This window comes from Trachemys scripta, chromosome 21 (genome assembly GCF_013100865.1).
Source record: "Trachemys scripta elegans isolate TJP31775 chromosome 21, CAS_Tse_1.0, whole genome shotgun sequence".
Taxonomy (NCBI): Eukaryota; Metazoa; Chordata; order Testudines; family Emydidae; genus Trachemys; species Trachemys scripta.
The window spans coordinates 15,227,127-15,364,753 of NC_048318.1; the positions used below are offsets into that span (position 1 = coordinate 15,227,127).

At 47.4% G+C, this 137,627-nt stretch overlaps 5 protein-coding genes across 15 annotated transcripts in view; 3 read left to right on the forward strand and 2 right to left on the reverse strand.

Moving 5' to 3' along the window:
* Positions 1-1,304: 1,304 nt before the first annotated feature.
* LOC117868661 (G protein-activated inward rectifier potassium channel 4-like) lies at positions 1,305-21,027 on the reverse strand. 2 transcript variants are annotated; one of them, XM_034754797.1, is made up of 4 exons: positions 18,981-21,027; positions 9,694-9,967; positions 6,173-7,427; positions 1,305-2,262 (listed from the first exon to the last, which is right to left on the reverse strand). In XM_034754797.1, exons 2-4 carry the CDS (start codon positions 9,907-9,909, stop codon positions 1,895-1,897), a joined length of 1,839 nt encoding a protein of 612 aa, XP_034610688.1. In that variant the 5' UTR covers positions 9,910-9,967; positions 18,981-21,027; the 3' UTR covers positions 1,305-1,894. The 2 variants fall into 2 exon arrangements, with proteins under 2 accessions (XP_034610688.1, XP_034610687.1); XM_034754796.1 differs by having other exon boundaries at positions 9,694-9,970.
* Positions 21,028-27,315: 6,288 nt separating this feature from the next.
* CLDN25 (claudin 25) lies at positions 27,316-28,067 on the forward strand. The gene has a single exon (XM_034754718.1). It carries the CDS (start codon positions 27,375-27,377, stop codon positions 28,065-28,067), a length of 693 nt encoding a protein of 230 aa, XP_034610609.1. The 5' UTR covers positions 27,316-27,374.
* Positions 28,068-34,444: 6,377 nt separating this feature from the next.
* On the reverse strand, positions 34,445-78,042 carry USP28 (ubiquitin specific peptidase 28). Of its 10 annotated transcripts, none has more exons than XM_034754382.1 (27): positions 77,904-78,041; positions 69,157-69,234; positions 66,798-66,930; positions 62,887-62,931; positions 62,511-62,616; positions 61,473-61,635; positions 59,992-60,078; positions 59,230-59,367; positions 58,645-58,718; positions 57,446-57,522; positions 56,788-56,936; positions 54,482-54,609; positions 54,187-54,282; positions 53,753-53,932; positions 52,800-53,020; positions 52,375-52,445; positions 49,566-49,794; positions 47,538-47,741; positions 45,503-45,642; positions 45,124-45,309; positions 43,867-43,962; positions 41,516-41,694; positions 41,345-41,423; positions 40,638-40,717; positions 39,083-39,206; positions 37,760-37,958; positions 34,445-35,559 (listed from the first exon to the last, which is right to left on the reverse strand). In XM_034754382.1, exons 1-27 carry the CDS (start codon positions 77,964-77,966, stop codon positions 35,384-35,386), a joined length of 3,501 nt encoding a protein of 1,166 aa, XP_034610273.1. In that variant the 5' UTR covers positions 77,967-78,041; the 3' UTR covers positions 34,445-35,383. The 10 variants fall into 10 exon arrangements, with proteins under 10 accessions (XP_034610273.1, XP_034610279.1, XP_034610275.1 ...); XM_034754386.1 differs by lacking the exon at positions 77,904-78,041 and adding an exon at positions 75,754-76,232 and having other exon boundaries at positions 34,446-35,559; XM_034754387.1 differs by lacking the exon at positions 77,904-78,041 and adding an exon at positions 71,180-71,457 and having other exon boundaries at positions 34,446-35,559.
* A 16,501-nt stretch (positions 78,043-94,543) lies between these two features.
* On the forward strand, positions 94,544-111,201 carry HTR3B (5-hydroxytryptamine receptor 3B). Its single transcript, XM_034754905.1, has 9 exons — positions 94,544-94,550; positions 95,111-95,271; positions 100,692-100,736; positions 101,851-101,960; positions 102,664-102,833; positions 103,174-103,331; positions 108,647-108,857; positions 109,911-110,111; positions 110,202-111,201. Exons 1-9 carry the CDS (start codon positions 94,544-94,546, stop codon positions 110,471-110,473), a joined length of 1,335 nt encoding a protein of 444 aa, XP_034610796.1. The 3' UTR covers positions 110,474-111,201.
* A 14,395-nt stretch (positions 111,202-125,596) lies between these two features.
* Positions 125,597-137,627, forward strand: part of HTR3A (5-hydroxytryptamine receptor 3A) — a 17,030-nt gene continuing 4,999 nt past the window's right edge. The window contains exons 1-6 of the mRNA XM_034754652.1: positions 125,597-125,708; positions 132,547-132,713; positions 133,468-133,512; positions 134,480-134,589; positions 136,318-136,487; positions 137,119-137,279. Coding sequence (XP_034610543.1) covers positions 125,642-125,708; positions 132,547-132,713; positions 133,468-133,512; positions 134,480-134,589; positions 136,318-136,487; positions 137,119-137,279 — 720 coding nt within the window. The 5' untranslated portion in view covers positions 125,597-125,641. The remainder of the gene's footprint in view (positions 125,709-132,546; positions 132,714-133,467; positions 133,513-134,479; positions 134,590-136,317; positions 136,488-137,118; positions 137,280-137,627) is intronic.

Consider the following 137,627-nt stretch of genomic DNA (forward strand, 5'->3'; position numbering starts at 1 on the left):
AGTCACCAGTCTTAATGCTGCCGTCAGCCGTCTTTCTCACATGCTTTGGGCATGTAAGATTTTATCAGCAGGTATCTTTATCTCCCCTGAACTTTCATTAAATAACTGGTAGGAGAATCTCCCATCCCTGTATTCTAGCAGCAGGATCACCCCCAGCTGAAGAACAGTCTACAGCCCTACCTGCAAAGCAATAGACAAAGTTGGGCAGCTGATGGCCTTCCCTGTTGGCTTTATACATTTGGCCTCAACAGCCAGATTGTTAATAAACAAGATGAAAAATATAACCTCATTCCCACGGATAATATAAGATCAAGGACCTGCAGAGGCTGGTGGCAGATGGAAGGGGCAATACAGATGAATTTGCTCCTTTTTAATTCACTGGAGGGGGAAAATCCTGTTGCTATTAATAGATGGAGGGAAATGCTAGAAGATGTTTCCAATGGATCTTTGAGTTTGGGAGTTGAGGTTGTGCACACAGTTGATCACAAGCAAATTCACAATGCTGGTGAAAGGTGTCAGATTGTAGTGTGGGAGCCTAACAGGTTCTGGTTAGTCCTAGAATGCTGCACCATGCACAGCAGCTACAGAAGCGCTTCTCCTCCCCCCCACAAAGCCCTGAGGCCATGCCCCAGCCTGGTCACCCCTAAGCATGGGAGTGAGGGATCACAGGCCAGATCCTCCAAGCTCTTTACACACCTAACTCCTGTTAATTTCAGTGGGAGTTAGGTGCCTAATATTTTCGAGCACCTGGGCTCAGATCTGAAACAATATCCAACTGGTAAAAGGCTCCGGTTCCCATTCTCAGCCCCCTGCACAGGCAGTGGCCCTGTAGACTGGGCAGGAACCCGCCCGCATATGCAAACACATACATGCCCAGTGCTTATACACACTCACAAACGCTGCTCTCTAGGGGTTTCAGAGATTTTAATCACCCGCTGAATTTTTTTGTTTTTCCATGACCTTATTACAAAAGATTTAGCAAAAATAATTCCACTTAGCTGCAGCTCGACCTGGAGACGCAGGATGTGTTGAGAGGTTAGGGACAGTGGTCAGAGGACGCAGGGAAGGAGGGGGGAGGGATACACCGTACAGAGAGAGAGTTCCATATGGCACTGTCAGTAGGAGACACTTCCACGTGAGTGCCCGAGCTGCGTCTGGGGGAAGCACCAGCTCCGGGTACCTACAGTCCATGAAGGACATGGCATGGTGGCAGGAGAATGTATGAAACCAAAAGGGCTGCACAAACCCTAAAGTGCCTGATGTGGACATAATGGGAACCAGAGACTGAGGAGAGGGGTTCCAAGCGGCACTCCCTGGGGTGTCTGAAGGTGGGATTGTTAATTCTTGTGTCATGTCACCCACACAGAGGAGCTCTCGGTCACTCTCTGCTACAGCCCTTGAGCTAGCCATTTAGCACAGGCCGTAAGATCTACAGGTCTCAAGTTGATCTCTGCTGCTTATGACCTACCCCGGGGCAGCACCTTATACGCACAGGGAAGGTGACATTTCCTCCACATAACAGTCAATGGCTGATGAGCCTCCAGGCTGTGTGGCCCAAGCCCTTGTTCCACATTTCCCTGGTCCCTTACCCCAGCCTGGAGAAGGGAGCTACAGGGGTCTCTAACCCCACCGCCTCCTCCATAGGAAGGTAGCATCAACTACCTGTATTGGAGAAAGAGAGAGAGAGAGAGCACAATGGCTCCACCACAGAGCTCACTGGTGAAGACCTCAATGCACGCTCAGGTTGGCCGGAGAGCAGCAGTGCATCTTTCCCCTTGCCTCTCCCCCTGCTTGCACCAGGGACATCTCCGGATGCAAAGCAGCAGCACTCGTACTTGGGGCAGACAAGTGGCTGCACTGGGGTGTCTCCTGTCACTCTGTGTTGGGGAGGAGCTCAGATACCGATCTGGCTCTGGAACTCAGCACTCGTTTCCTCCTCTGTGATGTTGGGGATGCCCAGCCTGGCCAGGGTTTCCTCACTGGGACTCTCATCCTGCAGGACATCGTTCAGCTCGGCTGAGAAGCAGGGATGCACCAGGTGGTCCCAGTACAAGCTCAGGGTGGACTGGTCCTGACGTTCTATCTCCTTCAGTTCGTACATCTCCTTGGCGCTGGCTGCTGGGGTCTGCACCTCAAATGTCTTCTCAAACCTGCTGTAGTCTACTCGAAAGGCTCCTTTCTCCAGGGTCATGCAGGGCTCGAACCGATATCCCCAAAGGATCTCGTCCTCTATGTAAGAGGTCCGGGCTTGACATGTCATTCCTACAGTGAGAAAGAAGCACATGCAGTCAGGACCATTAATTGGGCAGGTTGTATTGCAAAAAGGGATACAGAATGGATTCATGGGCAGAAGACAACTGCTGACTAATGGGGTCAGGCGGTAACTTTGCCTGGGGACAGGTCATCCCATAGCTGCAGGGTTTCTTGCACCTTCCTCTGAGCCAGCTGGTACTGGTGAGTGTTAGACTCAGGATACGGGACTAGGTTAAACCCTGGATCTGAACAACCTGGCAATTTCCATGTGCCTGGTCAGCCGCTGAAGGGTAAGTCTCCTGTGCTGAATGGGTATTTGCGCAGTTACTGAGGCACGTGAAATGTATATTTAGGTTCAGACAAGCACAGTTGGGAGAGCCAGATAAATACCTGTATTAGAAAGGAGCAGACAGTGCTAATCTGTGCACCAAAACCAGGACATTTAACCTAGACTGGACACTATATTGATAAATATACAATAAGAACCCAGTCCTGTGCTGGTTCCCAGGGCTATGGACTAGATGAAACCAAATCTGTCTGCTGTGTCTGTGATTCTAGGCCAGCAGGGCTCTCTTCTCAGCCCAAAGTTTGACCTATCCTAGGATTGCTGTCTGACTCACGTAGACTGACGGTAGCTATTTAGTTTTCCATATACATGTTTGTCTCCCCAATGTTTCACCATGAAACGAGGCTAGAAATAATTCTACCTGGAGGATAGACTGTAGGGAACAATCGTGCACTGATCCCTGGTAGCGACTAGATCAGTTACACACTAGGAGGGGCTTTGGGGAATGCCTGATCAATACTGTCTCCAGATTGCAAGGGGTGATTTCCTTGCCCCTGATAGAGGTAGCAAGGAACTAGGTCTGCAAATGGTTCTATTGTCCCTGCTAGAGAAGATTCATCCCGGGGCCTCAAAATAATACTTGTGAAGCACCAATATTTTTGCCTTTGGAATGGGCCAAACTGCTTTATAAGGCGGCAGGTTTTCCCAAACTTTCCCTCTGGGAGAGGAGACACCCAGGTCCCTCTACCGCCCCATCCCCATCTTGCACAAGTTTGAATGGATGGGAACTGGCAGCTCATGTTTTTAAATCACCGTTTTTCTGACTCTAGGAAAGCCAAAGCCCAAGAGCTAAAGACCAGCAGAGGGAGCCCAAATCCGCTGACAAGCTATTTGGGAGCGATGAAGGATAGTACAGCAAGGGCGGCAGAGGGAGATTGAGAAAGGGTGTGTGCTCCATGAGAAGTGTGTGCATGTGTGTATGTGAGAGAGAGAGAGAGGGAAGAGGTGGAGAACTGATAAAGAACAACAAAAAGCAAGGGTTTTTAAAAGGGATGGAGGGGGGAAATGAAGCTTAACCCATCAAAATGAAAATTTCATATCAAGCAGCTGGGTACCATCGCATTAAATCATCCATCCACAAACCTGTAATTAACACAGTTCCAATGTCGCCAATCCCAAGTCAGCCCCTTCTCCCCTCGTGCCCCCCCCCCCAAAAGAGAAAAAGAACACGAGATGGGCTTAAAAATAAAGAGATTTTTAAAAATAACCAATTTCTGGATTGTTCAAGTTGTCTTCTGGGTATGGAATCTCTAGGGTGCACAATTTCAAGCTTTTCTTCACAACTGTGAGGGCTAAAAAGTGGGTGTTTATACAAACAGAAACTGAGATTCTCATGTAATCTCATGATTCCAATCTGGGGCTTTAAGAATTGTCTCCCCACCCCTCCCCCAAAAAATCATGAGAGTTGGCAACAACTGTAACAGTTCTTTCCAGTGAAGAGACACAGGTGGGGAAGTTGGTGGTCTTCATTGAATCATACTAGTCTCTTCGACACGCATGTTAAGTGTTTGGGGGATATTTTCTCCCTCCAGTAGCTTCCTACCATTTTTAAGTGAATGTCATGCTAGTGAAAAGGGCCAGACTGACCCCTCTGGGTCCTTGGGGAATCCACAGCAGGCTTCCTCCACATCAGCTCAACACTGGGCTACAGTCCCGAGCTGGAGGGACCTCTCGTTAAATGGGGGAGAAGGGAGTTTAATCTCCCTGGTCCGCAGCATTTTTGCTGAGACTGCCAGCAAGGAGGTCAATCAGTACCAGCTGCAATGATGGTTTCTGAAATGTAGCTCTCTCTCCACTGATAAATGGACTGTGCCACCCCTGGGTCACCTCATGGCCTCCCAGTAACCATTCGATGGCCATGACCTTTGGTCACTCACTTGTGCCCAATTCATGCCAGTGACCTCCAGGGGAAAGGTTCAGTCCCGGTCTCCCCCTGAGCCATCTGGCTGATGAGCATGTTCTGACTCATTCTTTGTCTGCCAATGTAGCATCCTGAAAAGACGCCGCGGGTTGACTGGGCCATGGATTGTGAACTCCCTTCACACCCCTAACAGTCGGGGCTGAGGGATGTTGCACCAGCAGCCAATACAGTAAGTGGGGCTCAGAGCAGGGTTACCTGACAGGCTGCTGAAAATGGCTGCAGCTGTACAGGTGGTAACACAGAGGCAATTTTCTTGCTAACACTGTGTAGGATTTAGAGCTCCGTGACATTTTTTGACCGAAATATTTTTTCCAGTGGGGAAAAAAAAGGTTGATTTGGTGAAACAAATGTTTTGTAGATTCATGTCCGTTTCACTAAATTGTTCATTCTGAAAATAACCCCCCAAAAACATTCAGGAAAAAAAAAATCAATGTTTGGTTTTGACATTTTCAAAATGAAACATCTCCCAGCTTTTCAGTTAAAAGGAAATTTCAAAACAAAAAGTTGCTTTGAATTTATTTTTGTTTAAAAAAATTAAAACATTTAAAAATGCTCAGAATCAAACAGACATTTACTGGTGGGTCAAATGTTTGACCCGAAATGATTTTTTTTTTAAATTCTTTGAATCATTGAAAATTTTTTAAAGGTTAATTTTTGGGCTGACCTGAAATGATTTGTTTCACCTTTTCAAAACTGTCAGTGAACCAAAATATCTGGTTTTTGCCCAGCTCCACCTAGAAGGCGAATGGGCATTTCCTGCAGTACCCCCTGCACCATCTCTTTTCAGGACAGCCTGTATCCCAACTACTCTTTTCCCACTCTCCCGGGATGGTGCCAAGGCTCAGTGTAACGTGTGGGATCCAAGTCCGCCCACCTGCCCTGTGTGGGCGGGAGAAGCCGTTGGTGCCAACGGCTGCCTGGGTGGTTGGTTTTGCATGTCTTTCAAACACACAAAATCCATGACTCAGCTCAGTATGTTAAGCAACTGTTTAGGGGAACGCAGGGATGGAAATAACCAAGCTAAGTTCGTGTCATGCCGCATCCCACCTCACTGCAGCAGGGGGACAGACCATCTAGGCTGGTACCCCACACCCTCCACCTCAGTACAACAGACCAAGAGAGCAACGAGTGTGGGATCTAATCTGTGGGACTAGGTTAGGTGACTGGGCCATTTAGTCTGATATGGCACCTCCTGTTGGAGCAGATCACACTGCCGGGCCCTCTAGCCCCCTGCCCCGCCAGCTGTCTCTCTGAGCAAGACACCAATGTCCTGCTGCCCCAGATCACAGCAACGGGTTAATAATACTCATCACCTCCCAGCTCTCCATCTTCAACACACTTGCAGACCCTACTGACATCTCCCCCCAAACCCAGTCTGTGAGGCAGGGAAGTCTCATTGTCCTGAGCAGGGAGCTGAGGAGGAGAGATTCAGAGACTTGCCTGCGGACACAGAGGGAGGGAGTATTAGAACGGAATGTCCTGCCAGTGCTGCACCCTGACTCCTGTGGCGGCCATTACCTGATAGTTTGGGAAAGGAAGGAAACCCAATCACAGCGCCCCTGGGTCTAGTAGTATGGAGCAGCCCCTGAGTGGGGTGAGGATAACACCTTCCCAAGCCCACTTGGGGTCTGCATACCCTCCTCAGCACCCACCTGTGGCTTCCACGATGCCCTCCAGGATCACAATGATCTCAAACTGCTCCCTCTTCAGCGACTCTGCTGTCATTTCCCAGAAGGGGCTGTGGTCATTGATGACATGGCAGATGATCTGTGGCTCCACCAAGAAGAGCCTGTCCTCCCCTGTGTCATAGCCCAGGTTCAGCTCCGACTGCTCCAAGGGGATGAACTCCCCTTCCTTGGTTTGTCTGGATTTGATCAGTTTGGCCCTTATTTTCGCATCCACCATGTGGCTGTCCCGGAGGTCGCCGATGCGGAACATCAGGCAGAGTTTCTCATCCCGGTGGGAGACAACGCTCTTCTTGCTGAATATTAAGGTCTGGGCGCGCTTCTTGGGCCTGGAGATCTTGACGAACATGCATCCCACCATGAGGGCATCTATCATGGACCCAACGATGGACTGGGCCATCAGCAAAATGACGCCCTCAGTGCAATCGGCTGTCACAATCCGGGAGCCATAACCAATGGTCCTTTGACTTTCCACGGAGAAAAGTAAGGCAGATATGAAATTGTCCACATTCTCGATGCAAGGCTTCCACTCCGGGTCTCCTATGTGGTTGACGTCATCCCTAATCCAGGCATCGAAGAAGTAGATGATGCCAAAGACCACCCAGGTGACGATGTAGCACATCATGAAGACAAAGAGGAACCAGCGGTACTTGAGGTCCACAATGGTGGTGAAAATGTCCGACAGGAACCTCTTCTTTTCCTGGATGCGGCCCAGATTCACCTGGCACTTGCCCATTTTGGTCACATAGCGCTGCCGCTGCTGCTTGTTGGCGGAGCTGAACTGCCGATCGTCGTCCATGAGCTTGCAGCGCCGGTTCTGAGGTTTCTCTGAGGGGGTCACGGAGACAATGCTCCGGGTGGGCGTTTTTTTCCGTGCTGAGTTGGGGATGTTGGGCACACTGAGAGCATGCCGTGGGTACCACCGGGTGTTGATGTCCCGGAGTGGAGGCAGGGGATCATTGCGCGATGCCCGGCGGTACTTGGGCAAATCTTCAGTGTTGATGGAGACGCTGGGCCGGTGCTTCATGGGTACCACCGCACCTGTGCTGGTCTGCTCCACCATACTGAGTCTCCTCTGAAGGACTGATCTGTCATTGGGGATGTTTGAGCCACAGGAGTGGGGCACAAAGTTTGACATCGGGGCATTTTTCTTTTCAACCGCAGGGTCTGTTTGCTGTTGGCTCTCTTCTGATAGGCCCATAGGGATGACCATCATTTCAGGCTGCAAGGGGAAAAGAACCAATCAAGAGAAATGCACCTGTTTTCCCTCCCATCCTTAGTCTGTCTGGTCTATTTAAACCTTAAGCTCTTCATGTGTATGGTACAGCACAATGGGGCCCCAATCACAGCTGGGCCACTAGGTGCTACTTTAAACACACACAATTATTAATACACGTCTATCCCGATATAACACAGTAAAGCAGCGCTCCAGGGGGACAGGGCTGCGCACTACGGCGGATCAAAGCAAGTTTGATATAACGCGGCTTCACCTATAACGCGGTAAGATTTTTTGGCTTCCGAGGACAGCGTTATATTGGGATAGAGGTGTACTGATAGCAGACTGAGTCCCCAGCCCTCACCATGAGAGAGTTAAATAAAAGCCTCATCTCTGTGATAAAGCCTTTCCCACCCCAGTAGCAGCATCTGTGCAGGAACAACCAATGACTGACATCTGGTCTACACTACCCCCCTAATTCGAACTAAGGTACGCAACTTCAGCTACGTGAATAACGTAGCTGAAGTTCGAAGTACCTTAGTTCGAATTAGTTCGAACTTACCTTGGTCCACACGCGGCAGGCAGGCTCCCCCGTCGACTCCGCGGTACTCCTCTCGGCGAGCTGGAGTACCGCAGTCGACGGCGAGCACTTCCGGGTTCGACTTATCACGTCCAGACTAGACGCGATAAGTCGAACCCAGAACTTCGATTTCCAGCCGTCGAACTACCGGGTAAGTGTAGCCAAGGCCTGAGGAGACTAGAGGGATAGGAAGTAGGAAGCAAGAGGTAAAGAAGGAAGGAGGGAAAACTTCAAAAAACAACACTTAGATACCTCTTAGCTGATCTATATATGTCCAGGGTAGCATTAATGGGTATTATACATATGGTATTAATACCATATACATTAGATAGATACGTTAGACAGATTTAGAGTTGAGAAGTTACATTAGCTGAATCTATTATTCTCTCTCTACAGTTCTGTTCACCCATGATGTCAGGTATCCCACAGCACTTTGCAAAGCTGAAGTCAGTTTTGGCATTAGAAAATAGGAAGCCTGTCAAGGCCAAGACACATGAATAGTATGTCCTAGCACAGGTTGGGAGTACCTCTGCACCCAATTGGTTTCCAAGGATCATATGAACTGGAACCATAAACTCCCTGAACATTAAATCTCACCAAATGAGGGTCAATCCATCCTCATCATCATATCCACTCATTATAATCCACACCCGAACATAGCCACATTATGAACTTCATACCCTCATATCTCAATGTCTGTACTTTTAACCCCAATCGGGGATATTGCAGATTATGTATTCCTCATGCCACTTTATCTTAAACCGAACTTTGCACCCTCGATAATCTGTATGTTATTCCCTGATAATCAGAAACATCTATGCTCAAACTCTCTTCACTATTTTTTTTAACATCTTAATAAAATTTTTAAATCTGTTCCAAAGCAGAGATAAGAAAAGTGCAGAACAAAAGAACAAGTTAAGGAAGTGTTGCCACCTGGTGGGTTGGATTTTAGTGATGGGTAGAAAATGGTGTAACTTGAAAAATCATACTGTAGATACTATTAGCTGAAATACCTATCTTTGAAGCACATCTTTTGCAAGATAAGAATTGCTTTCTGGAAGGAGGGTATGTATGTCTCCTTGTCACATTGTACTGCGTTGTCTCTAGCCAAGAAATTTGGCTATTTTGGTCCCTTGAACATTTTTAAGAATGAACTGCAAGTGTAGCCAAACAATTGGCTCCACCTTTTAGTCAATATACCATGGTCCTGGCTGCAGCCGATATTATCTGTATAGCGCCTTTCAGCCAAAGGGCTTTGCAAACATATGTACCTATCTAGCATTGCTGAAATGCAGCCCCCGTTTGGGAGCAACATGGCGGCTGTTTTCCAGCTGCCCAGCAGCACGGGACAGGAAGTACAGAAGAAGAATCCTGGATCTATTTGACACTGGGCTGGGGGTAAAGCGAGCGAGGCAGAATGAAATCACCCATGATTGGAGCTAACACACCCCTCAGGTGTGTCAAGAACCTCTCAGCTAAAGGAGATGGGGAGAACATTGTCCCCAGCTGGGCTGGGCTGTCCCATTGTCTACCTTCCTAGCTATGTGGGTACAAGAGTGATCAGGACTCAGCAGGATTGTTGTGGGAGATGGGGTGGGGCAGGATTTCTTCGTTGCTTGCATCAGGCTGGGCTGCATGTCAAACGGAGGTGCCCAGCCTCGCCATGTCCTTTAATGATGGGAGCAGCCTTACCTTCTGAGGGAAGGCGCCATATCTGCTGGTGTCCGTCGGGGGCCGGGGCAGGTAGGCAAGCATGTGCTTGGCGGTGGGAGTTTGCACGGGGGGGATGGAGTTCCTCCGGCTCCGAGGCTCCTCGTACTTCAGCCGGCAGCCGCCGATGTTGTTGCAGACACAGAGCCCGTTGTCCTGCTGCAGCTCCATGCTGCTGCTGGCGATGGGCAGCACCATGGCTGATCGGGGGCCGGGGCGCTACCCCAGGGCTTTGCACCTTCTCCGGTGGGGAGTCCTGCTGGGTGAGAATATAAAGAGGGGGGTGATTTTAACGAGTGAGTGGGCAAGTTCAGTACCAAAAGCCAGCTCACTGTCAATGGGGCTGGGGTCCTCATTCCAGACAGTAGTACATGTACCCCGTTCAGATTCAGGGTAGAGGGGAGCCAGCCTGGCTTGGCAGAGCCCAGGTCCTCACCTCTGAGCATGGCTTAGTGCTGCAGACACACCCCTGTCTCGCTGACCGGAGCTGGGTGCACTGGGGGGATATAACAAAGGCTGTCCTCGGTCCCTTGAGGCAGCCTGCTCTCAGACTCCAGAGAAGCCCCTGAACTTGCAGAGGCTGAATAGAGTCTGAACCCAGCATTCCTGAGCTGGGGGGAAGTTCAGCTGACCTGTCTGTCTCTAGCTAGCTGCTTCTGTTGCCCTTGTCACTGCAATATCTAAGTGCCCCACAGATATCAATGGGTTTATCCTTGCATCCCCCCTGCAAGAGAGGGAAGGATCATTGTCCCCATTTTGCAGATATGGAACTGAGGCCCAGAGAGAATAAATGATTTGCCCAAGGTCACACAGGGAGTGTGTGGCAGAGCTAGGACATGAATCCATGTCTTCTGTGTCCCAGTCACTTGTTCCAATTGCTAGACCACAGTCTCTTGATCTGGAAATTGCTGAATATCTCCTGATAATCACTACAAGAGACGGAAGCATGGGTGCCCTGAGATCCCTTAGAGGGGCTTGATTTTCAGATGGTAGGCAGCCTTCACCCCTTTCTGAAAAACAGGCACAGAGAGGCTAAGTGACTTGCCCAAGGTCACACAAGAAGGCTGTGGCAGGACAGGGATGGGAATCCAGGTCTCCAGGCAAATGCCCTAACCCCTTCCTCTGTAAGGGAAACAGTTATAGCCAATTTCAGGGCTTGTCTAGCCTAGGGAAATTTGCACCAATGTAACTATAATGCTGTAGTTATACCAGTGCAAAACCCTAACGGAGACACTTCACACGGAGCTTCGGCACATCCACACGGGAGGCTGGCACTCAAGATAGACAAGGGGAGCAGCTCCTCAGTGACTGAGGAGCCCAAGTCCCAGGAGCCTAGAAGCCTACGTCCAGTGACTTTCAGACAGACTCCTGGTACATCTACCCTCCCAGTGGCACAGCTGCAGCTCCATCCCCGGGGTGTAGAGACGTACGACAGCCACGGGAGGGGTTTTCCCTTCACTGTAGTGAATCCACCCCCTTGAGAGGCGGCAGTGAGGTGGACAGAAGAATTTTGCCATCGACCGAGCTGAGTCTGATTGGTCGATCTCACTACGCCGCACAGGGCACGTGACATTTTTCCCAGCCCTGAGCGACGTAGCGAGGACGAGCCAAGTTTTAGGTGTAGACCAGGCCTCGGGCTTCTAGGGGACAGCTACACTGCAAAAAACAAAACAACAAAATGCGACAGCACGTCTCAGAGCCCAGTTCAACTGACTTGGGCCCAGGCTCCAGGGCTAAAAGTAGCCGTGTAGGCGTTCCCGCTTGGGCTGGACCCCAGGTTCTGAAAACCAGCAAGGGCAGGAGGACTCCGAGCCTGAGCTCCAGCCCAAGTGGCAACGTCTACACGGCTATGTTTAGCCCCCTAACGCGAGCCTTGCAAGTCTGAGCCAGTTGACCAGGGCTCTGAAACTTGTTGCTGTGGGTCGTTTTTTTGCAGTGTCGACACAGGTGCCCAACTCACTTTTGAAAATGGGATTTAAGTGCCTCAGTCCCTTAGATCCTTTTGCAAATGTTACCCTGGGCCTTACCCCAGCACCAATGTTTGGGTCCAGTCTCTATGACTGGGGAGCCCTGACATGTCCCCCTCACCTTCCTCTGCACATGTGCTAAGGCTGTGGAGCTAAAAGCACCCCAAAAGGCCTCAATGAAATTCACCAATAGTTCGCCCCTCGTGCTGCCGCCCAGTATTAATAACACAGAGCATCTGTCCTGAACTCTGAGGGAGTAAGCCAAGTCCCAGATGAACTGCGGACTTTTCATTAGCACACAAGCAGCACCTTGCGCAAGATCCAGACACAATCTGGCGGGGGGAGGACACAACGTGGGGGTTGGAGGTGGATTAACAAAGCAAGACATAAATCCCCAGCAAATCAGTCCCCCGAGCTTGTCATTCTGCATGATTGCTTCGGTGGAGGGAAAAAAAGGGACAGGCCATTCACTAATGACAGCCCCGCTATTTGCCCAAAGCCATAGGTTAAAAAAAAGAAGGGTTTCATTGATAGATCTCTAAATCCTTTGCCAGCGTAGTGACGTCAATGGAGCCACAGCGCTTTGTCTTGAGATCACGTTTCACTCACTCCCAAAAGTTGTATTTATTTTAACAGAGGTTTTCATAGAAAGGGAAGCTGGACCCAGCCCAAACTGCTACTTAGAAATACAAACAGCACCAAGGAGAGCAAGACAAATGTCACAGCGGGCAGGTCACAATGACTTTGGTGCTTGGTTCTGGGTGAGAACGGCAGGGTTTGCTTACATTTCCTCCCACCTGGAAGCCTGCCATCTACAGAAGCGTGTTTGTTAGAACCAGTTTGTTTTAAATCCAGATCTACCTAACATGGGCCGTAGCAGAGTGGTTCTCAACCTCCTCTATCCGTCTATGGTTCGCATACGGCACCAATTCCTGTGGTATCTGAGCACTTCACAACCTTTCCTGTGTGAGACAAAGAGGTACAACACCCCAGCGAGGGAGAGAAATGCTTTTATCCCCATTTTAGCCATAGGAAACCGAGATACAGAAAGACTCTATGCATCCGAAGAAGTGAGGTTTTTACTCACGAAAGCTTATGCCCAAATAAATCTGTTAGTCTTTAAGGTGCCACCAGACTCTTTGTTGTTTTTGTAGAAAGACTAAGTGACTCGCCCTATACAGTGGGGATCCCATCCATGATCAGGGCCTCGATTTGCTACCTTAGTTCAAATCATCAAAGAATGACAGTTATTGCTATTAGTAATAAAAACACTTAGCACTTAACAGGAACACCACCATGGACCTAGCAGAGCTCTCTCCACACGGTGTTTCCAAACTGTCCTTGGAACATTTGCTAATTGCCAAGCGTATTGGTGTTTCAAGTCCCTCCCAATCCTCCCGGTTTCTGACATCCCCCCTCCCCTCCTCACTGCCAGGTCTGCAGGATTAGGGGTAGGGCTGTGCGGAGAACTCTACTGGCAGCCTCCAAGCTGTGCCTGGCAAACATTCACCAAGGGCCAGGGCCAACCACCTCCCCAGGAGCCGCAAATCCCCCATTGTTAGTTCTTCAGGGCTCCATCCCATCAGCAGCGCTGCCAGGGGAGCCTCAGTTCAAAGGCACCGAAGAACAGACATGAGAGTCTGGCCCCCAGGTGGCTCTGGGGATTTGGGTCTGGCTTTGAACCTTGTGTTGGGGATCCCCCCCACCCCTGCCAGCAAAGTGTGTTAAGATAATGGATTTACGGCAGAGCTGGGGCACAGAGTTTGGGGTGAGAGGCTGGGGGGTTTCAGTGCACTACCAGATGGCTAAGCCAATTATGTGACATAACAGCATTGCACAAGCTATCAAAGCAGGAGGCGACTGCCTCCCTGGGTGCTTACTGTCCCGCCGAGGCAAGCTGGCCTTCCCCAGGAGCTGCTCTCGGGTCTGTGGGAGGTGGAGAGTGGGCAGAGTCTGGCAGTGGGTAGTTTGGCCCAGGCTTTGCCCTGCTTTGATTCTAGTCCGTAAACTAATTCACGTGATGTTTGTAGGGACAGGCCTCAAAGCAGAGCACTCCCATCCTGCAGTGATGGGCACTGACACGCAAACCACGCTAGACAGGGCTGGGGGCAGATAAAACGGCGAGGAGCACGGCTTAATAAGCAAGCTCCTGATGTGAAAGACATGGCCAACAAATATCCCCGAGTCCTTTCTCTCTCTCACTGTTTGCCCATCTCTGGACGTGGGTGGGAGGAAGTCTCTCAGGCTTTGGGGTGGGTAGTTTACCTCAGAAATAATTATCGGCCTTAACTATTCCCCTCTTCTAGGCCACAGTGGCCAGCTGAGAACAGACGTGCAAGCGTGGCACACACATCACTTCGAAATGTGCCTCTCCCGCTTGGAAAGGTCACGCTCTAGGGGTCAGAGTGGCAACTGCCTGCACTGCCAAGGAGGTAATTTTCTTGTAGAAAATTCACTTTCTAGGGCTGTCAGAGAAGGCAGCATGGCCTAGTGGACAGAGCACTGGACTGGAAGTCAGGAGACCTCACCTCTAATCCTGCCACTGACCGACTGTGTGATCTTGGACCAATCACTTCACCTCTCTGTGCCTCTGTTTCCCCTGCCTCCATTAGTCTATTTAGACAGTAAGCTCTTTAGACCTGGCAATCTGTTTTGTACAACACCTAGCTCATCAGTGCTTTGAGGTGCTGCTGTAATCCAAGGGCTTGTCTGGACAAACAGCCAGTGCGTGGTAAGCTAGGATGTAAATCTGCCTGTTGCATGCTAGCAGTTCATGTGAACCCTGCCACCGCACAGTAATAGTTCCCGCTTTGAAAAGGGAGTAGGTCAATGCACACTAGGGGACTGTTAGTGCGTGGCAGCAGGGTCCACACAGACAGCGCGCGGCAGGCTAGAGCACTTCACATTGAAACCCAGTTTGCGGAGCACTAACTGTTCAAGCGATACTGCCCATCCAGCTCTAACGTGTAGCAGAGGGTTACAGCTAACACAGTGTTACCAGTTTTAAATTTCACTTGTGCACCCAACGAGGTCAATGACCTGTAGAACACAGTAGATGCTCTGAACTAGACAGACCTGTGTTGCCTCCCTTGAGGGAGTCCACCACGTCCCCAACAGAGCTCTGAGCACCAGGCCAAACCCGGCTTAACCTCCCAGATACACCCCATTACTGAGGCCATGAAACACTGGTCGATGTGGGTCTCCTGATTCACACTGATGTGTTACCTACCAGGGACTGATCTCACTGAGCTCCTGGTCTCTACCCACCCAGAGAGCCAGAGGCCATCGTAACCTTGGGTCCCCATACTGGGTGGGAGGGGGCCCAGGGCAAGGTGATTTCCCTGCCTCTGATCGGATCACCCTCTCCCTGGCTGGATCACCCATGCTGGACAGGACTAAGCTGGAATGACCCAGAGTTTGCACCGCATGTCAGGGGGTTAATAAGAAATTCCCTGGTGGGAGAAGTGCTGATCCCACTACGATGGCAATAGCCTGCTACCCTCCCTGGACCACGCAGTCTCTAGACTCAAAGTATTTTCCCAGAGGAAGATATAAATATGTCCAGCAAAATGGATCCTGACTATAAATCCCTTTGGTGAGAGGCGCTGCCTCCTCCTGTTTGAGTGGAGGCCCCTGAGCTCCCTTCTGGAACACACTCCCCTCATGGGACGGGGGCTTGTCCCAGGCGGAGGGGGAATGCTTTGCGAGAGCCCCTGGCCCAAACGCTGGTGGCAGGGAGCTGTGCCTGGCAGTGGAGGTTGCAGGTCAGGGCACAGACTCACTGGCATGGTAGCTTAGCCCCGTCTGGAGCAGAGGCTCCTACTCTGTCATGCCACATGGTGATACCAGTCCTGCCTGCCAGAGAACCAGCGAGCCCACAGGGAAATTCAAACCAAGCCAGAGGGCAGAGAACATGGAGGCCATAACTACCTGTGTGTCTAGGGCCTGACATGAGCCCATTTCCTTGTAGGGCCTGAGCTCCTTGCAATCATTCATGTATTCATCCTCCCAAGGCCCCTGCGAAGTAGGACAGGGCTATTATCTGCATGGTTTGGATGGGGAACCGAGGCACAGAGAGGCTAAGTGACATGTCCCAGGTCCCACAGGCAGTCTGTGGCAAAGCTGTGCAGATCTCCTGAGAGTCAGAGGCACAGGAGCTAAAGGCAGCGGGTTAAGAAAAGGCCAAAGGCAGCAAAAGGGCTGAGAGGGGATCAGGAGAAAATTCTACCTACACGGGAGGTTTATGTGGCGGGCATCTGCAAACAGCAAAGCGATGTGAGGCATCCCAGGTTGGCAATGCCAGATGGGAAGGGCCACCTCACGGTGAGGACACAGGCATCTGCTCTCCCACCCTGCCAGCAGCCAGGCAGCACTGGCGAACAATTGGCTTGAGCCACGGACTGTTGTGTTCTCTGCTGTGGCAAAGGGAGACCTCAGCAGCACCCATCTTCCTTGTTCCTATCACCGTAAGCCTGGACAGGCCCAGGCCCAGCTCCAAACAGCACCTCAGCCTCTGAACATTTACCAGCTAGCGTTAGAGAACTGGGCTGGGTTGGGAGCGGCTTCCCCTCGGCCAAGACCCTGGGAGCCTGGCTGTGCTAGCCTCATCTGGGACTTGCTCTTCGCCCCACTCACTGAATGAAGAAAGAGCTCAACTCAGTTTCCCTGCCCCATCAGTCACTCCTGGCTGTAAAGTAACATTCACAAGATTCACCGTCCCCTGCTTATGTTTGAGAAGGCAAGTTGGAGTCCCAACACCCTCCCCTCCACATCTCCTTGCTGAGAATGGTCATCTCAGCATTGTGCTTCAAATCCAGCCCGTCCCACTCGGCCCCAATCAGCTTTGAGCTCCTCTCTTTCACATCCAGCTCAGCTGTTTCAGGTTTAATCCCAGCAAGGCAGATATTACCAAATGCCAAGTTCCTGGAAATCCGCCCTGGAAAGTGAGGCAGCAAAACGCCAAGCCGTGCTCAGGTGGGAGAAGGGCTCGGCTGTACCCCCAGCATTAGCTGGTTTCTCTATAGTGCCCCAAACCAGTTACCATCGTGATCAGCTTCAGACACAAAGAGGGGAACTGCAACTGGACTTGCAGCGTGAAAAGGGACAGAGCCCTTCTGCTCAGACTCACATACAGAGCAGCTGTGCGTCTGGCTGTTAGAATGTCCCCTCTGGCTCTTTGCCGTGTTGGTCCCAGGATCTTGGAGAGAGAAGGTAGCTCATATCTTTTACTGGCCCAACTTCTGTTGGTGAAAGAGACAAGCTTTCAAGCTGAGACAGAGCTGAAGGAGAGCTCTGTATGGGCCTGAGTTACCAAGTGTTCAGGGACTTGCAAGCTTATTCATGGGGTCCCTGAAAGGAGACAGAGCCCCCCAACCACCTCCAAAGCCAAGGACACTCCAGCAAAGCAATGGGCAGACAGGGCTGGCGTCATTGGTCATTTTCTTTAGACTGTACGCAGGGAGTGGGTCTTCTTTGGGATTTGGAAAATGCCCGCCACACTTTAAACAGCTACTGTCATCGTCTGGCAGAGCAGCCAGCCTGTCTCCTCTCCACATGATTAGCCTGGCTCCTGGCTACTAATGAAAGTCCTTCCCCACTAGCTGTTTGGCTAGAGTGCTGTTGGGTTCTACATACAGTCATTTAGCGAGGTGTTCGAAACCAGAAAATGGTCCATCTAGCTCTGTCTTGTCTCAACAGTGGTCAGTACCAGCAGACCCCGGGGAGAAACGCTTTCCTGTTCCCAGGTTTTGACTGTCTAAAGTAAATATCTAGCCCTCATTAAGATCTGGCTACGTCACAATCATTAATATATCACAACATCCTTCTGCGGTAGGGAAGTGCTATCACCCCCATTTTACAGATGGGAAACTGAGGCAGAGAGGGGCTAAGTGACTTGCCCAAGATGACACAGGAAGTCTGTGGCAGGGCAGACAATTGAACCTGGATCTGCTGAGTCCCAGGCTAGCACCCTTCCAATTCCTCTGAGATGCTGATCAGTTTATGCCCTGAAGCATGAGGATTGATAGCCCCTGTACATTTCTATCCCAGCTAGGGGCAGATTTACTTTGAGTTGCTATTTAAAATTCTTCCAAGGGTCAGAGTCACCCCACTGGTGGAAACCCAAGGTTGGTAGGGAGCTGGGGTTGTTTTCCCTCCAGCCATGTTCTGTCATTCCAATGTGGATGGACTGGGCCCAAATATATATTTGGGGAAGGATTCTAGGCCACATATAACATGGGCCACGAGACACATTTCAAACCTCGTAAGAAAGGAAGAAACTTGCCACACGAACTCAGTCTGTACTTTAAGCTGCTATTTAGGGAAGTGCCAGGGAATTGCACCCAGGTTCTAACGACTGCCACTAATGCAATTGCCCAGTATCCACCTGTCCTGGCAGGACAGAAGCAGCAAGCTCTGTTCAGCCCTTGGTCTTGCCCACTATATACTAAACTAAGTGGTGAGCTACAAGTTGCTTGGGACCAAGCCAAGTTCACCAACCTGCGGAGTATTTCAGAGCCCACAAGGCCAGCCCCTAAGCTCCAACAGCATATCTTGACTCAATGCTGCCTATGACCTGGGTTCTATAGCGTCTACCTGACAGAGAATCAGCTGGGATTACAGGGGAGGTGTCCCCGCACTGCACCCCACGGAAGCCAGGCACTCACTGGTCACTCAGACAGTCAAGGAATGCAGTGCTGCAGGTGGAAATGGCCAAACGGGGGAATTTTTGGTTTTGCTCCTCGATGTGGTTTTGAGTTAGGGCAGTTTGGGCCCCAGATTGCAGGGGTGGGGTGACTCTGCCTCTGATCTCCCTCCAGGCAGCAGCCAGCTGCAGTTTAGTCTAGCTGCCCATCAGTTAGAGACAATCCACGTTCCCTCCAGCACTGCAGAGAGGCCAGACTGGCTGACACTGGAGACACTGGTGTCTGAAAAGCCTTTTGTGTAAGTGTCTCCCAGGGTGATGCCGTCGGCTTAACAACATCCCTGCTGCACAGGGCCATGCAAACCACTCTGTCTTGCCTAGTGGACCCCACTTCTATGCATCATCTTCCTCTGGCCGACACTTAGAGCCCCGAATGCTTTGTGCAGCTCCCTTCCCCAGACTCCCATTGCAGAACGGACTCATGTTACAGATCTGCTTGAGTTTTCCTAACAGAGGTCGGCTCAGGCATTCGTCCTGGCACCTTTTCCTTGGGACAAATCCCCCCAGACTGGTGTTAGCTAAGAGGACCCCTACAGTAACCATGCAATAGCAGCGCAGAGCCCACAGCCTGCAGACTTCGTGGGAAGCAATGCACCTACCTCATCTTTCCAACTGAGTGCCCGGCCAGGGCAGGAACAGGCGAGCCCAAGGTGTGCAACCCCTCTCCTTCCAGCCGACTCTCCCACCGACCTTCCCGACGCAATCCGGAGCCTCGTCACTGGGCTGGGGCCAGCCTAAGGTTTGGAATCCCATCCGCCTCCACGCATCTTCCCATCAGTTCTGGATGCAAATCCTCTCGCAGCGCGCAGGGTAAGGGAGCTCGGCGTCAGCTTCCAATCCCATTCTGGGAGAAGAAGGTCACCCGTTAATCTGTCTCAATGACACGCAGAATTACCTCAAGATGATTTAATCAGGAAGGCTTGGGCAAGGAGGAGACATGCTGCCTGGGGGACGCTGGAGCCTGCAGGGTTAATCTCCCAGGGCTTCTGCTCCAGCGTGTGCAGCACACAGAAGGGGGCTTCCCCTTCCGCCGGCTTGGAGCAAAACGTTAGCTAACCCCTGGCCCAAGGACCCGAGCCTGGCTCTGCCCAGCACCGCACTGACAGACAGCCGACAGATAGTTCTGGCTAAAGCACTGTGAGACAGGACTCGTCGGTTCTACTTCTAAGACATTAGCAGTTATTTATTGTTTGTACTGTGGTAGCACCTACTAGCCCCATTCTTGGACCAGGACCCCACTGTTCTAGGTGCTGCACAAACCCCTGGGAAGAGCCTACCCGGCATTTCCCCATATGTGAACTGTCGGATAACACCGACCTCCCAGCAGGATCGCAGAGCTCCGCGCACTCCTACCTGTGACGCTGGACGGTGCTAGAAAGGGGAAAGGACTGAGACAAGGAGTGCTGGGGAAAGAACCGTTCTTCGGTTTCTAATAGGGGATCAAACGGGGTCACAGCATGGCAGGTAGCCCCAGTCACCCACTCCTGAGACGGCGTTGTAGGCTCAGCCCCTTCCTGCTCTGGGATTCCTCAACACAGCTCTTGCGTTCCCTGAAGGGAGCACGATGTACTGTCTAGCACCCAGAAGCCCTGACCAAGATGGGCGCCTCCGCCACCCAGAGGAGGACACGGTCCCTGCCCCAAAGAGCTCCCAGTTCAGTTAAAAACAAGATGCAGCAGGTGAGTAACAAGCCGCAGTTAGAGGAGGGTCGCGGGGCAATGGCTGTGCTAGTACATGGTCTAACCAAAAGCATAGCTCGGGCAAGCCCCTGGCCCGCAGGGCAAAGACTAGAAGGCATTCCCAGCTCTAATAAGGAGTTCTGCAAGGGGGAATTTTCCCTGCTCTAACATTCATGATGCCACCCATCAGGGACTATATTCTCTCTCTGTCTTTGGGTGGGAGGGGTCAGCTGTTGCTAAGAAACACAACCCCTCAATTCCCCCCACAATGCCAGCTCTCATCAGGTCCATAAACAAAGACCTGACATTTTGTGACTGTTTCATTCAACCAGGCGATGACATAGCATAGGCCTGTCCAGCGACTCTGCTAATGATTCAGGCTCTAACACCACCGTGTTGTGTTGTCTGGTCCTGGTAACTAACAGCTTGCAGCCTATCAATACCTCCTCAGAGCAGCGTAAGCCACATGCTACATTTAAACCTAGTTCCCTACAGAGAGAGGGTTAAAAATAGCACAGGTAGCGTCCCGGTTATAAATAACTGCTTAGCCAGTGCCTTAAACGGCTCGCGGGCTATTAATACAGTAGTTTAATCTCTCTTAGTAACTTGCAGTCAGAGTTCAGGTAAACGATGTCTGAAGACATCAAATGCATTCTTAATTTACAGGTCAGTTTGGAAAACAATACAATTCCCCCCATCCTCCTCCGGTTAATACCTTGCTGGTATGTTTAAAGTTTAAACCTACCCTCCCAAACAACAGTACGGAGACCTGCATGCACTTTAGGATCATGGGGATGAAGGAGGCCCTGGAAATAAACAAAACAGTCCTGGGTAACATGTTTCCTAGTAAGCGACAATCCCGAGTGTTCTGCCTCCAGGGATCGGGCCTGGGATGGATCGGCTGGATTCAATGTTCAGTAAGTCAAATTCGTCCCAGGTCGGTAGCAACTGGAAGTCGCCACCACCGTCTGCTCAGCAGCCTGTGTGAAGTGAAATCCAGTTCCAAAGAGCACATGTCCACATCCCACACACCGGGATGGGGGCCCTGAGGACAGAAGGGGCCAGGGAGACAGCTCTCGCACCAGAGGGGTGCCTTCGGGTTAGGGATAGGTCACGTTAGCAAGGGGCAGGGGGAAGGAAGAGGGGGTGGAAGCTTGCACTGCTGTTGCCTGTGCTGGAACTGTCCCACGGGTGCCGAGGGATTCAGTCCCCTGGTCCGCCCCCTTCCAGTAGCGCTGGAACGACCCACGCTGTGATGTCAGTGGCAGAGAGTGACTCCCAGGTTGCTCTCAGATGTAGCCCAGTGACAACTTGGGGGTTGCTTCCCCTTCGACAAGCCCTGACAAAGAGCAGCAGGAATCTCTTGCAGAGATCAGGAGAAACCGCTCCCCCTCCGGCGCTCCCTGCACGCACACTCTGGGCCTTAGGACATTTGCTCTAACCAAACAGCTGCCAAGCCCAGGCCCCATGGCCCTGTGCCAGAAGAGAATGCAGAATTTCCTCCCCTTGGGATTAGTGAGATCCCAAGTCACACAGCACAAATTGGGCACAGACCCAACTCTTACAGTGCAGCAGGGAGCTAAAGAGGGCCATGGGTGTGCAGTGCCATCCCCGGGGGAACACCAGGCCAGGTCCCTTATAGCTGTCCCAGGTGAACGCTGAAGGTGCCTTTTGGAGGAGGGAGATAGTTGGGTTGGTTTCGTCGCCCTGGCCAACAATTCCCCTCTTCTCCCCGGGTCCCAGTGGCCCAGGGCTGCCCCTGAGCTCAGAATGGTGGGGGGGGGGTTTACATGCACTGCGGAGGGGGTGCACCCCAATGACGAGTGAGGTGCCATGGAGGATGAGAAGCCTGCTTCTCTTCATTCTTCAGCAATAGTACAGCCCCAAGAGGCTGAGCCAGCCCCTCTCTGCAGGCGTGGGCGGGTGAGCGAGACAAAGAGCCAAAATGTCAACGCTGCAAATGAAGTGACAGGCAGCAGGGACTGAAAAATGAAGAGAAACAGGCTTCTCATGCGCCATGCATGTTCAATGGCACTTACACGTCACTGGGGTACGTGCACCGGGCCAGTCCCCTTTACCTCTCCCTGTGGCCCGGGGGGGGGGAGGGGGGGAGATGCACCTGGAGCCGATCTCTCTGCCGACGTTCTTGTGATCACAAGTGGAGTAGAAGACATCGCCCAATGCATCGGTATGGAGGATTTGCTCGGGAACGTCCTGGTTCTGGTGCCTTTGATCTGTCATGCAAAGAATACAAGAGACTTTGTGAACAGCCCTCATGGTGCCCCGGAGGATCCTGGCCACGCCCAGAGCCCTTGGGGAAGACAGGGGCTGGCAGCAGCCCCTGCTCCCCGAGACACTCCAAAGGGACAGGATTGGAGCATTTTGCCGTTAGTAGAGGTTGGGGAAGAGTCATAGTCTGTGCAGCTAGAGGGAAAGATCCCAGGAGACCCCAGTTAAGCAGCCCCCCCTCTGGGGTTTCAGGTTTGGTTTGTACAGTCCAAAGAACACCAAAAAACGAACCCCCAGCACAGCCTCTGGTCACGTTCCCTGCACGGGGCATCAATGCTTCAATAGCAAACACAGTGCATCAGCTTCTAGGCAGCAGCTCCTCCCCCCCTTCCCCCAATGCTCTAGGCGGTTCTGATCTTCACTGAGCTCAGCCGCACGTCATGACATCCCAGCTGGGCAGCATCACTCTGGCCTGACTCTGAGAAATCCTGCAGGGATTTGACTCCCCCCAAAACACGTGCCACGTGTGTGCCCATGAGCCGGGGGAGGAATCTCTGCAGAGACCTGTCCTCCCTCTCCAATCCCAGCTGTGCCTGGCCTTTTGTTCCCCACAAATTGAACCCTGACAGTGACAAAGGTTGAGCTTTCCTAAGGGGCTGAAGGGAGTTTGCATCCCAAATCCAGCTGAAATTCACCAGGGAGTGAGTGCCTAACTCCTTTAGGCTCCTTTGAAACCCCCTTGCCAGAGCCATTTCCCCCAGTGGCCGGAGGAAATGACTCCCGCATTGCTGACTGCAGTGGGTGGAGGAGCTGCATTCCCCTAAGACGGCCTGATCTGGTTGCCACTGACACCAATGGTAGTTTGGCTTTGGACTCCCATGGAAGCAGAGGGGATTCAGAGCCAGCTAGTGTTCAGGCTGGATGACTATGCACCGCCGGAAGTTGCCGCAGTTTATGGATTCAGGTCACACCTCACAAGCCAGGCAGAATGACAAGTACATGCCCCATAGCCATCTCCTCACCTGACTGCATCCAGGGAAAGCAGGAACTGTGCCGCACGCTGGCCAAGGGCCGAGCCACAGGCTCCAAGCTTTCCTCCCACATTCAACAGCAGAGGCTGGTGGGAGCAGGAAAGCAGCGGCGCTGGCAACTGAGAACAAACCGAGAGAGAGAGAAGAAAGAAACCCTCCCAAGGAGGTTAGGAAACGGCTTATTTACCCAAAAGAATGAAGCTAGCAACTATTCAGACTAAACAAACACATTTTTTTAAAGTGCTCCATACTTTGCCGGAGGGGTTCAGTTGTCAGCTCAAGGGTTTGTTACTGTGGGGGTTCCCATGGCTCCAGCACAGGCATCTGGAGCATGAGGGCAGTGCCTTTGATTGGGAAGAGTGCATCAGTCCTCACCGCCCCGTTGGCATGGCCCCTTCAAGCTGCTTGCACCAATGCCAAACTCACTTGGCAGTTACCAAATAGCAGCCACCGGTACCCGCCGAAGGACAAGAGCGCTTGGAGCCAGACTTTCAAAAAGAGCTTAGCTCCCATTTAGGGTCCTACGTAAGTGGCCAGATTGTCTAAGGAGCTCGGCATGCTGGGTGCTGAACTCTTCAGATGCTGGGCGCTGCTGGGGACTGAGCACCTTAGAGAACCTGGCCCCAGTGGTGGTTGCTGAGCCCTTGAAAATCCAACGCAAAGCGGCAGCTAAGCTAGCCGAGTTTTCCCTTCGGAATTTCTGCAGCACAAAGGCTTGAGCCTGCAAGATGCTGCGTGCTCTTCAGCCCGCAAAGGGCCCCCAACACCTCACAAAGGCAGGCCCAATGGCTTCAGTGTGCCAAACACAACATGGGAGCCAGTCCAGGAGCTTCAGTTCCACTGGCTAACTTCCAGTCACCAGTGGATTTTCAGTGCTGAGATAACTTCCCACCATCCACACCTAAAAACAAAGGTACTGGAGGGGGAACCAGACATGAACCACTGACACAACTTGTAAATCCAAGCGGTAGAGGATCTAGGACTAAATCCTTCAATTGGAGTTGGAAGACCACAGTATCCCCAACACCACCACCACAGTGAAGGAGACGCAGTAATTTACCAGCCTTGGCCCTTAATATCCTTCTTGATAACAAAGGAGGCAGACAAGTGAGAGATTAGAGTCACTAATCCCCCAATAAAGACAGAATTCTAAAAGCTGGACATTGTGTTCCCTTTATATGTCTGTGCACGGAGGGACAGATGGGGAGTGAGTGCAAACAGAAACTTAAGACCTTCCCTATGACGTATTCCATCATTTATTTTTTAAACAACAGGGTATTTTATTTCAGCAGCAAAACATGTCCTGTACCTAGGAGTTCCTCAATTCTAATCCCAGCTTTGCCTCCAACTCCCGGGATAGATTTGCACCAATCTGTGTCTCAGTTGCTCTGTCCCTTAAATGGGGATAACAGCATGGACCAGTCACTGGGTTGTCGTGAGGATCAATGCTTGCAAAGCATTTCCTGAGGATGTGGTGTGCCATTAGGGTTTAAGTCCAAAGATGTGGTTGCAATTCACAGAACCTTCTGGGATCCCACTGAGAAAGAAGGGAAGGTTGGGGCTCCACAACACTGTGGTCTCCCCTTCTAGATTGCCTGACATTTGCTGCTACCTGAGGTATTTCAAAGGCAAAAAGCTGGCTCTTTGGGACCCTATGAATAGGACATGGACAAGTGTTTCCGGTGGCAGGGCAGATTCTGCAGCCTCTGGAGGAAGAGTGGGGAAGGGTTCCGCCATAGATGATGGAGTTCCACCATCTCCTTGGACACAGCATCAAGCCAGAAGCCGTTCACCAGCTGGGGGCAGGAAGAAGGTGGCCACCAGTGTGACGGATGTTTTGCCTTCCTTGGAAGCAACAGTTGGTGACCATTGCTAACCAGTCATTCGTCAGGCTGGAGTCGTTGCTGGGTAGGGGAGGGTGGACCTGGTGGGACCAATAATAGAGTAATGCAAAAACAAACAGATAAATTTTTCTGATTGGGAGCTGGTTCCCATTCTCCTTAAATGATCTCAGACCATCGGCTCCCTCCCTCTGGCGCTGTCTGGTTACAAAAACCACGACACCGGCGAGACAAAGAGATAAATTCAAACAGTTGTTTTCAAGTATATGTATCAAAGAAAGTTTCCCTAGTGGTTAAAGCAGCAGGACGGGGAGTCGGGACTCCTGAATGTACAGCTGTCATTGACATGGGGTGCGACCTCAGGCAAGTGAGTTCGCTCCGTTCTGCCTTCATTCCCCCATCCGGGTAAGGCAGCCGGCTGTTCCTTGCCTCATGCCCAGCACCCTGGCATCAGATCCCAGAACGTGCTCCCCATCTCCCACTAGAGCAGATTAAAAGGTGTAATTCACCAGAGTTTGTAAATGGCCTCGAGCTCCTTGAAGGTTAAGTACTTCAGTTGAACGGATCGCTGTCATTACGCTTATTACGAAAGTGCTGCCCAGCCGGCAGCCTTTCCAACACCCGCCTTGAGCAAACAGGTCGCATTTCCCCTCTGCATGCCAAGTGAGCCCCGGGAGATGCAAATGCCGGGATTTCTCATAAAGGCCTGCCCACAATTGATTCCTTGCTGTGGCATGCCAAGCTCCTTTGATATTTATTTAATGATTGAATAATGGCCAACACTTTAAAAAGCCTCTGAGAATGGGATAGAGTGTCATTCATCAGGCTGGAGTCATTAACGGGAAGGGGGGAAGGGGGGGGGGAAGGTGTTTGGCTCAAGTATTCCACATCTTCTCTAGCTGTTCAAGGGTTCTTCTCAACACCCCATCCCAGTCGTTCTTGGAGCTACCATTTGTCCAGAGGTACTTTCTCTGCCAAGCCTCTCACTGCAGGGTTTCTGAGGCCTGGTGGGGGCGGGTTAGTCAGTCTTTTGCTAAACCGTCTTGCGTATGGAGTGGTGGCCAGAACAAAATGGGACTGGCTGCCCGTTGTAGTTAGGTAGACTTTAGAGCACTGTGACACAGTCTGCACAGACAGCCAGACCCTCCTCTCCCCCACCGAACCTTTTTTTAGGGAAAACTCCTCTCAGATGTGTTGTCTGAGACCAATCTGACTGCACCAGTTCCATTCTTCCTCTCTGCATTATTGTACTGCTCTCCACCCGGCACAGACCCCCAGTTCCTCTGCCTCCTTCTCTCAACATTCCCCTTCTTCTCCCTTCCCACATCTGCTCTCCCAGTTCTGTCCTGCTTTTTCCTTTACTCTGCTTCCCTCTCTCCCCCTTTTCATCAATGGTGAAATGCACTTCGGTTGCTCACTCCACCTGCCCTCACACCTGGCTTCTGGAGGAGTTGTTTCATGGCAGGATCAGCTGGATAGGGAGTACAGATAGAAAAGTCAACGGAGGGCCTTTTAAGTATTGCTCATAGAACGGACTTTAACCTTAAAAAGCCTGGCCAGCCAGGCCAGATGACCGCCAAGTGAGGAGCACTAAATGATTGGAGAGAAAAACACTTGACGACCAAGCCTAAGACCAGACTTGATCCGAGTACCGCAACGTCCATCCCTCAGTAGCTGAATGCACGGTGGAGACCCACTTGCATGTTGGAATCTCAGCCGCAGTGATCAGGAGATCCTCCCAGCCTGTTGGCAGCAGCTGAATCTGCCTCAAAGTGCTGGGCTATGTTAGTGCGTTTTGTTTGGGACCCACACTGCAGTAGTTGCAGGGTCCCACAGCTGCTGTTTTCGTGTATGCTTACGTATTGTGGTAGGGGCCGATCATTTGATGCCCTACTGCACAGCACTGAATTGGCTGGACTGCTAGAAGGCACTCCTGCCAGAATTTTTTTTTTTAATCCAGTAAAACCAACAAAACATGAAAATAATTGTTGCCACACCCAGGAATTAGTGGTATAAGTTTGAATTTCCCCCACGCTACTCCTCTGAAAGCTAGAAACAAATAATAGCTCTCAGTCAACAGCCCGTCAACTGAAAGAACAGATTCATGGAAACCTACTCTGTAGCACAGCTTCAAAAGAGTTAATACCAAAAGCTTCTGCTCAAACACCCAAATTCATCTTGACCGGCACACAGCTCACTCACACAGCACCAGCATGGCTTGGAGCTGTAACACGAAGGTTCACCTGGGAGGAATATTTCTCTCATTCTTTGGATGGGTCTCATCCTGCGTTGCGACTTTTGTGCCACTCTGGAAGAATCTCAACCTGGACTTGAATGAAATGGAGATCTGGACCATGGGGCTTTGGCAAGTCTGCGTAATGCAAGAGGAAGGTATTATGGAGTGTAAAAGCTATGAGTCTTTCTTGGCTCTGCCATTGGACCTCAGGGTGTCCAGGATTTTGATGTTCCTCTCTAATGGATCAGGACTTCTTGGATTCTTGATCTCCAGTTGTGGGCTAGACTGTTGCAAGGCCTGGGAAGAAAAAACGGCTCTAAAGAAACAACTAACGCTTTGCGGAGGAGTGATTTTTGGCATCTCAGGAATTATGACCCTCATTCCAGTTTCCTGGCTCGCCTATAACACCGTAAATGAATTCTGGGATGAAACTGTCCCAGAAATTGTACCTAGATGGGAATTTGGGGAAGCAATGTTCTTGGGCTGGTTTGCTGGATTTTTCCTTGTAATAGGCGGGCTGCTCATCATCTGCTCAGCCTGTTTGAAAGGGACGGAAATGCCAACAATGCCTTTAGCAGCTTGCCGTGAACCAACACAGGTGCAAGATCCATTAGCAATGCGACACTGGAGCCAACATTCACACCCCAAAAACGCTGACCTGGTAATCTAAGACTTCCGGCACAGAATTCTGTACTGCTCCCTAGCTTTTCAGATTTTGAGATTTATGAAATCCCATAATGATTTACAGGATGATTAGCTACTTTTTTGTCCATAAGACATTATTAAGTCTTGCTATTTGTTTTGTCTTCCTGTGTGTTTGTAAGTTTTAAAGAGCAAAAGCTTTTTCTGAGACTCTTGCAAACTGAGCCTGGCACTATAAAATCAGTGAGGTGAACACAGAAAACTAAATAGCACTTCATATTTCTAGCAACATTTAAATGCAGCATGTTATTGATTATTCTATTTGAGCATCTTTGGAAATTTCTGATAGGATAGTAACTTCTGTACACAATTCTGTAGGTTATCGCTCCTTAACTGTCCATTGTAGGGAGACAAGGTGGGTGAGGAAATATCTATCTATACACAGGGATAAATTCCACCACATAAATTATTCAATTTGATGGCAACATGTTTCTGTGCTCTCAAAAAGTAACTGCATCTTGAACAGCATCAAAGGAGAAGATGGGGTTGCAGGATTTTAACTATAAAGAGCAACGCTGCAGTATCTTTGTTCATCTAGCGAAATGTTCTTATAGAAAGTCAGTTTATACAAAAAATGCATTTTCCACATCCATGAAAGGTGCAAAATCAGAGGCATATAGTCAGTGAAATCATAAAAATATCAGACCCACAATTAGAATGTTATCCAATTTAATTCTTTTTTAGATCACTTGTGTATAACAATTAGAATGTAACTGTTCCTCTAAAGATCTCCTAAATTTACATTTGGCTACCAAAAAAAATGCTTGTATTCACTTACTGTTACTACTAATAGAGTTATATATAAGAAACCTGTTAAATACTCATTTTGCCTGATCAGGAGTAAATCTGATGCTACAGTACTATTTAACAACTCTGTTTTGTTATTTTTAAAACCTTTGCTTACAATGTCTGTGACAATGAGATCAATCCAAGGAAGCCCCCATCCAAAATCAGAATTCTTTTGAGAATCAAAGTAGTTCACTTTTGGTTTAAAAAGTTTGGTTTTGCAATTTGTCCCAGCATAGATACCAATATGCAGAGAGCAAGGTTATTCGCAGAGATTTTCCTAGCCTGGCTGAACCCAGGACATTTTAGAAACTTTGCGGACAGGCCAAAAAATGAACGTTAGGGAGCCTGCCCGAGCTTCCTGAACAATCCACCCTCCATCAGCCTTTCAAATCTCCCAATCACTATTTGAAATGATGCATGTATTTCTTTCGTGAATGGGAACTTTGCTTGTATGGATAATTCAGGATGTGATTTCACAGCCTGATCCAAGTCAACAGAAGGTCTCCCCATTTTCTCTAATAGGTTTGGATCAGGTCCCAAGTGCATACATATTAGAACCTTAAAATTCATGTGAAAAAGAACTGAAAGGAACCCACCGAAAATTCGGAACGACCTTCTTCTTCAGCCAATTCTGCTGCTCCCAGTTGTCCGTTAAGTATGTGCGAAAAAATGATTGTTGTTGCTGCTGCCTTCACCTCCCACTAGCTTCCCCCTTTCCCTCTCGCTGCCCCACACCAAGTCAAAATCCCGTATTTGTGGCAACACGGCTGGTTGCTGTGGAAATTAGTCGATGACAGACAGTTTAGGAACTGTAAAGAGCAGAAGCGAAGAGTCCGATTTCTGTAACAAGTATCAAGAGATGCACAACGCAGGGGCAGGAGGGCAACATTCTTGGCTGGTGGAATGTGCTTTTCAAAGATCTACACAAACTGTTTGCTACTTTCCAGGGGCCTGACAAACCCCCAAAGGCAAAAGAGACTCTTAGGTGTTGGCTGTCACTGTCATCCGCACCCTGGGGAAATCAACGTAGGGAGTGAGGGGGGAGAGAAGAGAATTGTGGTGACAGCCCAGATTTTTTAGCGTCAGTAGGCTCCCTTTATGCGTTTGTGGCTTTAAAGCCTGATCCAATGTCAATGGAAAGATTTCAATGGAATTCACTGGACACTGGATTGGGCTCTTCAAGCAGATTAGTGTTACAAGTAAACAAGTCCTTTAATTTCCTAATATTTGGTTTTTGCTGTGTGTGGAGTTGGAGGTCTATTGTTCATATATTTTTGGTAGTAGTTTAATGGGACAAATATTCCCATGACTGTACGAACAATGGCACTCCGTGTACATTAGGATTTCCCCCAATCATATCCTATTCGGTCGCAGCCAAACTGGCTTTTTGCAGGGGTATGACTGGTTTAGTTCTTGCACAGAGGGGTCTTTAAAATTACACACCCTCTACTAAACTCTCAACATAGCACAATGGATATGAGGGAGTCTAGTGTGGCGGTGAACAGCAAATATTGTTAGCAGGGTCATGGAGTAAAGACTTGATGAGAAATTACCTATATGGCAAAACAGATAGGCACTTCGGGGACAGGGAAGACAAAGCGTTAGGGATATCTCAGAACCCCGTGCACCACTCCTCCAACAAGCCAGACTTGAAACTACCAAAAACGGAGGTCTCTTGAGAGTTTTAGTACTAGATGATAACAGAGAGTAGCTAGGAAACAAGAGAATCACCACCATCCCACCTTGCAAAAGCAAGCCATTTAGGACAATATGAAACACAAATAAGGCCACAAAGTTGAAATATCAAAGGCCCTTGGCTCCACCATCACCCCTTAAAAAGGTAATGGTATGTGACTATCCCTGCACAGTGGTAGGGTGGTTTCTTTAAGAGTGTTTTCAGTTTTGACTCTATGTTAACTGGGGAAAAAGAGGGTGAACCCCAACTCCAAAGTTAAATAACCAGGTGAGGGTGAAACAGGCAAAGTGAGTCACCCTGTCATTGACGACTAATCCTCACCTGTCTGCATTCAAACAGAACTCCACCAATTATTACTATTTTGCACTCTTAACCTAGCCCTATAAATGTCTATCTTCAATTTGCCCATCGAGTCCCCATCTGGAAGGTTTTTTATTTTATTTTTACAGCTGTGTTTTGAACTGTTGGAATAAATCTGTGTTTTGCTAGGGAAATGCTAACAGAAGCTTAACTATAAAAAGGGTAATGGTTCTGCTATAATGCAGATTTATGTGAGCAACTGAATATGAAACTCAAACATTTCAGTCCCAAATGAATAAACAGTTTGGCTGCAGGAGCTTACAGTGTTTCTCCTTCCTCTTTGCTAATTTAATCCAAGTGAATTACTCACTGCTGTGTGCTTGGAAATGGCTGTTTCCTGAAGGCATTCTGCATATAGACAGCCAACTGCAGAACGACTCGAAATAGAAAGGGGTTCAAAGTGGGGCTCTCTAAAGGAATTTCTCTTGGGTGGCCTGTCAAAATAAGCAACCTGCGTGTCAAAGTCTCTGGAATATGTACAGCGGAGGACAGGCGGGTGAAAGAGTCTTAGGTGACCCAGTACTCCAGGTGGGTGAACTTCACCCAGAAGTAAGATACAAAAAGCTTCTCTACAAGTGGCTCCATTTGTCTAGACCTCAATTCTTGCTAGATGGGCTGATGTACGTCTGGACAAAGAGTACAACCACCAGGAAGGATTTGTCTCCTATTGAAATTTGTCTCCTACTGAAAAGCTAATTCAGAGCAAAAGGGAATGTGCAACTACACTTATACTATTTATCTTGAAGTAAAAAAACCCCACAACCACCTGGACACAAAGTAAGTCAGGAGAAAAACGACAGCTCAAAGCTACTCAAAAACTACAGCTAGATTCACCCTTATTTAACTTACATTTAAGAGAACTCAAGAGACTCTGATACACTAGAGACTCAGCTACACTGTAACTTGTAATCATTTTTAACACGTTAAACAAGATTGAAAACTGTAGTGCAGACAAACAATAAATGTTTATGCTAGTTGTTTTTAAACCCTAGGTTTGTTGCTAGCCATTTTTAACCCTAGGATAGAACGTGACTTGTACCATATTTTTTTCTTTATCTACACTACAATTTACAGCATGTTAATATGCGATTACAAACTATAGTGTTGCCAAGTCTTTAGTGACAGATTTGTTAAATGTTGATGAATGATGGGTTGAAACAACAGTACCACCTTTGGCTAACAATAGAAACTGTACAGAACCATTTTCTCTCTCTTCTTACACTAGGGTTACCATATTTTGTGCCTCCGAATGGAGGACACTCCACGGCCCCGGCCCCGCCCCCAGCCCCGCCCACACCCCGCCCAACCCCGCCCCCTCCCCAAAGTCTCCGCCCCCTCCCCTGCTTCCCGGGAATATTTGATTCCCGGGAAGCCTGAAGCAGGTAAGGGGGGTGTAGGGGGAGGAGGCGCGGCCCAGGCTGGCCCCCCGGCGTTTCCAGCCTGGGTCAGCTCGGGCCCTGGGGTGCCGGCCCCAGCCGACCAGCACTGCCGGCCCCCAGCGGCCCGGAGCACCCCCCCGCTCCCGGCCCCGCGGGCCCGGCTAACCCGGCTCCCCGCCGGCCGGAGTCCCCGCCTGACCCGGCTCCCCGCCGGCCGGGGTCCCCGCCGGCCCGGCTGACCCGGCTCCCCGCCGGCCGGGGTCCCCGCGGGCCCGGCTGACCCGGCTCCCCGCGGGCCCGGCTGACCCGGCTCCCCGCCGGCCCGGCTGACCTCCCGATTTTCCCGGACATGCCCGGCTTTTGGGGATTTCCCCCCGGATGGGGATTTGAGCCCCCAAAAGCCGGACATGTCCGCGAAAATCCGGACGTATGGTAACCCTATCTTACACGCAGACATAGAGAGAGAGAGAGAGAGAAAATCCCCAACACACCACCCAGCAAAAAACAAAGCATAGAAACCTCTCTGCCACTAGGTGTCATTCTTTCTTCATTGAGGAACTAGCACAGGTTTGGTAGGTCAGCCTCAAAGCTTTCTTGAAGTTCCGATCTTTGTAATTTAAGAAAGTTTAAAATGATCTTGTGGGCCAATGTTCTCATTTCTTCTGTTCTTTCCAAGACATAGAGGTGTTTTAAAACTTGACAGCAAAGGAAAATAAAACAGAGAGGGAGCAATTTCACTCTAAAATAAAACAAATGTTTTTATTGCACATTTATAAAACCTGCATAGTCCTATCAAATAGGAATTCTCTTCCCCATTTATTCAGAACATTTTGGTTTAAACAATTTTGTCTATTCAAATAAAACACAGACTGCCCTTAAAAAGTGTCCAACTGTGGTTCTCCCCCTCACTCCCCCAGTACATTTTTACAAAAAAAATACAAATATACATGCTTTTACGCAGGGCTGGCTTTAGGAAGTGCAGGGCCCAATTCAAACATTTTCAGCAGGGCCCCGGCAGGGATGACTAAAAAAAAAAACCAAACAAACCATGTAAAAAAAAGCCTTTCATTTCTTAGCAACCGGTTCCCTATAAAAAGTTCTGATTTAAGGGATATGCCACAGTATGTATTTTTTGTACCAACAGGGTTACCATACGTCCCGGACGGCGATTTCGGAAAAATACAGATGTATGTTAACCCTACCTACAGTTCTTTTTTAAAAAGATGGGCCTGAACTAGAAATGAGCTCCTTTTCACGTGTGTGGGTCCCCACCACTCCCTGGGGGTGTGCTAGGGTGACCAGATGTCTTAATTTTATAGGGACAGTCCCGATTTTGGGGTCTTTTTCTTATATAGGATCCTATTACCCCAACCCCCTTTCACACTTGCTGTCTGGTCACCCCAGGATGTGCACATGTTTGGGTCCCAGCTGTTCCCTGCCCCCCTCATTGAAGCAGGTGTGCAGGGTTACTGCCCTGGGAACTTCAGGGCACCACTGGACATGGGGCTGGCTGGAGGCAGGGTCTGGCTGCAGGCAGGGCAAGGAGTCCGGGGCTGGCTGGAGACAGGGGTGTGTGGGGCGGACTGGCTGGCTTCAGGCAGGGAGACAGGGGGGTGCGGCACGGGTTGGCTGTAGACAGGGCAGGGGGTGCTGGGCTGGTGCGGGCAGGGGGTGCGGGGCTGGCTGGAGACAGGGCAGGGGGTGCAGCAGGGGGTGCAGGGCTGATGCAGGCAGAGGGTGCGGGTACAGCCCACCATGTACGGTAAGTGCCGCCTCCTCCTCCCTCCCCCACCGGCGTAGCAGCAGCAGCCCAGGGCTCGGGGGCTATCTAAAGGGCCCGGGACTCCCCTGCTTCCACCGCCCTGGCCCTTTAAATAGCCGCGGGAGTCCTGGGGAAGCGGTGGGGCTCCAGCGGCTATTTAAAGGGCTGGGACGGTAGAAGCAACGGGAGCCCTGGACCTTTTAAATAGCCCCCAGAGCCCCGAAGCCCTACCCCAGGGCTCCAGCAGTGGGGCTCCGGTGGCAATTTAAAGGGCCTGGGGTGCCATCCTCTGCTGGGAGCCCCAGGCCCTTTAAATTGCCTCCTGGGGAAGCCGGGCCACCCAGGTACAGCACACCGGCTCTTGCCGGTACGCCATACCGGGGCTTGGGCGCGGGGCCCTCTTAGGGGTGGGGCCCGATTCAGGGGAATTGGTTGAATTGGCCTAAAGCCGGCCCTGCTTTTACGCTATCCTTAGTGTCCAATGCTCAATTTTCTCATCAATAACCTTGGGTGGAGGAGGAAATATTGTCAGATCCGGGAGGGGAATTCTCTTTGGGGATTTTGTTTTCTTTAACCAGTTACTGATTATTAGCACAGTGATACTGTGTACACTGTCACTATTTGCTTCTGTCTATCTCAAAACAAGACATATTTGTTTGACTGTTAAAAAAACAAGAGACAACTTAACTTCCTGTTTGACTTCAATCAACTAAAATATGTATCTGCACACATGACTGACTGCCTGTCTTGCATACACAGTGTGCCATCAATCCTCGCTGTCTCTCAGTCTCCCGACTCAGACTCCTGCCAGCCGTACTTTGCCAAGATCTGGATTTATAAGCTCTTTCAGCTAAGAATTTAGAAAGGTGTGGATGTGTTTGCCAGAACCAAGCTAATAAATGTCACAGATTTGTCAAGGAACCATTCTCTTGTGCGGCTGTTGTCACTGTCCCAAGTATCTTGCCTGAGGGACATTTTAGAAAGGGGCAAGGAACGGAGAGACAGTGCATTTTTCGTTGTTGTGGAGATGAGAAGCAGCTGTTACTGCCAGCCATATATTGTGCCATCTTACAACAGTGGTTCCTGCCCTTCGCATTCTCATTGACAATTGTATCTTAAGTGCAATACTGCTTTTCATTCCTTTGTATCGACACCAAGAGCATGGTTTACATCTGGATATGAATCGTCTTTATCTACCTATTCTCCTCCCTCTCCCATTCGAATGTTGTCTGACAGCAGGATACTACGCCAATAGGTGGGTTCCTATGTACCGCATCTAGGGCTGGAAAGCTGGAAGTTTATTTGACAGTCACAGGTGCGGCCCCATGAATGGACTCCATCACGGCTGCGAAGCGGCTGCAGAGGTCGTAGGGGGAGTTGGGCCGGATCTTCGGGGGTTCTTTTAGAATGACGACCTCTGCAGAGCAGTCCAGGAGCCTGGGGAGCAGTTCGCCCAGCTTCATTTGCAGGTTGGCTGTGGAGGTGGAGGAGGAGGAAAGAGTCAAATGACCTGGAACAGGCAGTTACAAAAAAAGGCCAATCGCAGCAGGTTTTAGCGTTGCAAGGAAAAGCAGCTGCTACGCTTTTTAGATAATTATCTACCACAGCCAAAAACTGCTCACCTCGAGCATACAGATGAGCATTGTTTTATGGAGGAGAGACAATGTCTGGTCTATTTAAGTCCTGTATCTTGGCTCTATCAGTAGCCAATACCATATGGTTCAAGGGTGGGGGGGGGAGACCACACCAAACTCCTCCCCTCCCTCCCCCTTAACACACACAAACTATCGTACACTATATCACAACCTAGCTGCTTGGCATATCAGTGATGTGACGTTACTAGGAATATAACTGGCGTATGTTACCAGTGCCACTACCAAACAGGCTTTCCTCAATCCAGGCCACTTTACATGGTCATCCCAAACCTAAGTCTCTAACCTTGCAATCTCAGATTTATGCACTACATCTAGTATAGGCCAAGCATTATTCAGTCCTTCATGAATGACTACCCTCCAAGTGCTAACCCAGTAAACTCCAACAACACACGAGTCAAATTTGTAATCATCTGATAATGCAAAACCAAAAGTAGACACCCCCTTCCCTGAGAGTGATGGGAATGTAGCCCCAACAGAAGAACAAGCAGAAAAGGGCACAGTCCTCTAACTGATGATGTACTGCATAACAAACTTAACCAGAACTGCCAATTACTGTAAAAAAAATTCTGACCTCGCTGTCGGGTCAATGGTGGAATGTAAACATTTCTCCTGTGGGAGGGCTGTTCCTGTCACATCAGGTGTTAGCAGAAACTCCTCCCCTATTTCAGCACTTGGCAGGCCAGCTCTCTAGTAGCTCATTAATTTGAGGAGCTCAAGACTTTCCAGGTGAATGTGCTTAAAACCATTACCACAACACCCTTTTCTGCTGCTGACAGATTAAAAATCAACTGACTTAACCTAATGCACAAGCAATTTTACATGCAACATGAACAGAGGCTGGTGACAACAGACTTGGCCCATGCAACACAATGAGAGATGGAAACTGCTGAGTTCTGCTCCTTTCAAATCTCAAGTTTCACTATTGGGATTCCATTACATGGAGGAGTTTATAACAAGGCCAAATTTGGGGAAGTCCAACTGCTAGCAAATTTCTCCAGCTTTCTACTTTGCACCAGCATTTTGAGAACAATCCTCCATATTTCTACCTCACTTTCCTGTAGCAAGTTTACCCTCTGCTGGTTAAAATAAGCAGTGTTAAGAGTCTCAAGCCTGTTCTCTTACCCAGGCTGAGAGGAGTCATGGCAGCTTAACTTCGGCACATGAAAGGAAATGCAGAATAAACGCAGTTATCCAACACTGAAATTCAGACCCAGAATGACCAGCATCTCCTCACTACACTCTGGGTCTCATGGGCAATTCATTGCAAAGCCTCTTCAAAGCTTGACCTAGCTAGCTTCCCCACCCCTTCCTCAAACCCTTTGGCTACTGTACGTGGATTTGTAGTTATGAAGCTGTACACAGCTAGAAAAAGTTCCTGTCAGTATGTCTCATTTCCAGCATGAAGTCAGAGTGTCTCACATGCCAGCTACATGCTTAGAAGCACAAATGCACTCTGTCAGTTTAGAACCTTTTCTCTCTTATCTTACAGGTGAGCATTCATATACAAGCCAACAAAATCTGCTAATGTTAGTGTGTCCGTGAAATCACTCTGGCTGAAATGTAGGTTAAAGTACTGATCACAAAGAACAGATGAGACCAAGGTGCCTATGTCACATATTTTAAAAAGAACAGGAGGACTTGTGGCACCTTAGAGACTAACACATTTATTTGAGCATAAACTTTCGTGGGCTACAGCCCACACGGCTGCTACTCTGAAACATATTTTTAAATCGTTCACTTCTTATATTGCAATGGTCACGGATCTATTTTCTGTAGTTGTAGGACAAGCAACAATGAAATTGTCCTATAACATATTTCACTCTAAATATGAGCACATGTTTTCAGGCCTAAGTCCAGTCACAAATGCCCAGACACGCTACATATACAGGGCAAATCCTAAGATGCTAGGAAGGATTTTAAATAGGCAGTAAAGTCCTTCTGTAGTTTCGATCTATGGAACAACCTGACCACTCAGAACACAGGATTTTAAGGGAAGCAAACAAGTCAGCAATTCCCTACCATCCATGTCTTCTTGTCCCAGATAAGAGCACCAGCGGTTCCTCATGACCTCAATGGCATCCAGGTCGTCCTTGGAGATGTCATTATTGATAATGAGGTGCATACAGGGGATGATCAGCTCATTCAGGATGTTAATGCCCTCCAACACATCTGCCTCCGCACGGCTTACAAACAAAGCCGCTGCCATGTCATTCAGCTTCTGTGGGAGAATCGGGGGTCACAGACATTTGAAAAAGCCCTGACTTCAGAGCATGAACAGGCTACTGGGAAAGCGGCACATGACCCACGACTCTTCCAGCTGATGGGAATGTATGGAATGCACACGGACTAATGGGAGCTGACGTGTGCACCAAGAGAATGTAACCCTTAGAACAGTGGTCCCCAAATTTTTGTGGTCATCCCCCTCCCCACTTGAGTAGAGGTTGGAAGAGGGCCCGGCACCGGGGCCATGGTCAGGAGCAGAGCCGCAGCTGGGGCCACAGCCAAGATCGAGGCCACCGCTAGGTCCACGGAGCCACAGAAAGAGCTGCAGCTGGGGGTGGGGCTGGAATGGAATGGGGGCAGAGCAGGGTTGGGTGGCGCTTCCTCCCCACCCCTTGTGGGGACTGGCCCAGACCCTGCCACACTCTTCCCCCCCCCACCCCCAAATGTGGGCACACCCCACGGTTTGGGGACCACCGCCTTAGAAGGATTAGATCAGAGAGAACATATTGCTCCAGAATTAGCTCTAAAGTATACAAATAATTTTGGCTTTGAGACGCTAAGATTCAGATCCAGAAACACCAAATGGATTCCCTGAGATCCAAACTCCATCACTTCAGTGAATTTTGCTTCCTAGATTTTCATAATCGTGATGGTTCTTGGGAAGGGGTAGATGCCATGATAACAGGTGCCTTAGATATCATTACGCTGCCCTCAGCAGCCGTAATGGAGCAGGCACTACAAATAAGTCTCAGGCTGCTGCTGCTTATTCCTTTCCCAAGGAAAGCCACATTACCTAGTGCCCAGCAAAAGACTCCCACTGGTGACAAAGGAAGAAGCAACGCTGGCTCCCCACAGGGAGGGAAGAGTCGATATTGCTCTTGGTGAAAAGCAAATGGCTGGCATCCACCCCCTCCCTGAAAGACTGTTTTAATGACAGGCTCTTGTACCCTGTCTGTAAGGAGGTGCATGATACATTTGTCTCTTTGGGCAACCTGGAGTGAAGAGACAATGTGCAGATGTGAGCTGAAATCACTGAGCTAGAAGGGGTGAGTATTTAAGGCTGACCAGTCTACCACTGAGATTGTTCACTTTCAATTTAAGACTCAGTAAGATACAAACCAAGAGGCATTTTCTTCTGTATAAAGCAATCAGTGATTCATCCACCCCTCGGTTGGGTCCTTTCACGAGCAGGGAGGTGTTACTTTGGTAGGCATACACCAGGTAGGTCAGTGCTTCCTGGTACCTTGGAGAAGGAGAAGGGTGTTAGTAGTTCATCACACCAGGTGCCACATAGTCCAAAAGCTGCAGTCAAGCTGTCCACCCAGGCCAGACTCTCCACTTCTTCCCCAACAGAGACAAACACGTCACCTTCTTAACGGTGTTATTTGCTCCCTTCTCTCTTTTTCATTCAGCAAACCTCTCAAGGGCAGCCCCCATACTAGGCAGGTTAGCTTTCCGTATGCCTCAGGGACGCTTTGGCTTTCTGGTTTCAACCCCAACATTTAGACTCTGGTCTAGAATTCCTCTGGTTTCAGTGGGAACTTGGAGATGAAAGACACTATTAGAAGTTTGGAGAACAGTATTTTTCTTGACTCCAGGGTTGTATTTAAAGCTGGTCGAAAAAATTCTGATGAAACATGTTTTCATCCGAACTCGCCAGTTATCTAATTCTAAACGTTTTTTGAGACTGTTCGATTTAAACCAAAGTCCGACAGAGAACCCCCTGACCTGCCCGATTTCCTGCCAACTTACCCACCTACTGGACTACCTGAGAGCAGGACCGGCTCCAGGGTTTTTGCCGCCCCAAGCGGCGGGGAAAACAAACAAAAAAAAAGCCACGATCGCAATTGTGATCTGCGGCACTCCGGCGGCAGCTCCACTGCACTGCTTTCTTCTTCGGCAGGAATTCGGCGGCAGGTGCTTCCCTTCGAGAGGGACCCGCCACCGAACAGCCCGACATGCCGCCCCAAGCACCTGTTTGCTGGACTGGTGCCTGGAGCCGGCCCTGCCTGAGAGTCGGGGACCCCAGGGTTTCCGTGGTGCCAGGGCAGCCTGCCGAGCAAGCTCTCTCACAGCCAGGGCTTGAGAATTCCAAAACTTTTAGTTTACATTCCGAACTGGAACAAACCACATTCTGAAATACTGAACTCCTCTGTGAAAAGGAATGATCTTTCTCCATACAGCTGTCTATATGGTATACTGCTTGCAGTATGGGGGGAAAAGCCCAGCTTTTCAGTTCAAAGTTCCAGGGAGCTCTGTTTCTACGTAGGAGTCAAATTGTTTTCAAACACAATGAGAGTTTCACTTTCACCCAACTTTCCCGAGAGCCAAGTAAAGGCAGTTAGTGCGCTAAATCCTCTCTAAGGACCAGAATGCAAAGTTCCGCTCGTGGAAAACAAGCTGGGAACTGTGTAAGAGGCCATATCACAAATCCACTTATTAACTCAGCACAATAGTTACACTCTGGCTCAAGGTCAGCTCTGAGCCTGTACAGCAAGGAGTACTGGCAGGTCAGGAATCAAGTACTTTGGGAAAAGCACAAGGGCCCCCAAATTGCAATACATAGGGTGCTGCATGTCAGGAGCAAGGGGTGCTAACAGAGAAGCAGGCGCTTTTAGGTATCAGTTACCCCATAGCTTCAGCCAAAATGTAAATATAATTAAATTAAACCTACTTTCTATTCTGGTAGAGTTCCAACCCTGTCAGCAGGTAAACAGACACCTTGCGAAATAAACTGTAGTCTTCATGCCATTTCTGTTTAGGGTAACAGGGAATATTACAGGTTAGTCAATAACATGCTTTCATGTACCCTACGTCTGGGACAAGTCCCCCACCCCCAGCAAAACCTGGTATGCTAGCTCATTCAGCCTCTGGCACAGAGAGCTCTTACATGGGACATGAGCTCACTCGAACTGGGGGCAAGTTCTCAACATCCCCTTTGCTTCCCCATACAGCTCAAGAACACATTCACCAAGACAGAGGAGTCTCTGGCAATGTTTAACTCCAAACTGGGAGCACCGAATGAGTCCTCTAGAACAAGTGTGAAAACATAAACAGCTGATGATCTGTTGGGAGGTGCGGGGGAAGAGGTTAGCTACACAGCTCCCATTCTGATCCTATAGACTGACTGTTCCAGGAGCAAGTTAAAGATCCCACAGCACCTTTCAAAAGGGATAGGGCTAAACTGAAACCCCTGTGTCCTGGTCAGAACGCCTCAGGAAACAGCTCCTAATGCTTCTAACTATATAACTTTACCAATGGGTATGTAATAGTTGCTGTGTTTGTTTGCACAGTCAATGCACTGCCACTATCTTGCTCACTGCTTTGGGACACCTCCAGCACTAAGGCATTAGAGAAAAGGAAAAAATTCGAGTCCCTTACCTTATACTCCTCCATATTCACATCATCAGGGCCAATCTCCTTCAGCTTAGCTCGTGCTACTTGCATAATGCTAATTGACCTGCTCAGTGCAACAGAGAGAGACATTAGAGAATGGCGAAGCTACAGAATCCCAAATCAGAAAGTCATGATAGTGGATCCCCTGGCACAAACCTTTCATCGTAGCTGAGGTTTCTATCTGCAAACTGCTCCAGGAGGGTCCGCTCCACTACCTGCTTGGGAGCATTGTTCCGCAAGAAGTAGATGAGCACGTGTTGCAGCCGGGGGTCATTGTGAGGGGTTGGGGTCTCTTTGGCCAGCAGATACAGTCTGGAGTACTCTTCATGGAATGCCTATCAAAGTCAAGCAAATGCTAAATGCCTATTCTTTATTAGTGCTGCAAATTGAATTTGAAACCTGCAGTGGGAAGGTTGATTACAAGGCTATAACTGTCCTGTAACTTGACAGGATTCGGTGCAGAGATGTCTAACTGCTACTTACATTAGCTGGCAATTGCTTAGGGCATCTTCCATTAGTTTTAGGCCAGAAGGGACCATGAGATTGTCTAGTGTGACCTCCTGTATGTGATATGCCATTATATATCCTCTGGATAACCCTATGCTGAGCCCAGTAACTTCAGTTAACTACAAGAGACTACACTGTTGTGTGCTACAGGCAGAGAACAGGAGAGACCGAGGTGCCACCAATGCCCAAGGCCCCTCTGATGGCAGGGAACTGACTAGGTGAGATAGGCTCAGAAGATACCAGCAGGCAAACCACACCCCATAACGCAATAAAAAGCGAAAAATCCCCAAAGGTCCCTGCCAGGCTGGCTGGGGTCAGAAATGAAATTTCCCCCCAAAAAAGGTGATCAGTATGACCCTGAGCATGTGAGCAAGACACACTAGCCAGGTTTCTTAGAGGATTTTCTATACCAAAGTCATAGCACATCTCCACCCAACCAATATACCATCTCCACTTTATAAAGATGGCTGAATCATATCAATCTATGCCTTAAGCAAAAACATCACCTTTAAAAAGAGAACCCAAGGGAGGTAGGCACTGGCTCCACTGACTTTCAATGGAGTTGGGTGCCTAACTCTCTTAGGCATTTTTGAAGATCCCAGTCCAAGTGCTCATTTTAAGGAACTCTTTAGAGACATCTCAAACCTTTGTTACAATGTGAGAGGAACAAGAATGCAGCTGGCAAAATGTTACTCTGACCAATAATACATGATAGTCAGTAAACCAAAAGCCCCGTCCGATGTTCGTTCTCAATTGCAATTACAGGAAGTCACCGGTGTGATTTAGGACTACCGGAAGCCAATTGGATGGTAGAATGAGTGAATTTTCCTAAGCCCTCTTTTTATTTAACTTCAGTTGTTTGTTTCTCTACAATATCTAGCCCAAACTAGCAATGCCCGCTCTCTGTTCAGGAATATTTACAATATTTATCTTTTTCTAGTCCCTCTTCCCATTGCATAAGCTTAGGAGGACATATTTTACAGAAATTCCTACAGTAAGTGTGTACATTTATGGCCCAAATTTAATTACACACCACATATGGCCTGGTTATGATTAAAATTTAATTTTTATTTTCTGGTGATAATTATATTGAGCACTTATACAGTACCTTCCATTCAAGGGCTCCAAAGTGCTTTTCAGACATAATTAAACCTCACAAGCTCCTGTGAGATAGGTATGGGAAGTATCATTTTTGCACTTGGGGAGAGAGAGAAGTGGAGTGATTTGGACAAGGTCCCGCAGCAAGTCATGATCAGAGTTGAGATAAGAACTCAGGTCTCTTAACTCTCAAACTGTTGCTTTAAACAGACTATGGCAAATGCACTTGCTTGACTTTACTCAAGGGATGCATTGACTAATGTGACTAAAGATAAAAACATGCATAGGTGTTTGCAGGATTTGGACTTACACTACCTTCCTAACATGCCCACCCACACCTCCCATTTTCGTTAGATATAAACATTGTGGGGTTGTTCACTTAAATGGACAATATTAGGTCTAATCTGGCCCAAAATGCAGGCTTGGGAAGGGGGCAACAACAGACTTTCCCAAACCTAGAACTACTAGAAATATTTCTATATTATTTGCCTTAGATTCCAACGTTTGTACGTGTGCATACGTTTTAAACAAAAACACTGTGTGCAACCTAAACAGTGCAATTTTGTGCTCAAGCATGAGACGTGAAAGGCAAATCAGAGTTTTGAAAATCTTTCCGTTCTTGCAGTCTAAGGGGTTATCTGTAACACAAGAAAGGATGCTTATAAAATGTAATGGGTTTAGCCTGACAATCTTTCTTTAATAGAGTCCTCTTAGTACAAGTAATGGAGTGGATAAATGGAAACGTGGAATAGAAAAAAAAAACTTAGCTGAAAAGGAACTGCACAGGAAGAGAGAGAAGTGGCCAACTCACATCTGTAACATGTTGAAATAGCACACATTTTTCACTGAAGACGCCAGACTTGTGTGTTAAGAGATTTTTAAAAAGGAAAATAAAAGGGTACCTTAACAAGCCCTGCTTCAGACCCATCCCGGTCAAATGTCTGACGGGCTTTAGCAATAGCCAGGATCACACCCTGCATGGCTGGGCTAAGCATCACCTACCACAAGAACAACAAAAAACCCACACACAAAAACAGAGAGGAATAGAAGAAAAGCTGTAGATATACAAGAAAAAAGTACAAAAAAGGTAAAGTTTTAAAGAAAAGTTGTCCAGATCTGAATGGAGATGGGACAACCCAGAGCTGCCATTTGACTACAAATTTAAGTTTATTGTCATTATGTGCAAGTCCACCTCTTGCATGCACGGCCCATGCTGCTATAGATGTTTGAACCCTTCGCTGTGCCACCCCAACTGCTCCTCCTGCACTCTCTTTCCCCCAAAGTCATCAGTAAGTGAAAATACAGAGCACACGGAACATAACTGGGGAGAACCTTGCAAAACTACCATTTAACATGAGAGCAATGCCTGAGGCAGACCATTCCACTGTCCTGCCATTACAACACAAGTGTATATTTAATGCAATCAGGTCACATCCAGCTCAACAGATGGAGCTATTGCATTGATAAAATCCTTGAGACAAAACATAAATACTGCTTTATGCAAAGGACAATGCTAAACCCACACCAAACCCTAAAAATGCCCCTGTAAACTAATTGTCTGAACACATTCGTTCTCTTGCAGACAGATTTGTGTAGCGGATGTGCAACTATACTTAGAAAAAAGACTCTGAACATTTTTAAGGTGTCTGATGTGGTATACTGAGCCTCATAATGGGGCTCTTTCAATTGCTAGCATCAGATACAGTACCTGTGACTGGAAAAGTCACATGGCATTGACTGTATGACATTGTCAGCTGACAATTATGATGCTTATGCGAAGAGTAGAATCAAAGCCATTGACTACTGGGTGAAAAAAAAAAAGTACAAAAACCTCCTTGTGAAGCCAGGCGCCCTAGAAACACCTTAGATATGAGTGACAGGAAGGAAAAGAAGGAGAGGAAGAGGACTTAAAAAAGAAGATGAGTGTGTGTTTTTACAGAGTCACTTTTCAGACAACTTTTCAAATAGTTTTAAAAAATAAATTGCTAAACGATTGGATCCAACCTCTTTGCTTACTACAGAGGGAAAAATATACTTGAACTACACAGTTTCATGTCAAAACCACTACTCACCACAAATCTTCAGAAAGCCCCAAAGCAACCCACAATTGCAAAGATTAATGCCAGAAAAATAACTAGCTCCTGCACTGGGCTCTGTACCTCCTCATTATATCCATCTGCATCAGATCTAACCAGAATCTTCCCCACTCTGGGGATCTCCACTTCAGAGACCTGTGAGCTAGGCTGGGCAGCAGACTCTGTCCCTTTAGCATCTTGTTGCTGTTCTGACTGAACTGTAAGGGCTGTTTCTCTCAGCTGGGTCTTCGTTGGTTCTGCCTCCTTTGGCTGTGGCAGCAGAAAGAGGAGAAAGAGAATAAGAAACAAACAGAAAACCAAAACCAAAGAGGAAAGTAGAAAGAGATTGGGTTAAATGCAGCAGTGCTGCAGAATTATAAGCAAGTGAGAGAGAAAGAGGTTTGTTAACACAGAGATGCAAAAACAGCAGGCTGCCTCAGGGGCAACGTTCCAGAGTTCTCACCTCACACAGAGCAGCCTCTACACCATTCTTCTCATAGGCATCAGCTGTATTTGCAATGGCCTGGGCAGTCTGGTCCTTTGCAATCCTGGCATGTTCGGAGGACAGCGAGCGTATGCTGTGTTCACAGCCTGAGGATTGGTCTGATTGGAAATTCAGAGAGATGTTAACATTCAGTAATGTCACCCGGAAGGTACAAATCCAAATGGAAGACAGGAAAATGGTAAATAGGATGGCTGCATGGTACTTTACCTTAGTATTTACCAGGCACAGTGACCAACGTCCTTCCCATGCAATTCCACCTTCTATAACACTGGTTGCAGCCTCCTTTGTTACGGAAGCGCCAGCTCAGTTTTCCTCACACACAACTCAACTCTTGGGTAACATTCCAGAAAAGTCAACATTTCAAATGGCAGGTCATTCACTGTAAACTCTATTAAGGCGCATCTACACTACAGCTGCAAACAAGCTTCCCAGCCCAGGGAGACAGATTCGGGCTAGCACACTAAAAACAGCAGTGTGGATGTTGTGGCTCGGACAGCAGTTTAGGTTCTCAAGTTTACCTGAACCCCTGAGCTTGGGTGGCTAGCGCAAATCTCCGCCAGAGCTGTAACATCTGCCCTGCAATTTTTAGTACACTAGCTCGCACTCCATTAGCATGAATCTGCCTACCTGGGCTGGAAGGTTTGCTCCCAGTTGCAATGTAGACGTACCCTAAAAGACCCGATCGAACAAAGCACTTCATCACACAAGTAGTCAAATTGAAATCAATGGCACTACTCATGTTTAAAGTTAAACACGTGCTTAAGCGGCGTGGGCTGAGGGATGTGCCCAGTGGTTTGAGCATTGGCGTGTTAAATCCAGGGTTGTGAGTTCAATCTTTGAGGGGGCCACTTAGGGATCTGGGGCAAAATCAGTACTTGGTCCTGCTAGTGAAGGCAGGGGGCTGGACTCGATGACCTTTCAAGGTCCCTTCCAGTTCTAGGAGATAGGATATCTCCATTAATTTAGGGGGGAGGGATAGCTCAGTGGTTTGAGCATTGGCCTGCTAAACCCAGGGTTGTGAGTTCAATCCTTGAGGGGACCACTTAGGGATCTGGGGCAAAATCAGTACTTGGTCCTGCTAGTGAAGGCAGGGGGCTAGACTTGATGACCTTTCAAGGTCCCTTCCAGTTCTAGGAGATGAGATATCTCCATTATATTTTTCCTGCCATGCGGGCAGCGGACTGGACTCGATGACCTCTCAAGGTCCCTTCCAGTCCTAGAATCTACGAATCTATGAATTAAGTGCTCTAGCAGATTAGGACCTAAGGTTTTTGTACACAGCTCAACAGACCCTGAGCCCAAGGGCCAGTATGTCACACATTCTGCTGGTCAGAAAAATAATTTTGTGGCCTCAGAAGACAGAATTTTGGACTACACATGGCAGAAAACCTTATTTGTATCATTTGGTAAATGGTGATGCACAACCCTAGTTTTACATCACATTTGATTCTGGAGTTTGAAATTTAATCCCAAAGGAGACTAATTAATTAACTAACTATCTCCCTGCACTTTCAAGAGGTTCTTCCTCACCTCCTGTCCTAAAACATGAAACGCTGCTGTGTACCATTAAACAGCATGACTGCACTTCAATGGCAATATTACACACAACCACATTTGTGAAGCTCAACGAGACTCACACGAAAAAGGACTGCTGTAATGAGTGGTCTCCCACTCAAGAGGTGAGCACGTCAATGTTCTACAATAAACATACAAAATATTAATATAATTAAATCAAATTGAGATTAGATCATTGCCAGGCACTGAATGTAAAACAGGATATGATCAAACTTGATGGCATGTCTTTAGCTATGCATGATAGAACATTAGCTTTTTCCTACTGATACGATGGGAATTCAGCAACTGAGCTTAGTTGGTAGCTTTTCCCAAGCGTTCAAAATTGTTATGAAAAGCTCCGATAATGGTGAAATTTATTACAGGGAAGTTATTGTAGAGACACGGAACGTGATCTGATAACACACTGATCTTGTGTTACCTTGTCCTGATTCAGAAGTGAAATCCTGAGATTCAGAAGTAGCTGAAGGCTCTATCTGAGGGATCTTGCAGGACTGCTCCTGTTCCCATTCCTCCACCTCCTGTTCAAGCCTCCAGTTGTCTTCTTGTATGTAATTCTGGAGTTCAGGTGGCAGAAGTTCTACTTCTTTCTGAAACTGTCCCGTTTCTGCATCAGCAGCAGCATCTGGAGAAAAGCAAGATTTTTTGTTAGCAATGAAACACGCAGCAGCAAGATAATACTGCCGCAAACGAGGAATATCTAGAAACGTTAAGGAAGATTGATCAAATGGATTGGAAAAATAAAAAAGGAAACGAATATTTTTTCCTGGAATTTGAATTCAGGATGCTCCATAAACAAGTACAAGAAGATGGTAGATGGTCAGCTCTTTGGGCAAGGGGCCGTCTTTTTGTTCTGTGTTTATACAAAACCTAGCACAATGGGGTCCTAGTCCATGACTAGTGCTCCTATGCACTATAGTAATCCAAACAATAACTAACCATAGAAAGGTACATTTCTCCATGGCGCACCTGGACTCAGTAAACTCTCTTGAAGTAACGACCAGGGCTGAGAGAGGGCATAGATTTCTCTTTACCAAAGGCTACCACAATGCTACAGATGGGGCTTAAAATGACAATAACCAGAAAACTTGGAGTTCAGCTTAAAACTCCACACTTCAACCACTACATGAAACTGAGGGGTACAAAACTGCAAGGATTCCAGGTAGTGAGTGATTTTACACAGGTACTGAACTATCTAGGCATAATGGGACACTGGTTAATAATGGTATTTCAGCTCTATAGTACCACTTAAGAAAAAATATAATGAGGAGTGTATCTAATACCGAATGATAATGCCCTATCCCAGATTCTTTCCTTTATAAAAATACTTAAAAGTACAAGGGTCTTTAAAAGCACTAAATGTATATGAAGTCTCATTAAAAGCATAGGATGGGTTCAGTTTAGAAACTGAAAAGTCAGAGCACTAGGAAGACAAACAAGAACTTGTTTCAGCTTCCCCATTCCCATTAGCTAGATTCTGCAATGACTATTGCTGTATTGTTTGCTTTTATTATATCAAAATGAGCCATGTACGAAATTATTAGGCTCTTCTAGATGGCCAACAGCTGTACGATGCAAGTAGCTGCTTACACGCTCATGCATTGTAAACACATAATTACAAGGATCAGTTATCATTAGGGATAATTCATCTCAGGCACAGAAGGGATGATACGCTGCATAAGCAACATGCACTGGGTGTGCTGTGTATATTATGCTACCACTATCTATCAGAAGCCAAAACAAAGAGCAGGGTGTGTAAATGGCCAGGCCAAAGTAGGAAACATTCTGTTTGATCTTATAAAGGATTTGCCGACTGCACACGGACACAATGAGAATGCCAGAATACAGGCCAACTGAAATACAAAGACAAATGCAGGACTGGACATTTATATGGACAAGAAGAATAGTTACAGTTAATGCTAAGAAAAACCCTGAAGCATGAGGTTAAGACAATCTCCAACAATTAGGGATTAGGACATCCTCAATTTAATGGGGGACAGATTAGCCCACATATGCCTGCTGCAAGGTTTCTTTCACCTTCCTCTGAAGCACCTGGTCTGGCGACTGTCAGAAAGACAAGGATACTAGGATAGATGGACAAGGGGGCTGACCCAGTATGGCAATACCTATGAGCCTGCATTAATCAAGCTATATGAAACAATACTTTAGTATCATCCCGAAAGGTCTGAACAAGCGCTCGCCTGGGCTGGTGAATCAATCACAAGACAGGGAGCATCTCATTTTTATCTCACTTCACATATCCATTTTGCTTCCAACTCCCTCTTTGGCCATGGAACCCCCGCTGTCACAGCTTCCCCCATCCACAGAGCAGGGATAACACTTACTAGTGTCCCAGCGGTGTTGAGCAGGTTAATGAGCATTCAATGCTATGAAGGCAACACACACCACACAAGTGACTAAGTACTACCCGCAGCTTCGGTTCTAGTACCTGCAACAAAGTGGGACAGCTTATCATTGATGTACATCAGACAATAGGCACTGGCATTCCTCAGGCCTCCATATGAATCTCTCTCCAGTTCTTCCCAGGATGATTCTGTCACAGAGATGTCATTGTATTTGAGCCAGCTCTTCCGGGGCTGGTCGTATATGTAGGCCCAGTAGTGACCGGCATTTGCTTGGCCCTCATGAACCAGGACAGCATGCAAGCGATAAGGAACCTGAAAATTCACATGGACATGATTTCTGGGCTTATCTTGAATGGATGAAGTAATCGAAAATCTATGAAGACATTCACAGCTGTCACATGCTTAAAAATGGTCCATTCGTTCATTCGACTGCCTGATGTAAACAGATTCCCTTCCCCTTGATGAGCTCAGCTTAAAAACACTTCTATCCACTACCAGTGTGACCATGAAATCCTAAGCCTGACCACCCCACTGGTATCCAAACCTGTCAAACTAATTTCCTGTTTCATGTGTGGCAGTCACCATATCTCATCTAAATTATTTAATGAGTTTCTTACTACTGAGGTTCTTTCTAAAATTTTTGCCAGAGACCCACGATGTGCCAGACACAAGTTCTTCTGGTTCCTATTGCTGGGGTGAAAGATAATTGGAACTTGGAGCCAAACCCCCTTGCATTCAAATCTGTAACAAAAATTCTCAAGCAATCAGCCTGGCTGCCTGTAACAGAGCCTTGTGCCTGGCACACACAAAGTGTTTTCAGGACTAAGATTGGAGAAACATCCCACAAGTGTTTGTTGTATACATTTTTAAAAATGCACTTACTACAGTGGTTTTAATTCTCTGAATACACCTCTGTAATTCCAAACTATACAATTACCTGCACTGCTACGTGGTGACAGAACCCATTGCAAAGTACACTACCCAAAGACCCCCTTCTCACACCAGAGAGTATAGAATAGTTCAGGTTGATAACCAAAACCCATCCAAAAATAAAGTCCTCTCTGCAGAGTCTACTCAGGACAGGAGTTCCCCAGGTCCTTCCAAAGTATCTGAGTGACATGGATCAGAGGATACTTCATCACTCTCAGAACTTGGGAATCTGACAAGTCTGAGGACACCTATCAATCCTCCTTGAACACTCAGGTTCCAATAAATGATCTAAGCATCTTATATCTAAAGCCTTATGATCTCTGGTCTTATAGGCTGTAAGTAGTCATCTGCACTAGGGAATAACTGGAACCAGATTCAGAGGACAGGTGTGTAATTTTCAGATGCCTGTTCAACCTATGCTTCCTGTTCTTTGATACAGAAACAAATGAATCTAAGAGGAGCCTGGGACTCTCAGTAACTGGCTGTTCTACTCGCAGGTAAAGATTCAGAGACCTCATGCCATGGTGGATGCAAGAAGTTCTTCTGCAGACAGGCTCAGACTCAGAACCACATGACTGGCTCTTTCTCCAATGGATCAGGGACTTCTCAGGCAAAGACCTAGAAGGCCCTCTTGGTCTGACAAAGTCCCCGCCGGCTTATGTGGGCCCAAGATCCAGGCGCATTTCTAGGCCAGTTCTTGCTGGAAAGCCTTTATTATTTGTTTGCAGTATTTACAGGCATTGCAGTTCCTGGCTGGTGGGCAGATGGAGCAATTGCCTATCTAAGATGTCATACATTGCAAGGCATCCACAGTGAAGGTGACTTGATAGAAATATTAGGTCAAGAACAGAAGTAATGAAATCTGAACACTTTCCCCAGGCACAGAAAATGTAATTGTGAGAAAAAATCCAAACACAAAACAAGAAAAAGCTAATGACAATCCCCTTTTTAAAACTCTAATCCTAATACAGGGAGAGAACTAGGTTCTGCATCCACTGAGGCTGAAAAGCACAGAAATGAGACAGTTGGCAGTGGAGGAGTTTCTGGACTCTTGGTTCTAGAAAACTGGAAGAGAGCTCATTCCCACACTACCTCTTGCCCCATCCCCAAAAGCTTTGAAACAGGTCCAGTCACCGAGTGGCAGGGCAAGAGATCTCGCATCAGGGATCTACCAAGGCAACGTCATGTAGGTAGGTAGAACTACAAAGTGTGAATCAGCAGAGAGAAGAATTCTGAGCCCTAAGCCAGGCCATCTTGCACCGAGAAATCAGCTATCTATAACCAAGAACACACAAAGGGGCTGACCTGTTACATACTAAAGGGAAAGGGCAGCAAAATAAAGGCTAGAGTTTACCTCAGATTTCATCAAGAAAGCTAGGGGGGAAAACACACTATTTCTTGAAAATCCTTAAATTTTTTAAAACAAAATTTTCCCGGGGAACTTTTGAAATATGCTAAAGCAGAAAAAGTAAACTGACCACCAACAACTTGGATTTCACATTATACAATGGGCATTGTTCAACTGGTAAACATAGTAGAGCATGACTACCCTGCAGTGACATAGGGAGTTCATCCTTCAGGGTCTTTGACCAATCCAGATATTTATGACTCTACAAAATTCATCTTAGCATGTGCAGGTGCCCAAGTGCTAATGGGAGAAACTGACAGTGACAAGTGTTTATCTAAGATTATATTAAATGCATTATATTCAGTTTGTTTTTAGATTCATGGATCCTATTAGTCACCTACTAAGAACACCATTTTAAGTAAGTTATTTCCCTCCTCAGAAAGGCATGTGTTTCGTTTCAAAGCGAACTTGGCAAAACATTTAGACACCCACCCCTTCCTATGTACATGCGTGCAACTTCCCTAATATTAATGTGACCTATAGGCACACACCAGCTGCACTATATCATTTTAATGAGCCCCTCTATGAAAACCTAACAAAGCCACACTTCCTACCTGACGGAGGACAGGGTCACCATACATTTGACCAATGGATTGGTTGATTCTGGTAATACAGTCCTTCAGATCTATTGAGAACAACAACACAGATCATCAGCTTTGTTTAGATAGTGCCCCCTTCACTCCAAACACATGGGAGTACAGAGGTAATCAGAACATAGGCCCTTGCCTGCCCTCGGATACAATCATGCAGTTACTACCACAGAAGTTAATAGAAAGTTGTGCATGCTTATCTTATGATAGACCAGGGCCCTGTATATATACTGGACATCACATTACATTTAAGGATTATTGCTACACTCACTGCTGAAAAGCAGCCACCTCTGGGGTGGAGCATGGTTCAGGAGTTAGACAGTTGAAGCTGCCAGAGGGAATTTAGGTTAGCAAAAGGCTGAAATGCACGATAAATACTTGAGGCCAACCTTGGATGTCCTGCTCAATCTCGCTCCTCCATCGCTGCAGGCACGTCCTAACTAGGCTCATCTCCTCCTCAGTGACCACACGAGGAGCTGGGCATTCAGGGATTTCTGCTGGTAAACAGGAGGGCTGGGGCAGCTTGCTCATTAATTCTTCCTGGGACGGAGGGTTTATCAGAGTGGATGCTGCACCTTCAGCGTTCTCAGTACTTTCTGTTTCTAATACACTATGAAGCAAAAGCCACATATTGATGGACACATTATTCAGGCTGCTGTTTCCAGAGAGCATACTCAAGTTCACAATGCTTTAAAAAAATATTCAAGATCTGAACAAGCAAGTTTCCATCCCAGATGATGCCAGGCTTACACTTATTCACTAGTCAGGGAACAGTTTGGTAGTGCAGTCCCTTCCGAGAGGACCAGATCCCAAGACAAGAGGTGATGTAAAAGCACGAGTTCTTACAGGACTCCACAGTGAAGCATAGAGCCACAATCCACAGCACTGACAATTCCTTCCCATTTTACCAGAGAACGCATTTACTTGCTTGCTTAAATTCAGAGCGCAAGCCAACCATGGTGGGTGGATTTGTGATACTTCAGTATTGCACTATTTTAATGGTTGATGAAACAAAACAAAAGATTACTACACTGTGCAAAGAGTTCACATAATTTATCTCAAGATTACTGCTTAAACATAGCAGTTTGACTTTGTTTCTGGAGAGGAAAAAAGCACAAACTGGATGCCGTGTTATCTGCACAGATTGGTAGCACCCATCTGGGAGCAGGATACTCAAAAGCAGGGACTGTCTGTGTTGGTGTTCATACCACACATCCCCAAGGTCCCGAGTGCCTAGACAACTGAACCATACGACAACAGCTCCTGGAGCAATGATCCAGGACTCTTTAGCTCAAAAGGTCAAAGCTCTTTCTTTAGCCAACAAACTTTTTTCTTTCCTCACCTATTTTGCTGCAGAGGTTCATTCAGACCACAGCTCTCAGCTGGGGACTGTGCAGGAGTCATCTGAGAGTCCTGAGCAGAGGGAACAACTAAAGGTAGCTTTGTACTGGCAAATTCAAGAACATACTGTAGCATGTCAGGTAATGGGAAGCGGCTTGGGCCAGAGCCATATTTCATGTATCTAAAGAACAGAAGCAAGACAGCAGAGGTCTGTTAACTGAATCCTCACACAACTCATTTTACACGGAGAGGAAAATAGTATGCACAAGCCATATTTATTATAAAATATAAATGCCTAGTGGCTGCTGGTTATACTAATAACTAACTGTTGTGTTACTTAAATTAAGCTCTTGAACACAAATAGCTCTGATTCAATTTCATGCCTTGTTTAAAGAGAAAAACACCAACTTGAGGGGGAGGGAGTTGGCTGCTTACCTTTCCAATTTCTGCTGAAGAACTGCTATTTGCTTCCTCAACTTCCTCGTCTCCTCTCTCTTCTTTTGAATAATCTCTTTACTGCTGTACAAATACCTAAACAAATAGCCCCCGCCCCCAAAAGTGACTGAGTGAGATTTGTATACCTCTAAGCACAGCACTGTCTCTCATATGCATACATTTTAACATTTCCCTGCCCACAGACCCACCCACCCCTCTATTTCTCTAGTTAGACTAAAACAGAGCAAAGTGTGAGGAATCAGTTTTGAAATAGAACAGCCTTGTAAAATCTCACCTGTCCATATAAATAATCTGGGGAAATTCTAGCTTGTTGTGAATCTTCTCTGGCTGCCCTAGTGACTGATTGAACTCGAACCGGGAGAGTTCAAAGGTCAACACCGGAGGGAGCTTTGTAAACCAACGCTGTAACAAACAGAAATGCCCCAACGAGGGCACAGGTTTTGAGAGGATGGCTGAATGTCACATTTTATATCAACAAGTAAGTCTGCCCCCCCAATAACTTTCTTCCCTTATACATACAAAGTGTGAACTAAATCAACATGAGTTGCTATTTAGAAAGCCTAATTTTACAAAATAGAAGACTTCCACTTCCATTTTAGACCTTCACCATACAAAACATAGTTAAATAATATCCAGAAAGTCAATATTTGATGCCCAGGGCACTCAGATTGATCGACTTCCATCTAGTCAAGGAGCAAATTTAGAATAAGTTGGCAAATGCTACACTGAACCCATGTCTGGTAGGCCCACTGAGAGGGAGAGTTACTTCACATTGCTGCTGGCACACAAAGAACATCAACAAATAGCAGCCCTTAACCAATCTCTGTGCACTCAACTACTCTCTTGGTCTATTCAGAAACTCTTTAGCGTAAGAGGCACAGACAACAGATCACCTTCTCAGTATTTGGAGTGCTGCTCTAAATGCTACATTGAAAAGGTTATTCGTAGTTGCATTTATACTTTCCCTGGCTCCCAGCTTTCAAGACTATTTCTAACATCCACTGCCAGAAGAATATTTCATGCATTCTAACGCAGTGCCAGACAGACAGTACCCTCCCCCTTGTGGGCTCCTGATAGTACACTAAGATAATACTGCTCTGAAAGATCCAGATCAGAAAGCCAGAACACAACGGTTCATCCGCAGAATCAAAATGCACCAATAATATTGTCAGTGAGGGCCAATATTAATGTACACAGAGGGAAGCTGCCATTTATCATGACCCTTTTGAGAAAAGTCAACCAAACATCCTCATAACCAACAACAGCAGGGAAATGTTTATACACCTGCTATCAAGGTAAAGACACAGATTTCTAGTTAATCCTGCTGCATATCAGGCTTCAAAACACTCACCTAAGGTCTCAAAAGATAAAATGCACTTTATTTTCCACGTCCCCTATCATGAAGTCCTCTAGTCACGATATCCTGGGAAGTTAAATTAATGAGCACAGATTTTCCAATCACATCTCCTAAAATTAAAAGTGACAGTCCTTGGCTTATTTCCTTGTTTGAGACACTTTCCCCTACTTTTTAGTTAACCATTTAAAGGAACTAAAAGCCATGGACCTCTCCTATCACCTGTTGAACTCCATCTTGCTCACACTGCCTAAGATTTTGCACAACACCAATCCTACCAGAAGTCTGCTTCAACTGTGTCTGTGTGCTCTAACACAGGAGCAGCAATCACCAAAATCAGGCAGTTGATTCCAAAGTTAGATGGGCCTTAAAACAAGCTCATCCTGAAGTCAAACCTCTTTTTTCCTTTTTAATTCAAGTCACTGCAACTCATCTTTCAGGCACTCACCTAATGAGTGAAACTTCCTCCTCCCCCTTTTCCCACCAACCCTTGCAAACATCTCTTTAGTGTTATCTTCCAGCACCTTTTTAACATGGCCTACAAGCTAATTTCCCTCAGTCTGCCTTCACATCACATGAATCCTTCCATCATTTTAGTTGACCTTCTCTGTAGTCTAATTTTCCCATTGCTTTTATCTATAAAGTGAGGCTGAATGCAATGTGTGTATCTTAACCTTTTACTTTGTCACAAAGTTAAGCAGTTTATGATTGGCTCATGATTTGAGTAATTAAAAAAAAGGAAAAAAATAATCAGCACAGGCAGAAGGTTAAGAGTTACAACGAGAGAGAAAAATGAACACTATAACAGGGAGAAAAAAATACAAATTCCAAATGGCATACCATAGAGTTAAGCACTGTACTTTTACCCTCCGAAAATATGGAGGCAGTGGTTCTCCCCTACTCAGGTACAGGTAGGCTTCAATAGAAAGAGAGAGACTTTATCACACTTACACATCAGAAGCAGGCGCCTTTTTAAAAGGGTAAACTCCTGGAGTAAGTTACATTGGACAACAAGGTCTTTACAAATAAACTAGGGCTTGGTGGCTTAGATATCAACTCACATTTAACATTAATGTACATTTAACAGACTGACCACGAAATGTTTTACATTTGGTGAAGAGGGAATTTTTACAGTCACCATTTTAAGTTACCAGGATACAATAGGACCTCCGTCCACTACATTGACTGCAGCCTTTGAAGAAGAGCAAATAATACATGCAACCAACCTCTTGTCCATACTTCACTGATTGATCAGAAGGTAGTGGCTCAATCTCCCCTTCTACCATGGCCCCTTCCAAACATTCGTTTAAGTTCCGATAACCGTTTACCTGAAGGGGATACTGGCCAAAGGTCTCTATCTTAGAAAAGGTCTTGCCTGAATAAAGGGGAAGGAAAAAAAATATAAACCACCTTAAAACAACAACAAAAACTCTCTCCTCTCTAACTTATTTTAGTATATACAACTATATGTTTCCTACCAAAACAACCGCTTCTAACACTCCACGGGATCTTGCAACAAATCACCCAAGATCTTTCATCGGGCAGGCAGGTTAGACACATCATCACAGTAGAGAAATTAGGCCCCTTTGGCTCATCTTCTCTAGAGGTGAGACCCTTTACAAATCTATGCTCATGACAGTGAGTATTTAATAGAGGATACTACCCTTTGGAGAACAGACTTTACATTATATTCACCGGCACTAGGACAACTATATAAAGATAATCTAATCTGTATGCCTATTGTAATAGCGAAGAACCAGACAATCTCATCAAGAAACTGCAACAACACACAATGTCACAAATCATATCATAGATCTACACTACAGCAACAATCAAACCACTCAGAAAAAGAGTTAAATGTAAAACCAAAAATCTCTAACTTACCCTCATGGACCCCTTCAGTCAAGAAAGTCCCATAGAAGAGTTGCACCATTGGGTTTTCTGATTTGTCTCGAGGGCTGCTGTTTTCAAAAGGAGAGTGTACGCATTTTGTTAGACAGAAAGGGAGCATATGGGTGAGTTACACTTGTTTTCACAAGAATACATATATATTAGAATTTTTATTTTGATGGCATCAACAAAATATAACCAACATTAATATAACTGGAGCAAAAGGCAGCAAAAATGGCCCCAAACCCAAGCTATGAGGGAATAGGTAGTTCCTCAATTAATAAATATTACATATGCTGCCCTTTTTTTTTTTTATTTAAAGGCCACAAGGTATTAAAATGGACTTAAATTTAACAGCTAAACCTCAGCCTTGGGCTTTGTGCCTAAAAACAAACAAACCAAAAGAAGAGAAAGCCATCAATTTGTAGTAATACTTATAATTATACTCTACATTTTGAAAGTGCCTTTAGAAGGATCCCAAGATGCTTTTGTAAATATCATCATCCCATTTATGCTAATAGGTAACACAGAGGTGGGAGTGACTTGCCTAGATCAGGTTACAGAGTAAGCCAGTGTCAGAATCAAGATTGCAACCCAGGAGTCCTGGACACTTGATCTCTATTCTAACCCATAATTGCTGGTTCTGGATAAGTTTGCACTCAGAACTCAAGTTATGCATTTTAAACAAACCAGTTTATCCGTACAGACAAAAAAATTACTCTTCTGCACTTAAAAAAATCATCAACAGTTATTTAAGTGTAAAAAGCAGATGCTTTTCATACAGCGTGACCCCGTACATGTCAAGACCTTTTATAATTGTAACTATCACACTACAGATTAATGCACTATTCAATATGAATTTAGCCCACCGGCTGTAACAACTCTAAACAATACAATATGGAGTTTATTACCTGGTGAATAATCCATGTTGAAGAGTTCCATAAAAACTTATGTACTCTGTAGGTCACAATCGCATCGAATAAAAGCACCTATCTAGGCAAGAAATGCTGATGCAAACACAGAATGCTGAATATTATTGAAAAGGGATTATCCTGACTGCTGCAGTGAAGAAATAGTTTCTTGGTTTGCCTAAAATATTAATTTAAACTCTAGCATCTATTAGCCAAACAGTCTAATTAAAAATCTATTTTTCTGGCCAGTAAGTAAAAACAACCCAAACTATAACAACTCACTTTACATTCACAGACAGCTGGAATGCATCCTCTAGCCAATCCAGAAGCTTGTGTGTGACTTCGCTCACATCTTGCTAAAAGAGAGCCAGAAATTGGAGAGTGAAAGATTCGACCGAGAAAAGGCTTTGATAGAAGCAGGTTTTATTAAAATCTCACACTTGTTCAAATATACTCACAAAACTAGTGTGCTATCTCTAACCACGTGAATGAGCTATACAAGCTAGGTGTTATTACCACTATTCTAGGTCAAAGATGAACACTTTATCCAGCACTGCACTAAGTCAGAGGAAACTATGCTGGGGACATGGAGAAGAAATCAAGTTCCAAATCCGGTGGTCCCCAACAGCAACTCCGATAGCAGTGAAGGGACAAATTTCACATTGGCTATTTAACTGTCTTTTTGGTATGCACGTGCCTTTCACTGTCATGGATCTTTAAGAGGGGGTTTTACACACACTTGTCAGGTGAAACACAGACAGGCAAGTGTTTGGAATTATAGTAGCAGGGCATTAAGTGAAACATGACTCTTTATATCTTTATTAGGGCTGTTCTGGAGAAAGCCAAGAGGCATTGTATCCATTTTACCTGCTGTTCGTCAGCTGATTTAAATGCGCCTTTTAAAAGTTCCAGTGATGCAGTGGGGTCTACAAATTTACGATGTGTCCCCAGCATTAAAGCAAAGAGACATTGAAGTTCCTGCATGAATGCAATATTTCTCTTTTCCTAGAAAAGAAGAGAGCACAATAGTCTACTGCTCAATAAAAGTAGGACACATATATGAAGAGGTAAATTAACAGGGCCAGCACAAGGAACGTTAATATAATGGACAGTCTCATAAGAGACCAACTTGTGTTAGGAACCCATATCTCCTTCCCCATGATGCAAGGATCTTTCTTGAAAGCAGATCTGACCAAGAGTCAAGTACATGGGAGAACTGAAGGATTTGCAATGGTTCCTCAAAGTGGGAAATCTGGGCTCAGGAGAGGTGCCAGAAGTAATATGGCATCTAGAATAAGAAGGCCAAGCTGTACTCTAATATTCTGAAGTTCAGACTTTCGCTAGAGACTTGGAGTTTTAAGGGGAGGTATGGGGGAGACTGAGAGAAAACAAGTCCTGAATTTCTGGAGTCACTAAAACAGATTAACAAGGCACAGATTTTCCACTCTCTCTGCAGTTCCTAGTTTTTGAGAAAAGTTATAGGAGAAACTTTCAACCATTTCTGTAATAACTGATTATCCTCAAGAGCAATTTCCCACCCTTGTCTACAAGCAGCAAGTCAGTTTTTATAGTCACCAATACAAACGGCCAGAATCCCTGGAAGAGCCAGGTGTTTCCAGGAGAACTTACACTGCGACTTCGACAATTCTCAAGCATGCTTTGCGGGAGAGAATAACTAAGGACCAGCCTACGAAATTCCGGCAGCTGGAAGAGAGACTGAAAGGAAAAAAGGGTTAAGAGAGAGTGTCTGGGCTGGTCAACTCAAGTCTGGACTTTGGTCTCATCTTCATTTGCTAAGCCCATGTCATTCTTTGCAGACTGTATGTTTTTCTTACTCACCCCCAACTTCTTCAGTGACTTTCTCCTTAAGAAGTAAAACCTTTAACAGCTCTGGGTGTCATAAGGAGGAGGGAGAAAACTTGTTCACTTTAGTCTCTAAGGATAGAACAAGAAGCAATGGGCTTAAACTGCAGCAAGGGAGGTTTAGGTTGGACATTAGGAAAAAGTTCCTAACTGTCAGGGTGGTTAAACACTGAAATAAATTGCCTAGGCAGGTTGTGGAATCTCCATCTCTGGAGATATTTAAGAGTAGGTTAGATAAATGTCTATCAGGGATGGTCTAGACAGTATTTGGTCCTGCCATGAGGGCAGGGGACTGGACTCGATGACCTCTCGAGGTCCCTTCCAGTCCTAGAATCTATGAATCTGGCCTTCCCCTTCCCCAAGACTCAATTCCCTCCATCCCTCCTAACTAAATTTTTTAAGTAAATTAAGAGAAACCTTTTGGGAAAGAGTGAGGAGAGTTCTTCCCACCCCCAATACTTATTTGCTGATGTAAAAAGAGCCCGAAGAATTAAGTGTGTTTGGTTCTTCTTTCTGCTGTCTCTTCTCATTTTACTAATCACTAATAATAATCGCTAATAATGCACCCAGTCTAGTTTCTTATTAGTTCAGGCATCTAACTCCATTAACTGGAATCTGATACACCATATGCTGTGGAGCCAGTGTTCACTCCAGTAAAATTACATTATCATCACTTTACCAGTCTGGTTTCTGTCATTCAAGAAGTATTTTACCATTGCACCATGACACAGAACACACATTTGTAAATAATAATAAATACATGGATATATTTATATAGCCTTTTTTCTCTATCTCATTTTTGCTCTGATCACTTGGCTGCTGGTTTTGAACAGGATCAGAGTAAAATATGCTGCCACAAAAAGAAACTCACACTTTAGATCATTTTTGTTTAAAATGTGAAGTAGAAACCGGGTGGGCCTGCACAATCTGCTCTCAAATCTTAGTTCTGTAATGGAAGTCTCCCAAAAAACTACATCCCAGGGTGAAGACATCCAGTTTTTCTTTTTATATTAATGTGAAGTTACTGATAGGAATATGGAGAAATACAGAATAGCTCGCTGGCTCACTGTGACCTTGGGAAAATCAACTAACCTCTCTGTGCCAATGTTTGCCCACCTGCAAAAAGAGGAGATTACTTCCATCATGGAGGTGCTGCAAAGCTTATTTAATTGCATGAAATGCATGTTTTGACCCCAAGATGGCAGGCATTACAAAAGGGTAAAGTATTACTGATACCACTGCATTACCTGAATGACTGCACTAAACCAGCACGTATTTCCAATGTTCTTCATGCCAACAGGCCAGTCATCCACTCTCCTCCAGTCATTCTGCTTGGGATTCTCTCCCCAGACTTCACACCGTTTCCTTTTGGAGCGATTTTTGTTTTCAGCAGCATTTGCTTTGTGGGCCCTGGCAGAGGACAAGTATGCAAACATGACATTGTAAGAAAGCATCACATGAGAGTCTTGACAGCCTTTTAAAAGGGACAAAAACTCATTTTGGTATGTAAGGTTGGCTAGTCAAGTAACCACAACAGAACAAGACAAAAGGAATTGGACACTACTGCAGTCCCAAACAGGAGACATACATGAAGCTGGCTCACAGACTGGCATACAATGCCTGTCATCTCTAGGATTATGATGTTATTATCTATTATATTACAGATCAGGGCCCCATTGTGCTGGGCATTGTGCTGATAGATACTCATAGCCATCCCACCTGCCTCACAGAGCTTCCATTCTTAAAGATGAGAGGTAGGTGGTGAATCAAATAGGGTTGGAGGGGCTGTGGGGTGGAATAGGTAATAATACTACAAGCATTTCTTTTTTTATAGACCTACATGTGAGATTTGTAGACAGAGCATATTCTGTTTGTTAGTTAATGGAGATAAACTCAACAAATGCAACCCAGTTAAAAAGGGACAAAGTGAATGGCTGTTAGTAACCTATGTAAAATGAAATTGAGGCAGGAGGCCTCAGTACAGTTCTTAATGGATAGGTGTCACAAAAGCCTCTATGTTGATCACATCGGTAGAGGTGACAGGGACAGGACTGGCCATGAAGATAACGAGCCTTCAGTGTGGTATGCCGTCTCTCCAAGTCAGACACAAAGGACCTTGGAGACAGTCCCCAGAGGGTGATAGTCCAAGCACCTTCCAACATCACTAAGCCCTCTTACGTTGAATGAATAACATTTGTTTTACAGTTGATAAGAACACACTCTGCATAAAGCCCCAGGGTGCATGTAGAAGTAAAGAACAAAAAACAACATCCACATTCATTGACCTGTTAGCATCTCTTTCCACTGCTTGAACTTCCAGAGACTCCAGGAACCTGAGAGCAATAACTGCCTGGAGGTCATCTTTGTTATCAGGAGTTAGATCAATCACATCTGGAAATTGAAGTGAAGTTATCAGTTTTGCACTAGAAGCAGTGAAACATTTAAAAAAAAAAAAAGGCCAAGGACCAAACAATGTTAACACAATTTTGCTACATTCATGCAATTAAATCAAACTGCAGAAATATCACAACTTTCTGCTGAAAAATTAAATTAACTCCATGTCCCTTTAGTTTAAAAAACAAATACTCTACAATCTACCAGGAAGCTGGGAAAAAGGTGTGCACTGCACGGTGCTATTGAAAGACCAGGATTTCCTTATACCTTGATTAGGACATGGGAAGCGGATAAGAAGCCGTTTGGACTGGTCTAACAAAAGGAAACAAAGTGAAAGCCTTAATTAAAGTTCTTAGTACCACAGAGTCACAGATTCCAAGGCCAGAAGGGACTATTGCGGTGATCTAGTCAGATTCTCTTGTAAGCCACAGGACTTTCCCCCTCAAATAAATCCTAAATCATATATTTTTAAAAATATTCAATCTTGATTTAAAAATTGTTAATGTTGGAGAATCCACCACAATCCTTGGTAATAGTTCCAATGGTTAATGATCCTCACTAGTAAAAATTTGTGTGTTATTTTCAGTCTGAATTTGTCTAGCTTCAACTTCCAGCCATTGAATCATGTTATACCTTTCTAAGATAGATTGAAGAACCTGTTATTAAATATTTGTCCCCCATGTAGGTACTTAGACTGTAATCACCCCTTAACCTTCGCTTGTTAAGGTAAACAAATTGATCTGCTTCAAGGTGTTTTCTCTTATCCTTTAATCATTCTTGTGGTTTTTCTCTGAACCCTCTCCAATTTATCAACATCCTTTCTTAACTATGGGCACCAAAACTAGACGCAGTTTTCCAAAAACGGTCGCACCAGTTCAAAATACAAAGGTAAAATAATCTCTTTACTCCTACTGGAGATTCCCCTGTTAATGCATCCAAGGATTGCTTTAGCCCTATTGGCCACAGCGTCACACTGGAAGTTCATGTGCAGCTGATTATCCACCACAACCCCCAACTCTTTTTTAGACTCCCTGCTTCCCAGGAAACTCCCCATTCTGTAGGTATGGCCAAAAATCTTTGTTCCAAGATATATACATTTACATTTGGCTTTATCAAAACACAGTTGTTTGTTTGCACTCAGTTTAGCAAGCAATATAGATTGTTCTGTATTAGCAACCAGTCCTCTTCATTAATTACCACTCCCTCAGTGTTAGTTACTGAAATGGCTTTAAGAAGTAAAAGGGTTTAGTTTGTTAACATTTTGTGCAAAGACTTGGAATCAAATTCAAGTCAGACATTGTGTACCACTGGTCCCATATTGAGTCTTGTGAATGCTCAGCCAATTACAAGATCACTTTGTTTGCCACCTATTTGGGAATAAGAGAGCGAAGAAAGCAGCCGTTTTGAAACAGATGGGCCTTAAACAGCAGAATAAAATGTAATTGACTGGCCCCCCAGCTACTCCTGAGTATGGTGCTTCTTATTTTATAAACCTGCTTAGTGCAGAACAGGCAGCTCAATTAGGGAACGCATTGTTTGTGCAGCATATTTGTCTTTTACATGATTAAAGGAAATTCTTTCCAGGTACTTGTATGTTTAGATTTATATATATAAATTTCCTTATATTTATACTTGGGTGTTTTGTTTTGTTTTCAAAGCATGTAATTGCTTTTAAAAACAATTTCCAGTTATTCAAACTCCTAGTTCACAGTAATCTGTCTGGAAGAATGTCATGTGGCCTACTGTCTAGGACCGGTGCTCTAGCTGTCAGTAGCATTACTCAGCTGTGCAGTGACACTAAACAGATTTAGCTGCTGAGCAGCAAGAACCTGTTGAAATGTGGTGAAGTGAGCCCTCCCAGAAGTTAAAAATACTTATTTGATCTGTTGATATGTGAAGCATGGCTCCCTGCCCCCGCCAGATACTATCTTTCCAACCATGCTTCTGGCAAAAAGCAGCTCTTGGCATTTACCTGTTTCCAGGAAAAGAGTGCAGTACGCTACCTTCTAAGGAAAACATCAGCAGTGATTTTACAGCAATTAACATCAACAACACAGCTGTGTGTGTGATAGCAATTGTTGTAATATATAATGCAGATGGGACACAGGCTATTTACCTTATGCCATCAAAGCCGGTCTCCACCAGTTGCTCCAGGTAAAATTTTCAAAATCAGCTAAAAACCCTATTGACTTGCAGTGCCCCCATGACACTTAAGTGACTCAGGCGCTTTTGAAAATGTTACCCTTAGTGGCTGTGTATCTCCCGGTTGCTCTAACATCAGACACACACGCAGGTACTTAGGACAACTAGCCTGCTGGTACTTGGGGCCTTAGAGGCTGGAATAAGCTCAAAAAAGGTAAATGTGTGAGTGAATGAAGAACTACTTCTCTAGATGAAAGAGAAACTGGCTAGCAAGGAAGTTCTCGTGACAAAAGAAGCTGGTTGTTCAGCGGGTGGGAACGATCAAAGAGTAGAACACAAGCTTCAAAGCGAGTGCTTAAAGACTAGGTTTAAATGCTCAAGAAAATACTAAATGAAGGAGTTTGGTTTCCCCAGGCTGCTAACGCATTTGTAGAAAGAAGTACATGTCTTAACAACTATCCTCAGTTCTCTATGCTATGGTGTATGAGTGCCTTAGGGCTTTTCTACACTGGCAATTAACAGCGCTGCAACTTTCTCGCTCAGGGCGGTGAAAAAACACCCCCCCGGAGCGCAGCACATTTCAGCATTGTAAGGCGCCAGTGTAAACAGTGACCCAGTGCTGGGAGCTTCGGCCCCCCCCCCGTGGAGGTAGGTTTTTTAGAGCGCTGGGAGAGAGCGCCGCGACCACACAAGGCACGTTAAAGCACTGCCGCGGCAGCGTTTTAGCGTTGCCGGTGTAGACTAGCCCTTAAGGTCACAAAAGGCTACCAAAGCGGGGGGAGTGATCAGAGACGGTCATAAGCCTCCAAGAAGAGCTGATAGTTCTTAGCAGACAACTGATTTTAAAAATGAAAATCACTGCAGTTGGGCAAGTGGCATGCTGAGTATGGCTTATGGCACTATATTCCAGTCTTTAGTTATAGCTGAATACTAGAAATGGATGGAAAACATTAAGCTCCTTTTGTCTACCTGCGTTACAAGGCCCTCCCCAGTGAGTGCTTCTTAGACCCACTCCTGGCCAAAGCCCTTCAGACACTAAACTGTTTTAATCCTGTATAATAAGGCCGTCTGTATTTTCTGTGCTGACCATAATGTTCTAGTCTTCCGGTCGGGTGGCAGGACCTTACTTGGTTATTTTGTTTCCTTCTTATCCGTATGTTATCAGCAACCACTGTTTGCTAGTTCTACCATGCAACTCATGGGCATGGAAGATAGGGTGTGTTGCCAATCACTTAAGAGGTGTTTACTTGACCTGGGAAAAAATGTCAGCCAAGTGGAAGTACTCTCAGAAACACTGGGCATTCAGAGCCTGATCCCAGGAGCCTGAAGTACAAGAGAGCCACAGAATGAAAACCCAACTGAACACACAAGAGAGCACTCTTAATGAGAAATATCATCCACCTGAAAATAAACAAGAAAATCATCTTATAAATGAGAATCAGATTAAAATAATTAGGTAGTGTCAAGGTAGGGCTGACAATTACAAAGCAATCTGTTATTGCTAGAATTACACGACTGTGCCATACCCATATGTTATGTGAAAGAATATGCTGTAAAGCAATGACCGCACAAAGAAAAAAAAATCTAAGAGTCTAGCACATGTTTGTGCAAGACAAATAAACATTGTCTAACAAAGAGGTCCATAAAACTGAACCAATTTTCAGCAACATCAAATCCTGTTAAACCTACACATTCCTTAACCACTTCACTTGACTGACATTGGTTCAAAGAGCAAGGACACCCCGCATCCTGAGCTGTACCTGGCCTATGCAACAGAAAGGGTGAAACAAAAAGGTGGAGTTCTAAAATGGACTCAGTTGTTCCCTGTTGCCTCGTTACACGAATTCAAAGTGACAGTTCATCAATTTGGTGAAAAGCGCCTAAGTGGGGCTTATATAGGGCACAAGCCTTGTGGGTAGCCCGGCAGGATGAATTTCACCGCCAGCAATTTCTTATCAGTGATAAACCCATATCACTTTCTGAGAAAGGGTGACCACGAATGCACACAATATTCCAGATAAGAATGAACCACCTACTGGTGGGTTGCTCTTTGCCCACAGCACTCCCTTCACAGTCAGATGGTTCCACAGCGACTGCTTCCTGGCCTGGCTCTTTAACACACTCCTCAGTGAGGAAGTTGACTGCATCTGTTAGGTCACCATTTGCGGCCTGAGAGGAAAAAAGGGTCGGGGGGGGGGGGGGGAAATAGCCAAGTACCCATTATTCCAGATTCTTTTATATACATCTGAATGAAAATCAACACCATCCACATGAAAGAGAACATGCTGGTACCAGGTCAGCTTTCTCCAGCCATGCGGCAAAGCTGACTGCCAAGGAGTTAAAATTTTAAAGCTGAAAAATTTCTCAGATGATAAATAATTAGCGTTCATTCTACACCTTAAGTGTCATTCAGTCAACTCTGGTTTCCTTAAAAGAGATTAGAGCATTCACAGGCTCTAATATCAGCAAGGTACTTAAGCACATACTTAACTTTAAGCATCTGAGTAGCCCACTGAAATGAGACTACTCATGTGCTTAAAGTTAGGCACGTGCCTAAGCATTTTACTCAACTGGGGCCTTATTAATGGGTAGAAATTTATTAGAGCATAAGCTTTCGTGGGCTACAGCCCACTTCTTCGGATGCATATAGCTCTAAGGTGCCACAAGTACTCCCGTTCTTTTTGCGGATACAGACTAACACGGCTGCTACTCTGAAACCTGTCATTAATGGGTAGGAGCACTGTGTCCTCAAAAAGTCATGAGTGTGGCCCTCTGCATTGCTTTATAATTGTAGGAATGTGTAAAGAAACTACAGGAACCATATGTTAAACACAGAGCATACAGCCCATATCACAAGAGAAAGAACTTAAAATAACATGGGTAGACAGACCTATTTAGTTTTAGGGAACAAAGCAATGTTAAAATTTACAAACAAAAAGCTTTTTCCCTCCCAAAACTCTATAATCAATTAATTCACATTACAACAACTCCCACTTGAAGAAACATTGAAGGGGATTTTTTGTTTGTTATTTGTTAGTTTCCTTCTTTTTTTAAAAAAGTCTCCTCATGCAGTCAGCAGCAACAGCCACCTCCTGGCTGACAGGCCTCCTCAAGAGAACAGACTCCAATGGTCCCAGACTAGATAATATTAGCGCTGTATTACCCTTCAGTCCCTCCCTGTTTTCTGCTGCAATTTATAATGCACACTATGATTTATAGTAGGGATCTTTCCAGGAAAGTGTTTCTTCTTCTACTCAGGACCTCTCATGTGCCTCTTTATAGCATATGCTGTTCTGCTCCCAGTTCTGGCAAAACGACCACAAGTCTGAAAGCACAAACCACAAGTCTGTGGTGGTTGTTTCAGCTGTGGAGAATTGTGAAGACTGTTTAGCTGAAGTAAAACTTATTTTACCCCACATTTTTATTTATTGTTATGCTTCAGTACATACATGAAAAAGCCCACTTGAGCCAAACCTCAGTGTTTCCGGAAATGATTACAGCATCTCAGCATAATACTTGTTGTAGTTGCAGAACAGGTTCTTAAAGCCTACTGCTGGAAAAGTATGGGAACTGCTCCTGTTATAGTTTGATTCAAAATTTAGAAGAATGGATATTAATCCAAAGAAGAGTTACTTCCTTCCAGCCATAACATCATATGCGGCACTCATGTATCCACCCACACAGGCCTCTCATGTCTTTAAAATAACAGAAGTTAGACAGGGAATAACTTAATAGGTGACTTGGTCCATTCTCCTGTGTGGACAGAATCAGGGCCGGCTCCAGGCACCTGCTGAGCAAGCTGGTGCTTGGGGCGGCAGATTGTTGGAGGCGGCACTCTGCACAATCCTAGAGCGGCACGGCCGCTTTTTTTTTTTGTTCTTGTTCCGCTCCTGCCACCCTGTAGGGGACAGCGGCACGGAGAACCAGAGCGCCCTGCAGGGCAGTCCTCTTCCTTCCCTCTCTGCCGACCGGAGCGGAGCCCTCGCGGCAGGCGGCGGCGCAGCGGGAGGGGCCGCGTGGCAGTGCCCCTGCTGTAGCCCTGGCCGCCCCCTTCTCTCTCTCTCCCGCGCCGCAGGTTTTTTTTTTTGCTTTGCCGTTCTGGCTGCCCTGTTTTTTTTTGGGGTGCGGCCAAAAAGCCAGAGCCGGCCCTGAACAGAATTGCTCCCTGTAGCACATATTCTACTATTTTTGTCGAGTCCAGTTTTGAACATCTCAAGCAAGGCAGTATTCTAATATCTGCATATTACAAATGCCAAACAAATATTTGGAGTTTAAATGCTATTTACAGAAAGCTCATATACCTGTTAAAGCTTGAAGCAGCGCACACAACAAGACAAAGTCAGCTGAGAATAGAACAACGACGACTTTCACAGTATCTCCGCAAAGCATACTAACCTTCAGGGCTGCATGAAGGAACGAGGGATCCTGAATTCCTGTGATTTCTCCCAAGCGGTTTAAGAGCATTTGGCAATTCTGTGTTACAAAGGACAAAGAAAGTTCATGTAAGGAGGTGAATGAGAAAGACACCAAGCTTCTGCCGCGCGTCTTGTCAGGGGCTTATGATTTTGACTAACACAAGACCCAGCACCCTGAGATAATGACACTGTCAGACTTGAATCTGAATATGTTAGAATTCTTCCAACGGGTTTACAGACTAACATTAATTTTTGTTTGTATTTAAAAGAGAATGTTAAAAGGCATATCTGAGAAGAAATGGTAAAAATGCCAATAGTTACACTGGGGGAGAGGGGCAGGGCAGGGCATCAGTGCCCCATGTAAATCAATCCTCTCAAAGAGAAGCAGCATGTGCATTAGGACATATAAGGAGCCCAGGGAATGTGTGTGGGTTTGATGGAGGGCTATTTTAAGCCTAGTTGCACATGCCATTTGTGTGTGTCACTTCTCACTTACAATAAGGTGACAGAGATATAGAGCACAGTGGGCCTGGAGAATCCTCTTCCCCTCCTCCCACAAGAAGCTCTGAATTTTTGGTTAGCTAGCTGCTTGTTGGTTGAGTTACCACTCAAAAATCTTTCAATACAGAGACTGCAACCAACCCTTGACCATGAAAGACATTATTTTAGGTTTCAAGTTCTCTCTCTTCTTTTTGTTGTTAAACATCAGGAGTAAATTATATCAGAAATACAGAAATTTCACATCTGTGACCCTATGCAGAGTTCCTCAGCGTTTTATTCCACATTCCCCTTATTTACTGTGTCTGAGGTTGCTATGGGGGATAAGGAGGCAGTCCAGACTGTGGAGTTGTCAATATTGGGGTGACATGCAGTTTCACAGGTCTTTTTTACTGAGTCTAGATGGTGCAGCATGTCTACTTTTCCAGTGCCTGGCCAAGACAGGGGCTGTAATGAGAATGAGATGGCTGAAGCTCAAACCGGATAAGACGGAGGGGATTCTCGCTGGTTGTGGAAGCAGCTCAAGAGCATGGTGGGGACAGTGGGAGATAGCCACTCTTTGTCAATTAAGTTTGCAACTGAGAAAAGCTCAAGGAGCAGTCAAGGGGCCAGATGTCGCAGATGGCTTTGGTGGCCAGAAATCTTTTTTTCCAACCTGCATTTGGTCTTGTGATAGATTCTTTGTTGAGAATCCTTGTCAGAGCAATCCAGGCCTTTCCAACCTCCAGACTGAATTATTATGAAAGGCAGATGGGGCTGCCCTTGACCACTACAGCTGGTGCAAAATGTGGAAGCCAGCCAGCTAAAAGTTATTAGCCTGAGGGAGTTCATGACACCAGTTTTCTACAGATCACACTGTGGTCCTATTCACTTCAGAATGAGTCAAACAATACTAGTCAGGAATGGTCAGCACTTGGTCTGTTGGATCTGAAAGCCTAGGGCTCCAACAACAGCATGGTGAAAGATGCCTTTCAGCCTTACAGGTAGACAAAAGCATTCATCTACTGCACAGAGGTAACTCCAAAGTCTATGTGGATCACTGGACAAAGAATTTGTGGTAAATGAAGTAAGATAAAAGGGTTATATTTTATCGGTAAATGTCAAACTTGAATTTCATCACACACACATAAACTGACCAAAAAATATTTCCATAGATAATTACTGAAACTTACAGATAGAAAGAGTAAGAAAAATGCTACATGAGAATTTATTAGAGTTTGATCTATGGATATTTAACTTTGTATATTTTGATATACAACGTTGACAATATGTGTTTTAATGGCTATAAAGCTTTAACTTTTGACTCTCAATATCTACTGTCACTATTGTCTGGTGCCCCATAATTTCCTGCAACTGAGAATCTGAACAGATAAAAATGAAAAAATGTTTTAAAATAATCAATATTATCCATTAAATTATCACAAAACAAAAACTGAATTCTGCCAAGCCTAATGATAATCACTCACAGCATATCTGAAACTTAATACAGACGCCGCCTGACTTACCCAATCGTTCCCTTCCGGAAAGCCTTGTATAACTCAAATTTGACATAAGTCGGAAACGTATACCCATATGTTACGCAAAAATTTCCACAACTTGAAAATCCTATTTCTGGCTTATGGAACTTCTTCCGTAAGTGTGAATTTGCGCAAGTAACCTGGGGAGCATCTGTAAATGCTTCATATAGACCTAGTTACTTTGTATTAAGTGCCAGTTCTGGCATAAATACTGACTCAAAGGACTGTCCTTTTGTAGCAGTGGTCATCAGCTTTACTGTCTAAGCATCCCAGTGCTATGAATAACTTTAGAGACAGCACTGAGCTAGGGGGGGGTCAATTGTCCATAAAGAGTCAGAGCTCTTGATTATTCTAGTCCGTGACAATTCTTCCTGCATAAGAAACATTTCAGCAGCCTTCTAGCTCTAGCATTTGGTTTCAACTGGAATTAGAGACAGTGAGATACAGCTTTGCAATGCAGCAATCGGGAGTGTAGGAAAGACATTAGCACCCAGAGAGAAATCTCCATCATCACTTCTGACATACTTGATGCTAACGAGGCTCTTTAGAAGCCCACCCTCAGTCCTATCCAGAGAGTTTTAATCTCACCAATTTGTACAATTATTTGATCCTAAATCTATTGCTCTGCAATTCCACTGTAAGATTCTTCCCATAGTCTGATAAGACTAACAGTAACTCTACACATTCAGATCTAATTTGAGTCATGTTTTCCTAGAGGAATTAAGCAAGTCACCTTTGTTTCCAACCATCCATCCAAAGTACAAACAGCAGTCATTCAATTGCTGCTATTTCACTTAGAAACATTATCAAACAGCAACATGGCTTTGGAGAAATGGGTGCACCACAGTGCTTGCCCCGAAGAGCTCACATTCTTTATCCTTTTCATAATCTACAATATATAAAAAGCTAAAACTACAAATATCAAAAATTATTGAGAATGCACTGAGTAAAAACCAATCTTACTGCTCTCCCTCCCCCCCGATACACACTTAGGTTAATTCTTGGATAAAAACTCTCCCTATCCCCAAAGCGACTCCTGAGAAAAAAGAAACAGGAAATTCTTATGACTAGCAGGCAGTAGAATGGGAAATTGCATGCTGATCTAATGCCAACATTCTGAGGATCAGGGTTGCAGTCCTTTCACAAAGGCAAACCAATTATATCATGTTTCTAATTTTGCTGCCACACCAAGTTGTATTCCAGTTGCTTAACTCCCCTTTGCGCTGCAGGGCATTTTCTTTTCTTTTTTCGGTCTGGAGGAAAACTCAACATAAACCTTTTACCTACGTCTAACTCACGTTAATAAAAAACACACAATAACTAAACACAAGCCAGGACAAGACATGTTGCGTGCTCAACAAGGAACAGTTTTACCGTGAAAGAGGGACTAAGCAACTAGAGTCAACAGGCAACTCTCTGTCTTAAGTGACCTTTATGGACGTATCCCGAAGGCTTCTGGTGGAATTTTATCCAACCTTTAGTTAAAGACCATTTCCTACTCACTAATCAGTTTGTGTTGTTCCTCTGGGTCTCCACTAAGGCACAATTTATTGCACTAGCATGTCAGTCACAAGACTAGGGTTTAGCAACTGAAGGTTTCCTCTGTACAACATACTGAGAGGGTTTGCATTCATGGCAAACCACCACTGGCAAGTGCCAACACATCTGCATTGGCATGTTTTAAGTGTCATATTTATTAAATGGTTTAAAAATCCCCACGCTGTTCTGACTAGTCTTTGTGTTGTGCCACCTCGGAAACTGGACATATGTAATGGAAACAATTATAATATATGGCAGCACCACAAACGTGCCTGGCACGTTACAAGAAAGGGAGTCCCTTCCCAGAAGAACTTACAATACACGTTAAGACTATAGCAACAGAATAGGATGATAAACAACAAGGGGCTGACAGAGGGGAAGATGATGGTGTAATCAGCTAAGGGAGTCATGAGAGTCCTAGATTTGTTGTTTTAAAATGGCTATGGAATATAAACTACCTGAAGTAATATGCTTTGAGGAGAGATTTAAAGCAGGAAAGGCTAGAGGCAGGATAGACGGCAGAAATAGCAGTCTGCATGAAGGACAACACAGTGGCCTGCATGGAAGCAGCACACAAGATAGGTGACCTTTACCAACTGCATTTTAACTTCACATTTATCATGCTTGGAAAATAGATATCAAGAAGATTAAAAACCTACAGATGGACATTAACAACAATTCCAGCATTTGTGCAGTAAATTGTGCAGTAGATTGAAGGATGAAAATAGTTGGCCATTGCTTTAATGTACATATGCAGACTCTGAGTCTTGTACAATTTTGACATTAGAACTGCATAAATACTGCACAATTAGAACACACACAAAATCAATTGCCTGTTCCCACTGATTTCTCCAATGCAGAACCCACAGCCAAATTATCTCAAGAACATAGTTCCCTGAAGATCTTGGATTCGGCTGAAGTCCCTGGCCTTTCAAACTTAAATGAGATTGAAAGTGAATCTATTCATGTTCTCTTCATGTTACAGATGTCTATGGACATACAACTTGCATCCTTCAGAACAGTTTTAATTGGTCCTCTAAAGGCAAGTAATACAACCTACATTAAAAAAGCCTTCAGAAGATGAGTCTTTGTACATGGCATAGAAGTTAAAGGTGGCTGTTTTAATAATGGCAAGAGGTAAAATGAATTACTGAGGAGTTTTATAGACAGAAATGGTGTCCACAGACTTCACAGATTCCAAGGCCAGAAGGGACCATTATGATCATCTATATCTATATAACACAGGCCAGAAAACTTCCCCAAAATAATTCCTAGAGCAGATTTTAGAAAAATATCCAATCTTGATTTAAAAATTATCAGTGATGGTGAATCCACCACTGCCCTTGGTAAATTGTTCCAATGGTAAATTACTCTCACCATTAAGACTAACAGATCTGTTAATCTTTAAGGTGCCACCAGACTCCTTGTTGTTTTTGTAGATACAGACTAACATGGCTACCCCCTGATACTTCTCACCATTAAAAATTTACACTTTATTGCCAGTCTGAATTTGTCTAGCTTCAACTTGGATCATGTTTTGGATGGATTATCCATCTATTGAATCATGTTATACCTTTCTCTGTGAAACTGAGAAGCACATTATTAAATATTTGTTCCCCATGGAGATACTTCCCCTAGTGTATTCCCAAACATTCTTCCCAGTTGGGCAGCAAGATAGAGGGATAGAATAGGTTTTCAGAAAGTTATTTCTTGCAAATTATTTTATCCCTATGTACTAATCCACCAAAAAAAATGTAAAAGTGGAATCCCAAGAAAATTCTAAGTCATTCCAGTGATGTCTGGTAGTAGTTTGCTTGTTTGTTTTCTTTTGTTTTTGTTTGTTTAAATGTAGCACTTCAGTCACTAATGAAACAAGACACAATTCATGCTGTTAACAGCAAAAGTGTACTTTAGAATGCAGACAGATAAATATTCACTGGGGTTAGCCTCCTTCATGGAGACAGAAATTCATACTTCCATAGCTGTTCTTTTCAATGGCCTGCAGGAATCAAGTGGGGGGGAGGGTGGTAGGGGGGAGATCCTCAGTGGGATTCCTAGTGTGCAGATGTTCTTTGTAGACACCTGCCCTGTTACTAATTGATCCCTCCAACGGCACCCTTGGCAGACAGCATAAGGAATGAATGGGCCATGGAGCTCGAACTCTTTTCTTCACTTTAGACATGTCCCGCCAAGTCAGTGTTGAGGCACATTGGCAGTGGCAACATACAGAGATGAGGGAAGCTCGCATTGTCACTGCTTGTCCCGTACACCTTCCATAGAATAATTCAGTCTTCAGCACGGTCAAGCAGCAACCTTATACTAAACTTCCCTTCCCCCGGGATACTTTTACTGCTCCCACTTAAGGATTCAAGCATGGGTCACTGTTCACCACAGGCCTGATCCAAAGCCCACTGAAGTCAAAAGAAAAACACTCACTGATAGAAGCTGGAAGCACCCAGTCATTATGACATTTCGGGGTGCAATCCAAACCAGTGAGAGGCTGTCACTCCTGCCCTGCAACCTGGGGGGCCTCGCAATGCTTTGCTGCTGTAGCTCCCAACCTGGGCCACTCACAACCAGCATCCTGAGTGTCTGTGTCCAGCCTTAGCCTTGGTCCAGCAACTCTGACCCAAACAGTCTGTCAGCAAACACCAAGCCACACTCTGGCTTTCAGCAGTCTTGGCTACTACTTGCAGGGTGACCCCAACACACTCCCTGTCCTGGATTCTCCCCCCAAAAAACATGTGTTCTGCACTGTCCAGCCCTCTGCTGGTATATTAGGTCTGTTGCCCCTCTAAGGGGATCAATATACCACAGTCTGCGACCTTAAATGAAGCTACCCCAAAACAATTCATAATCCTGGATTAGTTTTAATTAAAGAAAAAAGGAAAACTAGTTTATTTAACTATAAGGAGTATAAGTATAAAGCACAAAAGTCAAAAATGGTTGCAAGAAAAAAAGATAAAATGCTTCCTAGTACTAAACTTAACAAGTTTGACTTGGTTCAAGGTGAAGACCCTTACCACATGCTTCCAGCAACATTGCTGACCAAATTCTCAGGCCAGGATCTGCTCCCAAAGTCCAATGGCTGTTTCTTTTGCCTTTTGGGTGAAAAGGTGAGAGATAGATAGGGAAAGATAATTTGGGGTGTTTTGCCCCTCACCTTTGAAAAGCATTTTCCTGAGGGTTACCCCTAGTTAAAGTTCATTCCTGCTGTGAGGATGGAGTCAAGAAACCTGGTGGTGAAAGAGGTTCCATAGTATTTGCTACGATTCTGATCTTTTTGTTTCTGCCCCCTTTCCTTGCCACAGAATGACCAGCTGATAAATGATGGCCTATCAGCTTTGATGACAGCTGGCTAGAAGCATCAGCTTTGTCTTTTGTCTTTGAGAAACAGGTTTACCCACTCCCCAAATTTGTCTGGTAAACACACTTCAATCATGATTTTAGCTTACGTTCATAACTTTACATATAACGTTGTCACATACATTTCACCATGATATTACTGACCAGCAGGTTATTCGTTTTCAAATGATATCTTACAAGCCATATTGTGAACAAAGATTATTACAACCATGTGTAGGGTGTGAATACAGGGGTGCACTTGGGTGCAGTCACTCCCAAGCAAGATCTTCACCAGACACATGAAGTGCCATAGTCAAGGTGTTATGAAAGCTGTGTCCATTCCTTCTCAGATGCACAGGTGTGGGGAAGAAAATAAAGACATCACAAATGATTTCAGTCCAACCAGTCGAGACGAACATTCACGCTTAAAAAAACTTTATTAATAGCTTTGATCTCTCAAATCTTAAAATTCTTCCCATTTGACACTAGCTAGCTAACATGAACGGTTTTAAAATCACGTACAATGTTAAGCCACAAATATATGGATGTTACTAAAGCAAACCGATGGCAGAACATGACTCATGTTAGCATCTGTCCATACCCAGCAAATCATCCCTATATTATAGGGAACATCATCATTCCTCAAAGATGCTACAAGTCTGCCAAAGAGATCTCTTGCCCTTCACAAAATAAATTGATGACATCATGACCGGCCGATAAAGTAAATGCCACAACACGGTTAACATTGTGTGTTAACCGTGTTGTGGCATTTACTTTATCGGCCGGTCATGATGTCATCAATTTATAAAGAAAAGAAATTTGTAAAATGCACTAAACGGGTACATACTGCATAAGTGCCATATACTGTATTAGCCTTTTTATTTAACTGAAAAGATGAAAAAGTAAAGCGCATCGGCTGAACTTTTCTGGTACGACTCTTTTGGAGCCGGTGTGGAATACTTTTGAGTTGAAATTCCGGGATATAATAGAACTAAAGGAAGGAATTATTGGGGCTCGTTAACCTTTTGTGGTGGTCATGGAACTAACCTCCTCCCTCTCTGCTCCCATCACCCAGGGGCGGCTCTATGTTTTTTGCCACCCCAAGCACGGCAGTCAGGTGGCCTTTGGCGGCACGCCTGCGGACGGTCCGCCGGTCCCACGGATTCGGCGACATTTCTGCGGTTGATCTGCCGGTCCCGCGCCTTCGGCACCCGCCACCGAATGGCCGCTGAAGCCCGGGACCGGCGGATCTCCCGCAGACGTGCCGCCGAAGGCCGCCTGACCGCCGCCCTCACCGCGACCCGCACGCCGCCCCCCGCGGCTTGCCGCCCCAGGCACGGGCTTGCTGCGCTGGTGCCCGGAGCCGCCCCCGCCATCCTCCCCCAGCAGGTGTTGGGGTTTGGTCGAAGCCGGCCCTGGGCCAGGGGAATGAAAACCACACCTGGGGGTGACGAGCCAAGGGGACCCCCGGTTTGCAGCACCCCGGGGCGCTCAGCCCTGAGGTCGGCGCGGCCTCCCCGGGGAGCGGGGACGGGTCCAGGCAGCGGGGGACGACGGGCAGGAAACAGACAAGCCGGGTGGAAGAGCCCGTGGGCGGCGCCCCCCGGGGTCCCCTGAAAGCCCGCCGCCCGGGGCCGCCCCGCAGCGTGGGCCCCAGCCAGAGCCCCGGGCCGGGCCCGCCCCGCATCTCTGCCCCCCAGCAGCGGGCGCGGCCCGGGGCGGGGCGGGGCGGGGCTCCCAGCTACACCGTGGGGATCGCAGGGGGGCCCGGCCGCTATCGCCCCCCCAGGTGAGCAGGATCCCAGTGCTCCCCTCCCCGGGCTCTCACCCTGCCCTGGCTCTCGGCGGCGCCCGCCTCGGCCTCGGCCTCGGCCTGCAGCTCCGCCGTCATCCCGGGCCCCGCTCGGCCGCCGCCGCCCGAGCCCAGCCAGCCGGGCCGCGGGAAACGCTGCGCGCGCCCCCGCCGCCCGGGGCCGCGCCCGCCCGCTCGCTCGCTCCTCAGCACTGCCGAGCACCTTCCCCCCCCCCCCCCGGGCACGCGGCGCGCCCCCGCCGGGCACTGCCTTCGGGGAGCCCCGCCCACCGCTGGGCACAGCCCCCCCATCCCCAAACACCCTCCTCGCAGAGGGGAACAGCCCCCCCGCTCCGTGGGCACAGCCCAGGAGGCTCCCTGAGGTGGGCACAGCCCCCCTCCGTGCTGGAAGGGAGTCACTGATGAGACAGTCCCCACCCCCTGGCACGACAGTGACACCCCTCACCCCCTGGTACCCCTTCACCCCCTGCCAGCCATCCCCTGGCACCGGCACCCCACTGAGGGGGCCACGCTCCAACGCCCCCAGCGCAGCACCGCGAGCTTCCCCCAGCATCGTAACGCCCTGGCCCATCTCCCCCCAGCGGGCTGAGCCCGGGCTGGGTCACAGCCCTGCCTCGCCCCAAGCGGCACAAGGCTGCCACCCCATTTCCAACCCATAGAAACCTGGTACCTGCTCTCGTACTCCAGGCAGCTCACGGAAAGCTCAAATCGCTGGAATCCTGATGAAAAGTAAACAAGCGTCCATGGGGCCGTACAGCTAGCTAGCGAGGGTAGTCATCGGCCCCGTTCCCACAGTGTCTGAGCACCTCACAGTCCTTATGCAGTTTGGGGAATGCTATTATCCCCACTTTACAGATAGGGAACTGAGGCACAGAGAGACTAAGTACTTACCTACCGGTCATCTTACTTACGGGTCATCGGTGGCAGATCAGGGATTTAACCTAGGTTACCCCCTCCTAGGCTAGTGCTCTAACCCGTGGCCTTCCCCTCTTCCCTAAAACAGTATTCCCTTCCACAGCAACCCTCATAAAAGGGTGGACCTGGCTGCATGCTCCGAGATTCTGTCTAGTTCAGACTGTCCAAACCCCACTGCACTGTTACATCATTGGGTCACTTCAAACCATCACCTAGAAACCGCCTCACCTGTTTGAGCTGATTAACTATCGTACTGGCTAGCCGAGCTCTGGTTCTTTAGATATTGCTTCTGGGCTAGATATTTATTTTTGAGCGTTGTAAACCTGAGCACTCATTACACTGCCTCGGACGAAGTGGGTATTCACCCATGAAAGCTTATGCTCCAATATGTCTGTTAATCTAGAAGGTGCCACAGGACTCTTTGTCACTCATTACTAAGATTGTAAGCTCTTTGGGATGGACTATCGTTTTGGTCTGTGCATGTACAGGACCTAGCACAGTGGGTCCTAGCCCATATACTAGGGCTCCCAGGTGCTACTGCAATATAAAGAATAATAGTAGGAGAGAAGCAGCCCTGGAAACTCTCTGTGGAGGTTGATGTTTTAGACTGGAGGACTACATGCTATTTATGGGACTGCAACTGTTGCATGGCTGGGCTTTTGTCCTCTCATGTTCACAAAGTGCAATTCTCAAGGCTTTGGTGAAACATGCCTTATTCTGGTGCTGCTATCCCTTTCCCGGGCAGGCAGATGAGGTTTTGTAACAAAATATTTTGAAAGCATCTAACCGTCCCAGAAATATTGTCATGAAAGTGTTTTGAAAATATGTCAATAAAGACAGTGCTTGTTTGGCTGTAAACATCCCCCTGCCCTGAGGGAAACCCAAACACTGCAGCTTGGGCTTAGCATGGGAAAGCTAGAAAAGTGTCCAGAAAGAAACGGAAATGAAACTGAGTTGTTCTGTTCACTGGCCCAGCTCAGTGAATTGAAAAACGTGCCCACATCAATGCAGGAAAGGAAAGGAGAATAGTAAAATTCAATCAGTTTTACTGATATGATGCAGGAAGGCTGTGCATTTGCAAAAATATATATATGGGGCTAAATCCTCTGCTATGGGTGATGGCCTAGGGCACCAGAAGGGTTGCCAAACTGGCTTTAATCCATCTCTGCACTCCTGATCTTGGACTAGTTTTGTACCAGCCCAAACCAGCGGTGTAAATTGGGGCAACCAAGGGAGGAATCTGGCATTTGGGGCTGGTCTAGCCCACATTTCTCTGGCCACGCAGCCTGAGGGATGTGGCAGAGAAACTGTGCACCAAAGGAAGATACTCCCTCTCCCTTAGGGTGGTCAACCTGTAGGCAGCACACTAACTTTAGGTTCCTCTCTGCTGGTTGTGGTGCAAAGTGTCCTTTCATCAAGAAAAAAAATCCAGGCTGTATTTTTTTAATCTGCCAGCATTCCATGAAACTGCACAGCTCTGGCTGAAGTGTTTTCCCTACTTTGCCTTCCAAATGGCTGGAGCTGCAGTAGCTATTAGCATTCATTATAGGCTATTTTCTAGACTAGTTCTCTCTTCCTAGAGACAGTTGTTGCTTGTGCCTTATGAAGTGGAGCTCCATGTTCGGACAAATGCCTTTCTACAGGATTAAAAGCTGTCGACGTGCAGGTAGTTCTGACTGATTGGAAGGTTGGGTTGTCCCCTTTATCTGTTAGTGACTGACTTTCACTAGACAACCAGTACTAGGAACACAGCAAGGGGGACTTTCCTTGCCCCTTAGTTCAAAGTGCCACGCCTTTCAGAGCATTCATGAGCTGGTAATTCCACCAACCATGTGGAGAAAGCCTAGAACATTAGTTACATAATAGCTTTACATGTCCGAGATGCGTAGGTGTGTCACACCTGCTATGTACTTTTCATTAACATAGGGTTACCATATCTAATAAATAAAAAAAGAGGACCCTCCACGGGCCCTGGCCCCGCCCATTTCCCCACCCCAGCCCCAACTCCACCCCTCCCCCGCCCTAACTCCGCCCACTCCCAGCCACGCGGAAAGGGCTGCCCGAGCACTACCGGCTTCACGGTTTGCCGGGCAGCCCCCAGACCCTGTGCCCCCAGCCGGCGCGTCCCCAGCGCAGCTGGAGCCCGGGAGGGGAAGTGCCCAGCCGGGGGCGCAGGGTCTGGAGGCTGCCTGGCAAACCGTGAAGCCGGTAGCGCTTGGGCTTTGGGTAGCCCCCTTGCCTCCGGACCCTGCGCCCCCAGCCGGGCACTTCCCCTCCCGGGCTCCGGCAGCGCAGGGTCTGGAGGCAAGGGGGCTGCCTGAAGCCCATAGCGCTCGGGCAGCTCGGCTCTTAAACAGAGCCGAAGAGTCAGGGGAGGAGCAGAGCCGCCATTTTCCCGGACATGTTCGGCTTTTTGGCAATTCCCCCCAGACGGGGGTTTGAGTGCCGAAAAGCCGGACATGTCCGGGAAAAAGAGGACGTATGGTAACCCTAATTAACAGCAGGGTAACTCATTAGAAAAGTTACATCATTGACTACTCTAACTTGAGGCTGCTACAGTTTACTCTCGTCTAACTTTTAAATTGATATGTGAATCTCATGCTGGTGAAGACATCAAATAAGTAACGCCAGAGAATAAAGTCCTCCGTTTCTCCACAGGGCGGGTACAGCACAAGCACTGGCAGTGCAAGCTCCTGCCATTCTGCACCCCGCCCATCTGCCTCTCGCCTGAACTGCAGGAGGGGTCTCCTCAAGAGTGAGAGGGGAATTCATGCTGCAGGACTTCTCTATTGGGATTGACAACAAGAGGGCCAGTTGTATTGGTGCTTGATACGGTTTGGACTGTTATCCAGTGGGGAATGGCCTGAGCCCAAGCTCTTTTCATACAGTCCACTAAGCAGCCACCCCATGGCAAAATTTGTGGCCACTACTTGAGCCCAGCCTTATCCAGGAGGTGCAGTCATAGTGTCTGGCTAAGGGGATATGCCCAACCCCTCCTTACCCCGAAGAACACACCAATCTAATTTCAGAAAGGGAAGTAAAAAAAACAACAACAACAACAACACCACAACAGAGAATCCAATAGCACTCACATAATAAGAGGAGACACATTTATAAAAGTTCTCTTGATCATCTTCTTATGAATCATTGTTGATTTTCTGTTACAAAAAAAGAAGCATGTTTAATGTAGTTGGTTTCCATAGTACGGGATCACCATTTCACCCTGCCTATCAAATTAAATCCTGACCTATCACATTTTTCCAGGGCTGATCATGACAACAACAACAACAAAAAGAGAGGAAAAAAAGCCACGTTTGTCACCAGGGCCACAAGGTGGCGCTCTGACTATGCTGACTTCATAAAACAAACAGTTTAGCTGGTACTTCAATTTAGGCCTGGTCTACACTACAGCGTTAGATCAACATAAGCTGCCTTACATCAACCTAATTACGTCAGCGTATACCCTATGGCCTTGTAAGTGCCCTACTACACCGACCTAATAACGCTACCTCCACCAGAGGCGTAGGTCTTATGTCGGTGTCGTTAAGGCGATGCAGTGTCCCTGCAGACGTAACTTACCTCTATTGCCTGTCATCCTGGAGCCGTGAAATTGACAAGAAAGCCAGCTCCCGGCTTCCCAGTCAGGCGGCTGCCCAGTTTCCACTCCAAGTCAGGCTGCTGCCTGGGCTCTCTACTCCTCGCAGGGAGTCCTGCTGCACCCCAGGGTCTTAGCTCCGCACTCCCAGCCAGGCTGCCGCCTGGGCTTTCTGCTCCCCTTTGGGAGCACGGCCGTTGACTGGCCTCCAGGCATGGATCTCCCCCTGCCCGGAACAGGGGGCAGCCACACTGGGCTTCTTGGCTCCCCACTAGGAACAGCATGGACCACCGCCGGGAGCCCAGCTTTCTCAGAGTTACAAAGAGTCTCCATTCCTGGTGTGTTTGTAACTGTGAGGTTCTACTGTATTTACGTGCATCCTTTGCAAACTGCTGCTTCCAACACGCAATGCTCCAGCTGCCTCCGAGTGGAAAGTTCAAACCTGAAACTACTTAAGATGAAGCACTGCATGCTGGGAGAGGTTCTCCCCATAGGTTGCTGTTCCTTGTTAAAAATGTGGCTAGCTGCTACATGCTTCATCTTACGCAAATTACGTGCAGGCCTCAGCTCCTGGGAAGTCACCACCTTTCAGGGAAGTTTGGGAGCTCAGTGAAGTCAGGCTCTGTTGTTCAACTGTGTTAATTCTAGTTGCTCATATCACCTTTACCTGAAACAGGTGATGAGTGGCAGTTTATAAAACAGACATAGTTGAGGCAGCTCAGATGAAATAAGTAAGTCCAGACATACACGAAACCACTTCCTGGTGGTACGATATAGTGCAGGGATTCGCAACCTTTGGCCCGTGGCCCGCCAGGGTAAGCACCCTGGCGGGCCAGACTCACCATCCCAGGCCAATGGGGGCTGCAGGAAGCAGCGGCCAGCACATCCCTCTGCCCACACCGCTTCCCAAAGCCCCCATTGGCCTCGAGCAGCAAACCGCGGCCAGTGGGAGCTGCGATTGGCCGAACCTGCGGACGCGGCAGGTAAACAAACTGGCCCGGCCCGCCAGGGTGCTTGGCGTGGCGAGCCGCGTGCGAAAGGTTGCCGATCCCTGATATAGTGAATAGCGGATTCTCTTTCCACGACGCAAAGGGCCATATTTTTAAAAGGTATTTAAACTCCCATTGAGTTAGAGACCAATGTGTTTTTGTGTGTCCTGTCTGCATCTTTAGGTGCCTAAATAAATGCTCTAAAAAAATCTGACCCAAGCATACTAAATAAAGCACATTCCAGAAGGAGCATTTCCTGTTGGTTACGTAGAGGACTTGCAGGTTCCAGAGAGCCACATCTCCACGTAGAAGTGTACAACACTGGGAAAGAAGGGGCAGGAGGAATAGGGGGCTAATCTGGAGATATGGAATATCTTAGGAAGTCCAAACTCCTAAGGACAGGAAAAATGGCTTTGCATAAGAGTATTAAAATACACTTTCAATTACTGCCGATGCATCTTCTTTTTCTATGCTTGCTTTCGTAGAGTTTGTTTGAACATTTTTGACTAAATGTATTTTTGTTGAAATATGGTGTTTTGCCAAAGTTGAAATGTTTTCACAGACACCTGTCAATTTCAGCTAAGTTTTTGCTGGGACAGTTTCTGAGGTCCAGGGCTCTCTGCTCATTTCTAACCAGAGCAAGAGAGAGGAATTGAAAGCCTGTCCTTTTCGGCACACTTGTATTTCATGCAATCATTTGAAAGGTTCTGTTTTCATTCCAATGCAAAGCATACAAGTTTTGAGTCCTCAAAAAGTTGTCCCGAACCAGAATGGTCATCCTCTAGCCAGCTCTAGTTATGAGCTGTGTACTGCAGAGGGCTATCTTGAGATCCGTGACTTGAACAGCACGGAGCACAAATGCGGCATGTAAAATATAAGATGATCTAGCTTACTGTTTTGGAAGGGAACAGCCCCTCAACTTCCCTGTGCCACCCCCTCCCCCTCAATCTTCTGTCCCTGCCTGTCCAGATGTGGCACTCAGAAAAAATCTGGTACCCCTGAATTTGTACATCTGTCATAATTCCCATCAATTTCAGCACAACTGCCAAGGGAGTGAACAAAGGGAGCTGGCGATTAACTTCAAAGAACTTTGTTGGAGAGGAATAAAGATATTTAGGGCCTATTTTGTGAACTAATTGCATTTGCATATTTATGGGATTTACTGATATAGCAGTAATTAAAAACTATTTAGTAGTCTTAAAAGACACATAACTCAGTTGCTGTTTGCATAATAAACACATCCCTTATTATGTTTATTACGTTTGCATAATAAACGCTTCCGCAGCCTGTTAAGGCAGCCATCCATTTGGGAGGGGCCATAGCTACATTGCTGCCTTCCTAGTGAATTGAATGCAGAGGGCAACCAAGCACTGGAGATGAAAGGAAGCATTCCCAGCAGAGCTTACCCCAGACCCTTGGCAAGGATTCACCACGCAATAGGCAAGGGGGCAGGTTCAAGGCTCTTCATGTCTCTGGCATGGCAGCACAACCAACTCCTGGAGGAGGGAGATGTCTCATGTTGCTCCGCAGTGACCCCTATCAGTATGTCTACACTGCAATAAAAGACCTGTAGCATGATTGTGGCTGGCCTGGGCTAAAAATCAGTGTAGATGTACAGGGCTTGGTCTGGAGCCCAGGCTGTGGGACCCCATGAAGGATGGGTGGGGCCCAGAGCTCAGGCTTCAGGCCCAACCTTGAGCATCTACACTGCAATTTTTAGCCCCGCAACCCATGCCCCATGAGCCTGAGTCAGCGGGCCCAGGTCTGCTGCAGGTGTTTCAATGCAGTGTAGATGTACTCTGTGCATCTGGTGTTTCCGAAGTTCCCACTGCTGGAGTGTCTAAGACAGTGACACTGTCTCCCCATGAGGCAACACACTCAGTGTCTCTTGGGAAGCTCCCCAGCACCCCACCTCAGCTCCTCTGCAGATCTCTGCTGGCCTCTCTCGTCCCATCCTTGCAGGATCAGGAGTGCTTAGCCCTTGGGGGTGGGGTGGGATGCATCTTACAGCTCTGCAAGATGTCAGGAGCGATGCTGACATGCTTTGGAGAAAGCTGAGACAGCTCTCCAAAGCAAGGGAAACAGGATGACCTCAAGGTCCAACCAGGAGGGCAAGAGAAGGAAAATGGGTCTGGGCGGGGGGTGGAGTGTGTCAGAAAACAAAATCAAGATGACAGAACTAATCTGAAGTAGTTTGGGTGTAGAAGAGGATGAACAATTTAACCTTGCTGCTCTTGTGTCAACCAGCAGGTGACATCAAGTGACTAAGGACACATACCCCAGTCTGTCCAGCCATCTAGGGAAGCAAAGAATAGGAAAGGAACACATGACAGTAGGCAGATCCCAGTGAATCCCATTCTTCTGCCAGGGCCGCCCGGGGTCTTCAGCAGCGGGGGTCCTTCCGCTCCGGGTCTTTGGGGCACTTTGGCGGTGGGTCCCGGAGCGAGTGAGGGACCAGCCGCCGAACTGCCGCCAAAAACCCGGAGCGGAAGAAGCTCCGGGTCTTCGGCAGCGGGTCCTTCACTCGCTCCGGGTATGTTCGGCGGCACTGAAGGACCTGCCGCCGAAAACCCGCCGAAAACGCTCGTGGGGGCCCCTGAAAACTCTTGTGGGGGCCCTTGCGGGGCCTGGGGCAAATTGCCCCACTTGCCTCCCCCTCTGGGAGGCCCTGTCTTCTGCTCTATGACATATACCAAATTCCTCACATTTCTTACAGGCTCCCAGCGCTGCATCCTTCCTCTCCTTTCAGCACAGTCTCAGGGCCATTGGCTCTTTTCTATGGAATTCCAGTCGAAACCATTTTAGTGCTTAGAGAGAAGAGGCCCTTCCAGACACCTACTCCAGTTCCCCCTGTCCTCAGCATGCAATAGTGACTCCATGTAATGCCCTGTCCAGATTCTTGCAGAATCTCTGCGAATATGTCCAGAGTTGCTATTTTCCAAAGCAACAGAGGGTCCTGTGGCACCTTTGAGACTAACAGAAGTATTGGGAGCATAAGCTTTCGTGGGTAAGAACCTCACTTCTTCAGATGCAAGTCTTGCATAGGTAAGAACTAACAGAAGTATTGGGAGCATAAGCTTTCGTGGGTAAGAACCTCACTTCTTCAGATGCAAGTCTTGCATAGGTAAGAACTAACAGAAGTATTGGGAGCATAAGCTTTCGTGGGTAAGAACCTCACTTCTTCAGATGCAAGTCTTGCATCTGAAGAAGTGAGGTTCTTACCCACGAAAGCTTATGCTCCCAGTACTTCTGTTAGTCTCAAAGGTGCCACAGGACCCTCTGTTGCTTTTTTCAGATTCATACTAACACGGCTACCCCTCTGATACTATTTTCCAAAGCTAAGAAGACCCTTTTCCTGAATTTGTCTACCATAGTCAAAACCTTTCCTTTCCCCTCCTTAATCCAGCCAGAGAAATACAGAGAAAACTGAGCACAGGAGAATTATGTGGTGGGTGGGCAGATCTCCCCCCATCACAGTCAAGGTCAGTGGCGGAGAGGACTGTTCTGTAGTTAGGGAGGATGGATTTAAAGAAGGAGTCCAGGAGAAGAACGTTCATAAAACACACATGCATCAGTTTGATGACTAACAGAGACATCGACCGACTTAGAGAGAGGCTGCATGGAGGGAAGAGAACTGCAGACTCAAATGACTGCAGAAGTGGAAGGCCAGCTCACATGGTGTATTCCAGAAGGCTGGACACAGAGTGGAATTAGCATCCACTAAACTGCCTTGGTATCAATGTCACCAAAAAGCTACACATGCTCTAGCAGCAATTGTCTACCTGCTAAGAATAATAATGCCCGGGATCCCGAGGCTGACGGTACTTTAGTTAATGAAGGTTGTGATGGATTGTAAATCATTAACAATGACCATCTGGTGACAGGCAGATGGTCAAGAGAACATACTAAAGCAGGGCAGACAAGAGGTTTTCTACGTATCTCTGGGTAGATCTCAGCTTAGCCCTAGAACGAATACATATCTAGTAACACACTGTGGAATAGAACGAAGAGAACCTGGACTTAAAATGGTACTGTACTCTGATCAAAATGCCTGCACTTTAAGTCAAACCTTGCCACTCTTACTCAGGGAAATCCTCCATGGACTTCACTGGGAGGGGTTTCAGTGGAAGTTTTGCCAAAGTAAGAACTGCAGGATTTGGGCCTATACGCGTATGCCTACACTGCAATAAAAACACCCCGCACTGAGTCTCTGAACTCAGGGCAGCTGACTCAGGTTTAGCGGGCTCAGGCTTCAGGGATAGAAATAGTGGTGTAGAGGTTTGGGCTCAGGCTGGAGCGTAGGCTCAGACTCACCCCAGCTCGCAGAGTCTGAGAGCCCAGGCTCCAGCCCGAGCCCAAACATCGACACTGCTATTTTACAGCCCAGCAGCCCAAGCCTGAATCAGTTGGCCCAGGTCAGCTGCAGCCAGGCTGTGGGTCTTTTACTGGAGTGTAGACATACCCGGAGAAGGTTTCTGTGTACAGAAATATTGCACACATCCATTCATGCGGGTATATTCAGTCCCTCATATACACCCGCTCTCACCTTTGCCTGGTGACAATCGACATCCGAAACAGAGTGACTGGGAGCTGGACACACCGGAGGAGAGAGTTCGCAGATCAGTGATGATGCGATGAACCTGTGATTCTTTGGTGGTCCTGAAGAAGAGGGGGAGTGGAGAAAGAGGAGAGGCTGGTGTGTCTGAACAGAGAGCAATGGACCAGACATCTATCCTGTCTGAGTGTGCCATCCTGGTAAATTATCAGACACTAGTGAACTCAGCTACCTCTTGGGGAGTCAGAAAGGAGGCCTTTCCCATTTCAGTTTTCAGAACAGACAAGTAAATAGTGGTGTCCCCCAGGGATCTGTACTGGGACCAGTCCTATTCAACATACTCATAAATTATCTGAAAAAAGGGGTAAACAGCGAGGTGGCAAAATTTGCAGATGATACAAAACTACTCAAGATAGTTAAGTCCCAGGCAGACTGCGAAGAGCTACAAAAGACTCACTCAAAACTAGGTGACTGGGCAACAAAATGGCAGATGAAATTTAATGTTGCTAAATTCAAAGCAATGCACATTGGAAAACATAATCTCAACTATACATATAAAGTGATGGGGTCTAAATTAGCTGTTACCACTCAAGAAAGAGATCTTGGCATCATTGTGGATAATTCTCTGAAAATATCCACTCAGTGTGCAGTGGCAGTCAAAAAGGCGAACAGAATGTTGGACAGCATTAAGAAAGGGATAGATAATAAGACAGAAAATATCATATTGCCTCATATAAATCCATGGTACACCCAACATCTTGAATACTGCTTGCAGATGTGGTTGCCCCATCTCAAAAAAAGATGTATTGGACTTGGAAAAGGTTCAGAAAAGGGCAACAAAAATGATGAGGGGTATGGAACGGCTGCTGTATGAGGAGAGATTAATAGGATTGGGACTTTTCAGCTTGGGAAAGAGACGACTAAGGTGGGGATATGATAGAGGTCTATAAAATCATGACTGGGTGGAGGAAGCAAGTAAGGAAGTGTTATTTACTCCTTCTCATAACACAAGAACTAGGGACCACCAAATGAAATTAATAGGCAGCAGGTTTAAAAACAAATAAAAGGAAGTATTTCTTCACACAATGTATCCCTAGCCTCTGTTTGCCAGAAGCTAGGAATGAGCGACAGGAGATGGAACACTTGATTCTCTGTTCTGTTCATTCCCTCTGTGGCATTGGCCACTGTCGGTAGACAGGATACTGAGCTAGATGGACCTTTGGTCTGACCCAGTATGGCCGTTCTTATGTTCTTACCTTTCAGAAGATGCCCTGACCTCCGTTCACTCCTAGCTCTGGGGTAGCAGGGCATGTTACCAAACAAGAGAAAGGGTCAGGTGGATTCCTCAGAGTTGCTGGACTGATACATACATGGTTCATAGAGAACAAAGAGCTGTTTAGAAAGAAGGCATATTCTGTCATTGCAGTGGTGGCCCATGGGGATACAAACCAGCACTGGAAACATGTCTCCCACTATCCAGGGGAAACTCCACTGCCAGAACTAGGAGCTCTACTTCCATTTGGGTTGACACCATCATTAGAGACACCGCAGCTGCCTGGACAGTGTCCTTTCCTGGATTTAACCAGCAGCACAAACCCCAGCAATGGACCCAAGCTGCAAATTTAAAGGGGTGTTTGGATCCAGGCCCTTTTCTACCATAAACCTGGACAGACAGCAAGTGCATTCATGGCACTTAATCCCCTTTTTATTTGCAGATGCCAATTCAGAAGGGACCTGAACAGCCTTTGAAATAATCCTGCTGTCAGGGAGTGTCCCGTTCCCCTTCTGAAATGTGCCAAATAAACTGCTACCCAGGCACTCCCATTAATCACAGTGTAATACATCTTTTAATTACAGAGTCAGGAAAGACAAAAAGCAGACAGGATTCCCCCCCCCCCCCCGCACTGTTAGCGATTGTTCTTCATTAAACAATAGCAGGTTTCCATTATCCAAGGTAATTCAAGAGTGCAGTAACTATTGTCAAATGCTGAAGACACCGCTGCACAAGTCTGATTTAAAGCAGCTATTTGGGCCTCAATTATTAATGGAATTAGCATGCTGTAAGTCAGTGACAGGCACAGCCTCAGGTAAGAGCACTAAAGGAAATCATATTAGCATGGTATTTCCTCTCCTGGGGACCAGCCTCGGATTCCATTATTCACTTAGCGCTAGAATGTCAATGAAATTAAAATGCTGCCTATAATCCGATTCCAGATCAGAAGGGGCTGGGGTATTTCAGAGCTAGCAGAGAGCCCAGAAACGTTCAGGTAACGGCTTCATTCGCCTCGGCCCCTGTTGGATATTTTAGAGAGAGTGATGTTGTAGTGGGGAACGGAGCCCGGTAGAGAGACACTGTTAACCTTCACTTAAGAAAACCTCTAATGGTGGGAGCGCTGGACAAAGCCAGATGCTGCAGATGATGAGATGGCAGCTGTTTTCATGTCCCTCTTTCTCCTTAATCTCTTATTCTCAGGTAAGTTTATTTGACAAGACTGATGCTATAACCCATGCCTGCAAACACTGTGTAGGATTTTATATATTATACACACACACACACACACACTATGTACTCCCTACCTATATAATTAGACTAGAATATATACTATAGGGGATCATCTTGTGTTAACCCTGACAGCATGCAATGAATAGGTGACCCAAGGGTGCTGCTTCCTCTCTGGCTGGTCCAATTTTGTGATATAATTAAAATGAGCAAGATCTTTGCAAGCATTCATCTGACTAGGAGTCTAGAAAATGCCAGTGCTTTCAAGGGGTAAGCTATCAAAGTCTCAGAGATCTACAGTGTGCTAGGACATGTATGATGCAGAGAAGTCTCTTGTGATGCATGTAGCAGCGACTGTCTACAGTATGTAAGAGAGAAAAGAAAGGGTCCAAAAAATGTAGTGAGTCAGTACCTTATTTTCTATGTAAAGTTCATCACCAGTTTTTCAGGCTGGGAGGTTTGTACGGGTCTTGTTAAAATTCAGGGAAAACAAACATCTCATTTTAATGATATTCATTTCACTGAAAAGTCCCCATGGTTTTTTTTAACTATTTATCATCAGTTTCCCACAGAGTTGAACCAAGCCTGTGCACAAAGCAGCCGCTTCTTTTAGATCTCTTTGTAAATTAGACACGAGTTTCATTTTGGTTTTAATATTTCTTCTGACAGTTGAACGGGAGACTTTGCTAAGGTCAGGAACCCTGATTGTGTTGGAATCCCACCTCCATGCAGGGCTGCAAATGGGACTCACTTCAGTTTCAGTCCATAATGTTTCCGTAATTGGGGTTGGAATGCAGGCCAGTGGAATAGAAAACAGGCTTATTTCCAGCCTGTTTCCGTTCACATCCACCCCCCACTCACCACCCACAATGATACAGAGATGTTCCAGTTCCAGGTGACCCATCCTAATGATCATAAGCAGTGTAAATTATTACATTATATTACTATGCCCTGAGAAGTCACAGGGAAAACCCTCGTTGAGCCACTCTTGATGGATTCTTTCTGTGTCTGTTGAGACAGTGCTGACCTGGGATTGGTCTAACATTCATGTGAATGTCACATTAGCTCTCAGAGGAATAATTTAGTATTAATTAATGGTCACTTACATTCTGAATCGGTCTCTGCCGTAATTAATCCTCCTCTGGCTAATTCGCTTTCATAACAAAAGTGCAATTATTTTGCAATTTATATATCTAAATAAGCACCCAACCTTCTTATTGGGTCTGTTTTCTGAAAGATTAAATGGGGAGGGGGGGGGAGAGGGAGAGTGAGTCCTGAAGGTGCTTTCTCTGCTTCAAAATGGATAAAATATCATATTTTTTCCACTTGCTGTGTTGTTAGACTGTGGAACTCATTGCCCCATGATGTCATGGAAGCAAAGAATGTAGTAAGATCGAAAGAGAGATTGGACTATTTGGTGGATAACAAAAATATCCAGAGTTAGCATAATTTCTACTAACAATAAAGCGTATTGGATGGGAGATAAAATCTCATGCTGCAGGGTTTAATCCAATCTCTAATTATTAGGGATAAGGATGGGACTTTTATGGAGGGCAGATGATCACACATCTACCTAACCCTTACCTTCCTCTGAAGCATCTGGTGCTGGCACTGTTTGAGACTGGATGCTGGATTAGATGGATGAATCCACTCTGGTCTGGCAATTTCTAACCTCCCTCCCAAGGCTGGGCAGCTGATGACAGTATCTTCAGCTGGAAGAACTCAGCCCCTGGGGCTATCTTAGTCTCTGGGCCTGTGTAAGAAGCAATATCAGCTCCTGCAGGGAACGTTCTGTTTCATGTCACTGTCCAGTGCCCCCTCTAGCAGCACTTGGAAGAGCATTGCTAAGGACTGCAAGGAGTTATGTCCAGTCTTCATCAGTTGGACAGAAATAAAGACAAGCAATGGGAGATTGCACAGGAAGACCCCCCACATTGAAATGGGCTGGACCAGATTCTTACCAGATGTCAATTGGCAAAGCCCTGTTGTCTGCAATGGAGCTACACCAATTTAAACCGGCTGAGAATCTGGCCCGCTGTATCCCAGAATGTATCAGTGAATGTTCTGGTTGCATCACAGGTTCTGCTGGCCAGGGGAGAAGGGATCCCAGTTCACAGTAGGTAATATTTAGTGTAACTTTATCTCCAGGATCTAAATGCTGGCGCTGACTTAACCAAAAAGTGGGGTCCCTCATCAGGCAGCTGTGCTCATTGCATGGGCATTCTAAAGCCCAGACCCAAAAGGAGATCCTTGTGGTCAATATGCAGCATCTCCACTTGCTGAGCCCAAAGGGAGCATCCCTTGGGCTGCACCGCTAGGAACTGTACTGAAAGGGACTCAGGCGGGAGTTGTCCCCTCCCGACCTGAACCAGTAGGAGCTGCAGGGAGTTGGTCTCAGCTGGGAGACCTATCCCCCTGGCTGAGCTGGCAGCAGCCACGGTGAAGGGGTCTCAGCTGGGATCTTACACGCTGCTCTTATTTAAATTACAGTTTCTGAAAACTGCCCTGAAAATGGTGCTGGGGGGAGGGCCCTCCCGAGGCGCTGAACTGACGAGGCTGTTCCTGAGAGCGTAGCTAGAGAACGAAATGCTCATTTGGCTTTCAGCTCTGATGCGATCGAAGGGGACTATTCCACGACTCACGCCAGGGCACCTACAGCATAGTCTCTAGCATTTTGTTCTCAGTGACATTGATAAATCATAGAATTTGCCGCCTCTGGCGGCTAGTGACACCGCATGCTTCATCAAGGAATGGGTATGAGCAGGCCTGGTGTGCGGGGAAAGGCGATCTCATTTACAGATTCCTGCTGGATCTCTCGTACCTTCAGCAGCTCATCAAAACAGCCATCAAAAGCACCGAGTGCTCAGGCAACTGCATGTGCAGGACACCGCAGATTAGATTTCATTCACGCGCATTGGCAATTTGCTTCAGCCCAATGAGTTGGTGAGGCTGTGCTCCCCAAGGTCTGGCGAAGCTCGTGAGCAAAATATCGTTTTGCATTTCAGAGGGAACACTCAGAAATGTGTCACTTCCAATTGCTGGTCTTCATTTCTCCTTTACCTCCCCCTGTATTGCTCAGAGGGCCATGGAGTCCTGTCGCAGGACACAAGCTGGATTTCCCCCCGTTCCCAATGAATCAGCCCAGGGCCGGCTTTAGGAAGTGCAGGGCCCAATTCAAACATTTTTGGTGGGGCCCCGGCAGGGATGACTAAAAAAAAAAAAAAACACGTAAAAAAAAGCCTTTCATTTCTTGGCAACCGGTTCCCTATAAAAAGTTCTGATTTAAGGGATGTGCCACAGTATGTATTTTTTGTACCAATAGGGTTACCATACGTCCTGGACGGCGATTTGGGGAAAATGCGAATGTATGTTAACCCTACCTACAGTTCTTTTTTAAAAAGATGGGCCTGAACTAGAAATGAGCTCCTTTTCACGTGTGTGGGTCCTCACCACTCCCTGGGGGTGTGCTAGGGTGACCAGATGTCTTGATTTTATAGGGACAGTCCTGATTTTGGGGTCTTTTTCTTATATAGGATCCTATTACCCCAACCCCCTGTCCCAATTTTTCACACTTGCTGTCTGGTCACCCTAGGGTGTGCACATGTTTGGGTCCCAGCTGCTCCCTGCCCCCCTCATTGAAGTAGGTGTGCAGGGTTATGCCCTGGGAACTTCAGGGCACCACTGGACATGGGGCTGGCTGGAGGCAGGGCAGGGGCTGACTGGAGGTAGGGTCTGGCTGCAGGCAGGGCAAGGGGTGCGGGGCTGGCTGGAGACAGGGGTCAGTGGGGCGGGCTGGCTGGCTTCAGGCAGGGAGACAGAGGGGTGCGGCATGGGTTGGCAGGGCTGGAGACAGAGGAGTGTGGGACTGGCTGGCTTCAGGCAGGGGGGTGCGGCAGGGGTTGGCTGGAGACAGGGCAGGGGGTGCAGGGCTGGCTGCGGGCAGTGGCAGGGCAGGGTGTGCGGGGCTGGCTGCGGGCAGGACGGGGATGCAAGGCTGGTGTGGGCAGGGCAGGGGGTGCGGGGCTGGCTGGAGATGGGCTGGTGCAGGCAGGGCAGGGGGTGCGGGGCTGGTGCAGGCAGAAGGTGCGGGTACAGCCCACCATGTGCGGTAAGTGCCGCCTCCTCCTCCCTCCCCCACCGGGTTAGCAGCAGCAGCCCGGGGCTCAGGGGCTATTTAAAGGGCCCGGGGCTCCCCTGCTTCCACCGCCCTGGCCCTTTAAATAGCCGCGGGAGTCCTGGGGAAGTGGTGGGGCTCCAGCGGCTATTTAAAGGGCTGGGACGGTAGAAGCAACAGGAGCCCTGGACTTTTTAAATAGCCCCCAGAGCCCCGCAGCCCTACCCCAGGGCTCCAGCAGTGGGGCTCTGGTGGCAATTTAAAGGGCCTAGGACTCCATCCCCTGCTGGGAACCCCAGGCCCTTTAAATTGCTCCCTGGGGAAACCGGGCCACCCGGGTACAGCACACCGGCTCTTGCCGGTACGCCATACCGGGGCTTGGGCGCGGGGCCCTCTTAGGGGCGGGGCCCGATTCAGGGGAATTGGTTGAATTGGCCTAAAGTCGGCCCTGAATCAGCCCATACAAAAATAAACCCAGCCTCAGCAACAACGAGCAAACAACTTTTCCTCTTCTACCTGCCAGGTCTAATTACACAAATTCATTTGTTTTTCAGGAAGCTCAAACACAGATGCTCAGCGGCCCAGAAATTCTACTTTGCATCGTCTGACCAGGCACCTTTTACTGAATTACAGCAAGGGAGTGAGACCTGTCAGAAACTGGTCAAAGGCCACTACCGTTTACCTTGACCTCTTTGTCCATGCAGTGCTGGATGTGGTAAACAGAATCTCAAGCTGATTTAAACCCGTGTCCCGCTGGTCATAATACAGTAGAATCTGCTAGTTGGAGATTGGAGTGGAATGAATGCCAGTGGCTGTGCATGGTGCTTTTCAGCAGAAGGAGCGGTCTGTTTATCGACAAACCACTTTGCTCCTGCTCCCTTTAAATAAGACTTTCTGGAATTTCAAAAGGCTAGAAAGAAGTTTTTAAAGTGACCCATTCGATTTAATTCAGCCTGAGAATAAGTATAAATAATCCTTGACGACTCAGTTCAGTGAAGAAATATTTTTTTAACAATAGGTTGTTTTGCAAAAGGTTGGACAGACAGATACAAATACAGACAGACGTTTGTAAATCCTCTATTTTGATCAGTTTCAATGAGAACAGCTTTGAGGGACTGAGGCCTAGGATTTACCCAACAGCCTAAAGGAGTCCAGTATCCAAGTTGAATGGGATTTGAGTGTTAACTCCCTTAAGCTACATTGAAAATCCCAGTTTTAAAGCTTCCCTTGCAGTTCTGGAAACCCACATTCAAATAGCTTTGTGCTAAGTTAAAAGAACCAGAAAGAGATATTCTAACCAAGAGCTCAGAGCAGATGGGCTACCATGTAATAAACATTGGCTTAAGGGCTTTGGTGCTTTTGGAGAAAATTTGGTGTGTTGGGGTATCAGAAAATGATGAACAGAAACAGATGGGGGAGAGTTCAGAAACTTAAGACCCAAGTTACAGGGAATTTGGAAAGAGCGGAAAAGAATGGATAGAATGAGACCCAACGTGCTGCGTGCGTTACGTATAAGTGCACAATGTCAGTGAGAAAGCAACAGATGCTCTATTCCTTTTCCCTTAAGAAACCTCCACTGCCAGACCAGATCAGAGAATCCCAATGCTTGTCTATTACTGGGATAGGATGTGAAAGTCACTGAATCACTTGCTTCCATTGGTATCTCAGGGTCTACTGATCTTATGTGTAGATATTCCCTGGGTACTATTAATACCATTGCAGGGATCAAACTCAATATTCACAGCATATAACCCCCTGGTATTTCAGAAGCAGAGCACAGAGGAAATAATTGCACCACGTTCCCTGTTATGGAAGGTGTATGGGCTGGTTCATTGGGAATGGAGTTGTACACACGTGACAATTTCCTGCAATATCCCCGGAAGAAACTTGACTATAAGCAAAGTAAAATTGAGCAACCCACTGACACCGTCCAACCGGAATGAAACACAAGTAGTAAAAGAAACCACAAAAATAGCCAGTGTGATTTAAATTAGACGTATAGAATTCTTCCCTTTTTAACAAGCTAAAAATGTTCTTAAGAGCACTGATCGGGGGAAATATTAAAATATGAATTTTGATTTTGGCAGTGCCTGTTTAAGCACAGTCAGAAGCTCTGTGCAATCAAACTGCCTCCTCAGACTACCTGAGCCACTTTGATATTCTGGAAGCTGCTGAAATGTATTTGAGGAGCAGGCAAGTGTATTAACATAGGCAGAGTGTGGGCACAGTATTAATTATATGAAATATGCTACATGAATTAACAAATAACTACAAGCACTGTAATTACCTCTTACATTGCAGCTGTTTAATTCCTTGCTGGTGCTCCGAGATTGCATTTCAGAGTACGTACAGATCCAAAGTTTGGGTGTAGATCAAGGGAGTGAGGCACATATTTTCTAGAGGTGTCTAGCCCATCAGAATCTAATTCCTCCTGCCTTGGACCTTCTATCATCCTTGTATAAGGAGAAAATGCGAGAGAGCAGAGTTGGAAAATGCCTTTTTTGTTACAGTAACTAAAAGAGGCTCTAACGGCAGCTCTAGCAGGGTTTTGCTTTTATCCCTCTTAACTGTAATGAGTCCCTCGTTATCTTTTGTACACAGTAGGAAGTGGTGAATTATATAGTATGCAGGCAAAGCTTTCACTTTCTGAATTCATCATCTTCACTCCATTAGATGCCAGCTAGCGGGGTTTGGGTGAAGTGATTACACCAGACCAGGAGGAGAGCAGTAGTATTTAAGTCAGGGTCTTCTCTACTTTCTTGGCTATAACGAATGCATGTTGAAAATATCCGTATTCATGCTATCAGATAAATCTAATCAGAGACTTGGCTCCAGAGCCAATGTCATCAAGAAGCTGTAGGCTTTAAAGGGCTTGATGCAGTAGAGACTTCAGCAGGTGCATGTAGTAATAGACGAACTGTTCAGCAACCATTGTTTCGTGTGAAGAGCTCTCACCCCATCTTCATCACTGCCTCTGACTTCTATTGTGATCTTTTGCCTCCTGTTTCATGTACATAAAAGACTAGTCTTGTCTGAGAATATCAAGTTATTATGAGAACCTTGGGGAAATCTGATTAGGGAGATAATCTAGTCAACGGAGAAGAGTTCCAATTTGTTTATATTGAGTTTCGTCAATTCCGAATCCCAGATACCTTTGTATTCCACTCCATTGACTAGAGCCTCCCAGACAGACGCTCAGGCATCTGTTTCTATAGTCTGCCGAACTGGAGACGATAAATAAGAATGTGTGGGAATTATCTGTATATTTGCTAACCACCAATTTAAGTCTAAGTAGTCTCCCTCTGTTAGGAAGACTAATGAATTCCAATTCTCCAAAATATCCTTTGCTTTTAACAAGCAAGATGGAAGGTAGCTGAAAAAGAAAGAGGGAAGAGCTGTGAATAATACCACGAGAGAACCAATTATGCCAGCCAGCTGGCATTGAGAAACTTCTTGTTTCACTTGACAAAAAGATTCAAGTTTTAGCCTTAGATGTTTTTTTTCCTCCTCGCTCACCCCGGGCCCCTCTAACGCTGGGATCTCGGTCAGGGCCAAATGGAGAATCTAGCAGTAAGTGCAGGATAGCCATCAACAAACAGCTTTTTATGGTAAGAACAAAAGGAATAGACAATGGTGGTGGCACCATCGTGGCATACGGTGAAGGCATGCTCAAGAACTATAAGCATTAGTGGGGGTGATGGAAGGAGTGGACCCACAAAAGGATGGGGTTGTTCAGTTGCTCCCCATTTTGTGGGCCTGTGATCCTGCAGTTGATCATTTTGATTTAAGATGTAATCAAAAAGGATTAATGAGGGTTGAAGGTGCTTTAAATGTTGCTCTCTGGAACAAAATCAATATCTTCAAGTCAAGTCAACTGTGGGAGCAAATCTCTCGTGCTGACGAACCATTAGCTGAGTCCCTCTCTTGTCCAAATCTGAAACTGGCCTGACATCCATCCTGCATCAGACTATTACTATGGGTCTTAATAGGCAACTTGATCAGGTGAGCCAAACGGCAGCCTGCTCCCCCTAGGCTAAGGTCATCTAACCTGGAACTCACCTTTTACAGATCACACGTGTTCATAGGATCATAGATGTTCACTGTGTGGGGGGAAAAAAAACCTGTTAGCTCACTGAATTCATCCTTCCGGCAGGCAGATTATAGTCCCCCAGGAGAGGACATAGTGGATATTCAGCCATTACAAAGGAACTTAGCCAAATGGCCAAACAAAAGTTATAAATTATTTTTTTCTTTTTCATGCATGAACCAAATCCTGTCTCGGATGCTGATGCAGGCCTCCCCCTAGAGGACATCATAGAAACAGGTCATCCGTATTTTGTGCAAAGGTGTCTGAATAGGGCTGACTCGTTTCTTCTCGATGCAACCTTTTGTGTGATGATCCTAGGATTCTGGAAAGTATGTTGCAGTTTCTTTTTCATCTCCAATGATTTCCTAAACTACTTTTTCCAGGGAAATGAGCTTAATCCACTTTCAAAATGGCATAGATATACAAATTCCAAGCTCCGAGTCCGCAGCAAACCCAAAGCATTCCTGCTATTCTCTCTCATTCCATCAAGACAGGAGTCACACTTCATTAACAACTAGTGTCTTTCGTCCATCTCTTTTGGGAGAAATTTGATCTCCTGTATTCCAAAGGAGCCTTCTTTCTTCAACTTGTGCTTTTGCTCCATCCCAAGATACTAGTAATTTGAGAAAACCTTTTGCCTCAAGAATGAATACGGCCTTGATCCTACAAACAATTATGTACGTGCCCAACTTGAAGCGTGCGAGTAATGAAGAGGAAAAATAAAATATGCTGAATCATTACAAAGGGAGGGAATTTCTATATGTCATAAAAAATACACCTAGCTTGAGGTCACACTTCTGTTTTATGAGCAGGAAAATCCACACACACAAAGATTTAACACAAGTGGCTGCCTGTAGCATCTGAGACAACTCCCTTTGAAAAATTATGAATGTCCTGATTACAAATACAAGCTCAGCCTCATATTTTTAGCCCTGGATTTGCTGAGAATATGGTATTATGCTTAGCAGCCTGATTAATGTCACCGTAGCTAATTAGGGTGCAAGAGAGAGACTGATGATTCATTTAGAGAGTCAAGTGCAGCCAAAGTACCATTTTATCAAAGATAATTTACTGTAGTGAGGATTGCTCAGACACAGATGAACAACAAATGGGAGCCGCAGGCTGGCATGAAGTGAGGTGATGGCCAAACAAACCTCAGGATCCTTCTCTATGGCCTGGTTTTACCAGAGAGAAATGTAAAGGGATGCAATCAAATTGAAATCTAGTCAGTTTAAAAAAAAATGAGTTGAAAGTCTTCCATGAGCTCCCCCTGGCAGGCCTGGTGATTTTACAATCACAGTTTCTGTTGTTTCTTTAGCTCTTCACACAACAAAAATAATATGAAGGCATCACAGGAGCACAACTGAGTCCAAAAGAAAGGTGGTTACTAAATATACACAAACTTGTATACACAGGGCTGGTTTTGATGGCTTCTAAAACACAGAACACACTGAGCACTACTGGAGGGCTCACACGCTATTTAAAGGGATATTATCCTATTCCTACAACCTTATTTTCCTATTTCATAAATGTTCTTCTACCCCATTTTACTGCATGAAAGCCTCATGCAAAGCACTGGAGAAGCTCACTAACTCAGGTCCCATTCTTGCGAACAGCTGTTACTAGGCACGTCGCTTAGAACAGTGAGTAACCTTGTAAAAGCCAATGGGACTATCCCTGTCGCAGATATTACAGCTGGGAGCAGGTGATTGCAGGATCTACCTGATTATAGACAGGAAATTTTTGAAATTGATGATATACAAAGAGCGGGAGAGATTTTCAAAAGCACCTAATGGATTATGGCACAAAACCCCAAAGACTCTCAATAGAAAAAATGTACAAAACATCACACTAAAGAAATAATCAATAATACTTATTTAATTTCTTTCATCTAAAGCAACCTTAGATGTTATGTGTAACACCAATGGGTACAGCAGAGCCTACTTGTTCTGAGAGCAGTGTGATTTTTAAGTTGTCATGTCTCTTTACGATCCATTGAGTCAGTTATGTAATTTGTTAAACATTTGATTTTATTTCCCCCCCCACAGAATACACAGAATCAAAAGCTAACAACAAGCATTTGGTTTCGGCAGGTAAATGATATTTTCTTCCCTAACTACATGTGATTCTGAAGCAGAAAGAGAACTTAATTGCTCTGTAGTATTTATTATACATTACTTTAGGTTGTTTGCTTTCTGACTCAGTTAATATTGTAATGATCAGTGCAGAGTACACCTCCACCAATAGATAGTGCTGAATGTCATCTTGTTATTGTACCCATCTGGGTGGGTTTAGGGAAAGAAGTTTGGAGTCTTGCATGTGTGTGTTGGAGTTGATACTTTTAGTGTCCCAGTAACAACTTTGATTTCTGAAAAAGCTGAAAAAAAATCATTCATAATGAATAATGCGATAGGTTCAAGCCTCTTCCCTTTGTGGAATATCTGACTGCAATCTTCTCAAAATGTATTCCTTTGATATTATTTGACAACATCTTGGGGGATATCTTCCAGGGGCCAGGGTACATTCACCTGCAGTGGGGTCTATCTCCCACACCAATTCCCTTCTTTCCTTCCTATGTGGAATTGGGGGGAAAAAAATCAGTCAGGTGTTTTAAACGGGTTCTCCACCATCCTCAAAAGTGTCAGATAGGGTAGATGAACCAAGCATACATATGTAGTGCTGCTCAAAACATTTCAAAATGTCAATTAGCATTTTTTTAATTTCAAATTTTGAATCCCCCCACCCCAGCAAAATGGGGGGGGAAAATGTCCTTTTCACATTTCAACCCACTCTGGACACAGGCAAGTCTCAGAGACTGCAGACTCTGAGAAATGCATTTTCTGAGCCAGCCTGAGATGGGGATGGTGGAGCTGAAGAGGAGTGCCTGCATCAGCACCGATTGTACAGACTCCTGGTGACAGGTAAAGCAGCCGTGTTCTGATGAGAATATCCACTTTACACACCTGTAAAAATCTATCCTGTAGGAAGCAGAGTGGGACTCACTGCTACCTGAGCCGCTCTTGATCCCGCACAGGGGATCAAGCGATTATCACATTCCCAATGCAGGGGTATTTTCTGTACCTACCATCCCCTAAATCGTGAAGTCAGTGGTTTGAACTCACTGTGGCACCTCGGTTAACCGGCCTTGCCAAGTCACAATATGGGAAACCACCCAGGCAGTCACACACTCCATTCTCCCTCCCACAGATGTGGAAGGATGAGTTTCTCACCTGGAATTCCAGCCTCTATGATGGGATCAGGGAGATTTCTCTGCCACTCAGCACCCTCTGGTCTCCGGATATCGTCATCAACGAATTGTGAGTTTGGATTGGGTCAGAGTTTTACTGCAGGCAGTAGGTTGGGGTGGGTTCAGGGCTTCTTTTTGGCTGATCAGTGCAAGGTCTGCCTCTGCCCACAGCAAGAACAAAAGGCTCCATCGGAGTGGGGGTGGGAGAGAGAGAGGAAAAAAAGCTTGTTTCTAACAGCTCTGGACGAGCTGTTTGAAGGCTTTGCAGGGGATGGATTAACAGTCTGAGTCGCAGGTGTGAGACACTTAGCTTCTGTGGAGCAAGAGATTCCAAACACAGCAGGGTCAGCTTGGCGCTTCATCCTTCTGAGCCTTGTAAATTGAGTGCCACAGGCACTCTCTGTCTGATACATAACCTGGTCCCCAAACTGTAGTGCCTGGGCACCTCACCATCTTAATGGCTTCATCCCCGCAGAACCTGTGGGAGCAAGGCAGGGTGCTGCTTCTAAGTCCATTCTACAGGTGGAGAACTGAGGGGCAGAGAAACTTCCGGAGGTCACACAGGGTGAGCAGGGAATTGAACCTAGGGTCTACTAAGTCCCAGGCTAATGCCCTGGCCACTGGACCACCCTTACACCTATAGTGTCGCATGAGAGCTTGGAATCCTGAGCGTGGACATTAAAAAAACCTCCCTGCCGGTATCCTGTGCAATGAACTAGTCGGGTCTCTTTCCCCCACCCTCCCTGTGCAACAAACCCTCCTGTTCTGTACAGCGTGGATGTCAGCAGGTCCCCCGATCTCCCCTACGTTTACGTGAATGCTGCTGGGATGATCAAGAACTACAAGCCCATGCAGGTGGTGTCCGCGTGCAGTTTGGAGGCCTACGCCTTTCCCTTCGACACCCAGAACTGCAGCCTGACCTTCAGCAGCATCCTGCACACAGGTGAGCCCGACAGGACTCGGCCCAGGCTTGGGATGGTGGAGAGGAACATGACTAGCACGTGTTGCAGGACCTAGGTCAGCGCTGCCCAGGGTAGGTGCCCCACTGAGTGCGCCCTTTGGAACGCAGTGCCGGTCTGGTGCCAGCATCAATGCCAGGCATTTCGTAAGTCAGCAGGCGAGCTCTATAGCAGCAAGGTAGCCAGTTCCATCTCACGCTGGGGGTTGTAAGTCTGACTTTGCCTTTACACTGGCTCCCCTGTGGCCACTGGCAGCTCGTGGAAGAAACGGGGTGAGACCATCCCTTCCCCTGAGTCCCAGCCCTTTGTTTGTGTCATTCTCAGTGGAGGATGTGGACCTCACCTTCTGGAGAAGCCGTGAGGACATTAAGAATGACAAGACGCTGTTTCTGGATGATGGTGAGTGGGAGCTGCTCTCCGTGCCCTCACATCCCCGGGTCCTGCACATGGAGACCGGACGCTTTGCCCAGATTCAGTTTAACGTAGGTATCAGCTATTTCTCCTTTGCCTCTAATGCGCGGACATCTTTCCATTTGGCACCTTCCACTTTCCCTCCTTTTCGTCTCTTCCGCTCAGCGATTTGTGCTGGGCTTCAGAGTCATTGAATCCATCACTAGCACATGGGCTGTGCTGCGCTTCACTTTCTCTCTAACACGCGACATGCTGCAATTCCTGGCTATCGATGGGTTGTGATCCATTGGGAAGTGGGCGGCTGCAACGTGGAGGACAAGCCAAGATGAGGGTGGTAGCGAGGGAGAAAGCGGGTCATTCTGTAAAATGCCCCAGTATCAGCACTGAGGATGAGGTAGACAAGAGGGACACAACCAGCTGGATGCTGGTTGGATACCACGTGATCCAACGCAAGAGGCAAGGCTCTCTCTCTATGGGCTCCTGGAGATCAACCTCCAAAGCGAGACAGCATTAGCATTCGCCAGGCTCCCCGTCGGTTGGGCAGGGTGGGGAGAACTCCAAGACAGAAAAGTAACAGATGCAGCCTGAAAAGAGGAGCTCAGATCTGGTCCTCGACCACGCCAGTGAAGAGAAAGTGAAATTTAGACCAATGCTGAGGTACGGTAGCTCTGAGCTCACACCTGATCCCGGTACAGCAATGGCTACCGTACAGTGACCTACTGCCAGGATCCCCAGCCAAGGGGGCGTAGGTCTGAGTGGAATCGAGAACGTAGTCCAAGTTCACATGCTTTTGAACGGACTGCAAAATCTTTTTATTTACTTATCATCATCGTTATTGCGGGGTGAAAAATGTTTCTCTCAATTCCGGACCTTGACTATACCATGACCAACAAATTTGGACCTTGACAAAGAATAATTGACTACCCCGGTCTAGATGGTCAAGGCTAGAAGCAGCACTCTGTATCACGTCACGCCACAGGGTCTGATCAGAGTTGAGATCAATGAACCATACTGGGCCAGGGCCAACAGGCCAGCCAAAGTAGGGTTGGCAGAGTGCAAAGTTAGGAGCAGAACACAGGGGACCAGGACCAAGGACCAGGAGCGGGGCCAGGGGCAGAGCTGGAGTCAGGAACTAGGTGCAAGGCATGGTATCAGGACTGCACAGACAGACTCCAGGTGATTCCCCTGTCCCTTAAATAGCATGCCCAAGCCAGTCAGGGCACTCCGTAGACTCCTCCAGCCAGGACCTCCGTGGGTGGGACAGCCGGGGTGCTGCTTGAACCTGTAGAGTGCATAGGCTGCTGTTCCCTGCTTTGCCAGAGCTGTTGAGTGGCCATGTGGATACAGCAGCCACCCAGGAGCCAGCAGACCCTGCTTCAGGCCTATGGATCCTCACACCTATACACACGGACTTAGGGCTCCAGATGCTCAGGTGGTAACCGTGTAGTACACGGATAGAGCGGACACTGCAGGCACCGAACAGGGCTGCTGCAGGTGCTCTGCCCCAGACATCCCTCTGTCACACCAGCATGGACACTTGCATCGCTCATGAAATCGACTGACAGCGTACTTACGTTCCAAGCAGCAGCACTGAGGAGACAACCTGTGGCTTGCGTCTCCTTGCTGGCGAAGGCTGGAGTGTGGAGGGGAAGCAGCTAATTCGTCCACACCGCTTGCTGGAGGACGAAAATGTGTTTTTGTTTTGATGAGCTTCTTGACTAAGAGTTAAACACCTCATTAATTTTAAAGATAGCCGCCTGCGAACATTATTAATGCCAGAGCGAATAATGAAGAGCAGTTAAAGGGAAAAACACTAAGAGAAGCAACTGCAGTGTGGGCTGCGGATCTGGCACTCAGACACCCATTCGGTGGAAGAAGCAAACTCAACACTCAGGGCTTCGAGAACCCCGAGGCCTCTCAGAAACTTATCAGACCCCCTGGGCCCCAGGCAGCAGGCTGGACAGCTCCCCAACTGCTGCCCAGGCCTCCCCAGTTTCCCAGCAAGTCCCCCTTGCTAAGCACCACAAGGTCAGCCTCTCTCCCTGCCTTTCATACACCAAGGGGAACACAGAGGCAAAGCAGAAACCTGGCGGTTAATCAGACCTCGCACAAGGATCCTACTAACAGTGACTGAGTTTAGGGCCAAGGTTTGGGCTGGAGGATATTCTAGCTGACTTCAGTGAAGTCACTTGCAATTTACCCAAGTGTCTCTGAGAGGAGAATCAGGCCCAGCATGGCTGACCTTAATGCAGGCACAGAACCCCCTTACCCAACTGTTCAGTGCTGTTCTCCAGTCAGGGGACGCCCCAGACAGGCCTACTAACCAGGAAAGGGCCAGTTTTTCTTGTAAAATTTTTTATTTTTGACAGAAAGTGGCTTTTTCAAACTTTTAGTTGAAATTTTCCATGTTTTCTTTTAAAATTTTCCAGGTTTTCATAAAAACCAAACCATTTTCAGGAACAAGATTTCAGTTTTTTAATTCAAATCCCAAAGCCTTTTAGTTTCTGGTTCTAAGTTTTTGTTGAAAAACTGAAAATGTTCCAGGAGGAATTTAACATTTTTTATATATTTACATTCCTGCAAAAAATCATTAGCATCTTCCCTCCAATGCCCCTAGTACCATATCTGGAAGCTGGCACAGTGGGGGAGCAGGCAGCATTACCTTGAGCAGCAGTGGCAGCGGTAGCCTCTCCAGTGGCTCAGACTCTCTTACTGGTGCTGAGACCCTGGGGTGTGGTTTGCCCCATGGAAATCCAGCGCCTGTCCTGGCGGGGTGAATGTTACATTGAGTTAGTGCTGAGCCATCTGTTCTTAAGTTACCCAGTTACTTGCATATCCCCTCTGTTCTTAAGTTACCCCACCCCAGCAGCCCTCTTTCCTGCCCCTGTACCTACAGTACAGACTCACTGCTGCCTTGTTCGGTCCCAGCAAACCCGTCCCCTTGGCACTTGCCCCAGGGCCATGCCAGGCACGTCGCAAGGCTCAGGCAATGTTTGGAAGCCGGGGCTGCTTTCAGCAGTGAGCAGGGGGACCCCACGTGAAGACAATTGCCATGACAAGGAGGTCAGTTCTGAGCCTGGGACACATTCCTCTGAGCCTGGGCTGGAGCAGAAACAGACACCGGGGTCCCGGACAGCAGGAAAATAAGTGGACTACAGTGACACAGAGATTCAGGAGTATGCCCTAGGAACCTGGGGGTTGAGGGGCAGCACTGAACTGACGGGTAGGGGCACCCTGGGTATTGCCCTCCCATTCCCCCAAGAGCAGGCGAAGGGAGTTGTGCCCAGCGTCACTCACACAGGAGTCCACTGGGCATTGACCCTGGGCACTGAGCAGGTCTCATCTGAAAACAGCACAAATCAGCCCTGCGCTACCTGACCAGCTTTCCAGCCAGAGTCACCTTTGACTCCTTACTGCTCTGGTAGCCCAGGTGAGAGGAGAACATTGCAACCTTCCCATCTGCGAGAGAAATCACAGAGGTGGGGGGAGAGAATGTAGCAAACTTAGCGGCAAACCTGTGTCTGGGTGTCAAACGCTGTCTGTGCCATAAAGACAGTCATGCAAAATTAAGTGCTGGTGGGGTCTGCTATCAAGGAGACAATTCATGCCTAACCTTGGGTAATATTCCATCTCCAATGTGCGGCTGCTGTACATGCTCGGAATGAGATTGATCTCCTTCATTAACATCAATGGGCTGCAAATACCTTTGTGTACTTATTATTACCTGGCTTTAATGGATAATGAAATTGTGGCATAATATTGCTAACACCTGAAGGGTGTCTAATGGAGAACACGACTGAAACTAAAGTGCTTTCCTCCCTTTGCTGGAGAATTTAAAGGCATCCACTTCTTAGCCTATTAGAGAGGATGGGATTTGGCTGGTTTAAGATCTGCAGAGAGCGACTCCCAGCTGAGGCCAGCTCAGCGTGGGTCCTACCCGCCTAGCCAGGAGGAGGTAACCCCAGCTGACTCCTGGTGGCTCAGTGAGAAGAACTGGGGTCTATGCACAACCTGGCTCCTGCTCTGAGCCTTGGCTCAGGTAGCACACAGGATGCAGCCACAGCACGTCCCACATCTGGCTGGGGGCTCCACTGACTAACTAAGTCTGCCCTGGTATCTGGCTACCAGACCCAGAGCAGTGAACTTGGTAGAAATCTGTTGTATTGTGCTGTAGGTGAACCTGGATGCAGGACCCCAGCCAATTACAGATGCTTCTCTCATGGAACTCATGCAAGGCTTCCCCTTCTCCTTCACCCAGCCGGAAAGGGTGAGATCCAGACTGTGACCTCCACATGGCAACATGACACACTGGGCCAATGCTTTGCTCTTCAAGAGCACCACGGTGAGGAGCATGGTACCAATGACCAGAGAGAGACATCCAAGATGCAGTGAGATCAGTACTGCTCAATAAACTCAGACTCTCAGAAGCAGAGAGGGGGAACGGGCTACCTAGGCTAAATTTCTTCCCTCATGATTTTCATTCTGACACTCTGAGTGGAACCAATTCTCACTCAAAACTGTTCTCTGCCTTGCAACAGTTTTTTAGTGGGAATCGTTTTCTCATCACGTGCTTTGACACCCAAGGGTTTTGATTTAAAAGTTTCGGGTTCCTTCTGATCCATTTTGGCGATGGTAAGACTCAAACCAAACCCAACAAGTTGGGTTAAACTCTGCAATGCAGATAGATTTGGAAAAGTTCACTGGACCCAGAACTTATCACTCCACCACCTAGAAATCTCATGAAGGACCCAGTTACAAACCCATGAACTGGAGTCTCAAAAATGTCATGCCCAGTGAGGGAGCGCAAAATGTTTGGCTTCAAGTTTTCGTTAAAGGTTTGCAGGCCCTAGAAACATTTGCATGAAACACAGCTGATTGTTTCTCCCCATTTGAAGCCCAAACTAGGTGAATTCTCATGGCTACAGGTTTTGCAGCAGGAAGGTTTGCACAGCTGTCCCCAAGATGAATGGCAGGGAGGCAGCAGGTGGGTTCGTCTCATTACTTGGATCACAAATACAGCAAAAGCAACCACTCTTGGTGTATGGGGATGTCTGCTTCTGTCTGAATCTGCAAAGCCCAGAGGCAAAGGGATCATGTGGCGAGATATATGAATAAGAGTTCCCCAAACTCTTGCCAACCTCAAAAATGTTCCAGGTTTGTGGGGAGAAAATTCAAGCTGGTGGTGAATTCACAAAAGTTCTGGCCAATGTAACAATCCCTCGCTCCTGGCCCACCCTGCACCACTTAGGTGAGTGGCATGGAGGAGCCCCCACTTACGTGCTCTTACGTGACAGGTCTCTGCATCTTGAAAGATGCTAAAAATCCAAAGCCCCATTGTTTTCAGGTCACACTTAGAATTGGCGCTGACTTCTCTTCTCCACCCCAGGTTGTTATCCGAAGACGCCCCCTGCTATATGTGGTCAGTTTGCTGATCCCCAGTCTATTCCTGATGGTCATTGACCTGGCCAGCTTCTATCTGCCACCCAACTGTGGCACCAGGATAACCTTCAAGACCAGCGTGCTGGTTGGCTATACTGTCTTCAAAGTCAACATGTCAGACAAGCTGCCGGGCACTGCGGTCAGCACTCCCCTCATTGGTGAGCTGGATTTGGCCAGTGCATCTTGGACGGGCTGGGCTGTTATGGTAGGGACTCTATTCTAAGGGAGCATGTAAATCTGCAAACACTAGAGGTCAGAGATGGTGAAGACCCATGAGTTTATCCTATCCAGCCCAGATTCATTCTCCAGACTAGCTTTAAAATGGGCAGACTTGGGCAGTAATGGGACATCTGCCTTGGGGGGGAAAGTTCCATGGTCTAATCATTCTCGCTGCAGGGAAATGTTGATGGACATTCATCAAGCTCTTCCCTGCTGACTAGGTGTCTTACTCTGACCAGGTGGGGCCTCTCTTGGGCAGCCAGTCATTGGTGCCAGTACTATTCTTCTCCTTTAAAGCACCTGTTGCTAACGCTGATTTGACGTGTGCCTCCTCCGGCAAACGAACCTCTGGGAAAAGAACTACAGTGCCGCTGACACCCTGTGTGCACTGCAAAGCCTCCTGGCCTCACCCAAACAATCATCCTGCATGGCTTGGCCAGGCACTCAGCAGCATGGTTGTGTCAGATTTTCAGCCCAGAGTGGACTGGGTTTGTATTTCTCAACCACTGTGCTAGTTGAAACCAGGTTTATGGAGGGTAGTAATGTTTTTAACACAGTGGATGCACACCTTGCATGGCTGCGGTAAGAGGGTTTGGAAATGGTTTGAAAACACTTCAGTGTGGGCAGAGCCTTAGGATATGTCTGCACTGTAATCAGGAGCTGCAATTGCAACACGTGTAGACGTACCTAAGCTAGCTTTCACCTAGCTGTGAAGTTGTGGCAGTACAGGCTAGCCCCGCACACTCAGGGCCCTAGGGACATGCTTGAGTGGCTAGCCCATGTTGCCACCATGGTTTCCTTACTGTTGCTACTCAAGTTAGCTTTGCCCTAGCTAGATCAAACTCAGCTTGGGTACGTCTACATGCTCTGCAGTCACACCCCATGACTGCAGTGTAGACACACCCTTAGAGACTATTTCAGCCATTGCAGTTTGGTGTCCTGGTTGCCTGTCCCACTCAGTAACGTTCCTTTCTCTTTCCTCATTGCCTCAGGGGTGTTCTTCACGGTTTGCATGGCCCTCTTGGTTCTCAGCCTGTCCAAGTCTATCCTGCTAGTAAAGTTCCTTCATCTGGGGGAAGACCCTGTGCGGGAAAGGCTCTTCTCCGGCTGCTGGGTGAGCAGTGCCGTAGTCGGAGGAGGCCCCGGCGAGAGACCCCAGGCTCCCAGGCTGCAAGCAGCTGGTGACATTGCAGGTACAAGCCAGGCTGGGTTTTCAGTGCACTCTGTGCACATACACCCCCCTGGACTGCTGCCTCGCTGAACATGCTTTGCTGTCATTGCAGGTCTCTCGTTGCGTGGGGAACAGGAGGAAGGGAAAGGAGAGGGGCCTTGGAAGGTGACGAGCGCCCGGAAGGCCCCAATGGAGAAGATCCTGGCAGAGCTCCTCCTGATCAGCTCCCAGCTCCGTGCACTAGACTGGGCCAGCAGACGAGAAGTCAACTGGCTCACGCTGTCCTACAGGCTGGATAGACTGCTGTTCTGGGTGTACGTCCTGACCCTGGGGGTGTATTCAGTCACACTCTGCTCCCTGTGGGTGGTCTGGAGCGCCCAGTAACGGTAGTGGGGGCATGGCAAAGCTAACATCAGAGATGCAGATACATTCAATGCTGGTGGGTCTGGCTTGGCTCACAGGGGCAGGGGATGGGCTACTGAGTGTCCGTCTCTTGGGCTCTAGATCCAGGTCAGAGGGACGGGAGGACAAGACTTTTCACCTGTAGGGCATCATTTCCAATCTAGAGTAGGTTGATCAGGGCCTAAAATCTTTACCCTCTGCCAATGATCACGTGGCCCATCGGGACTGAACCCCCTCACCTTCCAGCTCATCCTCCAGGGGCCCTTCCCTGCTCTGTGGATCTGCGGAGCGCTTGGTCTCCAGGATCATCTCTCTGGCACCCTCCCTCCAGAACTCAATTCATGCTGAAACAAAAAACACAAACCCCACAAAGAGCCTTTACCTGCAGCTGTCTCTCGCCGCTCGTTACCGCCGCGCTAGTGCTTTGCTCCAATTGCCCATGAAATGCTTCCACTGCTATTAAGGAAATGAAGAACATCAGACAGGTTTTGAACCACCCCCCACCCAGCCCCTTCCACCAGTGGGAACAACCTCTCTGTCTTGACCTCCCTTAATTTCAACTGGGAGGCGCTTCCCCAGACAGTGCGTTCGCAGACGCCTGTGGAGTTTTCTCTGCTCCCAGCAGCTGGCTGAGGCATTCCAGATTCGCAATTAGGGTGACCAGACAGCAAGTGTGAAAAATCGGGACGGGGATGGGGGGTAATAGGAGCCTATATAAGAAAAAGACCCAAAAATCGGGACTGTCCCTATAAAATCGGGACATCTGGTCACCCTATTCGCAATCCAGCGAGAGGGGCAGGTGGGGTGCACCCAGAGTCAATTCCCATCCATGCCTAGAAATGCAGGTACTTCCCAGTCCTTTCTGCCCCATGGGACCGCTGCTTGCTAACCCTTGGCATCTATGGAAACATCGCCCCTTAGTGGTAAGTGCTGCCTTTGACAGGGACAAGCAGCATAACAAACGGCCCACAGCTCCCAGGGACAGATTTGGCAAAACATATCAGACATGCTTAGTACTACTTACATGCTCAAGTCCATCCCTAGTCGGCCAAGTCCTTAAGCACATGCATTGTTGCCATCAGTGGCCAGAGCAAGGGGAACTGGGAGTCCGGACTCCTGTGTTCTATTCCCAGTTCTACCATTCAGTGGTCTCAGGCAAGTCACTTAAACCTCTCTGATGCATGATTTATTGCTCTGTTAGATGGAGCCCAAAATCTACCTGCTTCCAAGGAGCGAGCTGCGAGACTGGGGAGCGTTTGCAATGCAGCTGGAGCTCCCCAGCAGCTCCAGCCTACAGTGCTCAACCCTTCCCAGAACCCAACGCACAACCAGTCTGCCCTGTTGCTGGCCTCTGATGCTGAGTTACTGTCTCAGTGTACAGTACCAATGCAGAGAGTAAAGCATTTTATCCAGTACAAACAATACTCTGGCTGGGTTGTATGAAGCCATTCCTCCACGGCATTAGTTCAGTGTCTGCTTTCCCTCCTTTGACCCAGGCAGGTCCATTTCAACAAGTGGAAAGATCTCACCTGTCTACATCGCCATTCAGTGCTTGTGGGTAAAGAGCTTCAAATGCTAACAAATGACATTGCAAAAGTTGTTGCATTTAAAGTGGAGTTTTCCCCACTTCTGCAAATATCACCGTGCCAGGAGCCGGCATGGCAATCATTTATCAGAGAGCTATTCAAAGCAGATTAAACAGAAGTCAGTGTGGAGGAGACATCCTCTTATGACAAAGCCAGGTTCGTGTGCATTACATAGAGCGCTGCCTTTTTTTTTTTTTTTTTTTTAATAAAACAGTAACACACTTATAACTGTCCCCTCCAGGCAGCCAAGAACTTTGTGCTGCTGCTAATTAATCAATGAAATATAGTAGAATGGTGAAAAAGTCCCATCTTCCCTCCCATGGCGATGCTGGTTATTTATTGCCCCCGTTTATTTTTATTATAAGGATAGGAACACAATGTGGGGCAGTTTTCTTATCGCGCTAGTAAAATCTTATTTTCAAAATGCTGCTGCTATAAATTTGTACCCATTACACCTGTCGCAATCACACTCCCTCCTAAAGATGAATAAAGCCAATGAGAATCACAGATGGAAGAGAATGATCAGGTCACCTCTTCATCCCAAAACAGGATATTTTGCTAGCATTTGGCCATCATTGTTACAGTCAAGCACTTTGCCTAGAGGGCAGAAGACACTCACTTGAGATGTGAACCCACAAAGGGAAAAAAGTTTATTTGGGTTCCACTGCAAACCTCACACTATCAGCTCCTGTTAAACCCCCATCACCTTGCTGGGCCGAATCAAAGGTTATTGACCTTCCCTGGTGAGTGTACTTTGTCCAGCAGAAATACATCTGATTAATTCCCTTTCAGTTGAAATCAAGCTTCTGAATTATAAGGGGCGCCATCTGCTTAGAAATCACATGCTGGTAACAGATACATTGCTTTGCCTCGTTTTAGAATATGAAAAGTGAATGTACTGTCAAAAAGTCCAAATTACTTGGCAGCTGTTAGATAGCGATTGTCTAAACTGAGAGAAATGCAAACCATGCGAACTTGCACCATTGCTGACTGTAACTTTCCCGGACAGCTTCTCAGCACTGCGTTGTCAGGGTAGCAGCTACCCATTCAGTTGTTTAGAAACAACCATTCTAGTTGGTTTAGTTCATGGAAACATTTTCATTTCTTAGTGCATTAAACATAAAAAAGTATTTTTATTAAATTTTGGGGCCCAATTTGAAATTGATTTTGAACTTTTAGCCCCAGAAGTGCCATTGAGAACAGACATGATGAGCAGGAAAAATCCCTGGGATTTGGAAAGATCCCACCCTTAATGAAACAACATTTTTTGCTCCTGTGTTTTACTTGGACAGTGCCCTCTCCAAGCCCACCAATTCCCATCCCTTGGTCCTCGGACCTGGACAGATACTTCAGTCATTTCTCACTGTACCCCCAGCGTCTAAAGGGTTTCAGATACTTGTGGTGCACCCATCTCTCTCCACTGAGCTCAATGAGGCTTCTCACAGGGTAAGGCCCTCTTGAACCTGATTTAGGGTATCAAAATCCAGCCCTTACCGATGAACCTCTGTGTCTACACTGCAGCTGGGAGCACGCCTCCCTGCATGGGTACACGGACACGCAGCAAAGGCAGCAGTGCACTCTCCTATCAGTCATGCTTCCAGTTGTGAGGCTGGGATTTTTGGGGCAGCCCATTCTGAACTGGGGGTGAGGGTCCCTGGCTGAGCTGTTAGCCTGGTAAGTTGGTACAGCTGCTTGAAAAGATAGGGAACTGCTAGCCATTCTCTTGGTTGCACTGTTCTCTTTTACAATGGGCTGATACAAAGCTTCTGAAGCCATTGGCAGTGCCTTTCCCCACCAGGTTCATAGCTGCTTTGCCCCTTTGTGCTGCAGCTAATTAATCAATAAAATATAGTAGAATGGTGAAAAAGACTGTCTGTCCTGGTGCAGCAGGCAGGTTCTCGTCCTGGTTCTCTCACACCCGCAGTCCGGCAGAAAGAGGTCCCTTTGATTAGACTTTGTGATGGAGGAGGAGCCTAACAAGCCAGACCTGGGGGGGCTGGATGGCTCAGGCACTCAGTGATGGGAGACGGTGCATTGTATCTTCAGACACCTGTCTAGATCCAGCCCTCCCTGGTACAGACCAAAGCTCATTCTTTACGACTGGTGGCTGACGTAAAATGAGTCTGATGGTCCCCTAAGCAGTGGGGAGGGTTCCCAAGTTGCCACTTGGCACCAACTGAGGCCCAGCTCTCACTTGCAGAGTTGCAGTCACAGTAGAGGAATCAAGGACTGAGTTGCCATGAACACTGACCCGCCCTCTTGCAGGCGGCATTGCAAGAGAGAGCATGGTTTGCTCTGGATCCCACAGGCACAGAAGCCACGTGTAATCCGACAGAACAGAGCCTGATTCTTCACACTGCTTTGGTTTGTGCACATGAATACAGCCCTGTGGCTTTCCCATCGCAGAGTACCTGACCGAAGCCATGTAAGCCACCCATCTGCGAGTCCACCTCTATTTATGGTGAGTTATTTACCTAAGGAGACATTTATGTGTTCATAATTAGTAAGACAATGCAGCACCGAGGAGTTTATGATAGCCTGGTTCTTAGCACAGAGCAAAACCATCAGTATCTGAAATGACCCATGACAGTGATTTGATTAGTGAAATGTGTAACTGAGCTCCCAGCTCAGCCTCACACTGAAAATCAGCTTCCAGCCTCCGCAGATCAGATCAGGGAGGTGAGGTACTTAAGTTTGTGCTTCATTTGGCAGGGCCATAACGCTGATTTAGTTGGGGATTGGTCCTGCTTTGAGCAGCGGGTTGGACTAGATGACCTCCTGAGGTCCCTTCCAACCCTGATATTCTATGGATCACAGCAAAGTCTTACCCAGGGGCTGCATGGAACACACCACGCCTGTCGGTGCTGCATCCCAAAACACAGGTGCACTAAGTAATACAACTACACAGAGGAACAGCAGCAAGGGAAGGGAGAGATTAAGATGCAGTGAAGCAAGGGGACAGGAGGTGCTTCTGGCTGAGATTTCAAAGGAGACCGAGAAGCATAGGGAGAGCTTTCCAGATGCCAGGAGGTACCGAGACGGCTCGATCACTTGGCCGAGCGTACCTTTGTGCTCCACTAGGGCTGGATCGGATAAGAGGCCATCTGCCTGCTGCCGAGGGAGAGAGGTGTGTGTGCTTCGGAGGTGGGTTCCCAGGGCAGGCCCCCCTGGCAAGTGAAGAATCGGTGCCAAGGGGCAGGCTTGTGACAGCCTAGTTCCTAGTGTCTGGAGAGAGCCTGCTAGATCGCCAGAGTCACCCTCGGCAGCTCCAGCCACCCGTGCAGGGCAACCTGTGGTGGGAGCTAGGCACTTTGATTCTGCACGCAGCCCAGTGTTTATTTCCGGTCTCGGCGCGTCAGATCACAGCAGACGTGCAGTCCTGAGGAGTCGGAGGATCCCTTGCAGGCGGCCTCCGTTCCAGGGCGGGGCCAGAGCCGACAGGCGGCCCCACAGACAGGCTTTGTAATGATGCTTTATTGATTCTGAGGCCTCGAACGTGCTCTGAAACGGGAGTCCTGGCAACCTTGAGATGGACTCCTTCTCCGCTCCCGCGGCTCAGGGCAAGTGGTGGCTCTGCATGTTTGCCCACTGTCCGTGCTGAAGGGGTGTGCAGGGAGAACTTCGTTGCCAGGGTGCGATGTTTGGCTAGGACCTTCAATCCTGTAATCCCCTCCCCAGAGGGGCCATTGGGCCCACCCATCCCTCGTTATTGTTGGCCAAGTGCCAACAATGTGCTCGATGCTGTACAAGGCAGACGGCCTCTGCCCCAAGGAGCTCACACATGGCACTGCCAGTAGCGGCAGGACTCAGGCGCTGGGTCGTAGGGGCTTGGGAGCTCCAGTCCCAGGAAACACAGAGGTGAGGCGGAGGGATACGCATGCTGCCAGAGCTCTCGTAAGGAGCAATTACGGCAGAGGAGAGGCTTTCGATGCAGTGTGCTCATCACTAGGACAACCCAGGGGGTCAGTGGACCCCCAGAGACAGGCCCCAGGTAGCCAGGGCTCCGGCATGGTGTTCAGACCCTCTGAAAACATCTACCCTGCACACGAAACCTGGGCTCTGACACAGGTTCCAGCTCAAGCCCCTCGCCCGGCCTTTCCATCCACACACATATCAATCTGCCTCAGGTCAGCAGGCACTCAGGAACAGGGGCCTAGGACCCAGAGTCCAAGTCCTGCAGAGACTCAGGTCCAGTTTGCAGTGTGGACGCAGCTCAAGCCGCAAACCTGAGTCAGAGAGTCAGCACAGTGCAGTATGGACGTATTATCACAGCTGTGGGACCCGGGGCCAGCCTTTGGAAACCCAGCTTTGCGATGCAGTGCAGACACGCAAGCACGGGCTTGGAAACACTGAGTCCACAGAGCTGGGCGTAGCGTGCCGTGTAGACACGCCCAGAGCCGTGTTCAGATCAGCATCACTGTCCGGATGCAGCTCAACGCAGGCCAAGACAGTGCCCTCGCTTCTGCTGCTTTGGGACACGCTCCCCACCCCAGGCTTCACACTCAACTGGCTGGATTCAGGCTGGAGAATGAAGCATGGTTTAATGAATGAATAATTTGAGCAGATACAAGGCATCAGGTGGCGGAGTCAAGGCTTGGTTGGCATCTGTCAATCACTATCAATGCACGTGATGAGCCATCAATACCACCCTTCCTCCCCTGCAACAGCTTAGCCAGGAAAGCTGCACGTGCAGCTGGAAGGCTGAGAAACTGCCACGCTGGCAGCCCAGAGAGAAAGAGTCAAGGTTCCTTCATGTCCTACTCCCCCTGCACATCCGCCTTGGGCAGCTGGCGGCATTTGCCAGGCAGGGTCGTTTTCCTCCATGCCACGTTGGAGATGTATCACGAGCCCGTTTGGTGTGAGCAGCTTCAGCCAGTGCTCCTGAGGGGGCAGCATTGACCAGCATGTCGATCCCCCAGGCTTGGAGTGTGGGGTGTGTTTGGCTGGGAGGGGTCAAACTGCCTCACCCCATCCCCTCTTCTCAGAAGCAGAGCAAACGGCAGGGTGGGTCGGGAACTCCGGAGTCAGAGCCACCTGCAACTGCCGAGTAAATCGTTACCAGAACAAATTCAAACAGATGTTCAGTCCCACGCTAGGCCACCTGCCCCACTCAGAAGGAGTCACTGCCCCGGCTTTGTGCTTCTCCTCAGCCCTCAGCAGAACCCAATGGCTTCTGCTCCATTTCACTGAATTCTGGGGTTTGTCCAACCTCGTGGTTAAAGCAGAGCTCACAGAATGCAAATCCCCCTGGGGACTCCCTGACGCCTACTTGGTCCCGAACACCTCTGCTTGAAGCTTCCTTCTTGTGGTAGAGGCTGCTCATCTGGTGGCTTCACCCTGATCCGTGGGCAAACACTGCCTGTCACCAGTGCTCCCCTCCACATGCAGCGTCACCGGAGACAGGTGCCTGCGTGCGACCATCCTAAAGGGGCTCCAAGCAGGGCCGGCTCTGGCTTTTTTGCTGCCCTAGACAAAAAAGCCTCCCGCCACCCCTGTCCCCCGGGCGGGGAGCGCGGCAGGGGAGGACGGCGAGCCCGGCCGCAGCCCTGCTCTCCCCAGCCGGCTGAAGTGCCAGGAGGAGGGCGGAGAGCCCGGCCGCGGCCCCGCCCTCCCCGACCTGCCGGAGCGCCGGGGGGAGGGCAGAGAGCCCAGCTGCGGCCCCACCCTCCCCGACCTGCTGGAGCACCGCCCCTCTCCAGGTGCCGCCCCAAGCACGTGCTTGGTAGGCTGGTGCCTGGAGCCAGCCCTGGTTCCAAGTAGGCTGGGGCGGGGGAGTACGTTGCCACCACAGCAGCTTCAGCCCGCAGTCTGAGCTCAGCTCCTGTTGTCTGGTATTGATTGGCTAAAACAGCCCCAAGGGCCTAGATGAGTCCAAGGCCATTTGTGTGTCTGCAGGCCGCAGGAGCATTGGAGCCAGGACATTTCCCCTGCCCTGTGGGAATGCCAGCCGGCTCCCTAAGCTAAATTAAAGGCTTAGCAGTGCAGCAGATCCTCCCGTGCCCGATATCCTTCAAAAACCTATTAGCTTTTATGGGGAGCTGTCGCCATATAAACAAGAAATGGCTCCGTGCTCTGCAATTTACAAAACTACTGCTACACCATGGGCTCATTTTTAAACTTCCCCATTCCCCTGTCTTTCCTCAAGCCCCTTGCCTCCGGCTCGCCATCTCCTACAGAGTCCCACCTTCTGGGAAGCAGAGAGGCTGCTTTAGTCCCTTTTCAGGGCCGCTGCCATTTTAAACTATGACCCAAGCAACGTTACTGCCTCGGTGGCCAGAATCCCTCTAGGCTGGGGCTAGACCGTATTCAAGATGGAGCTAGCAATAGGCTAGGTAGAGTGTAATGCAGAGGGTTACTGTGCAGGTACCTGAGGGGTGGGAGCTGAATGGGGTCTTCATTAGGCCCCTATAAATAGGGAGCACCGTGGGGAACAGAGGGTAAAACTATATGGATGCTGGCTCTACCGCTCAGGAAAGACTGAGCTTACTTCTCTGGCCTGCAGTCTTTGTTACACGGAGTCTCTGTTTATTTTTCCTGGGGTCTTACCATGGAGCTATGGTCAGAAAAGTGACTATGTACAAAGGCCTCTTATTCTGCAGACAGCTCTCTGCATAGCCAGAGCCTGCTGCCAAAGAAAGGCCTGTGTTTCGTTTCATGGCCAGCCGTAGGGCTGGCGCTGCTCGGGAAGAACAGGCTAATTTCTGTTCCATCTCCACTTGCAGGGAGTGAGGCACCAGCAGTCCCACCCACTGCAATTCCACACGTTACAGAGGCAAACTTGGCCCCTGGGATCTTTATCCCTGGCGGTGATACCCAAGCCTGTTTTGCTTTAATCCCAGCTGGACTGTGCATGGCTGCAGGTGGGAGCAGCCATAAACTTCCCTTGGAAATTTGATCAAGAAGTTATTGTGAGATAAATGCAGAACTGCAGGGTGCCCCTTTCCTGGTCCATTTTCAGAGTAGATCCTCACTTTAAAGTTTAAACTGATCTTGCTGGACAAATATTGGGCCCAGTTTTGCATTTCTGTAGCTCCTTCAAATGCTTTATGGGCCTTGCAAGCCACTGATTCATCCTCAGCTTGTTAATGTGAGCTGCAGTACCAGAGGCAAGTAATTAATCTTATTGTACACATGGGGAAACCGAGGCACAGAAAGGGGCTGTAACTTGCCCAAGGTCACAGAGCAAGTCCGTGAAACACGCTGGGAATGGAGCCAAGACATGACTATCCATCCACTGCTCTAACTATTCCACCATACTCCTCCCCAATCTGAGACAAAACAATGAAAACATGAGGCAGTTGGGAGGCATATAACATTGAGGTGCCATTGTCAGACTGGCATAGCAGGGGTGGGGCATAGGTCAGGACAGAGATACATCAGCAGAGCAGGGAATGACCGCTGTACAGCCATTGCCTGCTCCGTGCCAGACTTTACCTCGATCACTCTTTAGAGTGACACTTTTACAAGAATCAAATTCACCCAAAAATTTGTAAAGAAAAAAAAAAAAGTTATAAGAAAACAGTGGAGGAAATGTGAGGACACCAGCAAATTTAACAAGAGCTTCAGCTGTTCTTCAGGTACTCTCCAAAGGGGACTAATAATTGGAGCCATTCCACAAGTTCAAGGAGGGTCATTTCTGAGATTATATGCAGAAGTAAACTACATGCTATGTTCCATCGCTGAGAGCTGTGGGGGCCTGGGAGAGAGTTTAATTCCAAGAGAATTCCGTATTTTATGGAGGCTGGGGGCTCTAAAACAAATGTGAGGGGAGGAAAACAAAAGACCATCAAGAAATCTTGAGCCTGATCCTCACACTGAAAAGCTGATGAGAAAAAAAACTCTGCGGCATTGGGAGAAAGAAAACCTGAAACAGCCTCAAAACGGGATGGGAGAAGAGAGGATGCTTCCATTAATTCCACTAGGAGCTAACCATGGAGATTTAACCTACCAGGGGAAGCACCCAGCACACCCTGCTGAGGGGCTCACCACAAAGTCCTTAGACAGAGACTTGATCAGGTTCTATAGAGCTCAAAGGCAACCATACAAAAGCCCAGACTGGCTCATCCATGCATTAATGACAAGCTGTCTGAGATCAGGGAGGGAGTCTTCAGTTCAGTGACTGATGCTTCCTTTGTAAACAAACCTTTATTTACTTGCAAACTGGATGGAAAAGTCGCCTTTGGAAAAGGGCCACATTTGAGGCAACTTCTTGCTTTGCTTAAGTCTAAGGACAAAAGTTTATTCAGCATGGATATACTGTTGCAACCAATACTCCTGTTTGCATCTGAGTTTGTTTAATTTCTCTGGATACAGAATAACCCAGGAGACTAGGAACCACTATAGACAACTGCTTCTGAAAGCTGAATATAGCTTGGAGTGCTATTTCTCTTGCTTGCTAGTGTGGCTAATAAAAGTGAGCAGTACTTAAAAGGAAATCCAAGTGGTTCTTCACTAGAGCTGAGTTGGGGTTTTTCTGACAAAAATGTTTTTCCATTGGAAAAATCTTCAAAACAGATGCTTCCCAGTTTTGAAGAATCTCTCAATTTTGAGGGTGAGGGGGAAGGAATTGAGTTTGAAATTGAAAGTTTGGGAATAGCCTAAAGTCCTACTTCAACACTTCCAAAATGAACAGTTTGAAATGACTTTTCATTTAGAAATTTTATTTAATTTATACTAAAAAGGTTAATTTTTTTAAAGGTCAAAATTGAAACAAAACATTTTGATTGACCTGATCTGCATATTTGTGGTTCATGAACATTTTCAAGATGTCAACTTTTTGTCCTGATTCAGGACAGGTGTTTTTTCCCCCTCTTGCAAAAACTCAGTTTCTCATGGGATGTGAAAACTGTTTCCTGCCCTGCTCTTTACTACTCAACGCCATCTATTTTGACACTGTGGCTCAGGCTAACCTACCCCGGTCTGGATAACCTACCAAGGTTAACATTTTCAGAAGTCCCATTTTCCAAAACAACTTTGGCACTTAGAGCTTTGGAAAGTTTTACCCTGTCTGTGATGCATCCAGAGCAGGTCTAGCTAGGTACCACTCAGGCTTAGTTACAGGGCTAACTGTGATGGAAAGCAGCTCTTCTTCGCAAGGCTCTGAAAGTCGCTGTTTGCCAAGTGCTTCGATTCCTAGAAAAGCAATTACCATGCAGCAGATTACAGAGCTAATAAAATCCCATTACACCATTTCGGAAAGTAAATCTGATCTGGATGCTGCCAATTTATATCAGACGTCCTATGAAAACACATCCATTACAGTGGGCATCCTGTAACAGCCCCAAATGTACAGTCTCTATGTGTGTGTAACATGAGGCTATAATATATCACACTAATTAGACATCCGATAACAGAAGGGCTGATAGAAACTACATTAAAATCTCTTTAAAGATGAAGACATAAACCCCAACGGAGAAAATTCAGAGTTAATTATGCTGCTACCGTAACTCCAGTTCAGCTCCCGCTCATGCCAGGCCTAGCACCACCATCACCCTTCGTGCCCAGGCCTTAAGCCACCTTCTCCCTGATTTTCAGGCCTGTAGTGGGCCTCCACCCCTAGGCTGCCGTGGCTGTCCTTGCTCTTGGCCACTACAGCCCTGCCCGATATTGCGACCAATGTGCAAGCAAGGGAAATGACTCAGGTGCAGGAACACACTTTCCCCTCCTCTCCAATGAGCAGCTCCAGTTTACATGCCATACACGGTCACAAGATGAGCCCCATGGCCTTGGGATCTGCTAATACTTCTGAGCAAGAATCTGGGCTTTATTAACCTTTGGGATAGTTACTGCAAGGACATCCCCATTGAGTTTGGGAATGAGGCAGATGTGAGGATGACGGGAGCAGGAATTCAGTGTGCAAGGTGCCAGGGTTCATGACCCTCTCCTCATCTCCAGAGTGGGCCAACGTAAGGATCAATGGTGCATTCCCTACACACCAACCATCTCCTGCCAGCCAACGTGCCCGCAAGAGGCAAGGAGGCAGACCGTCCACATGGCCTATGTAGTCCTCAGCCTCTGAGGAAGCTGGCAACAATGGGGCCCAATTAGTGCCAACTGAGATGGTTGCTGGATGCATTGCCCCCTCCCCTCATCCCCTTCACCAGTCCGGTCACTGTGCGTCATTCCCAAAGGAGGCCATCTTGCAGTAGCTACACCCAGGTGTTAGCAATGCCCATCCTCAAATCCAGCTGTGCATACCACATGGGTTCACCTACAGCTGGGCAGTATCCGCAGCACGGGCCATGGTACAGCTGTGCTGCTCGTGCTTTTTATTATCCAGATTCAATAACAGCAAACAGCTCCGAGCTGTCTGCACTCCCCGGGAGGGGACTTGCCGTCCTCTAACAGGGCCGAGAAATCAAATTAGCCCTGGCTTTGTACTCTCTTTCCCTGACACAACTCCTGGCAGCCGAGGGGGAGTTCATCAGGGCCCCGCACTAATTCTTATCTTGTTTAAGTGACTCCACGCTGCCATCTGATGCAATTTGCACCGTGCTGCCGCCAAGGGCTCCAATTCCTGCCTATCTGTTTTGCCATCAGTTCCATTAATAGGAAATTTCTTCAGGGAAAGCTTGACTGCTGTGCCGTCTGCGAGCAAAAAAACAAAAACAAAACCAAACCCCAACCCTGGTGATAACTATCATTGCAGGGCCCCAGGGTCCTGGACTGCTCCCTTCAGTTAAATCACCACAGAGGAGCCCGTTCTTTAATGCTCACCTAGGAGTCCACCTACCAGCCTGGCCCTTAATTGAAAAAACTTTATCAACACCAAAGAACGCACAAGAGCGTTAAAAGGGAGGTAGTCTTTCACTAAACAATTAACGGCCTTTCCCATTGTTATCTATCTGCGCCTCAATTTTAATACTGGCTGTTTCAGTTGCAGCTATGTCTAGAGGCCCCACCGGCAGTGCAGCTGCCGACCCTCGCAATTTTCCTGCAACTCTCATGATATTTGGGGCTTCTTAAAGTTCCAGCCCCTGGAGTCATCTTTCGGGGGAGAAGGTCAGCTTTCTTTTCAAATAGTTTCTATCCCTCATGCTTAAGAAAAAAATTTCACCTCCTAGTGAAAAAAATAAACCCTAAAAAAGTAAAAAAAAACAAAACAAAAAGAAGAAATCAAAAATAATTTTTGGCATAAAAAAAACACCACCACGAGATGTTTCAATCTTATGATTTTTGAGGCCTGACTCATGACTTTGGATGCTTGGGGATGGCAAGTCCATGACTGTGGCTCCTGGGTGTGACTGCCATAAAAATAACGAATTAATAATCAAGACCCAGAGAGAACACTACCTGTACTTAACAAATGGGATACTCGACTAGCTGCCATAGCCCCCTAAGCTGGCCTAGAAACACAATCAAACTATCCCAGAAACATTCAAGTGATAGTTTTGCTCTTCAAAGTTTGTTTGCCTCTGGGGAATTAACTGCATGACACCAATTGTTGTTTAAGAGTTCGTTTGTTCAGTGCATATTATTTATTTGCCATTTGGCTTTGTGAAGGGAGTTTTTTAACAAACATATCCAGTTTCATCGATCATTACATGCCACACTGGAGGCGCGACATCACACACTGACTCTCGTGCTTTGCCGTTCGGAAGCGGTGGTTCAGCTTTCTGTTGTGCAAACGGCTCAAACCCACAAATCACGTGGGAGAATCAGCTGAACAGAAAGCTATCAGTGCGAAATGGTGGCCAAAAAAAGGGCTAACGTGATACCACGCATTAGCTACTGCATCGCGTTGAGCGCTTATGTTCCCCTTCGATGCATAAACAGGAGAATCTCAAGGAGTAGAAGAGAGGTTGTTTTATCTCTGTATTTGGTACTGGTGCAACCACTGCTGGAATCCTGTGTCCAGTTCTGGAGTTCACAATTCAAGAAGCATGTTGATAAATTGGAGAGGGGTCAGAGAAGAGCCACCATTAGAAAACCTGCCTTATAGTGACAGACTCAAGGAGCTCAGTCTATTTAGCTCAACAAAGAGAAGGTTAAAGGGTAACTTGATGACAGTCTACAAGTATCTACTTGGGGAACAAATATTTAATAAGAGCTCTTCAATCTAGCTTAGAAAGGTAGAACATGATCCATTGGCTGGAAGTTGAAGCTAGACAAATTCAGACTGGAAATAAGGCGTAGATTTTTAACGGTCATAATTTAGCAATAGTTATGGTGGATTCTCCATCAATCACTGGAAATGGTTAAATCAAGAGGGGATGTTTTTCTAAAAGATCAGCTCTAGGAATTATTTTGGGTAAGTCCAAAGGCCCATGTTACAGAGGAGGTCAGACTAGGTGATCCCAGTGGTCCCTTCTGGCCTTGGAATCTAGGAATAAACCTCTGAGTTACATAAGAGCAGGGAAAAGAGACAGACGGGTATTAAGAGCAATGGACAGGATGAGGGAGATGTTTTCAGCTTTAGTTTGAAATGCAACAAAGGGCCTGATTGTGTCCTCACTTACACCCGTGTAAATCAGGAGTAAGTCACACCACTGAAGTCACTGGAGTTATATGGGTGTTAAGCCCAGGGATTTTAGTGAGTCCTTAAACCTGTATGAATTTGTTTTACTTGAAAACTTCCTCTTTTCTCTAAAGGAAAAATTAAATTTAAAAGGTAATCAGAAAGTTGTAATATTTTAGACACTCGTACAACCATACACATGCGCACATCTCTACACTTTCTTCCGTACGTGCCTGAATAGAGACATCCAAATTCATTGTGGGATAGGCAGGCCAAACTCCACAGCAATCAATTCAGCTGCATCAATTTAGCCAGTTAAACTGAACAGACAGTGTGAAATCAACCCTTAGTGACCACACATCAGTTGCCTAGAGGTGGCTCCTTATTTGAAGGCTGATCAAAACTGGGTGGGTAAACTTTAAAGTAGCTGTGCTCCTGTATTGGCCCTGTGATCCTTAATACAGGTCTCGTTGTGTGGCTGTAATATATACGTTACAGCAATTTAATACATCTTGCTGCAAGAAACCTCACTCTCTTTTCATCCAACACGCTAGCAGAGAGATAGTTAACATTATTCATCCCCATTAAATTCCAATCTCAAATCGGAGGGTTTTGTCTACAGCAAAGATGAGACATTTAAAACAAATTATAGAAAACCCATCACCATCAATTCTATCTGAAACGGCTTTTAGCCAGGTCTCAGGTAACAAATTGCCTCCCTGGTTAACCTCATGCAGACATGCCAGTGCCCTCCCTGACTGGGGAAAGACTGAGAGGCACTGTGCATTTGTCCTGTGTGACATCAGTCTGGGTGGGTAGGTTCTGTTTTTATCCTCCCAGCCTGAAATTTGACGCAGCAGAGGAGTCTGATTGCAAGATTAATTAGGCATTTTCAAAAACCTGACCTTTGGGGGGGAAAGCGAGCAAAAGGTGTACCTGCTGCCCTGATTAGGTTCCCTTTATCGGCAGAGCGAAGGATAGAAGGGGGAGTCGGGGTGGGGGGGGAGTAGAAAAGGCGAGCCAGCGGAGAACCAGAAGACTCAGTCCTACGTGTGGAATCAATGTGAAGAGGAACTAAGAAAGACTGCGACCCTCTGGATCAGAGCCATGACACCCTCTGCTCTTCGGGCATTTCTTGCTCTGCTGCTGTTCACTGTTATGTTTCAAAGTGAAGGTAAGGAAACTGATGGGAAAGTTGAGGGGGGGTCTTGTAGGTGTTGAGAGATGGGTAGAAGTATTTAAATTCAAACCTGGTGGCTTAATTTGGTGTATTTCATGCACAGGATTTTTTTTTTGGAGACACCCATGGTATCACAAATGATCTATACAGCCTGACGGAGGGGAAACACCCATAACAGGTTATGGAAAGTGTTCTGTGATTTTGCATGTTCAAAGGAGTGTCAGAAATGCAGGTCAAGCTCTGGAGTGGAGAAATAAGCTATAGCCTTTGTGACAGGCTAACGGGGTATTTTAGTACCGCTCAGTTTTAAACTCAATAATAAAAGGCTGCAGAGTTGAAAAGTTTAAGCTTGTTTAGTCAGAGAGGATTAAAAAAAAAAAGAGAGAGAGAGAGAGAGAGAGAGAACACGGTGATTTATATATCAATTTGGAACCTGTTGCCCAAACACTTGAGCTTGGTAAAGAGACTTCCCTACTAATGCTTTGTTTTTCATAATGCAGAACTAAATATTTTTGGATGACAATTAACAGAACAGATGATGGGTTTGTTTTCCACGCTCCTACTTCCAAGCAGTGCAGACTTTCTCATAACTCTCCGTTATTAATTAGGAATCATTCTTTATTGTTTTTGCACTTTCCTGAGCAAGGGAAGCAATATTCTGGATGCAGCTGTAAGGATTCAAAGTACGGGTATGTCTGAGATTTCCTTTGAAGGCAGGTTGCAGGGCCGCCCAGAGGCGGGGGCAAGTGGGGCAATTTACCCAAGGTCCTACAGGGCCCCCACAAGAATATAGTCTTCTATAATACTGCAACTTTTTTTTATGGAAGGGGCCCCTGAAATTGCTTTGCCCCAGGCCCCCTGAATCCTCTGGGCAGCCCTGGCAGGTTGGAAACAATCTTTCATTTCTGCCCCCCAAAACTTTTGCAATAGTTTATCATTAGAGTGAGGATGTAAAAGAGGAAAGGAAGGAATTGCTGTCATGGGTAAACAATGATAAAAGCAGTGAGGAAAGGGCCAGATCCTCAGTGTAGCTCCATAGACGTCGTTAGCCCAGGCTGATTTATGCCAGCTGAGTTTCTGGCCCAAATATATTTAATGGGGGTGGAGGAGAGACAAACACAATGGAAAAGCAAAAATGGCAAGATCAGCTAGGAAGCCACTGCCCTGGAATCAAAATCACCAGGAATCTTCAAGTCACAGCTTGTGGGCACCTATTGGAAGCAGTCTAGCAAGGTCAGAGTCCCACACAGAGATCAGAGGATGCACTAGACAGCTTAATGCTGCCCCCTTCCAGCCCTAATCACTTTAGGCTTCACTAATGGGTTGCTCCACTAAAAGCTACTCTCATATCATCTAACCCCCTCCTCCCCCCGCACACACACACCCCGTCCCACCGGCAACCAACATTGTTCATGGTGTTCCTCGCTTTGAAAATTTGGGAAGCTGCAGCCAGCTCCCTAAGGCACCCGTTCCCCTCTGGCATACGCAGGAACCACAGGATGTTCGAGGAAACTAACTTCAATCAACCAGCAAGAATTTCACACCAACTTTTATGCCTTTTTTCTTTTTGGTGAGTGCAAACACACATAAAACGCAATTCCTGTACTGTGAACCTGTCTCCCCTGTGCTCAGAGTCCCCCTTCCATGCCAGGCAATGCTATTTTAAATTACATTCCATAGATAATACAGATCCCAGCCTCATCTTAGTGCCAAGTCTAGTTTTAACATCTGGCTTGAAAATGACGAATAAACTTTGAGCACTTACCCTCCATCTTCAGTGTGCAGGCAAGCCCTTTAGAGATGAGGAGTTGGGCTGTTTTCCCTCCATTCTCTTCTTCTGAGCTCCACTCTCCTTGTGTCTGTTACCCAAGGAAACACAGAGTTTTAGAAACAACTTCAGCAGGAAACTTGAAGGAAAAAAAAATCACATCCATGGAGCCTGCTTTATACACACCCCAGAGCATTTGCAGTGCCTCGTTGTTCATTATGGGACTTTGCACCTTCCCCTAAAGCATTTGGAGGCAAGATACAGGACTAGAGGACATCTGACAATTTCTGTTTTCTCATCCTACATTGAGACAAGCCACAGGGCTACTGAAAACTGAATTTTCTCTCAGGATCACAGTGGCAGCAGTACCAACATGTGCCAATGAACAACGCAGAACTTCTAGGAAAACTCACCATTTAATAAGCCTGAATGGGTCTCATTTCTACACACAGGAGACCTATGTGTGAAGCCACAATAGAAAACACCTGGAAGGAAAAAAAGCTGCTGCTTTGTTTTGACATTGATGCGGAAAAGTGAGATTTCTCCCAAGATACCTAGGCAAAGGGGCGGGGGGGAAGTGTCCCAGCAAATCAGACCTTGGTGTTTCTTTAGAAATCTAATGAACCTGCAAAGGTGCAAGTTTATCGCTGTTATTGCTGCAGAAAGAATTTGGTTGATTAGTTTTGATTTGGTTAATTCTGCAACAAAGATCTGTGGTCCAAAAGTCCAGTGTAATGAAAAAGGGGGCTGACAAAGGGTTCGCCTGTTCAAAGATGCTACCTGAGGCCAATGCACCACTAACTGAGGGCTTAAGCAGGATGTAAGTAGTGCATAGGGTGGGGGCTGACCTTTCAGCACTGGAGCCATTTTCACTCTATATGCGAAATTGCCCCCCAGCCAGCTGTACTGGTTCTGTCTCTAAAGGCTTGTGTGTGATCTGTGTGTCCTGGCTTCCTTCCAGCTCTGCTGCTCTGGGCAGCTGCCACTGGGAGCTGTCCAGCAGCAAGGCTGCTGAAGAGCTGTGCTGGTGTCATGTGTTTTCGTACCAAAATTGCCTGCAAGAGGTAAAGGCCCAAAGGCGAAACGCCCAATGACTGGAACTTCTCAGCTTGGCAGGAGAAGAGGGAGAGGAGAGGAGGACATACCAGAGGGTATGTCTACCCTGCGGCCTGGAACGTGCCTCCCAGGCCAGGTAGTCAGACAAGCACTAGCTCTGCCCGAGGTAGCATGCTAAACCTAGCAATGCAGATGTTGCAGCCATCCAAATCCAAGCAGGCCCAGCCCCTTGGGTGGCTAGCCTGAGGTGCAGTCCAGGCCACACTGCTGTTTGAGCACACTAGCTCTGCTAGCAAGTCTGGGAGGCTCACTCCCAGCTGCAGTGTAGACACCCCCTCTGGGACGAGCCAATGTGTAGTGATTCAACATTAAAGCAAGTCAGGAATTTGACAAATGGCTTTTTTTTTTTAATATGAAAAAGCCAAGTTATCTAAACCAAAAGGGTCAGTGAAAACTCCTGATGTGAAATAAAAAGTTTTGAACTTGTCAAACTGTTTTGTTTTGACATTTTTGAAACGAAGAAAACAGCTTTTCATTTCCAAAGTTAAGCGAATTAGATGGGGAAAAAGTTGAAATAATGAAAAACAATTCAAAAATCAAAGTGTTTCAGAATGACTGCTGTTAAACTCTTTGACTCACCTGAACATTTGAGGGAGAGGGAGGTTGATTTGGGAACATCTGAGATTTTTGATTTTTCACCCCCATTCAGGATGAAAGAAAATAATAATCAAATTCTGAACGATCATCAGGATGGGAAATCATTTCCCACCCAGCTTTTTTTCCTTTCTCTCACACACCCACCCACCCCTGGCAAGACTAGGTTACCTCTGAGGTGTCTGAATTCTACCAAACTCTTTCCTACCAAAATACCTGTTTTTCTTCTGCAGCTCTCCTTTGTTTTCCTCACATCCTCTTTTGCCTTCTACAGACCTGGTGGGGGCTCGCAAGCCCAGGTAACTTGGAGGCATTATAGGTCCTATGTAAAGCTTTTTTGTTTTTGTTTTTTTAAAGAAAGATGAAAGGCCCCTTCGTAGGCAGCTTTTCCCAAGTTCCTGCCGATCTATTCCAGTTAGCTCCTTTTATTACATGTGAATTGTGCTCTAGTGTTAGACAGTCATGTTTGTGGGCTGAGCTGAAAACAGGGTTCTGTGGCTTTGACTTGACTTTCACTTCACAAGCTGCCTTGCAAACAGGAGCACTGCGTTGGGGGCAATCTGTTATGCAATCAATGCTCACAGCATTGATGCAGAGCTTGCAGGACTGTTTAGAGGCCTGACTTTCAAGATACTAACAAGTCTAAGTAGTAACAAAGTGAGTACAACTCTGTTGAAAGGTTCCAAACTGGGTAAGTGGGAACTTGATCCCCTATCTCCAGGACAGGTACAGCACAGGCAGTGGCAGAATAACGTTTTCTCACACACCCTTTCCCTCCTCAGTTACCTGTGCTACATTTGGGGTGGGAGACAGGAAGGAAGGGTTATTGTCCCCATTTTACAGATAGAAAACAGACACAAATTAAGTGATTTGCCTGGGTCACACAGGGATTCTGTGGCAGTGGGAGAACTTAAAGCCAGATTTCTGGAAGTCCCAGACCCGCACTTTAACCACAACACTGTCCTTGCTCTTCAACTTTCTGCTGCAATATTTGAAAAAGCTTTCCCTCGGCAGGAACAAACCAACCAAGCCACGCTTCTTTAAACACAGCCTTTGGTTGCGGGCCAGTGCCTGGAAATTCACTCTCTCTCTCTCTCTCTCAATCCCTGCCCCTCGCCCCATTGCCAGACTCTTTCTGGGGGTTTGATGGTAACATTTTAACTGATTGGTGTGAAGACTCCATCCAGGGAGCAAGGTTTCATTACTACCCTGCTAAGGCATGGGATCACAGTTATCACAACTTGTGATGGGCCCCTCATTCATTTTTTAATCACACCAGCTCTGCTAACACTTACTAGGGCAGAAAGAGCTACAATCCATAGCCCCTTTCCTTTTGTCAGTTCAACACAGAAGGAGAGAAGGAGCCCAGCTAGCATGTTTGTTGAGCAGTAATGAAAGCCAGGCTGCTGTGTGGAGGTGGCTTGCAGAAAATCTAGGCTCCTAGGATTTGATGAGGCACCACTGGAGTCAAATGCAAGACTCCCATTGACTTGAGTGGTGCCAGAGCAAGACTTTAAACCGCCCCCACATCATAGCTGATTATGGAGGCAGCCAAGGAGGGAGAAACTGGCCAAGCAATGGATATTTGACCAATATCCAGGCAAACCAGCTGCTCTGCTGTTGCTTTCCAAGAAAAAGTCTGGCTGCAAAAACTTTGGCCAAGACCACTTGGAAGCTTTCCCAATGTATGAAACTCTCAGAACCTGATTCAAAGTCCATTGAAGTCCATGCTAAGACTACCATTGACTTCAATGGGCTTTGGATCAGGCCTTCAGTCACCTTAATTGATCAAAAAAGAGTATTTAAGAGGTTAATGAATTAAACATCTTGGTTTCTCTTTAGCTTCAGCCTCTTCCCCCTACTCCTGCCCCCTCCACTTCCCTGGGATCATTTTATTTTAAAAAAATACTGAGGGAAATTTTAAATATTCCCCGGGTGGGAATAGTCTCACCTCTGCCCATTGATCCTGGTCCATGCTGAACCTGGAGACAACAGATCTGGAAGCCAAAGCTCCACATGTCACCTTGCATCCAGCTCCCACAGAGAGCCCAGGGTGAAGGGCTTGGAGCTATCGATGCACTGAGATAGCAGGCTGGCTTTATGGAAGGAAGATGTACATTAACCATACGGTCAGTCTTGCTGTAAATCCTGGTAACACAGGCAGCCACCTCCCGAGTGCCCCCTTGTGATCAGAGGTCCCTCTAAGACACCCGGCCTCTGTTTTCCCCTCTTCAGAGCCCTGGAGAAATTCACAGTCCACAGGCAGTTCAAACCATCACCACAAGGGGACCTATTTATTTAGTCTTCTGGTACACAATGGACCTCCAGGCCCCAACCCCACTTCAGTGTCTCTCTCCTGATTCAAAACCCCACAGAGCCTTTCAAAAAACAGAACACAAACTCAGTCTTCATCCCAGTTTCAGCTGGGCACATCCCCACCACCCGAAGGGCCTGTCTTTCTGCTCCCCAGCACCTCCTGCCTGGAGTTTGTTCTTCTCCACAATCCTTCCCAGTTGGGCTATTGCAGTCGTTTCCCTGCTTGGACAGGGTCTCTCCCAGGCCTACCTGCCTGGAGAGCACTCACTCTGCCCTGCTTCTGAATATTTTCTCCTGCTGACACAGAGCCCGGCAGGAGCTTTCCGACCCCCTGCAGCATCTGCAGACATAGCTTCCCCTTCACTGCAACTTCCTGCTCCTTTTGTACTGGAATCACCCGATTCCTCGCAGGTGGGGCTGATCCTATAATCAGGGCTGGCTTAGCTCCAGGCTCTGCAGCCCATGAGGCAGGCCATCCTGTTACACCAGCAATATGCACCCTGTGCTCTTTTTGAATGGAAGAAAGCTCAAACCCCTTTGAGTATGTGTGGGGCACTGCCAAGGATGCCCAAAAGTTATCTGAGGCAGAGAGATGTGCCTGCAGTACCTTGCGGAGCTGGGGGCCAGGCTGTAGGCTGCACTAGTTCAGATTAGTGGAGCTCCCCATCCCACAGCCAGACTGCATTGCAGGGTCTCGAGCCCAGGCCATGTATCCCGGAGGAGGCAGTTCCACATGGTGAGCCAATAAAGTGCTTCTCTGTTCTCTAGTCGACAGGAGCCACACCGAGCCAGTCCTGGGTGGGAGTCACTCCCAAGCTGAGATGACCAGGCAGGCACTGCACCGAGCTGGTCTTGGCTGGAAGCTGCTTCAGCCAGACTGAGCCATGATTTGCTGGGAGTCTGCTTTCCATGAGCCAAGTCGCTTTGCTTAGATTGTGCAGCAGCATAGAGAGAGAGGGAATGGGGAAGGTGATGCACTGAGCGGGTTCATGCCCAGAAATGAGTCCAGGGAAATGTGATATTTTTTTCCCCCCTTAGCTGCTCGGAAAGGCAACAACAGGACTTTGAATTCTGCCAAGCCAGCCCTGCTCCAGCTCTCTGACTACCTGCTGACTCATTACAGAAAGGGTGTCCGGCCAGTTCAGGACTGGAGAAGGACAACCAACGTAGCCATTGATGTCATGGTATATGCCATTCTCAGCGTGGTAAGTCCTCTGCTTTGCCATGGAGCCCAGCAGGCCTAACATCTCTGGGGCTGAGGAGTGGGGGTAGGTACCTCTGAGCCTAGGGAGGGTTCATATGTCACTAAGTTTTTCCACATCCAGGATGAGGTGAGGAGAGACATCCTGTTCAGGTAAACTAGGGCAAATCACTTGGAGCCATGTCTTCAATTGCTCAGAAACCATTTAGGCACCTAATTAAGGGTGAGATTTCCAAAGTGCTCAGCACCCAACCTGCTGAGATGATTTGGAAACCAGGCCCCGGGTATAATTTAATAATCTTCAATGCACCGTCCCAGAAAGGCTTGACCACAGACTAGGCTGAGTTGCTACAAGAAGCCATCCACACACCCACCCCTTACTGCTAACTGAAAGAAGTTTGCTTTAAAATGTGCTGGATCAGTGATGGTATCTGAAGGCCCCTCTGCCAACAGAGCAGTTAGAAGACAATCAGGCCATCTACTGGGGAAAGCTGAAGAACTTAAGAAGGTCCATCCGTGTCCCAAAGGATGTGCAATCAAAGAATCCTTTGATTGTTATTTTGCCATTTCCTCACCTTCTCCTCTTGTGTTCTTGCCAACTGATCCCCACTGACATCTGGAACCTGGTGATCATTTGTATCCAAACCCTTCCTGATAACTTTGGGCCTCTGCCTTAACAACGGTGAATGTCAATATCAGTAACCCCTGAGCTGTAAAATGCCCTTTGCCATTTTACCATTGCTTTTTATTTCCAACAGGATGAAAAAAATCAGGTGCTGACAACCTACATCTGGTATAGGCAGGTGAGTGGCTGGAATCCTCCCGGCTTTACGAAGCTCTGAATCATTGGTTTTCTCTTCCATTCTCCTTTGGTGGGACTTTCCCAGGTCCTTTCCACAGTTAATAGCTTTTATCTCTGCAGTGCCAGCACCCACAGTAACATGGCGATTTCTCAGACACTGTCCTGGTGTTGGCCTGTGGGGACTTTTTATTGGAGATTGTCAATGCCTCTGTGAAGGGAGGCACGTTGCCTGCTTCGCCGAAGGAAACTCAGGCACGTCTGCTGCTCAAGCAGCCGTCACTTGACAAGGACAATCTGGCCAGCTACCAACTTGTATTCCAACTTCCATTTTCCGCATGGGGAGGAGGGAGTTTACTCCAACTCCCACGGCTCCAGGATAGGAGGAAATCAGTGGGGCATCTCCCTTGGCATCCACATGAGAGGTCTCACTTTCTTTTCACCCAGAGCTCCCACAACACACCATCCTTTTCTCTTTAGCTATGCATTTGCCTGGATGAGAGAGCCCTCTGAGCTCCTGCTAGTTATCAGCTAACCTAATTCATCCCAAAATGAGCAATGCAGCCAAATGAATAGCTGGGACATGGATATTTCTCCAGAAGATTAAAACTGTGCACAGACTTGCTCCAGCACCAAGACGACATCCCCATATGCAGCGTGTAGCCAACACGTAAAACCCAGCACCCTCTGGAAAGCAAAGAGACCGGTGGTTCAGAGTGTGGGCACATGGATGATAATGTCCTAGCTTAGTGCAGCGAGGTCAAAACCATCAGAGGATAACACGTAGCATGTGAGGCACAGAGCTATAGGATTAGAGGAGAATGGGTGAATGCTTTAAGCTTTGTACAGTTGGGCAAGTACAGTAATTGGGAAGACAGGCTTTGCTTTTTATCTACTACTCCTGCCAGAGGTGGGGAACCGGCCTGGAGTTGATCCTGCTGCTTAAGTCGTCTCTTATCTCACTTCTGCAGCACTGGATCGACGAGTTTCTCAGGTGGAATCCAGAGGACTTTGATAACATCACGCAGATGTCCCTCCCCACCGACAGCATCTGGGTACCAGACATCCTCATCAATGAGTTGTAAGTGCAGCCAAGTTCTCGGACAACAGCCCACGGGGCCTGGAGATTTAACTCTCTCCCTCCTCCCCCGCAAGTTCACATCCCACTTTGTATTCCCAGCACTGCTGCTGGTTTGCACAGAGCTGGCAATATCCCCGCGTACCGTACACTGCAGATGGGACTAGCTCAGGAGTTGGGACATTTCCAATGCTGGCTGACTATAAACGTTCATAATTACCCTTGCTGCATTTGGGGTGGAATTCAGATATTCAGAGGAAGGTTTTGTACAGGAAACACAATGCAGGGGCAGCTGCAGAACTGCCAACCCTTCCTCGGGAAAGAAGTCTATTGTTCTTAACCATCTCTATTCTGCTAGGATTTCAGGAGCTTCCATGATCTCAGGCACTTGCCACCCTTTCAAAACTTTACAGCTTTGCTATGTGCAGTGTGATAACTTCAGTGAGGCGTTCCCGGTTCTAATCAGAGGGAGTGTGTCCATACAGAGAGTCCTAACGAGATGCAAAGGTGTAGGCCTGCGTGCAAACTCACCAGCCAGGAAAGTTAAAAAAAAAAAAAGAGCCCCAGTTAAAGTCATTTACCCTCTTTTCTTCTACGCTCACTTTGTTTCCAAACACATGACTCAAAACCAGAACAAATCAACCCCTAACTATCAGCTCACCAGCCCCTCCAAGGCCTTTCCACCCCCAGCCAGCTGGGAGCACACAGGACACAGCTTTCCTCTAGGGTATTCTCCTGGGCACCACTTCCTTCCTTCCTTTTATAACCATGTGACAGACACAAACCCAGTAACCCCATACGCATCAGAGAGCCTTGTCACCAAAGGTAACTGTTGTACGGGTCTGTCCTTTGAATGTTAAGGAATCTGCCATAGTTTATTGTGTTTCCTAGAAGTATTATTTGTATTACAGCAGTGCCTAGAGCCCCAGCTGAGATCGAGGCCCCGCAGTGCTGGGTGCTGTACATACAGGTAGTAACAGAAAGCCCTGCCCTGCAGAGCTAACAGTCGAAATAGACAAGTCACCCATTGAGAGAGGCATTGGAGCTATAGCTTGGCTGAGTGGGGGTGATGCTGGTAACGGAAGATGGGGGCAGGGCCGGCTCCAGGCACCAGCTTGTCAAGCAGGTGCTTGGGGCGGCCACTCCGGAGAGGGGCGGCACGTCCAGCTATTCGGCGGTAATTCGGCGGACGGTCCCTCACTCCGGCTCGGAGTGTAGGACCTCCCACCGAATTGCCGCCGCAGATCGCGATCGCGGCTTTTTTTTTGTTTTTGGCTGTTTGGGGCGGCCAAAACCCTGGAGCCGGCCCTGGATGACCCGTTGCGGGAGGGGTTAAGGTGGGAAAGAAGAGATGGGTCCACAGAGCTGGAGAGCCAATAAACCTGTAGGTTTCTTTGGGGAAAGGATAGGATGGGCTGCTTGGCTCCTTGGATGGATTCCTGGGCAGGACTCAGCTGGCAGCAACAGGCTCTAAACAGAAACCTCTGCATGGACTCAGGCTACTGTACAGCCCAATACCCTGCCAGGAACCCGAGGGTCCCATCTAGCCGGTATCACAGCTGCTACCATTCCTAAGAGAGACACTCCCAGCTGTCCCGGCTAGCCGGGCTCAGGGCGCTCCCAGCCACCGCAGCTCGCTGGCATTTCACCTCGGTAGAAACGAGCCAGAGGAGTCCGCCTTTTTTTTTTTTTTTTTTTGATGGGGACGTTCCCATTCTTTGTGCCCTTCAGCGTGGACGTGGGCAAGTCCCCGGACATCCCGTACGTCTACGTCCGTTACCACGGGGAGGTCCAGAACCTCAAGCCGATCCAGGTGGTGACTGCCTGCAGCCTGGACATCTACAACTTCCCCTTCGACGTGCAAAACTGCTCACTCACCTTCACCAGTTGGCTGCACAACAGTACGTGACAGAGAGCACTGCCTTCCCCGCTGCACCCTGCCCTCCAGCGGCCTGGGAAGGGAGGGAGGGATCAGGCCAGCTAAGAAAGCCTCCAGCTGTGTGGGGAGTCAATATGACCTGGTCTGGGACTCCATAACTTGCAGCCACTTGACGGGTCTCAGTTGCGTTCCCAGTGGACATTGCAAAAGGCACAAAATGGCCCTCTTACCAGCAGGGAGAGCCAGGAGTGAGCTGGCGGGGCTCCCTGGGTCAGTGCTGGGGCTCATTGGCACAGGCAGCCTGGGGTTAGTTTGTACTGCTGTTGCCTCCAGCCCATGGGCACCCAAGGAGGGACAGAGCGGGGTAAGAGCTAGTGGGGCGGAGGGTGGCATGGAGCTATCAGTCTCTGGGAGCATGCTGGCTCAGTGCAGGCTATGCCTCACCCCCCTAGATGGCCCTAGTAAAGAGGGAACGCATGCAGGCCAATCCGTCCTTGAGAACAAGGAGAGAAGAGGAATGTGGCCTGGAAGGGAGGAGTGTGAAGCTACCAGACCTCATAGGGTGGGCATGGAGCGCGTCAGCAGTTTTGGGGGACGATGCCCCTTCCCCTCAGGCCCCCAGCCCTGATGCCCACCTCTCTTCTGCCCCACAGTCCGTGACATCAACCTCTCGCTGTGGCGGCAGCCGGAGCTGGTGAAGTTTGACAAGAGCGTCTTCATGAACCAGGGGGAGTGGGAGCTCCTCTACGTCCTCAGCCAGTTCCGGGAGTTCAGTGTGGAGGGCAGTGACAGCTACGCCGAGATGAAGTTCTATGTAAGGCCCCTCCCCTGGTCAGGCATGGTTAGGGTTACCATATTTCAGCAAGCAAAAAAGAGGACGGGAGGAGCCCCGCCCTAGCCCCGCCCCTGCCCCTCCCACTTCCCGCCCCCCCAGAACCCCCAACCCTCCCCCCGTTCCTTGTCCCCTGACTGCCCCCTCCTGGGACCCCTGCCCCTAACTGCCCCCCGGGACTCCACTCCCTATCTAAGCCTCCTTGCCTCTTGTCCCCTGACTGCCCCAACCCTTATCCACACCCCCACCCCCAGACAGACCCCTGGGACTCCCACGCCCCATCCAACCACTCCCCACCCCCTGACAGCCCCCCCCCGAACTCCCAACCCA

Excerpts from the sequence above, each read along its gene's own strand:
- LOC117868661 (XM_034754797.1), bottom strand. The coding sequence starts at position 9,909 with ATGGTGCTGCCCATCGCCAGCAGCAGCATGGAGCTGCAGCAGGACAAC. Across the intron at positions 7,428-9,693 it reads ATGGCGCCTTCCCTCAGAAG|CCTGAAATGATGGTCATCCC; the intron begins GTAAGGCTGCTC and ends TTCCCCTTGCAG. Across the intron at positions 2,263-6,172 it reads GGGCATCGTGGAAGCCACAG|GAATGACATGTCAAGCCCGG; the intron begins GTGGGTGCTGAG and ends TTCTCACTGTAG.
- CLDN25 (XM_034754718.1), top strand. The coding sequence starts at position 27,375 with ATGGCTTGGAGCTGTAACACGAAGGTTCACCTGGGAGGAATATTTCTC.
- USP28 (XM_034754382.1), bottom strand. The coding sequence starts at position 77,966 with ATGACGGCGGAGCTGCAGGCCGAGGCCGAGGCCGAGGCGGGCGCCGCC. Across the intron at positions 60,079-61,472 it reads GGTTTAGTGCAGTCATTCAG|TCTCTCTTCCAGCTGCCGGA; the intron begins GTAATGCAGTGG and ends TTTTCCTTTCAG. Across the intron at positions 41,695-43,866 it reads CTGAAGCAGGGCTTGTTAAG|GCATTCCATGAAGAGTACTC; the intron begins GTACCCTTTTAT and ends TGACTTTGATAG.
- HTR3B (XM_034754905.1), top strand. Across the intron at positions 100,737-101,850 it reads CAAGCATTTGGTTTCGGCAG|ATGTGGAAGGATGAGTTTCT; the intron begins GTAAATGATATT and ends TCCCTCCCACAG. Across the intron at positions 102,834-103,173 it reads CAGCAGCATCCTGCACACAG|TGGAGGATGTGGACCTCACC; the intron begins GTGAGCCCGACA and ends TGTCATTCTCAG.